At 45.7% G+C, this 121,896-nt stretch overlaps 2 protein-coding genes and 2 pseudogenes across 6 annotated transcripts; 2 read left to right on the forward strand and 2 right to left on the reverse strand.

Moving 5' to 3' along the window:
• The first annotated feature begins 3,516 nt into the window (after positions 1-3,516).
• On the forward strand, positions 3,517-24,941 carry KLHL36 (kelch like family member 36). Of its 3 annotated transcripts, none has more exons than XM_077891043.1 (5): positions 3,517-3,721; positions 14,381-14,459; positions 19,316-20,389; positions 21,870-22,027; positions 24,167-24,941. In XM_077891043.1, the coding sequence occupies exons 2-5, from the start codon at positions 14,397-14,399 to the stop codon at positions 24,720-24,722; spliced, it is 1,851 nt and encodes a 616-aa protein (XP_077747169.1). In that variant the 5' UTR covers positions 3,517-3,721; positions 14,381-14,396; the 3' UTR covers positions 24,723-24,941. The 3 variants fall into 3 exon arrangements, with proteins under 3 accessions (XP_077747169.1, XP_077747170.1, XP_077747168.1); XM_077891044.1 differs by lacking the exon at positions 3,517-3,721 and adding an exon at positions 11,770-11,846; XM_077891042.1 differs by lacking the exon at positions 3,517-3,721 and adding an exon at positions 11,961-12,040.
• Positions 24,942-48,916: 23,975 nt separating this feature from the next.
• On the forward strand, positions 48,917-121,575 carry USP10 (ubiquitin specific peptidase 10). Of its 3 annotated transcripts, XM_077891046.1 has the most exons (14): positions 48,917-49,076; positions 83,042-83,110; positions 90,425-90,485; positions 94,840-95,880; positions 105,711-105,802; positions 106,312-106,421; positions 106,814-106,869; positions 107,090-107,193; positions 109,647-109,746; positions 110,513-110,690; positions 113,333-113,498; positions 116,514-116,658; positions 118,392-118,457; positions 120,548-121,575. In XM_077891046.1, exons 1-14 carry the CDS (start codon positions 49,056-49,058, stop codon positions 120,733-120,735), a joined length of 2,397 nt encoding a protein of 798 aa, XP_077747172.1. In that variant the 5' UTR covers positions 48,917-49,055; the 3' UTR covers positions 120,736-121,575. The 3 variants fall into 3 exon arrangements, with proteins under 3 accessions (XP_077747172.1, XP_077747173.1, XP_077747171.1); XM_077891047.1 differs by lacking the exon at positions 83,042-83,110; XM_077891045.1 differs by lacking the exons at positions 48,917-49,076; positions 83,042-83,110 and adding an exon at positions 88,869-89,055.
• LOC144310268 (actin, cytoplasmic 2 pseudogene) lies at positions 60,802-61,974 on the reverse strand (annotated as a pseudogene).
• LOC144311647 (U4 spliceosomal RNA) lies at positions 68,785-68,903 on the reverse strand (annotated as a pseudogene).
• Positions 121,576-121,896: the final 321 nt, after the last annotated feature.

The raw sequence follows: 121,896 nt of genomic DNA on the forward strand, positions 1-121,896 counted from the left end.
ATGAATGCAAGAGGAAGTGGCAAGGGTAGGAGGAGGACATAGCAGCCAGGGCAGTATTGGTGCCAGCCCACCAAGGGTGTCAGAGGAAGTGGGCAGGGGACAGGGAATCGACACACAGACCAGGCCCACCAAATCTCGTGATGCCCAGGAGGTGAGCAGAAGGGCTTTGCATGAGATCGAAGGTCAACAAGGCAGCTGAGAGGTGTGGCAAACAGACATGACTCTACTGCTCTCATTCCCTCATTCAAGAAAATCCCAGCAAGGGTCAACTCTGGCCCTCAATGTACTAGATGAGAAAAGGTCACTTGGGGAGGTACGCACCCTTCACATCCTCTCTCCCTACCTTTTTTTTTTTTTTCTTTTTTTTTTTTTCTCCCTACCTTTTATCATGTCACTGGCAGTTCTGCACAGGCCGTGGCTGCTTGCACGGCAAGCAAGTCAGCCCCCAGACTTCTCAGACACCATGGCGTACAATATTGCAGAGCCCTTGGGGAACTCACACATGCACCACCCAGAAGTTGGCAATGGGGTTAACCCCCCTGGGCCACCCTTGACCAGTGGGGTGCAGGAACCCATGCACAAATGTGTCCCCCTTTTGTCTCCTGGGTGAATAGTTCTGAGATGCATTACATGGGCTCCCCAGAGGTCCCACAGGATCAACCACGCAGTCACCCCAGCGTTGGACAACATGAGGGTATTATCCCTCTGATTCCCTGTTCCACACCCCATCCTGCATTCTTGCTTCCTGGAATCACATGTATTATGTAACTTGGAAGAGAAAAACACCAAGCTTTCCAGTTGAGCTCAGCCTTCCGGGAACCAACCACATGGGAATGGCGTGGCCTTGAGTGCACAGACTTCATAATCCAAGATTCTCCATCAACAAATATGTCTTTATTGATGCTGTTCTTGAGTCTGAGGGATTAAAATCAGGATAGACTCCATATTAGTTAGGACTCAGTTATTGCAAGTGAGAGAAACAGAAATCACATTGACTTAAGCCAATAGTTTGGGAAGAAAAAAGATGGGGAATATACTGGCACAGTGTAACCACTTCACGCAGAGAACTTTGAGTTTACATCCTCCCTCAGCAACAAAGAGAGGACTTCTCTCTCCTCACAACTGTATAAAAATACCAGGGAACGAATCTGATTGGCCCTGCTGGGAAGACATGCCCACCCTTTCAGCCAATCACTGGAGCCAAGCCATCAGCTACATGATTGGCTAAATATGGGTTAGCTGCCTATGCAGGTGGGTGGGTTTCTCAGACTGGCAATTTCAATAGAAGCTTCTGGAAAGGACTTTGGGGAGGAATAGCTTCCTAAAGGAAGGTGCAGCCCATGCTGTTGGGGTCCCACCCATATTCCTCAGGCCTCACTTCTCCAACTGCTGGTCTCTGCAGCCTTGGGTCTGAGGGCTTTGCCTTAGATTGACAGGAGGTGTTCTGTCCACGGCTCAGCAGGCTGGAAGTGCGTGCTGATTAGCCCTGCAAGCAGCTGTCAGCCAATACACGCCAGGAATGTTGTGTAAGCACCCTGTCTGCCCCACCCCTGGGGTTGGAAAGCTCTAAAGGGTGTGTTCTCCCCTATTTCGGAGAGTTCCCTTTGTATGAAGCTCCGGCCACCCTGGGAAGCGGCTGGCTTCATTTGTGCCATCAGGACCCCTTCCCTGTGCTGCCTTGCTTCCTCCGCCCAATCATTATTTCTGCTCTTTCCAAATTACTGATTTGAACTTGAATCCTAGCCTCAAGGTCTGCATCTGAGGAAACCCAGACTGAGGGGGAAAAGATTGGTAGGGGCAGGTCTGTCACTCTCCAAGAAGGACAAAACAACAGTTGTCACCTACAGCCCCACTCCCTCATTCACTTGTGCATCTGGTCAGGCATCTAACAAGCAGATCTTGAGATCTGGATTCTCTGTAGTGGTGTATGAAGGGAGAGCTCCCAGGAGAAATCTATAGGGAACAGAGGAAGTAAGACAGGGCAGAAGAAAGCTCAGCAAAGGGTGATCTCGGCTCAATCCCAGAAAGAGCTCTGGAGCTTGAATAGAACCACAAACTTGTCCCCTCCACCTGGAAGCAAAAGGGCCACACCTCTGTACACTGATACCAGTCAGCCAGGGGCTGCAGGCTGCCCTCAAGGAGAGAAGTGAAAGGCTCCAGGCATTCCAGGGTGGGAGCCCTCAGATACTCACAACGGGCAGGATGGGGAAGCATCTTCTTGTTTTTGTTTTTTTGAAAGATTTTATTTATTTATTCATGAGAGACAGAGAGAGAGGCAGAGACACAGGCAGAGAGAGAAGCAGGCTCCATGCAGGGAGCCTGACGTGGGACTCGATCCCGAGTCTCCAGGATCATACCCTGGGCCAAAGGCAACACCAAACCGCTGAGCCACCCGGGCTGCCCTGGGGGAAGCATCTTCTATTGTGGATCTCGGCTAAAAGGAAAAGGAGCCTCAAAATTGCTAAAACTTGACACAGACAACAAATATATACTGAGTGTGACAAAAAAATAGGATACATGAGTTTTGCCTTCTCAAAGTTTATGGTGCAGTGTAGAATTTAAAATAAAGCTGCCTCAGTCACCTGGTGCCAGACACTCAGCTCAATGCTCACGGGTTTCTGTGTTCTCCATTAGAAGCCCATTGTTCAAACCAGGTTGTGTTCTTCCTGTACTCACCCGCTGCCTCCTCACCCCCAGCCTTTGTACCAGCTGTTTCCCCTGCCTGGGGTCCCCTCTCCTCCATCACCTGCCTACTGAGCCCCCACTTATCCTTGCAAATACCTCAGTTTGCTATGTGTCAATCCTCAATTGCTATGCGTCCTGAGCAGGCAAGCTTTATCTCAGGGGGGCCAGAAAAGTTTTTGTATTTGTACTTAGTATTTGAAAAAACAATTTTTTTAGTTCCTGAAATTTACCATGCCAACAGAGTGAAAAAAAAAAAAATCTCCGGGGATCCTGAGATGATGTACGTGTGAGTGACAGTATCTGTGAACCAGTGTCTCACACTTACTACAGCACCCCAGGCACCATGCTCAGCCCTCCGCATGCAATAACCCACTAAACCCTAGGCTCTGTTGTCAACCCCATTTCACAGAGGAGAAAAGCAAGGCACAGAGAGTCTTGGTAATTTGCCCAAGGTCACACAGCTGGCAAATGGTAGACACAAGAGTTGAACTCCAAGGCTTATGCCAGGTATCATTACTACATGCTATGCTGAACAAATGATTGAATGGATCAACAAAACCAAAACGGCATAAGATCCAGAGAGAGAACAGCCCTGCTGATGCAGGCAGGACCATCCAGGTCAGTATATGCAGGGGAGGACGGAGGGACAAGGACAGGCTGTTCAGAGGGTCTGGCTGGAGGCTGCAGTCCAGGATGTGCATCCCTGCCATGAAGGAACCCAGCATTCCTTCCTCCCCTGGGTCCCACAGCACAGGGCCACCTCCACCCTCCCCTTATCTTATCCACATTGCAGTTGCTTGCTCACATGTCTGTCTCTCCCACTTCAGATGCAGACTGGGTTTCACTCAGACCTTTTTTGGCCAGGACTTATTTGCCTTGCCTAGAAACAATCCACTTTTCTTGAACAATAAAGAAGAACAGGATTCGAGACCCCAGGAGCCCTGTGAGAACAAGGCCAGACCCCATTCGGGGAGGCAGTGAAGCAAGAGGCCCATTACTGGCAGGAGGTCAGAGGACCAGCTGCTCAGCTGACAAGGTAACAACCAGGCACCTGCTCTTTCTCCTAAGTAGGGGCAGGCCTGGGCCTGGAGTCTGAGCTTCAACAGGACATAAGGGGTCCCAGGATTGTGGGAGGCCAAAAGGCTTGTAGAAAAATGCAGAGACGATTTTTGAACAGGGTGATGTGAGTTCAGAGAGAATGTGTCTGAGAGTACTCCCTGATGCACTATTCCTAGGAATCCCATAGGAAAGTCTGGGCTCAGTGGAAAGTGTGCTGTGATCGATTAGCAATGTCTGCCATGGGTATAGGATAGGAGGTGGAGGTCTGACTGCTATGTATTTACCATCCCGGTTAGCAGGGCTGTGGGAGAAGGGAGCTGAGAAGATTACTAGTAATAAGAGCAACTTCCATCTATTAAGTGCTTAGAATGTGTCAGGAACCAGATAAAGTGTTTTTCCTGCTGTATTTCATTTGACTCTCAAACCAACTCCAGGAGGTAAGTGTTGTTTTGCCCCTCCTTTAGACGGTCAGTTGCAAGGGGCGCCTGGGAGCCTCAGTTGGTTGGGCCTCTGACTCTTGGTTTCTGCTCAGGTCATGATCTTGGGGTCATGGGATTGAGTGCCACATCTGCATCAGGTTTTGCTGCTGGGCATGGAGCTTGCTTGAGTCTCTCTCCCTCTGCCCCTCCCCCACTCTCTTCCTCTTTCTCTCTCTCAAAAAAAAAAAAAAAAGTTCCATGAGGGCCATGATTTTATTTATCTGTGTTGTTTAGTGCTGTATCCCCAGGCTCTGGAAGAGTACCAGGCAGGCACTCAATTAAGCATTTGCTGTTAAGTGGATTAACACTCTTTGCAGATGAGAAGACTGAGGCCAGAGTGGTAAGTAACTTGCTCAAAGTCACGCAGCTAGTAAGTGTAACCTAGTAAGTCATGTGGCGAGGACAGTGTGCGTCTCTTGTAGAACTTTCTGTGATGATGGAAATGTCCTATAACCTCTGCGGTCTGTAACAACAGCCACGAAGGTGTGTGGCTGCGAGGTACTTCAAATGAGGCTCAAGCAACTAAGAAACGAAATTTTTAATTTTATGTAATCATAGCTAATTGAAATCGAAATGGCCACATGTGGCTGTCGGTGACCATTTTTGCACAACATTGCTCTAGAGCTTGAGGGCTTGCTCGACTGCCCTGGAATGATACCAGATGCCATATTCAGAACACGGTCCAGGTTCTCCACAGATGCGCAGAAATACACTGGGACAGTTTCAGCTATAATTCCATCAGGGAGGGCAGGAGTGTAACCAATGAGTGGATCTCCAAGCAGCTACATTTGTGCTCTTCCAGCAACAACAATTCCGGGAAGGCTTTTTTTCCTGTGTTGTCTAGTTTTACACATGAGAAAAGTCTGAAGATTCCAGAGGAGGACACGGCACACTCAGGGTTACCTGCTGGCCTTGGACCCAAACCAGGTTCATGAACCCCAAATACCAAGCATTTTGTTTTAATGGTTGGCAGAATGAGAAGGACATGGTCAGTCTGGCGTGCCATCGAGGAGTCAGGCTGTGGGCAGTCAGCTTAGTTAGGGGCCTCAGTGGTCAACGACAAGACCCACAACAGTTGGCTCCAGGTAAAACCATGACACATGAGGAGCTTCCTGTCCATCTTATCCGTGGCAACCGCTTCCCCTGTGGCCTTGCCCTACTTCTGTCTGGGGGCTCATATCTTTCTTCACCTGTAATCACAGCATGATCTTGAGAAAGTGTCTGAAGCTGATGAACACTAAGGTGTACATGACTAATAGGAAGTGTCCACTTCCCGACAATTTCTATTTTGACAGGAAGCAGAGGCCAGCAGAGTGTCCGGCATCATCAGCAAAAGCTCTATGTATGCAGCTTTATGTGGCAGGCAGCAGAGGAAGTGGTGGTCATGTATGAAGTCATTTAACTCTGCTTCGCCACGCGAAAGGAACATGTGCCACCCCATTTGCAGATGGGGAAACCGAGGCACGCTGAAGTTAAGTAGCTGTCCAGTTCACAGCTGGCAGGTGGTGGGGAGGGCGAGGGGGAATAGCCAGGCCAGCTTCAGACCCAGGCAGAGCTGGGGAGAAAAGCATTGGGGATGAGAGGGAAGGAGGAAGCAGCAAGCACCAATTGTAGGGAGGCCTTTTTTCCTGCAATCTGAGATTAGGTTGTGACGACCCATGGGCTGGGCCCAGGCTCCTGCTGCACTCTACCCATTGGCTGGCCTGATCCTCCAGAGGCATCTGTTGCTTCTGGTCCTCTCTCTGGTCTAAATAGTTACAAACTTACAAGAGTGAGCTGGCCAAGAATTCTGCTTGAGGATGTGATCCAGGTCGGCCCCTGGGCCTGCTCTTTTATGCTGGCCTGCGATTTTTTGAGATTACTCAGCCTTTGGGATGGAAGCTGGGCCAAGGACAAACCCTTGGTGAGAAGAACAGACTGTTTAGGGAACAGGCCCACCTCCTCCGCCCTCTCTCCTCCTCCAGGAGGCCAGAAGCCTTGCAAACCCCCTGCAGGGGGCAGGCCTGGTGGCAACCAGCAGCCCCCCCCCCCCCCCAGTCTGCCACTGCCAAGTGCAGCTGTTCTTGGGGAGCCTGGCTGGCACCTCACGGACACCTTTCCCTGCCTCTCCTTCTTACTCGCTGTGACCTCCTGGGCACCAGAAGGTCAGAGCCAACTCAGCAGCTCGAAAGGAAAGCAGCTTGCAGCCCTTCCAGTGAACCTTCTAACGTGCTGGTTAACGTCAGGCACTGGCACACGGGAGGCACAGGTGCCTCGTCCTACGTCCGGCACTTACTAGTGTGAGATGAGCATGAGCTCCTTCAGAGCCTCTGCTTCCTCATCTGTAAAGTGGGCATAACACTAGCACGGACCCTGAAGGCTACCATGAGGATTACACAGGCCACTGCCAGTGTGTGGTGCAGGGCCTGTGCATCACCTGCCATTCACTTGGGCCTCACTTACCTATGCCCCTCCCCACTCACCCACCCCTACCCCATTTTTTGCCATTTTGTGTATTCAGATGACATGTTCTTTACAAGGGGCACTCTGCTGTGACGTGTTTTTGTAATGAAGCATTGAGAATAGAAATAACATGGGTCTTGCATGTCCCTCCTTGGTGACAATTCCACCTGCCCCATCTGGCAAGTGTCTCACAGAGCTCCATGCTCAGGCCTCCCACTTGGGGGTTTAATGCCCTGAGATGGTTGTCTTAAAATCCTTAATTACTATTTTTTGGATTTGGATTATGCAAGCTAGGCTGAGTGGGACAATGGAGCATGTGCTAGTGGGCTTGGTTCACAGGTTTACATCACTTTTGCTCAGTAGGGGCCTGGGCACAGGTGCAGGAAGGCTTAGAGCCAAACCTCTGGGCCCTGCCCACCAAATTACATGATCCCAGGGGCAGCGAGGCTCTGCATATGCCCCACAAGGGCTCAGGGCACACAGCACATAAAAAGCACCAGGACAGATCAAGAGAAACTGCAAAGAAAGGAAATCGTTTTTTTTTTTTTTTTTTTTTTCTTTTTGAACAGGGAGCCCCATGTTTTCATTCTGCCCTAGACCCTGCAAATGATGTAGCTGGCCAAGATTCCATCTGGTGCCCAAGTCTCAGAAGTGTCAGGGTGCCGAGCCACTGCCAGGGGGCACCCACTAGGACAGCCTTTGAGGGGTTGATTAGAGCCTAACAAATATGTACTTCTCTGGAGCAGCAACTCTGCTTTATTGTTAGAGATGTGCACAAAAGTGTGTGTGCAAGAATGTTCACCTGGCATTATTTATAACAGCAGAAACAGGCAGACGCCCAGCAGTGAAGGAGGGTCAAGCACACAATCAGGATGGAGGGATCAGATGCCACTGGAGGAGCATATCATAGAGAATTCACTGGCATGAGAACTCATGATATTTGCAAAAGAGGGAAAAAGGCAGTTAGGGAAGGGCCTGTACCATGTGACTTCATTTGCATAGAAGCGTGGGGAATATATACATGGGGAACATACTGGGCCGATTTACACTTAAGTACTGACAGCTGTTCTCCTTGGGCGGGCAATTTTTTTCCCTTTCGTGGGTGTCTGTGTCTCCAACTCATTTTTACCATTGCATAGAGGCATGAGGGTGCAGAGGATAAAGTTAGTTTAGGCCTATGGACCAGACTGCCTGGGTTCAAAACCCAGCTCTGCTCCCTACAAGCTCTGTGACCTTGGGCAAGTGATGTATCTTCCCTGGGCCTCAGCTTCCCCATCTGTAAGCAGAGAAAGTAATACTGCCTTCCTCAAAGAGACAAGGAGGGGAGATGAATTAGTGCAGAGAGCTCAGCAATGCCTAGCACACAGGGAGCTGTATGTGATGTTAGCATTGTAAACAAATTAAATGAGAAAAATCTGGAGACACAACAATATTAACAGTGATTATTGTGGGATGATGTTGAAGTGAGTGGTTTGTTTTTCCTTTCAGACTTTTCTTTCCCAAGTGAAGCATGAACGTTTATGATTTGAGAGAAAATATTAGAGGGGAAAAACCTGAAAAGGTGGTATACTAAGTGTTGGGGAAAACAGGATGAAGTCGGGTGAGCCATATCTGCATACTTTTCAGGCCAAGGTCAAAGGTGGATTCCAGGGCTTGTTCTAGGCCCTTATTCCAGGCCTACCATCAGGTTGTGTACCTTCTCATTCATAAAGGATCCAACACCTGATGGACAGATGTCAATGCCAAAGTGTAGGCTCTCACAATGAAATAGCTATGGCTAAATCTCTCAGAAATATATCCATATACACATAGAGATACGTACGATGTTGCTCACTATCTGTATTATATCTGTCCATCCATCTACTATATTTATGTGTATATATAGAGAAGGAATCTTTACAGCTATAAAAAAAAGAGTAGTTCCCACTCACAGTCCCCAAATATAAGCCTAACACAAGACTGGCCATGATATGGTAATTACTCATTTACTTATTTGCCTCCCTCCCTGAAACTCCTGAAAATGTCTTCTTTCTCTCCATAGCACATACCATGGTGTCTGGCACGTAGTAGAAGTCCCTAAAAGTCTGTTGAATGAATGAGTTCAAGTAATAACAGAGATTCACAAGTCAAGATACAGACATAGAATGAGATTTGGGATTAGCTTTTTGGGGGGTGGAGACGGGTCAAGGGAGGATCAAAAATGAGCAAGGAAGGCTCTAGAGTAAAGATGATGCCTGAATAAAGTATTGAAAGGTGACCGGGTGCTTGTCCCCACAGAAGAGGGGAGAGAGGTGAAGAGACAGTGAGCATAGCACTCAAAGGATCCTCCAGGTGGTTCCAGGGTTAGTTTTACCCTCATTCTCTTTAAATTAAAAAAGAACTTTCTGTACTTTTGTTTCTTAACAAACTAGTGACATTTAACACAAATCCCAATTACCAAAAGTAATTTTTAAAAAGATTGTATTTATTTCTTTGATTGAGACAGAGACAGCGACATAGATAGAGCAGGAATGGGAGAGGAGAGGGAGAAGCAGGCTCCCCACTGAGCAGGGAGCCCAATGCAGGACTAGGGACTCATCCCAGGACCCGTAGGAGATTATGACCTGAGTAGAAGTCAGATGCTCAACCAACTGAGCCACCCAGGAGCCTCCAAAAGCAATTTTTTTATAAGTCCCATAAATGTAATGCTTTTCAGAAAGAAGCAGGGTGTGAATGTGCAGTGGGCTGAACCAGGGAGGGAAGGGCAGGCTGGCTCTGCTCTCACTTGACCCCATTCACAGGTGAGGAAACAGACTCAGGATGTGACAGGCACTCAGGAGAAAGTGAGTTTACCCAGTCCATTCTGCCCCTCCTGTAGGCATGATTCCTGCAGTGCTCCTATCACTGCTGCACCCTTACTTTGCACCAGAGGTGAGTGAGGGCCACACACACCCCCACCCCAAGGGCAGGTAGCCTCTGGGGAAAGGTGCATGATGAGGGTGGGACAGCACCCTGGCCCAGGCTGCTCAGGGGCCACAGGATACCTTGCTGGGAATTATCTGATGGAAGGGGCCTCAGTCATTGTCACGTCTAACACAAAAAGAACAAAGACAAGCCTTGAGTATTTGCCTGGTCACACTCCCCATCCCTATTTTTCTTTTCTTTCCTGGCCCACCTTCAGTGGCTGTATGTACCCATGCTTTATGCAGCCCCAAAAGATGCTCTGAATCCTTTCCAGAGAAGGCAAGGAATAGAAAAACAAGGACAGGGTTTTTTCCCCCCTTCTTTGTTTGGTTTTGTTTTTTGTAACAGTTTTATTGAGATATAATTCACATACCATAAATTTGCCCTATTAAATTATAAAATCCAATGGTTTTTGGTATACTGAGTTGTGCAACCAGCAATATCATCTAATTTCAGACCATTTTTATCACCCAAGAAGAAAACCCTTATACTTTAAGTTACCCTGTATCCCCCCAAATCCCCAGACCTAGGCAACCACCAGTCTACTTTGTCTCCGTGGACCTGCCCGTTTTGGACACTTTGTATACCTAAAGTCATACAATATGTGTCCTTTTTGTGTCTATTTTCACTTAGCCTAATGCTTTCCAGGTCCATCCATGCTGTAGCATGAGATAAATCTGACAATTCACAGATTGCCAGGGGATTAAATTCATTTGTTCCACAAATACTCAATACTGAGCACCTACTATGTGCCAGTCCGGGGCCCAGCCTGGAATTAAACCGACTGTAAACTCTGTCCTGGAGGGTTTCTAGCGGGGGAGAGAGACAATAAGCCAAATGAATAAGAAAGTGGTTTGTAATATTCGAGGGTGCTAAGAGTAAGAGGTACAGAAGCGCAAAGCTGGAGGTGGGCAGAACGGGAGGGGGGTGGCGTGACCCTACCTGGAAGGGCCGGCAGACGCCTCACCTGAGCGTGAGCGCAGCCTACGGCTGGGCTAAGACTGGGAGCGGGAGGGAGCCGGGAGGCCGCCGCGCTACCCCTCTCAGCACTCGGGTCAGTACCAGCGGGCGTTTCCAGGTGCAAGCCTGGGGGGCCCCGCGTGCCGGGGAGCCAGCTGGGTGACAGAAGGAGGCTGCGGCCCAGGGTGGGAGTCCTGCCGACCCCGCGCACGGCCCCCTCCCGCGCTGCCTCTCCCCCCGGCGCGCCGCCCCCCAGCTTCGGCCCGGCTCGCCGCTCCCCGCTCCCGGCCGCGCGCGCCGCCCCCTCCCACCGCGCACTCCCCTCCCTCCCTCCCTCCCCACGCACCGCTCCGGGCCCCCTCCCACCGCGCACTCCCCTCCCTCCCTCCCCACGCACCGCTCCCGGCCCCCTCCCACCACGCACTCCCCTCCCCACGCATCGCTCCGGGCCCCCTCCCACCGCGCACTCCCCTCCCTCCCTCCCCACGCACCGCTCCCGGCCCCCTCCCACCACGCACTCCCCTCCCCACGCATCGCTCCGGGCCCCCTCCCACCGCGCACTCCCCTCCCTCCCCACGCACCGCTCCGGGCCCCCACCCCCCGCGCACTCCCCTCCCTCCCTCCCCACGCACAGCTCCCGGCCCCCTCCCACCGCGCACTGCCCTCCCCACTCACGGCTCCCCGGCCCCCTCCCACCGCGCACTCCTCTCCCTCCCTCCCCACGCACCGCTCCGGGCCCCCACCCCCGCGCACTCCCCTCCCTCCCTCCCCACGCACAGCTCCCGGCCCCCTCCCACCGCGCACTGCCCTCCCCACTCACGGCTCCCCGGCCCCCTCCCACCGCGCACTCCTCTCCCTCCCTCCCCACGCACCGCTCCGGGCCCCCACCCCCCGCGCCCTCCCCTCCCCTCCCCGCCCTCCCGACGCACCGCCCCCGGCCCCCTCCCCCCGCTCCCCGGCCCCCTCCCCCGGCGCACTCCCGCCGCCCCCGCCCCTCCCCCCGCGCCGGCTCCCGGCGGGCTCCCCGCCGCCTCCCCCTGCGCGGCCCCCACCTCCGGAGCGCAGGCCCCGCCTCGGCGCCGCCTTGAGCCCACCTCCTCGCGGCAGCCGCCATTGGCCGCGCGCGCCGCCTCCGCCCTCGGCCTCGCACTTCCTGGCGAAGCCATGGCTGCGCAGCCGGCCGGTCCCGGGGCTCCGGCGACCCGGCCCCGCCGCCGCGCCCGCCCGGTGCCGCCGCCGCCGGGGCTCCCCGCGCCGCTCCCGTAGCGCGCCCTGCAGGTGGGGGCCTCCGCGCGCCGTCGGGTCGGGGCCGGGGGCTGGGCGGGCGCCTGGAGGGCCCCAACCCCGCGAGCGGCGACCCCGGCCGCGCCACCCGTACCCCCTCCGCGCCCCTGGGTGCGGGGGGCGCGCGGCGGGAGGGGGACCGCAGGTGAGCCAGGTGCGGCCTGCGCGGCCCGGCCCGCGCGGCCCAGGTGAGTGTCCCCGCGTCCCGCCGCGGACGCCGGCCCGGCCCGGCCCGGCCGCGACCCGCCTCCGCCTCCGCCTCCCTCCGCCTCCCTCCGCCTCCTCGCTGCCGGCTCGAGCCTGCCCGGCGGCCGTTGTGCGGGCGGTTCGGCCCGGGGTGCGGGCGCGGGCGGGCGCGGCGGCCGCGAGACCCGCGGCTGGTGAGTGGCGGCGGGCGTCCGAGTCCCTTTCCCGGTCGCTGAGGTCCGCTGGGCTCAGGGTAGAAATCGGGAAGCAGCTCCGGGATCAGGCTCCCTGGGGACCCTCCGTCCGAACGTCTCCCCTGTTCCCCTGTTTACTAAAAGACCCTTTAACGCAGGGCTGGGGATCGCCCCTGCCCGTGCAGAGATGGCCCTGACCCCTGCGTCCGCCCCCAGGAAGCACCGGAGGCGGCTGACACCCAGCGCTCCTGTGCACCTTGGCCACAGACCACTTGCCCTGAGACAAAAGGGAGCTTCCACCAGGGGGAAACTCTCTCAAGAAATCTTGGCCTAGAAAAGAAAGCTTTTCAGCGCTGAGAGCAGACCTGAGCCCTGACTGGCTGCAGGGGTGGTGGAGAGAGGGGGACATGCTGCTTTCCGGAGTGTGACCTTGGGCAGGCCTGTCTACCACCTGAGCCTAGGCATCAGGGAGGATGGTGGCACCTGTCTCAGGCACTGCATGAATATGGGTCTCCTGCCCTTCCCTCCTGAACCCCCTAGCAGCCCCCAGGACAGTCAGAAGGAACAGGGGTAGCTCCAGCTGGTCTTTGTCACAAAGTTGCTAGTTTGTCAGAAATCTCGGTGATGTTCTTTCCTTTCCCCCAGGAGCTGGGCAGGATGGGTTGTGCCCAGAGTACTCCCGTGGGAACACTGGAGGCACCCCCCACCCCCGTGTGACACCCCGTATCATTGACACAGTGCTTATTTCTTGTGATACTGCTCTTTATTAGCCTGGGCTGTTTGTTCAGTAGGTAACAAATTGACTCTTCTCAACTCAACAGGGGAGGAAAGTTCCTCCTGAAACCCAGTATGTGACTGGTGCCCCCATAGCTAGCTAGTGTGGTCCTTCTTGGGTGCTCCCATCCTCCCAGGTTCCCTAAAGCCTGGCTCTGTGCTATTATTAGTGAGTTAGTTGGCATTTCAAAGCTGGAAGAAACTTTAACATTGCCTGATACACCAGCCCATTCCATAGATGTGATTACAAGGTCTAGGGAGGTGAACATAAGCATTCGTTTTTTTGTTTGTTTGTTTGTTTTTTAAGATTTTATTTATTCATGAGAGACACAGAGAAAGAGGCAGACACATAGGCAGAGAATAAGCAGGCTCCCTGAGAGCAGGGAGCCTGATGCGGGACTCGATACCAGGACCCCGGGATCACAACCTGAGCCAAAGGCAGAGGCTCAACCACTGAGCCACCCAGACATCTCTATTATTATTATTTTTTTTTAATGACCAGGCATGGTAGCTTAGGGGTTGAAAGCAAGGAAGCCTTCCTGGATTACAGTCCTAACTCTGCTGCTCCTTCCTGATTGTGTGACGCTGGGCAAGTGACCACATCTGTATCTGCTTCCTCCTCTGTAAACTGAGCAGAAAGACAATGCTGGCCTCCTGGGGGTTTTGTGGAGACTAAATCAGTGAAGACATAGGAACGCACTTAAAGGAAAGCCGTGTCTAGAATGGTACTGTATTTTATACGTGGCAGTTGATCCCTGCATCACTTCCTTGCCTTCATCATGATATTTTAAAAGTAAGAAACCTTTACATACTGAGCTACATTCAGCAGAGCTTCCTGGTAAAGGGCCAGCATCTGCCTCTTTGAAGATGGATGGGCTCAGGTTTGATTCCCGGCCATTAACTAGCTCTGTGACCTGGATCCCAGCATCCTCATCTGTACAGTGGGATGTGACCTTAGCCTGGCTGTGCAGTTGCGGGGCTGAGATGAGATCGCATATGTGAATCCCTCAGCCAGGCTCCTGGGTCATAGTCTGGGCTTGGAAATAACTGTTGTAATTTTGATCTAGCCAAAGGCTTCGAAGAAGAAGACTTCCTTGGGATCAAACATCAAAAGGCAGATATTTATAGGAGGTGGACTGAAAGACATGATGTCAGGTTTTAGTTCACAAATGAACAGCGTTAGGTGTTCTGATTCTAAGCTGGTTTTTAAAATCCACATACGAGAGTTCTTGACAGTATACAGTCTTTTCTCCCTCTTTCCTTCACGTGACTGTTTGCATGCTGGTTGTCATTGATGTCTGCCAGCAGAGCTGTGATTCATGAATGGTCTAGGGTTTATTATTCACACACTCAGAGATCCTGTTCTTGTCTTAGGGCTGCGGTCTCTCTTATGATGGAGGGAAGCCGACAGACGCGAGTGTCACGGCCGTACAAGATCAGCGAATCATCCAAGGTCAGTGAGTGGTCGGTCACTCGCCACCTGTGTAGGTTGCCTGGGAGTGTGCTGTTTTTCTGATGAGTTGTTTTCCTAACGTACAGACTGCTTTTCTGTTCTTGGCGGTAGTGTTAACCTCCTTGATGAACGGAGAGGTAACACGGGCATGGAATGGAAGACATCCTCAACTCAGAGGGAGGGGCGACACCTTGGCTCATTTGTTCTCTGCCCTCAACTTGAGGAGGTGGATAGGAGGGAAGAAAAGCCACGGGATTTCTGTCCCCACTTGGGGACACGTCCGTTGACAAGCCAGTGGCTGACCTCATGATGGGAGCAACGTGTTGCATACCTGGTTGTTTAAGGACCCAGAGTCATCCCCTAGTCGTGACTTTCTGGGACCGTAGGAGCAAGTGAGGGTGGGTTCCCCAGGGCTAGGCTGCCAAACTGTGCCTCACTGGTCACATCGGGATCACCCCAGGGGGGGGGGGTTCATAATTAGAAATGCATATGCTCCGCCCAGCCCCAGACCTGCTAAATTAAAATCTGAGAGCAGGACCTGGGAATCTATACCTTCAGCAGACTCTTCAGAGGACTCAGAGCAGCCTGTCGCCCAAGCTACTGGAAATAAGGACCGGGAAACCAATTTGCAGGACAGGCCCTGTTTACACCTGTCCATCTATAAATGTAAATAAATACTAATAACAGCCTGTTTTCCTTAAAAGTGGCCCTTTTGGAGATGAAATTTTATGGTTATCTTAGATCATGCATTTTCAATGGAGCCAGTATTGCCCCCTTGGGGCCAATACTGGTCTTGAGGGTACAGAAAGCCCTTTTTTGTGATGAGAGCATGGCTATACCTACAGTTCATGCACAGATATATGGAATATATGTGGTGTTAAAATTTCATGGGAACTCTTAGGAAAAAATATTTTAAGAGAAGATTGAAAAAAAAAAAAAAAGATTAAGGAATACCACTGTAGATAAGGGGAGTTGTGAGCAGCCTGTAGATTTGAGGGGAGAGGAGGGACAGAGGTTCTAGAGATGTGCATAAAGGAAACTGGGGTATAGTTTGCAAGAGAGGTTGGTTCTCCAGAGAAACGGGCTCCTGTTTCCATCTGAGTTACAGAGAAGGCGCTTGCCAAGCCCAGCTTTATCTGCTGTGAAAACCCAGAGAGGTCTAGCGGCTGTCTCAAAGAGGCTTTGTTTCGGACCCTGGCTGCAGAGACAGTGTAGCTTTCTCAGTGTGATAGCGCTAGAAATCTTTGTCCCTTACAGCAGCCGCACTCTGAGTTTGTTTCTGTCTGAACCTAGCCCTTGGTTAGATTGTATTTATGTTTCCACTTTTTTACCTTTTAAAAGCCCAAATGGTAAGCGTATCCTCGATTTCCTAGCTGTTAAATACATCCATATAGCCAGTACCAAGATTACAAAAGAATATTACCAGAACCCTGGCCCCAGGCTCCAGCTTCAGGACTGGAGTTTTGCCTGCCCTTGAACTTAATGTAAATGGGACCAGAAGTGGATACACCCATGTGCCTGGCTCCTCTCACCAATTAGTATGGTTGGTGTTCACTCCTGTTGGTGTGTGTAGTGGGAAGTAGTTCCTTCTCAGTGCACTAGAGTCTTCTATCGTGTAATGGCCACTCTTTGTTTATCTGCTCTGAAATGTCTTCATCCATTTTGATGGTGAATTTTTTTTTTTTTTAATGAAATACGCCATAACTGCTGTATTCTGACTAAGGTTAGCTGCTGAGCGCCTGTGTTCCTTCACCCACCTTGCTTCGCCTCTGATGAAGGCACTAAAGTAGGAAATAAATGAATGAATAGGTTTAATACCATCAAAGAACGTTGGGGTTGGGGCTTCTAAATTATAGGAAATGCTGTGAGACTGTTAACTAATGTCCCTTTGAGAAATCACATTTGTCTAAGTTTTCACCTTTGCAGCTACACTGAAATAACCAGAAAAGGGTTATAATTAGAGCCCCAGGTGAAGACTGAAGCATGCGTACTTAGCATGGAGACCCAGTTTTAGAAAGAGTGGCTGCCCTTCTCCCTGCCCTGGCTCGCTGGAGCAGATGGTCCCCTCTGCAGCTGTCATCTGGGGCTGTCCCCACCCCTCACCGCCCCCCCCAGGGTCTGTTTCTCTTTTTACACTGCAGATGAGGGTCCTGTGTACACCCATTTAAGTGGTGGTTCCACATTCTCCCCAGCTTAGAGCCAGCCAGGGGCCTAGGATTGGCAGATCACACACTAGGTGCCCCTCACTTCTCAGGACTTTGAACCTTTGCTATCGTAAGGTAGCCTGCTGCCGTACTGCTCTTATATCCCCTCCCTTCAGTCCACATGCCAGAGTGAGGGGCCCCAAGCCAGAGTGTGCTGGAGCCCAGACCATTTCTGCTTAATTAGAAGCCCAAACCAGGCCAGCCTGGCTCTCGCTGCCAGTAACCAGAATAGATGGAGAGATCCGTGTCAGGGACCTCTGAGAAACCATCCTGTAACATAAGAGCTGAAGAGCCTGGCTCTCAGCACTTGGAAGGGAAGGAAGCTTTGGGCACTATCTGTCTGGTGTCCTCATCAGAGTGTGAGAACGTTGCCTGCACTTGTGATCTAGATGAGGTGATTGGTGTTGGAAGTGGCCAGACCAGGGGGGACCAGAGGGAAATAAATACCACAATCACAAATGTGTTGGAGGCAGAAAGCAAAGAAGGTGATGTAACCCATGCAATAGGGCACAGGTGGAGAAGTGACCTGCAGGAACCCGGGGACCTACTGGGCTCTCAGCCCATCTCCCCGCACCTGCACCACTTCTCCTTGCGGGCTTAGAGCCCAGCCAGCCCTTTCTTCAGACTTCTTCAAGTAGGCCAACAACCTCGTGGATGTGTTTGGACAGTCTCTGTCTCCCTGTGCTGAATTTCGTGGTGTTTCCAAGGCAGATAAATCAAGCAGCGTGCAGATCCTCAACGCCCAGAGCCTAATCTGTCTTCCAAGGATGAAGGAGCTGGTGTCTTGGTCTGGCAGGTCTTTGCATTCTCCAAAACACATGGCAGGTGTACAGCCCTCAATAAATGTCTCACCAAGCCTGAATTGCTTGAGTTGATCCTTTTAATTTTTCATATTAATTGATTTGTTAATTCCAGTGCTGTATGGCGATTAAAAGTTTCAGTTCTGGAATCAGACCTAGCTTTAAATTCCAGGCCTAGGGATCCCTGGGTGGCTCAGTGGTTTAGTGCCTGTCTTCGGCCCAGGGAGTGATCCTGGAGGCCTGGGATCGAGTCCCACATCGGGCTCCCTGCATGGAGCCTGCTTCTCCCTCTGCCTGTGTCTCTGCCTTTCTCTCTCTCTCTCTCTCTCTCTCTGTGCCTCTCATGAATAAATAAGTAAAATCTTTTTAAAAATATATAAGCATTACATTTAAAAAAATAAAAAATAAACTCCAGGCCTGCCACTTAGTCACTGTGGGACTTTGGGCAAGTTTCCTAGTCTCCAAACCTCAGTATTTGTCATCTGGGAAATGGGCATGGTAACAAACCTTCCCTTGAAGAGTCATTGTAACCCTTGAATGAGAGTACATATCCAGTGCACAGTGCAGGATGCATGTAAGCCCTGCCCTGGGAAAAAGATCACGTTCCTGCGCATTTCGTGATTTCTTTCTTTTAATCTCAGCAATGACTAGGGAGGCCCTTTTTCTGAAAGTAGGAGCCCCAGAGCACCTTTGTCTAGATGAGTGCAGAGTGTCTGGGACCTGCCACATCCCTGGACCCATTGGTAGAAATGGGATCCTCTGTGGCATGGCTGGGGGCTGAGCACTTTCTGAGACCCAGAGAGAGCAGTGTGAGGCCTTGGAACTCCAGCTCTCCTGGGGCCAGCTCTGTGCCACATTCTGTCTCCTTAACCCCCTTCCTCAGTGGTAAATGCCCACATCCTCATTCATGAGGCCAGAGAAAGGGGGTTGAAAGGCTTCTTGTGGCTTTCCCAAGGTCACACAGCTAGTGAGTAGCAGCGCTGGGATTCAAACCAGATCCTGTGAGTGTAGAGGCTGCACCTGAGCAACTTCACCGTCCTGAAAGGATGGCAGTTTTTATTTTTATTTTTTATTTTTTTTATTTTATTTACTTATGATAGTCATACAGAGAGAGAGAAAGAGAGGCAGAGACACAGGCAGAGGGAGAAGCAGGCTCCATGCACCAGGAGCCCGATGTGGGATTTGATCCCGGGTCTCGAGGATCGCACCCTGGGCCAAAGGCAGGCGCCAAACCGCTGCGCCACCCAGGGATCCCGGATGGCAGTTTTTAAACCTATTTGCTCAGGACCCACAGTAAGAAAGAAAGGGAGCAGGGAGAGGAGAAAGAAAACTTTGAGCAATTCTATTCTAGAAAGAAGAGAGGAAGGAAGGATGAGAGGAAGAGAAAGTAAAAGTCTTTAGGAATTGTACTTATAAGGAAGGAAAGTAGGGGTAGGTAGGAAGGGAGATGGTAAGTTAGATTTTCTTTTTAAAGGCTTTTTTTTTTTTTTTAAGCTCTACACCTACCTTGGGGCTCGAACCCACAACCCTGAGATCAAGAGTCTCAGGCTCCTCCATCTGAGCCAGCCAGGCGCTGCTTTAGGATTTGCATGTGAAAAGAAAGAAGGAAGCCTACAATACACACAGGAACACCCTTATTTCCTGCACTGCCATCTGACCCACTATCCCCTGCTATCCTCTGTTCTCTTTCAGTTGTATTGTATTTATGTGCTGGTGCTGGGGCAGGAGATTGACCCCAGGACCCTGCTGTGGGGCACAGGGCTGGGTGGGGGAGGGGGTTGGCATGCTTCAGCAGCCCTTCCCCCCCCCAGCCCTCTGTGAGCCAACCCCTGAGTCGTGCTCTCTGCCACAGGTGTACCGCTGGGCCGACCACTCGACCACGGTGCTGCAGCGGCTGAATGAGCAGCGCCTCCGTGGGCTTTTCTGTGACATTGTCCTGGTGGCAGACGAGCAGCGCGTGCCAGCCCACCGCAACCTACTGGCCGTGTGCAGCGACTACTTCAACTCCATGTTCACCATTGGCATGCGTGAGGCCTTCCAGAAGGAGGTGGAGCTGATTGGCGCCTCTTACATCGGGCTCAAGGCCGTGGTGGACTTCCTGTATGGCGGGGAGCTGGCGTTGGACGGCGGCAACATCGACTACATCCTGGAGACGGCCCACCTGCTGCAGATCTGGACGGCGGTGGACTTCTGCTGTGAGTACCTGGAGCAGGAGGTGAGCGAGGACAACTACCTGTACCTGCAGGAGCTGGCCTCCATCTATAGCCTCAAGCGGCTCGACGCCTTCATCGATGGTTTCATCCTGAGCCGCTTTGGCACGCTGTCCTTCACGCCCGACTTCCTGCAGAACATCTCCATGCAGAAGCTCTGCGTCTACCTGAGCAGCAGTGAGGTGCAGCGGGAATGCGAGCATGACCTTCTGCAGGCGGCTCTGCAGTGGCTGACGCAGCAGCCCGAGCGCGAGGCCCATGCCTACCAGGTGCTGGAGAACATCCACTTCCCGCTCATCCCCAAGAACGACCTGCTGCACCGCGTCAAGCCGGCCGTGTGCTCACTGCTGCCGCGGGAGGCCAACTGCGAGGGCTTCATCGAGGAGGCCGTGCGCTACCACAACAGCCTGGCAGCCCAGCCAGTCATGCAGACCAAGCGCACGGCGCTGCGCACCAACGAGGAGCGCCTGCTGTTCGTGGGTGGCGAGGTCTCCGAGCGGTGTCTGGAGCTTAGCGATGACACCTGCTACCTGGACGCCAAGAGCGAGCAGTGGGTCAAGGAGACGCCCCTGCCAGCCCGGCGGAGCCACCACTGTGTCGCTGTGCTGGGGGGCTTCATCTTCATCGCTGGTGGCAGCTTCTCACGGGACAATGGAGGGGATGCAGCGTCCAATCTTCTTTATAGGTATGACCCCCGCTGTAAACAGTGGATCAAGGTGAGATTAAAGCCAGATTATTTCTTTATTCTTGAGGACTTTTGGTCTCTTAGCCTAGCCCCAACTGCCCCCCTTCTCTCAGGCCTCGGCCGCTATCTTGCTTCTGCACAAGGTGTGACGATAAAGTTATGAGCCACGTGGTTCATGCCTGCACCCTGACCGGAGTGAGTGCAATAGAACTTTCCACGGCAGTAGAAATGTTGTACACCTGTGCTGTCTGCCATCCTAGCCTCCAGCCACGTGTGGTGATCAAGCACTTGAAATGTGGCCAGTGGCACTGAAATACTGAGTTCTCGATATTATTTCATCTTTACTAATTTATGTCCGAGTGTAAATGGCCACACGAGCTAATGGCTGCTGCTGGGTGGTGCCGGCCTAGAGATTTGACCCACGGTTCAAACGCTGTTCCCCTGTCTCAGAGTCTCCCTGGAGCTCTCTTTTTTGGAAGGGTTTGGAGCTCGTTTACGGAGGTCACAAAGGCTCACACCTGGTGGTAGCTGTGGCCCTTTGGCAGGTGTGGCAAATTCTGGGAAGCGTGAGTCTTGGCGCCAGACCCGAGTCCACACCCAAGCTTGGCTACGTTGGAGCTGGGGATTTCAGGCTGCTTCCTCACTCTCCAAGTTTTGGCTCCCGCCTCTAGAAATGGGGTGGGGAGGGTATTGACATTCTGAAGTGAGGGGCTGTAGCTCATGGTGGTTGGCCGACACCTGGCATAGACAAGGTGGCTCTTTTCCTCACAAAAGCCTCCCCAGGCCACCACCCTAAAAAACCGGTCTGTCTTTATACTCACACCTCAGTGTTTTTACTTAACTTGATCAGGCTTTATTTTTTTGAGCACAAAACTCAGAATGGACTCCGATGACCTTTCTGTTTTATTCTCAAAAACTAAAAAGCGCCCTCTAAAGTGTAAGTCCCACCACTAGAAAGAGGCTCCCAGCTTTGGAGCTTTGTGGCTGTGGCAGCTAAAGGTATGGTCTCCTCCAGGACTGTGTTCATTTCTGTGTTCTGCCTGAATTATTTTTTAAAAACTGGGGGGTGGGGGGGGTCTTCTGGTTTTTAGTTTCTCATTGATTGCTGTCCACACGATAGTGTTAATAGGGTCTGATGTGGGGAGGAGCGAAAGGAAGATGGATTTTTATTCTGGGAAACCACTAAACTGGCAATTCTGAACTGTACTGTGGAACTCGAGTCCACGAGGTCAGCCACATGGCCAGCCATGTGGCCAAACAAGTTAGGGGAACTATGTTCTCGATCCCCTTCTTGGGGACTTGCAACACCTCAAGGGTCTTGCAAGCTCTGAGAAGTCTCATCTCAAGAGCCCCTCTTTCTCTGAGTTTGACTTCCTTCTCCCAAACACACTTGGCCACTGCTTGACCTTCCTGGGCTGTGTGTTCCAGAGGATGCATTTGGGAACTCAGTGCTAGATGTTGATGTTGTCTGAGTATTGAGAAGGGAAGGTACAGGTGTCCCGCCTCCACAGGTGGCCTCCATGAACCAGCGCCGTGTGGATTTCTACCTGGCCTCCATTGAAGACATGCTGGTGGCCGTTGGTGGCCGGAATGAGAATGGAGCTCTTTCTTCGGTGGAGACTTACAGCCCCAAGACCGACTCCTGGTCCTATGTGGCCGGCTTGCCAAGGTGATTGGGGGTGGTTTGTCATGGACTCCTCAAATGTGATGACTTTGTTCACCTCATTTGCTAGATATTTTGGTCTCCAATTCCAGGGGGAAGAAAATCTCCTGGCTTGTAAATAACCATGGGTAGACCATGGGGGCAGAGGGCATGGTGATGACGAGTCAGGGCTCTGGTTTTAGACCATCCAGGCACAAGAGTCAGCTCTGCTGCTAAGGCAAATGTCCCCCAGTTTCTGAGCCTGTTTACTTCCAGAGTTTCAGGGAGAGAGTATTCAGCAGATAGTAAGGCTTTCCCTAGAAATGTCTCTGAGTGTGGGCCTGGGTTCAAGAGATGATGGATCTGTGAGCCGAGCCAGCATTTTCACTCTGCTCTCTTACTTCATCTGTATAGCAGACATGGTAACACTTGCCCCATAGGGCTGTCAGTGTGATATGTTCCTTAGGAGCACCCTCCCACCCACAGCACCCAACACCTGGGGAGTGCCCTGGTGCTCGGAGCTCCTCAGTCTCCCTGCATTGATGTATGCACTTGGGACCACTGCTCATCATCCTGGATCTAGCAGAAGGTGCTTGCTGTTTATTTTGCTAGTCCCTCGATAGTTGAACCTGCAAGCACGCTTCGTGAACCAGTCTTATGGTGGAATGCAGGCAGCTGTCTTGCATGTGTCCCCAGGAGCTAGAAGGGCATGTGATGTAAGCATTAGATTGTGAATTCTGGTCCTGTTGCTACCCTCTTCGAGTAGAGGTTCCAGGAAGTGGATGGAGTAACATCTCTGACAATAGGCATAGTGGTTCCAAATGGCACGCACCATCCCTGGGCCAGGAGTGACGAGTCCCTTGAGGCTCACAGTGACCTGGTGGGGTGGAGGTAGGCTCCCATATAATTTGTCTCCCAAACCCGGATGGCAGTGAACAGGGAAGGTTGACAGTGTAAATACTGACCGTGTCATAGGCAGACCAAGACCTTTGATCTCCCTGGATTTAGTAGTGTTTTTTATCCTCCCATTTCGCAGATGGAGAAGGGAGCCTTAACGGTAGTGGTAAGAGTATCTGCTGCTCTTTCTCTGGGCCAGCTGGTGGGACTTCCATCCCTAAATACTCCTAACAACCCTGGTTTTATCTTTCTCAACGAGCCTGAGGTGTACAAGGTTGGAGTAAACATAGCCCGAAATGCTGTGATCACCAGTGGGTGCATGAACCTGCAGCCTGACCTGAGAGCGGAGGCGCTACGCGGTGCCTCCTGGCTCCCTGGGGCTGCCCTCCCAGACATTCCCCACCTGCAGCCACTGCCCACCTCCCCTGTGACCCGCTCTGCACTTAGGTTTTGTAATTTTCTTTTTTGTATTTATACAAACTGCACTTTTCAGAGAAAATTGAAAATCGAGCAGAAAGTATAAATTGTTCCTGTAGACCTTCTCAGAGCGTATTTCCCCCCATTGTTAACATCTCGAAGTAGCCACGCTATGTTTGTTACAACTGATGCACGCAAGTGGCCACGTTGCCCTAACGGAGGCCCAGGCTGAGGGCTCGCTGTCCGTGCTGTATGTTCTGTGGTTCGGGACAGATATGTGGGGACGCTCATCCACCCTTCCTTACAGTGTCAGAGTAGTTCCACGGCCCTAAGAATCCCTTGTACTCCTCCTGTTCATCCCATCCTCACCACAGGCTCCGCCCACCCTGCACCCTTGAACATTTCACCATCCCTATAGTCTTTTCCAGAATGTGCACGGAGTTGGAATTGTACTTTGTTTCCTTCCCTTTGCTTTATAATTGGATCAGGTGCCTGTGTGTGCCTCAATCCCACAGTGTCCTTGTTTTCAGCTCTTATAGGAAGGATCAGCCCCACAGTCACTGCCACTCCCGAACTGGGGGAGAGTGGAGGTGGGGCTGGGCCCAGGCGGTGTGACTGCTGAGCTGCATACACGTTTACCGCACCCCCCACCCCAACCCCGACTCTGCCATTCTTACCAGCGACAGCTGCTGACCAGTGTGCATGTGGTCTCATCAGATCCCCCACAGCCCACAGCCTCCAAGATTGCAGGTTGTCTCCCTTTCACAGGGGAGAAGCACAAAGCCTCGGCGCCAGCCTGGCACAGCCTTGAGCTCCCTGTCTGTCTCTGTCTGTCCCGCCGTCTCCCCTCAGGTTCACCTACGGCCATGCAGGCACCATTTACAAAGACTTCGTGTACATCTCGGGAGGCCACGACTACCAGATTGGCCCCTACCGCAAGAACCTGCTATGCTACGACCACCGAACAGACGTGTGGGAGGAGCGGCGGCCCATGACCACGGCACGCGGCTGGCACAGCATGTGCAGCCTGGAAGACAGCATCTACTCCATTGGCGGCAGCGACGACAGCATCGAGTCCATGGAGCGCTTCGACGTGCTGGGTGTCGAGGCCTACAGCCCGCAGTGCAACCAGTGGACCCGCGTGGCACCGCTGCTGCATGCCAACAGCGAGTCAGGGGTGGCCGTGTGGGAGGGCCGCATCTACATCCTGGGCGGCTACAGCTGGGAGAACACAGCCTTCTCCAAGACGGTGCAGGTGTACGACCGTGAGAAAGACAAGTGGAGCAAGGGCGTCGACCTGCCCAAGGCCATTGCTGGTGTGTCTGCCTGCGTGTGTGCCCTGAGGCCACGGCTGGAGGACAAGAAGAAGAAGGGCAAGGGCAAGAGGCACCAGGACCGGGGCCAGTGACCGCCCTTCTCCCCCGCTTCCCCACAACCCCGTCCCGCCTGCACCTGCGCCTGGCTGGGCTCCGCTCCCTGCGCCCACCCACCGGAGCGTCTCCACCAGCCACGACTTCGCAGCATCCTGGAACCATGATGGACTTCTTAGCAGCTTTTTTTTTACTTTTATGATTCTTGGTCTTTCTATGATATCACAGTAACTGATTAAATATTCTATATAATTTTACATATCATCTTGCTTGAATAATTAAACCCGGGCCCAGGCAGGAAATATCCCCTTGTATCTGTGTGAGGCTTCCTCCCTCATTATGAGTCCCTGAGGGTGCCCCCGCAGCCGTCCTCCTGAGAGTCTCCAAGGGCAGAGGATATACAGAAAGTTTTGTAAGTAAAATGAGGGGGCTTGGTGGGACAGTTCCCATCCCCAGTCCCCGCCTCCCTCAACTTGGCTGATCTTTTAAACATACAGATTCCTGGGCCCCACCTCAGAATTATCCGTCCTAAAACTACCAGGAGCAGGGGCGGAGGGGGCGGTGCCTGGAAACTATAACCAGTTCCCAGGATGACAGCATGAGCCACCTTTGGCAATCCTGGGCAACGTCATGTGCTTTTGTGTTTATGTTTGGGGACACGGAGACCCCGGCAGGGTGAGTGGGTTGCCCACTCCCTGGACAGTCAGGCAAGACCTGAAACTTCTCACCAGAAGATGTTCCCACCAGGATTTCCTGAAACAGTGACTGTTGTTTCTGAGTAGTCCCATTTTCCTGATTGGTTATCTTCCTGAGTTCTGAAAGGGTCTAGGTAATCAAGGAACTTAAAAAAAAAGGGGGGGGGGACATGAAGCTCTTACATTTTTCTGTTATTTGTGCTCTTTTGTTGTTTTTTTTTTTTTCCCCGAACTTACTTCCTTATGCTACCGACATACTGAGCCCCCAAAAATCTATGTTTGTTTCTCAGGAAAGAAAAAGTGGGCATCCTAGAATTTGCCATTGTTTTCTTTGGCTTGGCTCCACAAAGCCCTCAAGAGCACCTCCATGAGCAAGCCGAGCACAATGTGCTCCTGAAGGAGGATGTCAGGTACCCCTGCCCCCCCGCCCAACTCAGCCGTCTGCTGCTAAGTCGTTTTGTCGTCTGCTGAGCAAATTCTTCACCAAGTCCTAGCTGTTCCTCACTCATTGAGCAGTTGGTCAAAGCCACTGCCTCCCAGGGCTCAGCGAGCTAATTCAGTACATATAAGCTATTAATGTGTGTTTGGCACCTCCTTTTGCCATGTGTGAGCGCCATGCGCTGATCTCTGTAGGAACCCCTAGTAGCATGTGCCCTCAGAGGCCAGCTGGGGACTCCTGCCCCAGCTGCTGTGGACACAGGGACGGGGGAGGTGTTCGTGATCTCCATTTCGACAAAGATCACATAGCAGAGAACGCTTCAAGATCTCTTGTTAACCTTGATGTTAGACTATGAATCCCAGTTAACTTATTTACTTTTTTTTTAAACTATCTCTTTACTTCTTTTTCTTTCCTTTAAGGGATTACTGTGATTTTGAGTGGAGGGGGCGTTGAAAGCTTCAGTACCTAAATCCTTGCCCTCTGTTGTCAGCGGAGCAAGGGTTCTGCTGACTGAGCTAGCTTGTGCACATGGAAGTCCCTAGAGGTTCTGCAAGGCATGCCAACAATCAAACCAAAAATACTCTTGGAGCTCTACAATACTTGAGTGTATTAAAGGCTCTGAGAAGTCCTGCGGTAACTTAACAGTTAACCTTCTATCAATCCAGCATTTCCAAACTTCACTGAGCCTGAAACTTTTTTTTTTTTTTGGTCTCATACCTTGTCCAGCCCTCCACAAACCATGTTTTGCAGAACTTCTGCCAACTTTGGTATAGCTTACCCTCTTCCTATTCCAGGAAAGATTTTATTATTAGAGGACCCTTTAGAAGGCATGGTACCTGTGATCTGTTCTAAGTCACAAAGAGGTGGTTGTTGAATCAGAGTCTGGGGGCAGGTGGGGAAAAGCACACAGATTCCATGTGTGCTTTGGGGAGCAGGATGGCTTTGACCTCGGGAAGAGGAGAGCCTTCAGTTTTTAGCCGAAGCCAGCCATTGTATTTTTGACTACCGTGACCTATCCCCAGATACAGGTGCAGTGCTGGTCGCTATTCAAATTTTCTTGTGCCTTGTGAATTCCATACCATGTCCTGCACCTCATACTTTGTGGTGTCACTCCTGCCACTGTGAAGGCAGTTTGTCATTTATGTGGCTTGGAATCTAATATCGTTAGGGTTCTTTTAAAGGTAAGGTTGATGAGTTTCTTCTCATGGATGAGCCTCACGTAATTGGAGGTGGTTTCCCCATGCTAAGAAAGGTTTTTGAGCTTATCTGTGTTGATGGAAAGGAACATTGTGACTGGTGAGCCGCATTTGCACTGTGATGGGACCCATGATGGGTATCTGCTGCCCATGTTGTTAAGATGGCAATCACTCTGCTGTGCTGTCCAACTGAGGATGGAAGGAAATGCTTCTTAACCCAGATGGGCAGAACTTGGGGCTGTACTCTTGGAGGTGGCCATTTGAACTGAAGAATCCTGGTAGTGGTTTCCAAGCCCAGTGACAAAGATTGGGTTCTTACGGGCCATCATCTTGAGACGCAACAGCACCATTTTGCTGCCTTTGAGAACTTTGAGAACACCCAAATCGTTTCTTTTGATCTTTCAGAATAAGCAGAGTGGGCTTTCATTCAGGATTTATTTTTCTCTCACTTTTAAAGAACTAGAGTTGTAGCTTCGCATCCATTGTATGCTTGGAGTTTGATCGTCACCCAAGTTGGAACCCTGTTTGCTTAAGACATAAATGTAATACCAGAAGGGAGGAGACTAGAAAGCTGGGGAGTCCTTGTTACTTAGAGTGGTCTTCCTGCTAAATATACAGAGGTTGTCTTAGCAACTTGTGCGTATGGCTCAATCGGCATTTTTAACATCTTAGATGTCGAGTGTTAACATTTTAGCATTTTAGACTGCCAGGTAGGACTTTCAGATCTTGATCTGAGCAGAAAGGCTTGTGTGTGTAATTATGTTCTAAATGCCCCTTCACCTTGCTCTTTAACGATAAGGTGACTTCACGGTGACTTAGTAGAAACTCCAGAAGCTAACCCTAAGGGGTTTTCAGTTTTGGGTGGAAGCCCAAATGCCAAAGGGAATGGGGTCCCAGTCCCTGCTCTGAGGTCCAAGGTCCCAGGTCCCACGCTGTGAGCTCAGGTGTATTAACCTGCAGTTCACAATACCTGGCCCCAAAGCCAGGGTGACCTTTCAATGGTTTGCAGCAACGCAGGAAGTGAAAGACCTCCACCCCCACCCCCTTGTAGAGTTATCAGCCTTTATCTTTTCTGGTTCTCCATGGCATGTGGCTTAGCCAGCACCTGCCTAAGGAGTACCTCACGGGCTTTCTGTGTCTCAAAGCTTTTGGCTGGAATCTCAGACCACCACCCCCACCTCTGGAGGGCCAGCTCCATCCTTGGCATCTCCATGGATTCCAAGTATCTTCAGTGGAGTGGGGAGCAGAGGGGGCCGTGTTCTGGCCTCCAGAATAAACCTCTGGAGTGCAGGGCAACTCCCTGGGCACTTGGAGATCCCTCCCTATACGTCTGCCGAGCCTGGCAGTTTTTAAAGTTTTTTGAAATGTTTTGATACTTTTTGATACCATTTGCTAATAACAGTTTTGTAGGTTGCTGCCAGGGTTTTCCACTTCACCCCCCTGTCCCCCACTCCACCCCCTTGAACTTGCACTAGACAGCAGGTGCCCTGTGGGTCTCGCCCGCCTCCAGTGGCTTTGTCTTGGATCTCACTCCCTTCTGTGGCTGTGTTCTGATACAACTCTTAAATTTTGTAAGGTCATGCGTGGCCCCGCGTGGCCTGTGACTCTGACCGCCTTAGGCCCCCAACTGAGCAAGAGGCCACTGATTTGCCAAGATGACGTTCTCATTCCCTTAAGATACTTTGCTTTTCTCCCGAAGCTCCTACCTCAGCGGTGTGTATAGAGGTGAAACCATCCCTGAGGACTGACCTGTGTGTCACCTTTCTCATACAGGTCACTGCTCAACCCAGGGCTTGCCGGGGTCTTCATCCACTGCCATCCACCCCCTTTAGAGACATTTCAACACACACTCTGTAACAGTGAACCATCCCACACTTTACAGAATTCCTGCCCTCAGCTTGGAAGTTAATTCCTCTCTTTTTTAACAGGAATGGAATTTATGGCTTCTGAGGGTGTGTTGGGGTCTCAAGAAATTGTCTTTTGGTTGCCTTAGTTAAAAGAGGTAAACGAATGTGCAGATGTGGTGGTGGGGCAGGGCTGAGGGAATCAACCTTCCGGGTCAGTTTTCTTTGAGCAAAGGAACACTTTGCAAAGTGACTCGATGCCACCTTTACAGGTTTGCTAGCAGCGGAAGGAAGACTCAGATCCTTTGGGGTCAACTGAAGTTAATCATCACCACCAGCCCCCCACCCCCCTTTCAAAATCAGTAAGATATTTGACGAGTATGCAATTCACTGAGTATGTTCTGGCTACTAATGTTACCAAAACCTGTAATTGTGTGTGTGTATGTGTTTTAATTTGTTGCTTTTGTATTTGTAATTTTATGACACTCGAAGGTTTTCTGTGTCTTACCTCTTTTCAATTAATTTTCTGCACGTTGATTTTTTTTCTTTGTTTTTAATTCCATACAGAATATTCAATCCTCAAAACACATTAAAATGATTTGCCTGCTAGGGTATGGTTTATTTTATAATTACATTCCTAGTCTTGTGTGGTTATTGTAATGATCTTCAGGCCTGTTTTCTCTGCCCGAATGAAAAAGAACCCTTTGCATGTTGAGCCCAAATATAATTTGGAAATTAACCAGACTGCCTCTTAGTGCTGTGGGAGGCTGGGACATTTCGAGGCTGCTTTCATTGTGCTTCTAATTACTATATTTTGCCAGGAATTTCATTCAAATCCTTGATTGCAGCACAAAGTCCTGTGACCTGAAATGAAGCTATTTGCTTAAATTTGTGTCAGTTGGGGTAATTTGATTAGAGAAGAGACACAGAAACCAGGGGAAACTTAGCTTATGACAAGCAGTTTATGATCTTTATCAGAAAAACAGCATAACATTTCTATAAGAACAAAGTTGGCTCCATGTCCCATGGGGGCAAAGAAGTACATATGGCCCCACTGTGCCCTGCAGGGGTTTCACAGCGACCCCAGCAGACAAGCCCAGTCACAGTTGGGACACCTTTTCCCTATACCTTTAGCAGATCAGCATCGGGAGGACGATGGGCAGTTCCTGGCATGCCTATTGTGTGTGGAACCTGGACCAGAATTTGCCTCTGAGCCAATAGCTACCCCAAACAGGACCCTGGCTACCAGATGCTGAATTCAACAGGATTCTTTCAACTCTAGAAGCATCTTGGGTTAGAATTGGCAGTCTTCCCATTTTCTGAGTGAGGCATCCAAGGCTTGGGTTACATTATCTTCCCTAAGTTGAATTACCCTACCTACACAGCTGGTCAGTGCTTGTCTTGCCTTGGGTTCTCTCAAACCCAGGGCTTTAGACAAGGCAGGTGATTTATATGGGGAGGTGGTCCCCAGGAAGCTGGAGTGAGACAGGAAGGAGGAAAGGCTGATGAGAAGCTTTATCTACAGCTGAGTAAGAAACCACTCCCAAGCAGTGGCTGTAAACGATAATAAGCAAGTTCGTGTTGATGAAGGTGACACATATTCACGAGGCTTCTGCCCTGAGCCCGCCAGGCACCACTGCAGGGGCCGGGAACACGGCGGTGCTCAAACCCCAAGGGCTTACATCCTAGTGGGGAAACAAGGACCAACAAACACGGGTCAGGTAGGGACACACAATCCGAATGTACTAATCGAACTCTACTCTTTAAAGGGGTCACTTTTAGGAGAGACGAATTCTATGTCAACAGAGCTCTGCATGTTTCGAGCTCTGCATAGGGAGTGTGCATGGCAGGCGATGGGAACCAAGGCCCTGAGCAAGGTAGGAGGTGGTGAGGTTTGGGAGCTGGGGCCTGCCCAGAGGGCTTGAACAGAGGAGGGAAGTGACCTGACCCCTCTGTTTTCCAAGCAAAGCCTGGATGTGGTGGACAGCAGGGCCACAGGGGGAAGGGGAGGAGGAGGAGCCAGCTGTCTGCCTGTGTGTGGACAGTGCTGGCTGGGGAGACTTCCTTGACAGACCTGCCCCCCTCACCTCCGTCTCAGTCCGCCCTAGGGAAGCACTGCGGCTGCCCTGTCATCTCACACCCTGAAACAAACGGCATGTAGACGTGGTGGCTCATGAGGACAAGTTAGTTGTGCCCTACAGCCCTGTGGGGCAGGAGGGTGGCCAAGGCCCACCGAGGATGTTCTACTGCTCCCCGCAGCGGCGTGGCCTTGGCCGGGGACTCTTGGGGACATGGCCTCACTCCACACCTGCTCTGGATGGGAGGCTGGCCTCTGCGGGGCCTGCCTACCACACCCCTGCCCTTTCCCACTCAGAGGTTTCACCTGGGGGCTCAGGCCAACCGTGTTCCGAGACGGGGAGTGGAAGGTGCCTCTGTTTTCTAAAAACTAACATACAGTAAGATGTACTCTGTGTATACAGTTCCACGAGTCTTAAAACCAATCAATTATTTCCTGCAGCAACGAAAGCCCAGCCTTGGATGCAGCGATAAACAAAATGGGCTCTAACCATGCAATGAAATGTTACTCGGCTGTACGCAGGAATGAAGCTCTGATCCAGCCACAACACAGATGAACCTGGCCACCACCCGCTGAGTCACAGAAGGCAGACACAAGGGACCCCATCCTGTAGGGTCCCATTTACACACAAGGGCCAGAATAGGCAAATTTAGAGAGCCAGGAGGTAGATTTAAGGTTGCTTAGGGCTGGGGTGGGGATGACAGGGATAGGGAGCTGTAGCTAACAGGTACTGGCTTCCTCTTTGCATGATGAAAATGTCCTAAAATCGATTGTGATCATGGCTGTGCATACCTATGACCCTGAAAAATCGTTGAATTGTACACTTTAATGGGGCAAATTGTATGGAATGTGAATTATATCTTGATAGAGCTGGTTAAAATGTTAAAGCAATAATTCAGCCCATTTTCTGAGATCTGAGTTTTATCTCCAAGATAGCTACAGGCTGAGAGCTTTTCCCTCCTTGGGTTCTAAAATAGGGGACGAAATGATGAGAATAGAGGCAGCATTCATTCTAGGCCTGTGGTACAGCCACTCTGCATGGGAGGGGGGCCTCAGGGCAGCCTCCAAAAGTACCCTAGAGCATAGTCCTCAGACTGTGATCCCCATCACTATCCCAGGACACTTGCTCAGCATTCAGATTCTCAGGCCGCACCCCAGATCTGCTGAATCAGCTACTTCGGGCGTGGGGCCTGGCGATACATGTTCTTGCAAGCCCTCCTGGTGAGTGTAATGCGTGCTACTTTGAGGATCACTGCTCTCTAGAGGTGCCTGTCTTCGGTCTCCTGTCTCCTGTCTCCTGCCCCAGGCCTTCCTGGGCTGTGACGTCTTGCCAAATCAGTGACAGTTGTGCCCGGTTGGCTCTGGCCAAAACCCGAACCATGGGGCTTCTCTCTGGTTAAGCACAACCCTGTCTAGGGGTAGCTGAGCTTCCAGCTTCAAAGCCTGGGAAAGATCTTAGAGCAAACTTTCTGCAGGGTCCCACACCTGCTGTATCCCAGAGAAGGGGACCTCCTCTTTGGGCTTCCTGCTGACGTGGGCAGGAAGCTCTGCTGTGGCCCAACCCTTTGAATGATCTCCAGCCTCTTCTGGCTCAACGGAATCATTTGACCAGGCACGCCACAGGAGTGACTCATCCTCCCCGGGGGCCACGGTCTCACTCCTGCAGCCATCTAAAGGCGCTAAAAATACAGAACTCGCATACGCAGCTCCAAACTTCTAAGCTCTAGGCCTTTTTTGTCTCAGGCCGAGGTTCAAGAGGTCTGGATTCTACTCCAGTGTCCATAACAAACGCACCTCAACCAAGGCTCTGCTCAGAATCTCCTGTTTGTAAAATGGGGACTAGATCACATCTCCATGATGTCCACAGAGCATGGGCTATGAGTCAGGAACAAGGATTTGAGCCTTAGGTTTGTCACATAGCCGCCGGACAAGGCACCTCATCTTAAATCTTCTTGGGCCATGAGAGGAGATGGTTGGAGGCAATTTGTGTCTCTCTGGTGTGACCTGCAACTCCCTAAAGGAGCTCTGTTTGCACAATTTTGAATTTTGCTAATGCTCCATGAAAAGGTCAGATCTATGAAGGTGACTAAAGTTACTCATGGGTTTTTTAAATGAATGAATGAATGAATGAATGAATGAATGAGTTCTGGAAAGGAAAAGTTTGGGAAATCCTGGAGATGATATCCACCTCTTGGAGATTCACACCAGGGTCTTCATTTGTATATCACAGCCTCTGAAAGTCCCATCAGATGCCCATCTAACTTTGCTCAAACCAGTATTTTCCAAGCTTGGTTGCCCCTGGCCCCCTCTACTAATAACGGCAGGGACTGTGTGTCAGCACGTCACCGTTTGGGAAATGGGAAACTGAAAGATTTCTGTGTCCCATTAACTCTGACAGTCAAAGATCAAGTGATTGTTTCATCACCCACGTTGGAAAGATGCCACGAAGATATCAAAGAGATGGTCAGCTGACTTTGTAAGACATATTCCTCCACGGGGGACAGGGGTTTGGTGTGGTTACTATGTTTTAAGGTCTGGCTTTCAATTTTGCAGGTCTAGAATCTTGATTTAGTTAACACATCTGTGCCAGTTAATTTTTATATGTAAACTCGGCTGAGCCACGGTGTCCACGTATTTGGTCAAATGCTACTGAGAGTTTCCACAGGTGTGTTTTTGGATGAGATTAACACTTAAATTGGTGAGCAGTAAGTAAAGCAGATTGTCCATTGTGTGCATGGTCTTTGTCCAATCAAGTGAATGCCTTAATAGAACAAAGACTGAACTTCCTAGAGCAAGAAGGAATTCTCCAGTGGATTGTCTTCAGGCTTGAATTGTGTGACACCAGCCCATCCCCAGGGGTCCCAGCCTGCCAGCCATCCTGCGGATTTGGGACTTGCCAGCCTCCATAATCATGTGAACCCATTCCTTCAAATAAATGTCTGTCTCGGGGCATGGAAAGAAAAAAAAAATTCTATCTCAGTATATACACACCCTATTGTCTCCTTTTCTCTGGAAAACCCTAATATAATGTGATAACTTGAAACATAGAGACGAACTTAAGTGTGAAGACATTCACTAATATTCATAAGCATGAACGATTAAAGCAATACATATACAGGAAATGAGCATAGGACATAATACTGTACAATCACTTAAAATAATGTTTATGGTTTTTCTTTTACTTTTTAATAAAATGGGGAAAGAGTTGCATGGGAACAGCCAGGATAAAAAATCAGATATCCAATAATAATAATGTTAACATTTATTTCCTGAACAGTCCTAAGTGTCAGGCACTATCTTGGATGTTTTCTATACACCTTTGAACTCAATGAAATTCTCACTATTATGTTAAAAAATATAAATATTTTTTAAGAGGTTTGGAGATTATACACCAAAAAGCCAATAGCGTTTGTTTTTCTACTTAGCTTTACCCTGCTTATCACATCGAGCTTGAATTGCCTTTATGATTGGAAAGAAGTAGAACACACTGGATTTTTATTTTTATTTTATTTTTATTTTTTCACACTGGATTTTTAAAGGTAGGATGGAGTCTCAATCTCTTGGCTCTGGTTCTTCTTCCTGTTAATTTGAGGTCACGGCACAGCAACGGCAAGTCGCAGGGACCCTTCTCCCTCTTCTGGGAGGCTACCATCCCCAGAATCTACCTATGAAGTTAAATCAAAATTATTGTATAACTAATGTACCAGTGCTAACAGGAGCAAAATTATCTTATATGCAAATCACTTTTATTTAATCCTATTAGCAAGCACAGCATAGTAATTACCCATTAAATGGTAATTATGCTTTTATTATTTTTTAAACTTCCATTTAAAAAAAAAAAAAGCATCTTAAATTGGAGAGGAACAATCCATGTCAGAAGCCGGTTAGTCAAAAAATGTTTGTCTGGAGCGCCTGGGTGGCTCAGTCGGCTAAGTGTCTGCCTTTGGCTCAGGTCACAATCCTGGGTCCTGGGATCGAGTCCCTCACCAGGCTCCCTGCTCAGTGGTGAGTCTGCTTCTCCCTCTGCCCCTTACCTCGCTCATGCTTGCTCTCTCTCTCAAATAAATAAATAAAATATTTTTAAAAAATGTCTATCTGCAATTCCTGGAATGATCATCATAACACCCAGCCTCTGAGGGGACACTTACCACATACCAGGCACCCGTGCAAAGCTGTTTGCATTCAATGCCTCAATATGTGTTCCTCACTGCTGGAGATTGATCTTGTTACCTCAAGATTATAGATGAAGAAGCAGGGCCTGAGTAAGTCAAATTGCTTGTTGTGGGGGCAGAGCTAGAATTTAAGCCCAGGAGCATTTAACTCAGAAGCGAGGCACTCTCAGCCACCATGCTGTTGCCAGTAGCGGTGTATTCTTAACTTCTGCTGCAATGTTCACAAAGCTTGTTGATGGAGATGAAGAGTAAGACAAGACGTGTATACAGTGACTTTGAGAGGAACACTGTCATTCCCCTGGCTTATGTTTCTCTCTCTTATCATTTTGAAAGCAACTAGAGAGGTTCTATATGCAGTTAAACACCTCTTCCTGGACTGCCCCATATACCCACTCCAACAAATCAAAAATATGGCATTTGGATACCAGTGCCTAACTCTCACCTTGCACACCAGTCCTTGGACACCATTACCTCAGTATCTTCCAATTCTGTCCCCTATTCCCCAGCTTCTCCCCAGCATCCTATTCAAGATGGTTTAATTGGGAAGTCTATGAATTTTCCCTAGCTTCAGGTATGGCTGTACCCAGGAGTTCACAAAGTGACTCCAGCCTGGAATTTAGTTACAGGCTCTTAACTAGCTACAAGTCCTCTCACCTTTTTGTGTTCCTCTATTCTCACCCCCTTCCCACCCCTACCCCCACTGATTTTTTTTTTAATTTTATTTATTTATGATAGTCACACAGAGAGAGAGAGAGAGAGAGGCAGAGACATAGGCAGAGGGAGAAGCAGGCTCCATGCACCGGGAGCCCGACGTGGGATTCGATCCCGGGTCTCCAGGATCGCGCCCTGGGCCAAAGGCAGGCGCCAAACCGCTGCGCCACCCAGGGATCCCCTACCCCCACTGATTTATATGATAATGCCTGAGTTATCTTTCTAAAATGAAAATTTAGTCACTATTCCTGTGTCAAAAGCCTTCAATGCAGGGTAATAGCTTAACTTCCTACCTTGGCACAATCTGCCATCTGCCTAGCTCCCCAGTCTTACCTCCCACCATTTTCCCCCATATGCTATTTAAAGAAAAATTATTCCTGGGGCACTTGGGTGGCACAGTCAGTTAAATGTCTGACTCTTGGCATCAGCTCAGGTCATGATCTCAGGGTCCTGGGATTGAGCCCTGCCTTAGGCTCTGGGCTCAGCAGAGTCTGCTTGAGATTCTCTCTCCCTCTCCTTCTGATCCTCCCACTTTGTGTTATTGTTCTTTCTCTCTTAAATACATAAATAAGCCTAAATCTTAAAAAATATTATTCTAAACTTGGAACACTGAATGCCCTTTAGATGTCATGTCAGACCACTAAAGCAACATCCTTAGTTCTACCCAAAGGTCACCTGATTCTCAAAGGTATTAGAATCTGGAGAGTCGGGGATCCCTGGGTGGCTCAGCGGTTTGGCGCCTTCGGCCCAGGGCGTGATCCTGGAGTCCCGGGATCGAGTCCCATGTCGGGCTCCCTGCTGGGAGCCTGCTTCTCCCTCTGCCTGTGTCTCTGCCCCTCTATCTCTCTGTGTCTCTCATGAATAAATAAATAAAATCTTAAAAAAAAAATCTGGAGTGTCTGCTTCTAGAGTTTTTGACTCAGTGGGTCTGTATCTGAATGAAGCTTGAGTATTTACATTTCTAATAGTACCCCACTATTGTTGCTAGTAGTTCAGGGACCACACTTTGACAACCGTAGTTCTAGGCCAAGGGCCAGGAAACTTTCCTGGAAAAGATCAGATAGTAATGACTTTAGACTTGGGGTGCCTGGGTGGCTCAGTCAGTTAAGTGCCTTCGGCTCAGGCCATGATCTCAGGATTCTGGGATGGAGCCCCGCATTGGGCTCACTGCTTAGGGGGAAGAGTCTGTTTTTCCCTCTGTCCCCGCTCCCACTCCTGGCTCCTGCTCTTGCTCTTGCACAGGCATGCATGCTCGCTCATTCTCTCTCAAATAAGTAAAATCTTAAAAAAAAAAAAAAAAAAAAAAAAAAGATAGTGATTTTATGATTTTAGACTTTGTGGGTCAGAGTCTCTGTTGCAACTACTCAATTCTGCTGTTCCAATGGGAAAGCAGCCACATATAATATGTAAATGTGTGGGCATGACTGTGTTCTAATAAAAGTTTATTTATAAAAACAAGCAGGGACCTATTCGGTCCATATAAGCCATGGCAGTTTATTGCTCTAGGGAAATACACTAGACTCTGTTTGACTTACTGTTTACTCTTAGGGCCTCGACTCTTCGGGTGAGATGTTAACTTGTAGAGCATTAGTAGGTTACCAATGACTTTTGTCCCATAGAGATGAGAATGATTTACATCTGGAAGAATATGTAGCCCCACCTGTTTGCATCTTACTGTCTCATGGGGCGCTGACCATTTTGCACTGGCCGTTACCATTTTCCTTCCTTTCATAAACTTTATCTACTACACTTTCTTGTGTCCTCCCCTGAACCCACTTCCCATTCTACTGCTTCCCTCACTCACAGGCTAAATGAACCTCTGACCCTGCTCACCATGTATTTTTGCATGAGGTCACAGCTTTAACTTTCCAGAAATGATACTTGCACAATAGTAACAGCATATTTAGGGCATTCGCTTAGTGGCAAGTGACAAGATCCTGATCCAAAGTAGCAAAAGTTTAAAGATATGGGGTGGGAGGGTCTCAGTTGATATGGGAATCTGAGTTGTCTCCAGTTTCAGGTGGGGGTACGCGGGGGCTCTGGTAACATCATCAGGCCTGTCTTTGCCTCAGCCTCTTCCCTCCCTCCCCTCCTTCTCTTTCCCTCCCTCCCTTCCGTCTATCTCTCTGCCTCTCCCCATCTTTTGCCTCTGCTGACACCTGCTTGGCTTCTTCTAAAGCAGGTACCTAACACGACCACACTAGAAGCCTTGGCATTGAGCATGTGACCCAATTAGAGTGCTCACCTCTCTCAATGGCTCTGGTACATCCTGGGAGGAGTTTGACTGACCAGTTTGGACCAGGGGCCTCCATGCACTGAGCATGGAGCCCAGCTGATGAGAATCATCCTCTGATGAGCGGGGGCCCATGCCAGTGGAAGCCACCCACTGGAAGGAGCAAGATTATTCTGGAAAGGGGATGGGGTGCAGGGCAGACCAGCATCTTCCTTCTGCTGTGACAGACTATTACTCATGTTTACTACTATGCCCACCACAGCGACAAGTACTCCTCCCTGGCACTATTTCTCTCTTGTGTTGATTGAGCTTATGCTAAGGACCCAGCACTGTGCCAGATGCTCGACACAAACAGCTCCACATAATACCCCCTGGCATTAGCTCCATTTCGTGGATGGAGACACTGAGGTTTGGAAAAGTGAAAAAATTACCCAAGTTCACGCAGTGAATAAGTGGCAGGGCTGTGACTCTCATCTACCTGAATCCAGAGCTTGTGTGGCTTCCAGCAATGCGGATGTTAGGATGCATGTGGTGAGTCAGTAGGAGTTTGCTAGCCTGGAGGGATTAGGGAAGGGTGTTTTAGACAGAGAGAAGGGCACTGCTAAGCTATAGAGCCGTGAGAGATCATGTTGCATCTAGGGCCCAGCCACCCGGTGAGGCAGCGTGGCAAGGCCAGAGGGCCCAGGCAGTGGTTCTCCATTCAGGCTGCCTGTTAGCACAGTGTGGGGTAGGATGAAGTTCATAAAACACCTCTGCCCAGGCCCACACCTGGGGACTTCGATCCATCTAGGATTGAGTCTGGCGTCAGCGTTTTAGAAATAAAGTAAAAACAAAAGGCAAAACTCTTTATGATGTTATTTATTTATTTATTTATTTTCTCAGAAGTTTTTTTTTTTTTAAGATTTTATTTATTTGTTTTATTTAGAGAGAGAGAGAGAGAGAGTGTGAGTGGGAAGGGTGGAAGGAGAGGGAGAAAAGCAGATTGATTGCCCGCTGAGTGCAAAGCCTGACATGGGGCTCGATCCCATGACCCTGAGATCATGACCTGAGCCGAAATCAAGATCATGACCTGAGCCGAAATCAAGATCATGACCTGAGCCAGTTGGACGTTTAACCTACCTGAACCACCCAGGCACCTGTTTTTGTTTTTAAGATTCTATTTATGTATGTATGTATGTATGTATGTATTTATTTATTTGAGAGAGAGTGCAAGCATGAGTGGGGGAGGGAATCTCAAGCAGATTGTGAGCTGGGTGTGGAGCACAACTTGGGGCTCTGTCTCAGGACCCTGAGATCCTGACCCTAACTAAGATCATGACCCCAGCAGAAACCAAAAGTCAGACACTCAACTGACTGAGCCACCCCAACACCCCAGGAATATGTTTTTATATGCATTTTAAAGATTATTTGATGCTATGGACTGAATGTGTCCCACTCCCTACCCCAAACCTCTATGTTGAAATCCTAACCCCCAACAAGGTGGTGCTAGGAGTTGGGCCCTTCAGCAGGTGATTACATCATGAGGGTGGAGCCTGATGAGTGGCAGCAGTGCCCTTATCAGAGAGACCTCCCCCCACAAGAGAGATCCCTTCCCCTCCATCTGTGAAGACCCAGAGTAAAGATGCCATCTATGAGCTGGGAAGCAGATCCTCCTGGGACACTGAATCTGTCAGTGTTTTAATATTGGACTTCTCAGACTCCAGCACTGTAAGAAATGCATTTCCATTTTTTTTATAAGCCATCCAGATTATGGTATTCTGGTATAGCAGCCCCAACAAAGCAGAGCATTTTATTATTTATGACTGTGTAACAGATCACCTGAAATACAGTGGCTTAAAACAACCACCACGAATTATCTCTCACAATGTTGTGGGCTCAGCTGGGCCATTCTTTTCTATGTGTGGCAACAGCTGGGATTGCAGGCATCTGGGGTCTCAACCAGGTTGGGGGACATCCCAGGTGGCTCACACACGTGGCTGCCAGTAGATGTGGCTGTCGGCTGGAAGCCCAGCTCAGGGTGGGGGCAGGAACATCTCATCGTCCCCCACATGGCCTCTCCATGTCACTTGGGCTTTCTACACCACCGGAGGTAACACTCCAAGTACTGGAGAGAAAGGCTCAGCCTTAGAACTAAGACAGTGTCACTTCCACTATATTCTGTTGGTCAAATCAAGTCACATGGTCAAAAATTCAAGGGGAGGGAAGCAGGCTCCATCTCTCAATGCAGAGTGTCAAAGAATTGGCAGGCGTCTGTAATCTTCCACACAGATGGCTCTGGGGGTGTTAGCTCAGGAAGAAATCCCCAGGGTGACTTTGAGTGTGGTGGCACCAAAGGCCAGCATGCTTTGGAGCACATTTCAAATGAAAAAAAAAAAAATGTCTTGGAACCAACAGATGAGTAGTCAAAATCTTAGAGCTTCGGGGACATCTTCCATATGTCCCTGGAGAAGACCCCAGATGAAGAAAGTGACTTGTTGCAGCTCTCAGGAGACCCCATTTGGGTTCATTATCAAGCACTTAATTAAATCAGCACATATTTATGGAACGCTTACATGACAGGTGCTTGTCCTAGGCTCTAAAGATATTGGAATGAACAAAATATAAGTATCTCTGCATTCATGGAGCTTCCAGTTTAGGGGTCAAGACATACATTAAAGAAAACTTATTAAATATAGCCATGTGAGTGATATGACCTAAAGAGAAAAAAGAAACAAAAAAGAAGATAAGCAGGTTTTTTTTTGGGGGGGGGTTCCACTTTATTGAGGGCAGCCAGAGAAGTCCTTGTGAGAGAGTGAGGGAGTAGCCATGGGCATGTGGGGAGGATATTCCAGGCAGATGGCTGAGCAAGTGCTAATGTCCTGGGGCAGGAGGAACAGAAGGGAGGCCAGTGTGTTGGAGCAGAGAGGTTTTCAGGGAAAGGAGGAGAAGATGGGGGAAGGCAGGACCAGATTGTAGAGGGCCTTGTAGGTCACTGTATGGACTTGTACTCAGAGTGATGGGGGCCAGTGGAGGGACAGGATTAAGTGTGAGTTTTAACAGGCTCTATGGCTGCTGTGTGGACAGTGGACTGAGGTGGCAGGATGGAGCGGGAGGATGTTGCATTAGTCGGGCATTGCTATCATCCAGGCAAGGTGTGAGGCGTTAATTTTTCTGTTTCTAACTAGCTGGGTCACCTTGTTATGTTTAGAAGACCTAGTTGATCATGAATCAGAAGAAAGAGAATCTCTACTCTGGAGAAAACGTGAGGGTGGGTTGAAAGTTCGAAGCTGTTGCCTCCCTATCCGGAGACTCTAGCTATGTATGGTTCGAATATTCTTAGGGCTCCATTTGTTCATTAATTCACTAAATATTAGTGGAACACTCACCACGTGTCAGGGATTATGCCTAGTGTTGAGGTTCTAATGGGAAGCAAGGTGTGTGTGGATCTCACTTCCCCAGAGCAGACTCATAATCATTGGGGCAGAACGGGGAAACCTTGTGGCTTTGGCTGATCAGCGTGCAATAGGGCAAAAACAATCCAGCTCCTGCTCAGTGTCATCAGCTCAGTGACAGGATTCAGCTCTGGATTCAGCTCAGTGTCAGGAAGTGGCCTCCTTTATGGGGTGTCACACCTGCCAGGAAACCCTGGGTGATCCCCAGCTGGAATATATTCACCAGCCACCAAGTGATTGCTTATTCAATTAATAATCAAAAATAAAATCAGAAGGAAATGTAAGAAACCCACATTTCATGGCAGGGTTCTCAATGACAGTGAAATGCTGGGAACAGCCTACAGGGACCATATGAGATGAGAACATGGGTGTATTGGGACATCTGGGCAGCTCAGCGGTTGAGTGTCCGCCTTCGACTCGGGGTGTGATCCCAGGGTCCTGGGATCGAGTCCCACATCAGTCTCCCTGCAGGGAGCCTGCTTCTCCCTCTGCCTATGTCTCTGCCTCTCTGTGTGTCTTTAATGAATAAATAAAGTCTTAAAAAAAAAAGAACTTGCATGTATCTGTATATAGAGTTGGTAAATGGATACATTGTTGTCACTCTCCCTCCATCTCTAGCATCTAAATTAATACTTGCAAATGGTAGCCGCTCAATGCACTCTTGCCAATGCATAAATACATGAATAAATGATGAGCTAATGCATATAAAAAATTTAATCCGAGTGCCTAGCACACAGCCCTCAGCACATGGTAGATGTCATCATATGGCATTATATACCACCCCCTTCCTGTTTTTCTCTGACATTCCCTCTGCCAAGACTCTCTGACAGTCCAGCTCCGTTTTCCAGGTACTGTGTAGACTCCTTTAATTTTTCCTGGCCCGAACTCCTCCGCACCTGCTTATGCCCTAGCACAACCCTTACAGGGTCAGTTGGTATCGGCTGCTTGGGTGCTCCTCTCTCGGATCCTCAGTTTACCCCACTATAGCCAATTTATATGATTTCATTTAATCCCACTGACCATGCGAGAAAGGAAATAGAGGCTTCCAGCAGCCGGCTGGCTGAGCAGATAGCTGGGAGCTGAGCTTAGACCCTGGGGACTCCAAATCCACTCTGGAGAATCCCGCTCCACACATGTTAACCACAGATTTAGGAAGAAAAGAGAAAAAATATCTTTGTGTCATAGTGCTGGGGTCATGGATTATTCCCCCCTGCCCCAAATCTCTCGATTTTGCTGTAATAATTAACCTCGCCTTTAGAGTAGAAAAGATACTTATTTTTATAGGCTACGGGAGATTGGAAGAATGTAGTTTTTTCTCTCCGAGCTGTCTGTCTGGCAGATAAGAAAAACCTAAGTTAGCTGAAAGTCCATGAAAAATAAGCAATTCTTGGCTGAGTGGGAAAAGGAAGGGAAAGCTTGTAAGGGGGACTGGACCGAGACAAATGAAAGGCATCAAATTGCAAAGTCTCCACTTCAACTTATTACTGATGCGAGTGCACTGCAGTTAATGACTCATTTTACGAGCTGGAGTCGTGTTCGTGTCTCGGCTGGTCGTGGGATCCATCCTCTGAGGCTGCTGGACACGCGGCCTTCCCTCCTTACCCAGGACCCGAGCTAGAGAAAGTCAGCGGTTCCGCCGCGGTCTCAGGGTGGCTTGTGCTCAGCCCAGAAGATGCAGTCGAGACTAGCGGTGCTTCTCAGCCCGTCTTCACTGTCACTCCCCTGGCTGTGGGGGCGTCCTTGTCTGGAGCTGTGTCAGGCCCCGGCCTGGAGGTCAGGGATGAGGACATACGGACAAGGTGTGAGCGAGGAGCTGCGTTGGATGGGTACCTAAGACACTTCAACTCTAGGAGTCCCGCCACCAAACACAAGAGGGAGAGCAAGAGAATGAGGAGCAATAAAAAGGTGAGTGGGCTCGATCAGGATGTCACCGTCAGTGCACGGGGTGGGAGGTGGCAGTCTGGGTCCCCGTGTGCTCCCAGGGCCTGTGGCCGAGTGTGGCCTGTTTAGCACCAAGCAGGTTTCACATAATGTGTCTTGCTGAGTAAGCTGCAATCGGGCTCAAGTGCACACTCTGAGGTTTCATGGGGCTCGGGATGAAAAGTCCTTGTTGTTGTTGTTTAGATTTTTTTTTTTAGATTCTTTTTTTTTTTTTTTTTTAAGTTCATGAGAGACACACAGAGAGAGGCAGAGACACAGGCAGAGGGAGAAGCAGGCTCCATGCAGGGAGCCCGATGTGGGACTCGATCCTGGGTCTCCAGGATCAGGCCCAGAGCTGAAGGTGGCGCTAAACTGCTGAGCCACCAGGGCTGCCCCTCCTTGTTGGTTTTATTAAGGGACTCAGAGAGAGTCCCAGAGCAGGAACCACGTGACATCAGAGGCAGAGATGGGAGCCATGCAGCCCCAATCCGAGGCGTGTCAACAACAGAGGCCGGAGAGATGCCTGGGGCAGATTCTCCCCAGAGTTTCCAGAAGCAGCCTCCACCTGCTGCTCACACCTTGATTCCAGACTCTGGCCTCCAGAGTTGTGAGAGGACAAATCCATGCCTTAAGCCCCTGGTCTGTGATACTTTGTTACAGCAGCCCTAGGATGCTCCTACTAGGCAGGTTCTTTCCTGAGAGACAGGGGACCCCTCTGATGGGAAATGTGGCTTAGGGGCTCCTGGATTGCCCCACAGAAACTTTCAAAGATGGTGAGGTAGTCAAAGACTACTCCTACCCAGTCCTGGTTGGTCCCCCTCTGCTCCCAGGGAACAGCCCCACAGCCCAGTCTGATGGCTCTCCCGCCTAGGCCAGCTCCCTCCCATTCCCTGGGCAGGAGGTTCCCTCCAGCACATCTTCATTCTAGCTTCTCAGAGGACCTGAACGGACACATCCACATCTCACAATCAACAGCTGCCAAAAGTTTGGCATGTTTGCCTCATCCTTCCCTTTCTTCTTTCTGTGTTTTCCTCAAATATTTTAAAGCATCATACATTGCATATTGCACCTCTACATACTTGAGCATACATCCCTTGAAACCAGAAGGGGTATTTCCCTTCCTTTCTTCCTTCCTTCCTTCCTTCCTTCCTTCCTTTCTTTCTTTCTTTCTTTCTTTCTTTCTTTCTTTCTTTCTTCTTTCTTTCTTTCAGATTTTATTTATTTATTCATGAGAGACACAGAGAGAGAGGCAGAGACATAGGCAGAGGGAGAAGCAGGCTCCATGTAGGGAGCCTGATGTGGGACTCGATCCCAGGATGTGGGGATCACACTCTGAGCCGAAGGGAGACGTTCAACTACCGAGCCACCCAGGTGTCCCAGAAGGGGTATTTTCGAACATAACCGTGATGTCGCTATCACACCTAACACATTTATCAATAAGTAATTCCGTGGTATCCTCCAGGCCTTCCTTATATTCTCACATTGCCCCCAAAATGTCTCTTTATGGTACTTGGCTTGACTCAATTTCCAAATAACATCCCAATTCTGCATTTGACACACCCATGTTTTTCATCTCATTCTGCCCCACTTCTTAGAGGTGCAAGTTTAGGCAGGTCACTTCTTTTCGGTTTCCCCAGCCCTAACACGGGGAAGCCAATAGCATCCACCTCACTGGGGCTTGTGAGAATTAAATGAGACCATTTATTCATTCGTTCAACAAATATTTATTGAGAGGATGGAAAATGTCTGGAACTGTTATAGATGCTGGGAAAATATCAGGGAATGGGACCAAGCACTGGGCTTCTTGGAGCTTAGGCCCCTAGGGGAAGAAACAGATGATCACACATAAAGTAAAGATCCCACAGACTGGCAGCTAGTGGTAAGTGCTTTGGAGAAAAATAAAGCAGGATAACAGGTGGGAAGGTGGAGAGGGGGCTATTAGGGCCAGAGTGGCCAGAGACCTCCTTTCAGAAATGGTGGCCTTCAGAGACCTGAGTGAGCAAGGGGAAAGAAACTTCCAGCTAGATGAGCAAAGCAAAGAGGCAGCCTGCCTAGTGTTTGGGAGCTGTCACTCTCACACTTCCTTGCATTCTTCAGAATTATTGCTGACCTCAGAAAAAAGCCTTTGTTTTGTATGTTATGTCTTATTTACCACTTAGGAATAAACCCTGAGACATTTAAAAATAAGTGTAGTAATGTATTAATCACAAACACATTGTATGTCAACATAAAAATAACATTTTTAAGAGGTTTTGAGACATTGCACATCAACATAACATTAAAAAAAGATTTTTATTTATTTGAGAAAGAGAGAGAGCAGAAATAGGAGAAGCAGAGAGACAAGCAGACCCTCCACTGTGCAGGGAACCTGACTTGGGTTCAATCCCAGGACCTCGAGATCATGACCTAAGCCGAAGTCAGATGCTTAACTGACTGAGCTACCCAGGTGACCCATAACATTGTTTTTTTAATGAAAAATAACTATTTTCCAAAGCAAGTAATTTTGGTGAGAAGAGTGGCATTATGGTAGATTTTTTTTTTCTTAAGTAGATTCCACACTCAACATGGAGCCCAATGATAGAGCCCAATGCAGGGCTTGAACGTGTGACCCTGAGATCAAGACCAGGGCTGAGATTAAAAGTTGGATGCTTAATAGACTGAATCACCCAGACACCCCATATGGTGGATTTTTATAAAGCTCTCTAATGTCTGGCTTAAAGGAAAACAGCCGGGTTCTCACATCTCACATCTGTCACTAAATTCAATCTGTAGCGATACGTGGCTTTGATTGAGGTATATGAAGAAAATCCAGCTTTGTGGTTAGGAAAGGCAGTTAAAGTTTGCCAGGCACCATATTCCATGTCCTGAAGCATTACTTTATTTCTTCCTGACAGCATGCTTGCAAAATAGGGGATATTATGTCCTGTGTTAATTTCCTATTATTGCTGTAACAAATGACCTCAAATTTACTGATTTGCAAATGATAATTTTACAACTTTGCATGTCAGAAGTTTTACTAAAGTCAAAGTGTGGGCAAGGCATGTTCCTTCTGGAAGAAGTAGGAGGAAATCTGTTTCCTTGTGTTTTCGAGCTTCTAGAGACTGCCTGCATTCCTTGGCTCCTGGCCCCATCCACTCTCCACTTTCGAAGTCAGCAGCACAGCATCTTCAGGGCAATCTCTCTGCCCCCCCACTCTGCTTCTGTTGCCACTTGTCCTTGTCTGATTGTTTGCCTCTCTGACCTCCTACCTCTCTCCCTTATAAGGATCCTTGTGTTTACATGGGCCCACCCAGGTAATCTAGAATGGTCTCTTCATCTTGAGTTCTTTAATGTAATCCCCTCTGCAAAGTCCTGTCATATGAGGTCAGGTATTCATAGATTCCAGGCATTAGGACATGGATATTTTTGGGATGGGAGGAGGGCTGGTATTACTCTGCCTGCCATGCCTCTTTTTTACAAAAGATTCACCGAAAGGTTAAGTAACCTGCCGACATTATATAACCAATGTGTGAAGGAGTCAAGATTTTAATTCAGGCCCATGTTGACTCTGGGTTCTTCAAATGCCCCTAAATATAGCAGGGCCTGCTCAGCACTGTGGGGCCTGTAGTACTTACTGATCTTTTCCCTTTACCATCTATCTCCTTGTATTGAAATCATGTATAAATATCTCTGTGATTGAAAATTTGAAAAACTAGGTCCTATTTAATTTTAATGTTTTGTTCAAGCACCATTATGATAAAAATTAGACATCAACCACCATAAGACACCAGTGGGTTTTCTTTTCTTTTATTTTTTTTAAAGATTTTATTTATTCATGAGAAACACAGAGAGGGGCAGAGACACAGGCAGAGAGAGAAGCAGGCTCCATGTAGGGAGCCTGATGTGAGACTCGATCCCAGGTCTCCAGGGTCACTCCCTGGGCCAAAGGCAGGTGCTCAACCACTGAGCCACCCAGGCGTCCCCAACACCAGTGGGTTTTCATATGCCTTTGTCTTCATCCACATGCAGATACAATTTTTCTGTTGTTGTAACCATAGCATGGATACAATATTATACTGTTTCCCCAGCTTTTTGTTATATAGTTTTTAAACATACAGAAAAGTTGAGAGTATCACTTTGATTCAATTGTTAACATTTGCCTCATTTACTTTCTATGTAGAGTTGCCTGTCTTTATACACTTTTTTGTTGAACCATTAAAAAAAAGTTTCACAGGCATTATGACATTCATTCCTAAATTCTTCAGACATTCTAACAATAAGAACATTCTCTCACATGTGCACACTATCATTACAATGACCATTGTGTACCATTACAATGACCAATAACTCACTGAACTCACCTATGGCTTGGAGATTTCTCTGATTGTCAAAAACACACCCATCAAGATCCCATCAAGATTCACCATTATATTTGGTTACATTTTTAGCTCTTTTATTTTAGAGCAATTTCCTCCCTCCCCTTGATATTTTTTCATGGTGTCCTATTTTTGAAAAGACCAGGCCCCTTGTCTTACAGAATGTAGCAATGGATCTTACTGTTGACCTTTGCTGCTTAGCACAGGGTCTGGCAATAGTAGGCTCTCTGTGTAGGTTTTTTGAACAAGTGAAACCAACGATAAGGGGTGTGACTAATAATCACAGTAGCTACATTTTTTCTTTCTTTCTTTCTTTCTTTCTTTCTTTCTTTCTTTCTTTCTTTTCTTTCTTTCTTTCTTTCTTGGCTGGCTCTTTTGGCCAATTTGTTCACACTCATCTAACATCCCCACAGCAATCCTTTGAGCTGATACATTGCATTAGTCTCATTCGCAGGTGAGGAAAAGAAAGCTGAAGAAAGAGAAGTAACATGTCTGAAGTCACTCACCAGGAAAGGGGACCCAATCAGAAGGCAAACTGCGTGGTCAAGGAGGGAGCTCCGTGTTTCTGGGGTCAGTGACCGCAAAGTTGACCTGCCTGCATATGCGCAGGTAGGTGTGCAATAGGTGGCCCTTCCTGAGTGCTTGCTATTTGCCAGGCCCCTCACGCCGAGCTCTCGACGCGTGTTTTATTGGAATTTTCTGCACCGCCTGGCGATAGGCGTGGCGCAGAGTGGGCGCGCAAGGTTTGTGGAATGAGGAGTGACTAAAGGAATGAATGGACCGAAGGGTGTTCGGCACCCACAGGGGAGGGCGCCCGGTGGCCTTCGGCGCTCCCCTGGGAGACCCGGGTGCAGAGAGACCCTGCGGCTCCCGCCCCGGGCGAGCTCAGGTGGCGCCTCCAGGCTCCGGACGGTCCCGCGTCTCGCCCAGCACCCGGGTGGCCTCCCGGCAGGTGAGAACCCCGGGCCGGCCGGGCGCTGCGCGGTTATCAGCGCCGTCCCAGCCCCTCCGCCGCCCGGGGCCCCGGGCCCGAGGCCCCCAGCGCCCCGCCCGCCCGCTCCGCCGCGGGGCGCGGACTCGGTCCTCCAGGCCGGCTCCCGCCGCGCACGCCCACCTGTCGGCCGCGCATGCGCAGCACGCGCCCGGCGCGCCCGGCCTCCCCGCGCCCCGCGGCGCGCGGCCAGTGCGCAGGCGCGGCGGCCGATGCGAGTGTGTATGTGCGGGCGAGAAGATGGCGGCGGCGGGGGAAGCAGCGTGAGGAGTCGGACGAGCGCCGAGGCTCATTGAAACGGGCCGCCATGGCCCTCCGCAACCCGCAGGTAGCCGGCGGCCCGCGGCCCGGGCGGGAGCAGCCCCGGGCGTCGGCGGGCGGCGCGGGGGCGGGCGGGCGCGCCCTGCCCGGAGCGAGCGTGTGGGAGTGGGGGAGGGCGCCGGGACACGCTGCCCCGGACTAGGCCCCGGCCGCCCGCCGCCGCCCCGCCGCCCGCCGCCGCCCCGCCGCCCGCCGCCCCGCCGCCCCGCCGCCCCGCCGCCCCGCCGCCCCGCGCGGAGCCCCGGGCGCCCGGGCCGGGGGGAGCGGCGGGGGCGGGCGCCGGGCCGCCCGCGGGGGGCGCCAAGGGGTTAACCCCGGGGGACCGCGCGGGAGCCGGGGGCGCGGAGGGGTCCCCGGGCGCCCCCAGGGAGGCGGCGGCGGCGGCGGGGGGGGGGCGGCGGGGGGGGCGGGGGGCAGGGCCGTGCGGGCGCGCGGCGGGACCCCGAGGCGTGGGCTGCCCCGGCCCCGGCCCCGGCCCCCGCCCCCGGCCCCCGCCCCGGCCGCGGGGGGCTGCCTGGCGGCCCTGGCGTGTGCGCCCCACTCGCCGAACAGCAGCCTTAGGTCACTGTTGCAGAGAGACCTGGAAATCGAGTCCCCGGGACCGTACTTTGACTCGCATCGGAGTGACATCTTTTGCACGAATCCATTTCAGCCCGGCTGACACCGAGGCGCCGAGTCACAGCCGCAGCTAAAGTTTAGGGGCCGATTCTAATAACGCCGTGGGGGGGAGCGCTGTCGGTGCGGACCTGAGCCCCCACCCCACCCCCCACCCCCCACCCCCCACCCCCGGTACAATTACTCAGGCGGTTATTATCTTTCTAGTTTGCACTACACCCCTGTTTTTTTTGTTTTTTGTTTTTTTGTTTTTTTTTTTTTGACCGCTAATCCCTGGAAATGACTGCACTTCTTGCCCTCCTGGAGTGCTTTCGTGTTAAACATGGCAAAGTGAAACAAAGTAGCTCCTGGGAAACCTGGTGGCGGATACACACTAACCCTCCGTAAGCTGTTGGTTTTCCTCGCTCTTTTGGAAACGAAGTCGCTTTTAATAGCTGTTGTATGTAATTCATGTGTCGGGAAATGGTAAAACGCGAAAACCGTTTTTTTTTTTTTTTTCTCTTTTCTTTTCTTTAAATGAGATCCTACAGGAGGCTGGAATTTTGTGAGATATTGATACTGCATTCCGCAGTAGAAGTTTCCCCCTTTAACTTTCTGTTCGCTCTCGTGCATCTACTTTTGTGAGTGTTTAGTATGGTTCTTTGCACACGCAGAAAGGGGCTTCGTGTTTGAATGATCTCTACACATGTATAATCGAGTTTCTCTTCTTAAGAGACTTAGTATTTGCCGTTGAAGTATTAACGTGAATAGTTTGTTAAAATTAGTGAGAACGGCTACAAGATTCATTGTGGACTAACGTGTAATATATTCATAGTGATTTTGGGAAACGAAGAAAGCATGTTTAGGGATAACTCATTCAGTCCATTGTTTCTTTTTTCTTTTTTTCCCCAAGATTTTATTTTTGTAAGTAGCGTCTGCACCCACCGTGGGGCTCGAACTCACAACCCTGGGGTCAAGAGTTGCAGGCTCCACTGCCTGAGCCCGCCGGGCGCCCCCAATTCAGCGCTTTGTTATAAGCACCCGTAACAATGCCAATTGATTGAAATGATAATTAGCACCGATAATACGTAAATTTATTTGTGATTTCGTTTTTGTTCATTGTCCTGGTACTTAACGTTTTATACTACGATATTGCCTACACAAGTCTTTAGAAGTTCAGTGGCAGAAGTCAGCCAAACATAAATGTTAGCAACTCTTTGAGTTTATTCTTTTGTTGGGTTTGTTTTTTAAGAATGATTTAACTGCTTTTAAGTTTTAGCATGGAGAACGTGGCAGAGGATTAGTTTGATTTCTCATAAGTTTGTTTTTAAAAGAATAGTAATGAAAACAAGTAATGACATCATGTGACAGGCTTTCATGATTGTGTCCTCCTTGAGTCAGGCTGAGCATTTTAAGAAATTTGCATCATTCAGTTACCTTCTGTCCTAAGGGTCCTGCAGCATAAGTAGTCATTCATTCATTAATTCAACAAATAGTGATCACTTACCACCTGCTAAAGCACAGTGTTACAGGTATACTTGTTTACAATTGGGAGTAACAACCACAAATTAACAGTAAGGATTTTATATTAAAATTGATTTGTTACGGTTATAATTTTGAGAATTTATATAGAGTATATTCAGTTTCCATATTATTGATTGAACTCTGTTCCCTGGATTGAAGTGAACCAGTTCAGAACTTGGAAACATTTCTAATGCTGATAGCTTTCAACATTTTAACAGAGGATGAACTTTGACAATTGAAGTAAGTACATCTCTCATTTATGAATATATGTTGTCTGATGAAATGACTTGGGGTAATTAGTTTGAACTGAACGGTTCTTCCTTAAACCAGAAGAGATTTTTGTGGTCATTGAAGTTGTTTGTATAGTGAAATTTCCTCAACAGCGCCTCCTACCCGTCATTTGGCTCTCAGGTGGCTGCTCCTGTCCTGGTCCTCTGAAGCCAGCTCACTTCAGTCTTCATTACCTCACAGTAGTGGAGCTCCTACATTTTATACTATGGAATTTCTTGGATCCAATTTACAGCATATGGCAAAGTGTTACTGTGTCGTTGAATATCTGTTTATAACTGACAGCTATATTAGTAATTCTCAAAAGATACATTTTTATCGGAGTCTCACATACTAAGCAGCTGAAGTAAATAAGATTATTTGAAATGCAGGATATTTGGAGATCTTGATTTTCCTTTGCATAGTAACAGCAAAATTCGAAACATGTCCTAAGACTAGATATGCCATTTAAAGTTTTGAGTTGATGGTCACCACAGTGTTTATAGAGGGTAGTGCAGATGAGGGGTATCTAGGGCCCTGCTCATGCTCTTGATCCCATCTTGTTGGGACCACTGTTTACTGAAATGACAGTGAATGCTGAGCGGACCTGCCTCACTCCAAATTCATCTCCAGAGCAAAAGTTAGGACATCCATTCCAGTGCACTTTTATTTGGAACCTGTGTGATTTCAATAGTGTTCATGTACGAAAACTGAAAGGAGGAAAGGATGACAAGGTTTAGTTATTATTTAAGGACAAACCTAGTGGCATTTACTTTGTGCCATGTTCACAGTGTAATATTCAGGTAAATGCGAAAGATGGTATCATCTCTACTTGAATTATTAATTACATCAAAGATCATTTTTGTGTTTTTACTGATTTCAAACGTGTGAGTATTTGCTCTTAGTGGATCTGGTTTTTCAAGTGGATTATTAAAGGTGGTAGCTGAGGACACTTCTTACTGATAATATACTACAGTATGAGAAATTGTAGGAAGAGCTTGCTTTTGGATTTGTAATTAGACTGTTATATTTCTATTTACTGCCTCCCATGCAAGAATCACAGTGGCACAAAACAGATAAATCTGTTTGCAATGGAATTTATTGGCCTTGGGCCATTGGATTACTGTCATTTGTCACTTTCATGCTACTTCAGCAGTGTAGATGTTCATTTCCAAAGACTTACATGTGCTTGGATTGCAGTTTGCCTGTTTATTGAAGTGATCTCCCCCAGAGGTCTTTATGTGACCATTTCTGTCACTACAGGCTGGATTAAGAACTAGTGTAGGCAACATAAAGGTAGCCCGTGGGGTATGTTCATAATATTTGTTTCCAGGATCAGACATTGTAGAGCCCATCGTAAACCTGAATGTGTATCTTCAAAATGTAGACTTTTCATGAGCTGGTGATTTTTCTATTTGGAAGCTCCTCGGTCGTGACCCCATTCCAGCAGAAGACCTTAGAAATCAGAAGCTGTTGGCCAGTAACTCCATTCTGCCCTCTGTCTTGACATACAGTTCTCCTGTTGTCCTCTCCTGGGAATAGAGTAGGTGAGGTGCAGAGAAGATAGAGGTATGGGTTAAGGCTGGGGGAGAGTAATGTAGTGCAGAGAGGATTAGAGCATATTTTCCCAGAGTTTCCTTTTCTGTCTTACTGGAAAATTGTTAGATGGTAGTGTGCATATAGTGTTAACCCAGTGCCTGCCACCAAGTGTCCACCCTCATGCTGACTACTCTTGTGATCCATTGGCCCCTCACTTTTGGTTGTCTGCAGTTTTATTGGTTGTCATTCTTCAGATTCTTAATTTATGTTTTTTTGGATCGGCCTGAGGGACATTACCTAAACCTACCCTGTCTGATTCAAGAGTCTCTTAACTGGTGTGCTACAGGTAAAAGTATGTCCTAGTAGAAAGGCCGGGTAACCCCCACTCTTGTACATTTGGTACTTGATTTTTACATCTTTTTCCCCCTCCCTCCATCTTTTTTTTCCTTTCTTTCTTTCTTTCTTTCTTTCTTTCTTTCTTTCTTTATTTATTTATTTATTTATTTATTTATTTATTTTTACATTTGTTTTATTTAAGTTTGATTTGCCAACATATAGTATAACATCAAGTGCCCTCCTCAGTGCCCGTCACGCAGTTTCCTCCCTCTTTCTTTCTCCCTTTCTTTCTTATCATCTATGATGGTAGCAGATTTTGTTTCCGCATTTGTCCCTGTTTTTTGAGAAAAAGTTTTTTGGGGTGCTTGGTGCAGTTGGTTAGACGTCTGACTTGAATTCAGCTCAGGTCATGATCTCAGGGTCATGAGAGCGTGTCCTGCATTTCCTCTTTCCGCATGGAGTCTGCTGGAAATTCTCTCTCTCCCTCTCCCACTCATGCTGTGTCTCTGTCTGTCTTTCAGAATCTTTGAAAAAGAAAAATTTTTCGTCTCTCTGTACTGTGTGCAGACAAATTGCTGATTGGGGTGGGAAGGGTGAAATGCCTTGAATGGTGCACCTCCTGGAGCTGTCCTTTCGAGATGAAACCTGCTGGTTGTGCTAGAATTGGTAGTGACAGCTTTCCAGACCATTTTCTCTATTTCGTTCTCCTCACTATCCACAAAAACAGTTTTGCACTAATCTGAGTACATGTCAAAAATACTGGTTTGTAAAATGTATCAAATAAAGCTAGATATCTTTATAAGTTACATTTGCAAGACATAGACCTTGTGAAATGAAACTGCTCAAGAGCATTTAAGATAACTCTGTGTAGAAAATTTTGATTTACCTTTTGGTCTGATGGGTTACAGTCTACATTGTTTACTTGTTCTCACATAAATATGACGTCTTTTGCCCTGGATATAATGAGTGCATTTTAAGTTTTATTATATTCATTTAAATTTAGTTAGGACCATATAACTTGTGAATTTATTTGGTATTCTAATAACTGTTAGGATTTCGAGTGTTTTTTTTTTTTTTGAGTTTTCTTATTTGAGACATTTTATAACTGGAGGAGTGAAGCAGTGCTTCTCGAGAGACTTTTATGTCATTAAAGTACTCTCCTTGTTCTTTCTGAAAGTCTTATTTTTTTTTTCCTTTTGATAGGACATGTTGAAGCTTTAAAGGAAATAGAAGAGTATTTGACAGTAAAAATTAAAAATTAATTCTAGAGGTTTTTTTTTTTTTTTTTTTTTTTCTTTTTAAGATTTTATTTATTTCAGGGCAGTCCCGGTGGCTTAGCGGTTTAGCGCCGCCTTCAGCCCGAGGTGGATCCTGGAGACCCGGGATCGAGTCCCACGTCGGGCTCCCTGCATGGAGCCTGCTTCTCCCTCTGCCTGTGTCTCTGCCTCTCTCTCTGTCTCCACGTCTCTCATGAATAAATAAATAAAATCTTTTTTTAATTTTTATTTTTTAATTTATTTCAGAGGGAGAGAGCCAGAGTGAGTGTGTGTGGGAGAGCACAAGAGCAGGGGCAGGGAGAAGCAAACTCCCTGCTGAGCAGGGAGCTACACGGGGTTTGATCCCAGGACGGTTCATGACCTGAGCCAAAGGCAGTTGCTTAACTGACTGAGCCACCCGGGCATCCCTATTCTGGAGTTTTTTGAGAATCTTGCCCAGTGTTGTAAAGTATGTCTCTCGATAGTTTAAGTAGTAATTCCACTTTAGATGGCTGCCAAGATGGGTATACTTATTTGAGACCTGAAATTAGGCTAAGTAGATCCCATAGTTGGACAAGGAAGAACATAATAATAAAACATTAAATATTGCAATATTTAAGCATTTGAGAAATGTTGTGCAGTGCATAAGCTTCATGGTTTATAAAGTGCCGTAGCTTGTTTGATCCTTATGGCTACTATGCAGTATGTTATTGTCATCACCATTTTACGAATGAGTGAAGTGAGACCCTGGCAGCTTGTGACTTGAAGTCCCATGGCTGTTAAGTGCGTGATCAGGGGCTTGCAGGCAGGATGCTTTGTTTTTTTCTGCTTTGCCAAACTGCTTTTCTACAAGAGACTGGTAAAGGCATAGTGCTTCACATGGTGACTTTGCCGTAACACTTCCTCAATGAAGGTTTACGGAATGAGTGAATGCATGAAATAAAAATTGAACTGTTTGAAGATGTTCTTTATTTATTTTGAGAGAAAGAGAGAGGATGTATGCACACGAGTAGGGCGAGTGGTAGTGGAAGAAACAGACTTCATGCTTAGCATGGAGCCCAATGCCAGGTTTGATCCCAGGACCCTGAAATCATGACCTGAGTTGAAATCAAGAGCTGATGTTCAAAAGACTGAGCCACCCAGATGCGTGCCCCCCCACCCCCCATTGAAACATTTAAAGATTGCAATCTTACTAAGAGTTAAAAATATGTTACTCATTACTAAATTGTGTGTGTGGCGTGTCCTTGTTGATTTTTTTTTTTAAACACAAACTACAGGGGTGTTTGGATGGTGAAGTCAGGTAAGCATCTGATGGCTTGATTTTTGGCTCAGGTCATGATCCCTGGGTCCTGGGTTTGAGCTGCTTGTTGGTCTCTGCACTCAGTATGGAGTCTGCCTCTCCCTGTCACTCTGCCTTAATCTTCATTCATGCACTCTTCCTCTATCTCTCAAATAAAGAAATAAAAATAAGCACAAACTATAGGGGGCATCTGGGTGGCTCAGTGGTTGAGCATCTGCCTTTGGCTCCGGTTGAGTCCTGCATCGGGCTCTCTGCAGGGAGCCTGCTTCTCTCTCTGCCTCTATTTCTCTCATGAATAAATAATCTTTTTTTTTTTTTAGGATTTTATTTATTTATTTATTTATGAGAGACACACAGAGAGAGGCACAGACCTAGGCAGAGGGAGACTCAGGCTTCAAGCAGGAAGCCCGATGTCGGACTCAGTCCTGGGACTCTGGGATCGTGCCCTGAGCTGAAGACAGACGCTCAATCAGTTGAGCCACCCAGGTGTCCCAAATAAAATCTTTTTTTTTTTTTCCAAATAAAATCTTAAAAAAAAAAAAAAATAGACACAAACTACAGATGTGCTCTTTCTAAAACATATGAACAACCCAGAAGTATTGAAAGTAAAAAGTAGAAGTCATATTCTTTCTGGCCCTTAATGCTCAGTTTGATACATGTCTTTCATGCTTTTTTCTGCTGTGTGTTTTTGTTGTTATTCCATTGTATGATCTGTTTAATCAGCTCACTCAGGTCACTGAGCTGAACCTTTGGAGCAAATCTTGTTTTAAAATTATTGAAGGCATCTCTTCAAGCATACTGAGATTAATGAAACATATTTTGGAGGTTAAAATATACTGAGAACTGTGGAAGTGCCCTAGAAATTTCTGAGTAATAAAATGCCCACTTAAAAAAAAAAGATTATTTATTTGTTTGTTTGGAAGAGAGCACAAACAGGGGGAACAACAGAGGGAGAGGGAGAAGCAGGCTCCCTGCTGCATAGGGAGTCTGATGTGGGCAGGACTCTGGGATCATGACCTGAGCCAAAGGCAGATGCTTAACCCACTCAGCCACCCAGATGCCCCAAACACTTTAAAAAAAAAAAAGTTATTTTGAAGAATTCAAACCCTCAGTTACAGCAGCCATGCCATCTAGTTTTTATATAGTAAATTGAGAGGATGAGTGAATAGTGGGGGAATTGGTGGTTAACTTGGGTTTTCCCCTATCTTCTACTAAAATCAGGTTTTCTTCTCTTTCCCTTTGTTTTAATCAAAGCACTACAATGGCAGAAAGTAAAACACTCCCATTGCCCACCTCAGGTCCCTCTCCCCAGAGACAACCACATTCAACCACTTCTGACTCTAATAAAATGCAGAATCAGGTCTTCCAAGGGTAGCACTCTGTATCATTTGGAATTAATTTGTAGGCTATCAGACACTTTTATTCAGAACCACATATAAAGGTCTTTGTATCTTTTGTGATTGTTCAAACAAAAATTTTTGGTGCCTGGGCATTAGGAATATGGAGCTGAAGGGAGTTGCTGTGCTTTAGAAAAAGTTCACAGAGTAGTAGAGGGGAGAGAGACAGGCTAATTGGTGAATCCTGATTTAGGGGGGTAGTTCCTGTAACAAGTGTGAAGAACATTGTCAAAACTTTCATTCATTCAGCAAATAGTTATTGAGTGGCTTCTGTGTACCAGGCACAGAGGACGGGGTGACAAGCAAAAACAGGCATTGTCCCTCCTACCAGGGAGCTTACTGTCTGGTGAGGGAGAGTTGCTGAACAGATAATCACAGTAATGCATGTGTCATTCCAAGCTGAGAAGCACGTCCCAAAGGAAGGGGACACGGTGTGTTGGCATGGCCTGGGGAAGTCAAGAAAGTATTTCCCTGGAAGTGGTGCCTTAGCAGAGATGGACAGTGTGAGACAGTGCAGACGGCCTGTGCACTGGCCCTGTGGCTACAGGGAGTTCAGAGCACTTAAGAGAACTCCAAGAAAGCCTATATATGCAGAGCTTAGTGCTGGAGAGGAGAGGCACACCTGGGTCTGTCTAGCCTGGTAGGCTTTCTTAGGTGATAATGTCTTTATCTTGAGAAAAACATGGAAGGAGGGAATCATGCAGTATGTAGGCATGGACCATATAATCACGTTGCAGTGTGTGCTCACTCTTTGACCGCCCTGTGCAGAATAGATTTGTTATAATGGGGTCACAGTGGCCATTGGAAGATCACATAGGAGGATTTCTGGATTTTGGTTTAGGGGAGAGTGCAGTGGAGAGAGTGCATGATTCAAGAGATGTTTAGATGTAAGATGGATTGAACAGGAGAATGTAACTGAGTGTCAGGGGAAGCTGGGAAGATATCTCTTCTTAAAGGGTGACATTTGGGCAGAGAAGCATGAGGACAAAGGCCTATGGGAGAGTGAGCGTGCAGAGGAAGAAGTCTCAAAATCTGAGGCACATTTGGGGACCCAGGAGAGGTTTGTGGCTGGAGTGATGTGTAGGGTGAAGTGGTGGGGCAGGAGTCAGGAGAGGTGAAGGGCCCTGAGAGAGTCCAAGGTGAAGACTGCCTTTAATCTTGTAAGCAGCTGGAGGTCTTTGGGAGCCCACAGTTTTTTTGTAATAAAACCACAGGTTTTAAAAAGTGGTAGTACCAGGTTGTGTTAGCATTGCTTGGTGGAGCTGGTTTCCAGGGGGCTAGTTGAGATACTTCATGGGCTGTCAAAGGACTATATAACTCACTCTTTTGGCTGTCCTCCAGATCTGGGAATGTATTCTCTGTTCACTTCAGCACCCCAGGCATCTTAAACCCCAAAACTTTGAGGGAAAAAAGTAGGGGATTCTTTTGGGGACATCTGAGGTGGATTAATGCAAGGCAAGTAGCTCTTGACTGTCCTTAGTGATAATTGGATAGATTTGTTAGAAAAGGCCATTTGGGGCCACTAGTCCCTTTATTTTTTTGGGGGGGCGGGGGAGCAGGCACCTATAAGAACAAGTATTTGTTCCTTTGTTAAATCCTAGGAAATAAAATAGAAGAAAGACATGTCACCCATGGTGTCCCACAACCCCGAGGTGACTTCTGAGGTTAATAATTTGAAAAGCTTCCCTTTGGTCCTTTTTATCACAGATATTAGAAATTTGGAATAATTTTATTTTACAGTATTTTCTTAGGTTGTGACCCTTCATCATAGTTTTGTCGTGTGGGAATCATCTTGCACCTTGATGGCCATCAAGACCTCCTGGGTATAGGGCTTCTTGTGGGTAGGCCCCCAGATCTGGGTTTTAGGCAGTTCTCTCTGGATACTGCAGCTACCCTCAGGTTTCAGAGCCACCACATGGCTTTATTTCCAGCTTGTTTCACTTAACCTGTTGAGCACTTTAACCATGATGAGGATTAACTAAATCATATTTTGGATACAAATTTTTAACTTGTCTAGGTTAGATGTGAACAATAACAAAGATACATGTATGTACCCTGCTGTGAGAGGCGCTATTACTTAATTTTAGCACTGAGTGGAATGAGTTGTGGGAAAAGAACCAGCATGAGCAGCCTGAAAATTTTACCCTTTAGAAGGTCTGTCACATTGGGTTTTCAGACTGAGATTTCTGATTAATTCCATTTCAGCAGCATTTGTCCAGCTCTTGCTGTATGCCGGTGCCTGTATTGGGGTTTGTACATTATAAAACACAATTACAAAAAATATCTAAGTACAGATACATTCCCCAGAGCCATAGAGATGCCCTGTGTGTGGCCACTCTACTCTTGTGTTGCAGGTAGGACCTAGTGGTGGACAGTGTGGGAGCGGCCCAGACTTCAGCATGGCTCATTCGAATGTGACATGACCATTGATGTCCTAGAGAGCTGGGATGAAACTTTTTTTTTCTTTTTTTAAAAACAGATTTTATTTATTTATGTATATAGAGAGTGTGCACAAAAGTGGGTGGAGGGGCAGAGAGAGAGGGAGAAACAGACTCCCCGTTGAACAGGGAGCCTGACTGGGAGCTTGATGCCAGAACTGTGGGATCATGACCTCAGCTGGAGGCAGACGCTTAACTCACTGAGCCACCCAGGCGCCCCTGGGATGAACTTTCTAATTCATCCTGAAGCCTGACTGTAGTCAGAGAAATGAGGTACAGTATTAAATCAATTTGTTTTTTAAAATTCTTGCCCTTAAAATAAATAAATAAATAAATAAATAAATAAATAAATAAATAAATAAATAAATAAATAAATAAATAAAATTCTTGCCCTTTTTTGTTGCTGGTCATAGGTTTCTCAGTTTAGGAAATCCTTGCCCCCAGTTTTCACAAACATGTTCAAAAAATTATTTATTTATTTATTTATTTATTTATTTGTTTATTTAATTTATTTTTTAAAAAGATTTTGTTTATTCATGAGAGACCCGGAGAGAGAGGCAGAGACATAGGCAGAAGGAGAAGCAGGCTCTTTTTTTCCCTCCCTTTAAGGTGTGCACTTTATTGAACTGGCCTCAAGTCAGTGTACTGGTAAGCCCTGGATGCCTCCATGCCTCAGCCCCACTCCCAGGGAGACCAAAAGCCTTCATAAATTGGGGGGACAAAAAACGGGGGCCGTGATGGCAGACCATTCAAAATAAAAAAGAACAACTATTAAGGCGAAGATTAAAAAAAATTGGACTACATAATTTACACAAAAGGAATTCTATCACCCTCCCCTGTGTGGACTCGGGTGAGGACAGGCCATTCTCTGCAGGGAGAAATGGGGTGGCTTTTGGGAAGGCAAAGGACTTCCTGTAACAAAACATCTCAGATATTTGGAATGACTTAAAAAAAAAAAAAAAAAGAACAATGTACAATCAATGTCCTCGCCACATTGTAGAACTTTGGGGATGCTCGCTCCAACCCACTGCTGTCACCTTCACCATTCCAGTTTTGAAATCCTGAGTCAAGTGCCAAAACAAAACAAAACAAATAAAAATAAAAAATCCAAAAACAAAAATTAAAAAAAAAAAAAAAGCCATGCCAATCTCATCTTGGTTTCTGCGCAAGTTAGGTTTTGTCAAGAAAGGGTGTAACACAACTAAAGTAACAGTCTGCCTAGAAGCATTTGTGGTGAACGATGGAGGGGCTGGACTCGTCGTATTCCTGCTTGCTGATCCACATCTGCTGGAAGGTGGACAGTGAGGCCAGGATGGAGCCCCCAATCCACACAGAGTACTTGTGCTCAGGGGGTGCGATGATCTTGATCTTCATTGTGCTGGGTGCCAGGGCAGTGATCTGCACCCTGTCAGCGATGCCGGGGTACATGGTGGTCCCACCAGACAGCACTGTGTTGGCATAGAGGTCCTTGCGGATGTCGATGTCACACTTCATGATGGAGTTGAAGGTAGTTTCATGGATGCCACAGGATTCCATGCCCAGGAAGGAAGGCTGGAAGAGAGCCTCTGGGCAGCGGAACCGCTTGTTGCCAATAGTGATGACCTGCCTGTCGGGCAGCTCATAGCTCTTCTCCAGGGAGGAGCTGGAGGCTGCGGTGGCCATCTCCTGCTCGAAGTCCAGGGCCACATAACACAGCTTCTCCTTGATGTCACGCATGATTTCCACTCGGCAGTGGTGGTGAAGCTGTAGCCACACTCCATGAGGATCTTCATGAGGTCAGGTCCCAGCCAGCCAGGTCCAGATGCAAGATGGCATGGGGGAGGGGGCATACCCCTCATAGATGAGCACTGTGTGGGTGACCCCATCACTGGAGTCCATCACGATGCCAGTGGTGTGGCCAGAGGCATACAGGGACAGCACAGCCTGGATGGCCATGTACATGGCTGGGGTGTTGAAAGTCTTGAACGTGATCTGGGTCATCTTCTCACAGTTGCTCTGGGGGTTCAGGGGGGCCTAGGTCAGCAGCACCGGATGCTCCTCGGGGGCCATGCGCAGCTCGTTGTAGAAGGTGTGGTGCCAGATCTTCTCCATGTCGTCCCAGTTGGTGACGATGCCATGCTCGATGGGATACTCAGGGTTAGGATGCCCCTCTTGCTCTGGGCCTCATCGCCCACGTAGGAGTCCTTCTGGCCCATGCCGACCATCATGCCCTAGTGCTGGGGGCGTCCCACAATGGAGGGGAAGACGGCCTGGGTGGGGAGCTCTTTGAGGGAAGCCTGATGTGGGGCTCAGGACCATGCCCCGAGCCAGAGGCAGACGCTCGACCACTGAGCCACCCAGGTGTCCCAATAATTACTTTTTTAAAAAAAAAGATTTTATTTATTCACTTATTTTAGAGAGAGACAGACAGACTGGCTGAGGAAGGGGCAGAGAGCAAGGGAGAGAATCTCAAGCAGACTACACACAGATGTTGGAGCCCAAAGCAGGACTTGATTGCAGGACCCCAAGATCATGACCTGGGCCAAAATCAAGACAGATACTCAACCAACTAAGCCACCCAGACATCCCTGAAGTAATTACTCTTGGTTCGGCCTTCTTATTGAACACTTGGTTTTCCTGTGCAGCAACTGTACATTATGGGTTAAGTGCCACAGATTTTGAATTTTAAAATTTAACTTGACTAGTGTTCAGTGAGAAAGATAAGAGAAAGGTGTTGTTTTGTTTGGATCAAGAAGCATTCTGTATAGTTATGGCTGAAAGCTTAGCTGACTATAACTTGAACTTCATACACAATGACACTGTAGCAATATCCTAGCAGTGACTAGTCTTGGACACAGAATTACCACAGCTGAGTTTGGAAAGAGTTGGCCTCTTATCCCATAGCACATGTTGAACAAATAGGCTTTCTTTCTAAGGTAGACAGAAAGTAAAATACATTGTCATTTTATCTCTTTGATATTGATTCTTTTGGCTGCAACATAGATCTGAATTAGTTTTGTTAATTAGTCCTTCACTTTCCTATGAAAAAGGAAAGGAATGCCCTGTGTGTAATGTGCGCAGTGAGCTTTGGGGCCCCTGTGAACTTTGATTCTGTAGATGCCCTCCCTGTCTTTCCTCTGAGAGTCAGCTATTGATGGAAGGAAGCCTGTAGCATTCTGGGCCCTCCATGGGCGCTGTGCCCAGAGAGGGCCCTGCCTGGTGGAGTGAACACCACACACATGGTTGTCTAACTAGAGCCCTGGTGGGTGTTTTTGAAGTAATCATAAGGATCCTGGGGGTGATCTGGTGGCCCAGGAAGTCTTTCTTGAGGTCTGGTCTTCTCCAGCACCTCCATTGTCAGCACAGCATCTTGCTTCCACAGTGTGTGCAGTGAATAAGTTAGTTGAGGGAGGGACCTGTTGGAGGAAACAATAAAGAAAATACTTGTTGTCATTCAGTTTGTTCAGGACCCGCATATGGGTTTGTTTTGGTGTTTCTCATTCTGGAAATGAAGATTAGGATCACAGTGTGCAGAACCCTGAGGGACAGATTTCATCCTCCGTAGAAATACCTTGTAGTAATGAGATCTGAATAAGAAAGATAGGCTGCCCATGAAGTATTCAGATTGATTATAATTTCTTCATTAAGAATGAGTGGGTGAGGGGCCCCTGGGTGGCTCAGTCGGTTGAGCATCTGCCTTTGGCTCAGGTGATCCCAGGGTCCTGGGATCGAGTGCCTCTGCATTGGGCTTTTTGCTCAGCAGGGAGCCTGACTTTGCCTCTGTTGCTCCCCCTGCTTGTGTGCACACACACTCTCTCTCTCTGTCAAGTAAATAAAATCTTTAAAAAAAGAAAGAAAGAAAGAAAAGAAAGAAAGAAAAGAAAAGAAAAGAAAAGAAAAAAAAGAAAGAAAACGAAGGAGTTGGTGGAGCACCTGGCTGTCTCATTGGTGAAGCCTCTGACTCAACCTCAGGGTTGTAAGTTCAAGCCTCATATTGGGTATAGAGTTTACTTTAAAACAAAACAAAACAAAAACAAAGAATGCATGGGTGACCTCTAAGCTTCTTTTAAGGTTTTTGATGTTCTCTGTTCTCTTTATCTCTGTTGTATATAGTTTCTTAAATCCAGGTGACTGACCTGTGTATCAGATAATAAGGTTTCATTTTCTGGGTTGTTTCTCAATAAATGTAATCCTGAGATCAGAGGACAGTTATTGACTCCAATACAGTGCTTTCAGCCTTCCTCTCCCATGCCCTGTTAGTAGGCCATGGCAGCCATCACTTGTTGACCTGGTCAGAGTAAATGCCTTTAATTCCCCCAATTCTCAAGAGCTAAAGAGCTGTCAGCCTTCCCAGGTAGAGAGCCTAATTGTATGTAAGAGATGAGGATAATCACTGATACACCCCCAGGGCCTAGAGCATGATCAGTGCTCAATAAGTATGTATTGATGAAAAAATTGGTGAAAGATACAGGACAGTCCATTTATTGAGCAAGTTCACAGTTGAACATGGGAGAGACTAATCAACTGTTAAAATCCAGAGTAAATAATTATTTTTTTTTTTAATTTTTATTTATTTATGATAGTCCCACAGAGAGAGAGAGAGAGAGAGAGAGAGAGAGAGAGAGGCAGAGACATAGGCAGAGGGAGAAGCAGGCTCCATGCACTGGGAGCCCGATGTGGGATTCGATCCCGGGTCTCCAGGATCGTGCCCTGGGCCAAAGGCAGGCGCCAAACCGCTGCGCCACCCAGGGATCCCAGAGTAAATAATTCTGCAGGTTTGTTGGGAAAATGGTTGGTAAAGTGACTGAGTTCTATGGTTTGAGAAATCAGCCAGCCAGAGAGAAGGCCACTGGTGCAAGAGACCCAGTGTGCACAGCTATGCAGAAGAGCGCAGAGAGCGCTGCGGCCTGGGCTGTTGATGGGAGGTCTTGGCTGATGAGTCTGGAAAGGTAGGTAAGTGCAAAACCATGAGCTCTTATATGCTCTGCTGGAGCCTTTTCTTCTGAAGAGTTGTGGAAGGCTGTTCCTAAGGACCAAAATCACATTCCCATTTAATTTTAATTTCAATTTTTTAAAAGATTTTATTTATTCATTAGTGTGTGGGTGCACACGCCCAAGTTGGGGGTAGTGGCAGAGGAAGAGGGAGAAGCAGACTGCTCGTTGAGCAGAGAGCCCGAGGCAGGGCTCTATCCCAGGGCTCCAGGATCTTGATCTGAGGTGAAGGCAGATGCTTCACAACTTAGCCACCCAGGCACCTCTAATGTTTGGATTTTATTTTATTTATTTATTTATTTTATTTTTTATTTTTTTTAAAGATTTTATTTTTTTAATTTTTATTTATTTATAATAGTCACACAGAGAGAGAGGCAGAGACACAGGCAGAGGGAGAAGCAGGCTCCATGCACCTGGAGCCCGACGTGGGATTCGATCCTGGGTCTTCAGGATCACACCCTGGGCCAAAGGCAGGCGCCAAACCGCTGCGCCACCCAGGGATCCCTAATGTTTGGATTTTAAAACTGCATACTGATTTGATCAGGGGCAAGTGGGAGTGATCTTACTTTCTATGAATCCCCTGGTTGCAGCTACTGAACTTGGAACAAGACTTTTATCTCCTTCATTGCTCACTTCATTCGTGTCTTAGGATGCCTTTGATAACATGTAAAAGAAAGGCCAGCCCTGACTGGCTTGCACCATACACGAGAGATGAGTAGTGGCTCATGGAACTAGAAATCCCAGAAGGAGGCCAGGCTTTAGGGATGGTCTGCTGAATCAGTGTCTTTGAGGACCTGGTTTCTTCTCACTTGTGTTGTGTCAGCATTTTCCTAAGGCTGGTTCTCCTCCAAATGACACAACGGTCACAGCAGTTGCAGGCTTCACAGTAGTGTCCAGCCTGCACCATGTCAACCAGAACAAGAGAGTATGTGTATGTTCCAGAGTTTTTGTGTCTTGGGGTTGGTGCCCTTTTGATCCACCCTTGAACCAAGCACTGGGGGCAGGGGTGGGTGGCATGCCAGGTCGGGCTCCTCTTTAGAGCTGGGAGTGGGTGTGTGTCAGTTTTCTGAGCTGGGTAACCACTCACCAACAGGGGAGGAGGAAAATGAACTTTCAGAGGATGGCTGCAGAGTCCTTTACAGTCCCATCCGGGAGCATCATTCTTTCCCACTCTCCTTTTCCAGGTTTGTCAGTTCCTCCTCTTCCTGGACTTCTGTGACTTTTTTCTTGGCAAGTCATCCTGTACAGTCTAATGGCATTCTACTGTATTTCAGTCTTCCTTTAATTTTATTGTACCATAACTGTTTAGGTAAATATCAATATATATTTACCAGATTCTAAGTATTGTGCTTAAACACTTAAGTGGTTAGGATCCAGAACTTGAAAAGACACAAGGAGATCATAATTCATTTCCAGAGACATAGAGGTGAATGAGCAATTACCATGAGATGTGATGTTGCTTTGACAGAAATAAGGAGTTGGGAATACTTCCCTGAGGAGGTGTTGCCTGTGTTGACCCTTGACAGGCAAGCAGTAGTCACAGCAGTGGGGGAAGAGGAAGCTGCTTGCGTGAAGGCATCAGGCCAGGAGAATAACTGGGGTTTTAGATGCACAACAAGATGAGGCTAGATTGTTTAGGCAAGGATGGCCATTATACCAGGCTAAAGAGTTTAGATTCCATCTCTATATACTGTACAATTAGAAATTGACCATACATCCTGGTTTTAACACCTGTTGTTCCAGAATAATTAATGTGATTTTTAACAAATATTTTATTTATTTATTCACAAGAGATACACAGAGGTAGAGACATAGGCAGAGGGAGAATCAGGCTCCATCCAGGAAGCCTGATGTGGGACTCAATCCCAGTACTCTGGGATCACGTCCTGAGCCAAAGGCAGATGCTCAACCGCTGAGCCAATGCTGAGGCATCCCAATTAATGTGATTGTTTTACTTGAACTGTGCCTCCAGTTTGGATGATAAATGGTCACCTGACTTAAAGCAGTTGTTCAGAGCCATGTGATAGCAGTGTACAGGATGCAGTACTTATCTGGGATTACATGAAATATAGCATACTTCTCAAACCTAAATTACAGAAAAAATCAGCTGGGGATCTTTTTGATGGCACATTTAGCTGCAGTAGGTCTGGGGTGGGGGTTGAGAGCTGCATAAGCCCTTGAGTAGTGCCACTGTTGCTGGCCTGGGGATCACCCTTTGAGTAGGAGGGTAGTATAGGACATTAGGAGTGTCAGAGGGTCTCTGAGGTCCTTAGAATCATACGCCAAAATGTGGGTGTGTGCCTTCTTCAGGCTGTGGGCCTAATTTGCTTACATCAGATTCTCAGGGAATCTGCTACCACCCTAAAACAGTTAGAAGTCACTGCCTTTTAGAAATAATGTAATGATGAAATGACATCTATATATTAGATGTCTTTAATGAAGTGCCTACCTCGTGAGAGTAATTCAGAATGCATTCTTCCTTCCCTCCCACTTCTCCCCCGGCCAAGTTCTTTGAGGCAGGAAATGTTGCTTAAACATTTAAAACAACTTTTTAATATTTATTATACTGTTAGCGATCAAGAGACATCTATTTGGTTTGATGACGAACTCTGTTAGGACCGTTAGCCATTCTGACAGCATTTGAGGGTCCTCTTAGGTGTCAAGTATTTTATTAGGTATTTAGAGGTTGCTGTTTACTCTTGCAGATCGCCAGGCTTGGAGGGAGGGTCATCAGGGCTTAGGGTGGATAGTAAAAGAAAACGGCAGGATTGAGGGTGGCTCAGTCAGTAAAGCATCTGCCTTCAGGTCAAGTCATGGTCCTGGGGTCCTGGGATCAAGCCCTGCATTGGACTCCCTGCTCTGTGGGGAGTCTGCTTCTCCCTCTCCTTCTGCTACTCCCCCTGCTTGTACACTGTCGTGCTCTCTCTGTCAAATAAATAGATAAAATCTTAAAAAAAAAAAAGAGAGAAACAGCAGGATTGAAAAGATGAATCTATTTTTATAATAATATTATTGAGATATAATGTATGTTCAAAAAGTTCTCTTGCGTTTGATTCATTGAGATACTGTTCTCTGCGACTCAGTCGTGTGGGATATCAGTAGGCATCAATCAATTAGAATGCTTCTTTCACTTTATGTAGTTGCCATGTTTTTGCCAAATAGAGCTTTCTGAACATTTGATATTTTGTTGATGTGTCCCAGAAATTTGGGATGGAAACCGTACGTAATTTAAGATAATCTTCAAAGTTTCTCATCTAGGAGGTTGGCAGAACAATGAAGTGTGTTTTTTGGCATAAGCATAGAAGCTGGTTTTGAGAAAATAATGGACCTTTTGAGTTTAAGGTTAAACAAGAATATAAGAGTGAAAGTATTGTGGGGTTAGCAGCCTGAAAAATGGAGCTGGAATATGATTGAACAATTCACACTGAAGATGTGAATTTGGACTTCAAAACAGTTGAAGCTGAGAGAGCAGGAGAGCTTCTTGTGGGGGATATTGATGGGCCACCCCAAAGGAGAGGAGCAAGGGGTTTGAAGCAGAGTCCAGTCTTGCAGGGTGCAGGATCCACTGACAGAAAACGTGTGTGTGAGAGAGCTCTCGATTTTAACAGATTGATGGTTGATCTAGCTGGATGTATAAAAGGATGCTGGATTGGATGGGAGGTTATTTCTGAAAAAGAGTGTTGGAGGTGAGTGTTAGATTTCGGTTAGTTTAGAGCAAATGGGAAATGAGCTCAGTTATAAAGATTGTTTTTGTGGAAAAGACACGTCTAAAAAGTTGCATGGGGGGTGCTCCTGGGTGGGTCAGTTGGTTGAGCATTCATCTCTTGGTTTCAGTTCAGGTCTTGATCTCGGGTTCTTGAGATCAAGCCCCATGTAGGGCTCTGCACTTGACAAGGAGTCTGCTTGATTCCTCCTGATCATGTGTGCACTTGTGTGCGCGCATGCTCGCTCTCTCTCTCTCTCTCTTTCAGATAAATAAATAAAAATCTTTAGGAAGTTGCATGGGAGTGGAAGTTTTTTACCAAATTATTTCCAGTTGCATGATAGTTTTCTTCTGATTGACATTTAGCTTTGTTACCTTTAAGTTGTCTGTGGTTAGTAAACCTTTATAAGCACTAAAAGAGTCCCCATTTTATTATTTAATTTATTAATTAGCAATAATTGCGCCTCGGATAAACCTCATTGGCTATGATACTGCCACTGCGCAAAGCTTACTTAATTTTTAAAAATATTCGTGTGAGAGAGCATGAGCGGGGAGGTGGGCAGAGGGAGAGAGAGAAGCATACTCTCCTGAGCAGGGAGCCTGATGCAGGCCTCCATCCCAGGACCCTGGGATCATGACCTGAGCAGAAGGCAGACGCTTAACCTACTAAGCCCTTGAGGCTCCCCAAGAGTTCCCACTTTAAAAATATCTGCCCTGAATGTTGTTCATCAAGCAGTAGGTCCTTTTATAAAGTGAATAATAGTCTCAAATGGTTTCATAGTTGTTTCTGTCTGGCTTGGGAGCAGAACTGAGTATGAAGCAGTTCTGCTCACCTATCCTCCTGTTTGCTTTTCTCTCCCACCTCTTGATTGCCTATAGTGGTAGAGCTTTTTCTTAGGTCAAGGGAACACCCCTACACAGTGATTCTGAACCCTAAGTGCTCATCAGAATTACACAGGAAGCATTTAAAATGTTGCCTGAAGCCTTGGGATCCCCTTACCCCCATGAACCCTGAAAATTTTCAGGTATAGCCTGAGGATCCTCGGGTGGTTCTAGGGGTAGCAGGGGCTGAGAACCACTGCCATAGGCCATTAACCTGCCTCACTGACTCTGCTTCCCTGTTAGATGAGCCCCACCAGCGGTTGGTTTTCTGCTTCTATGGAGAACAGATTATTGTGAGCTCTTTGGGTGAAATACCTCTTTTCCAGGATACTCAAGTTTCAAGCTGCACATATTTACAACAAGGGGGACTTGCTGAAGCCTCAAGTTTAGTTTACTCTAATAAAAGATCTTTAGGGGCTGCTGGGTGGCTTGTTAAGTGTCCAGCTCTTGGTTTTGGCTCAGGTTGTGATTCCAGGGTCATAAGATCAAGCCCCACTTTGGGCACTATGCTCAGTGCAGAGTCTGCTTGCGATTTTTTTCTTCCACTCCCACTCATATGTGCTCTCTCTCTCAAATAAATAAATCTTTTAAAAATATTTTAAATCATAACATGAACTTAAATACATAATTCGGTCTGTTGTTTCGGTTGGTAAAGTAAACCATTTCTGCATAGTTGCAGTCTTGTTTTCAGCAGATTAGGTGGAAGTAAAGCCGAAAAAGCAAGCAGTGGACTCGGCTGGCCTTAGCTGACAGCACCTATTCTTGTGTTCTTGTATTTTCAGCAGATCATAATTTAGCAGCTTTTACTGCTTGGACCAACTCTTCTAAGTAACTTGGTTGTCATTAACACAACCAAAACAACTCATTAAGGGGAGCATTCTGTATTTCCTCCCTCTGGATGTATGGGATACAGGGGGATACGTTAGGCAGTCCTAGATCTTACAAAATGCTTAAGAAACCATTGGCAATGGCTAGCAAATTAGAAGAAAATCATTTATGTAGTAACACTACTTTTTCCCAAATGTGTTTAAACTTGAAGCTCTGGTTTAGTGATGTACTTTCCTTTCTGGCAGGTGGCCTTCAGTAGCCGAGCTTCTGTTGGTTTAGTTCCAGCATATTTCATTAAGTAAAAAAATCCTGTAGAACAGATGCACTTACAAGTTTCTGCCCATGTAGCACTCTGTTTAATGAAACACTCCAGGTTTGACTCAGTGTTATTGGCAGTAATTGTCTGTGTATGGTGTGGGGTTTGAGTAGGTGGCTGGGGGATCTAGGCAGTAGAACGGCCAAGCCAGACCAGAACAATCTGAGGTATAGTGATGGAGGAACTACAAGAGTGGGCAGCAAAATACAGATGGGTGATGGTATATTTTCCCAGTAAGAGTCTTTGGACCAAGGAACATGAAATCTTTAAAAAAAATCCTGATGTGTGGATGTTTACAAAAGGAGTGTTTAAGAATTCTGCTTATGTAAGTGAAAGATTAATACTGTGGTCCCTGGTCTTCAGGAGCTGCTTTTATAGTACAGCTGCCTTATCCTCCTTAGTTGTAGATGTGCGCTGATTGTGCATTGATTTTAAAAAATCATTTTGAGTTGTAGTTTAATACAATAAGTGTACTCATTTTAAGTTTTCAGTTTGAGTTTTGATAAACACCTGCCGAGGGAACTACCAGCACAAACTGTTGCCCAGAAAGCTCCCTCGTGCCCCCTGCCAGGAGTCTTCACCCTGTCTGAGGGTGAACCGAGGCATTACTGATCTGCTTCCTGTCAGTCGAGGCTATTCTCCTTTTCTAGAATTTTATTTAGGTGCAGTTCTACGGGGTGTACTCTTCTCTCTGGCTTCTCTCACTCTGCATAACATTTTGAGATTCATCCGTCCTGAAAGAATTCTCTCCCTTTTGTTACGGAGTAGTATTTCATTATATGGATGTGCCAAGTTCTCTCTTTAGCTCTTGACGAATGTTTGCTGTTTGGGTGTTTGTGAGATTGAAGCTGTGGTCTTCAGTCATATGCAAGTCTTTGATGGACATGGTTTTTCACTTCATGTGGGTTAATAACTACCTGGAAGTGGAATTGTTGGGTCATGTGGTAAGTGTGTGTTTTATTTTATAGGAAACTACCAAGTTTCTTCAAAGTGGCTATGTTGTTGACACATGCATCAGCAATCATGAGAACGCCCCTTCCTCTGTATCTTCACCAGCACTTGGTGTTTATCAGTCTTGGTAATTTTATTGTGCATCAATTTTAAAAGGGAAGAATTTTTTGTCCACATTTATGACAGAAAAGGGACACTGCAGATAGGTCATTCTTAGTGAAATACATTTTTTTTTTCTTAAAGTTTAAGCCAGAAAGAGAGAGGGACAGTAAAGACTGAGAGTCCCCTCTTCACACTGGACACAGGTGATTTATTTGGTAGGCAAGGATAGTAATACTGCCCTAATCCTTTCTGATCACGTCCATGGTGTGTTTTGGTGTGTTTTACCCTTTTTTTTTTTCTTTCTGGATTTAAAATGGGAACGTTCATTTTTCTTTAGTTGGAGAGGCCACATGATAATTGTGAATGGTTTTCCTCTAGGTTAAAATATATGCCTTTAAAAAAAAAAGATTTATTCATTTATTCATCAGAGACAGAGAGAGAGAGAGGCAGAGACAGAGACATAAGCAGAGGAGAAGCAGGGTCCCTATAGGGAGCCTGATGCGGGACTCAATCCCTGGATCACACCCTGAGCCAAAGGCAGACGCCCAACCCCTGCGCCACCCAGGGGTCCCAAAATACATGCTCTTAATAAGTTTTCTCTAAAGCTTAATTCAGATTGTTTTGGTTGTTTAAATGTGTATTTTTTTTAAATATTGTATCTTAAAATTAAAAGTTACACCTTGGTTATATTTAAAAGTGAAAATTGCACTTCTGGGTGGAGCATCTCTGATGATCTTAAAAACAGGAGAATAAAAACCAGTCAGAGCAGCCAAGGTGATTTGTCAGCACTGACATGTGGGAAGTTCCCTGATGTGGAGGATGGAGAGGCTCTCATTCTTTATCCCTAGAATTTACATTTGTGATAGGGTTTTCCCTTTATCTTCCTCTTCCTTTTGGTTCAAGAAAGCTTTTTTTGAGCACCTGCTATTATGCCAAGTACTGCATTAACTGCTGGCGATACAAAGATGAATTTAACTTGGTTTTGTTCTTTTAAAAAAGACCTTTATGGGGGCATAATATATGTGCACTGAATTTCACCCTTTTAAAGTATATATGATGAATCTTGACAAATGCACACATTTGTGTAATCACCTCCATAGGTAATGTACCTTTCAGCCCTTCCTGTGGTTCTCAGAACATCCCCATATGTCTCCTGCAGCCTGTCCTCTTATTCACCCTTGGCCCCAGCAAAAGTAGAGCTACTATTAATTTTTTGTTTATTGGAGTTCTGCGTGTTTTCCCTTATCTTTTTTTCCCCCTTTCTTCCCTCCCGCTCTCTCACCAAACCTTCCTTCCTAGATTAGCACATAGGTGATTGTAATGAATATTAAAGTAGGTGGAATCTTGAACTTCCTCTAGAGCTATCCCAGATTATATGCACTAAATTTATTCCCTAATAATTTATCATCTCTTTTCCATGTGATAAAAGTTCTAGATAGCATGTTAGTGTATAGTGAGGACTCTTTGATCTTGCTGTTTAGTATTAGTTGAGAGCAAAGCAAGTTAAAATTTAACTGCCTTTGTGGAAGTTAACTAATTCCACAATGTAGATGCAGAACTGAAAAGTTGGTAAAAAATGGATTTCTATTAGATGAATCATGTTTTCTAATTTGGAAATGCATTTGGTGGGGACAGGTTTTAGCTGAGAATCTCCATTACAGCACTTCGTATACAGCCAGTCTGTTACAGATCCTGCTTAGGAAGGTGAGAGGCAATCTTCTGATAGAACTTTAGTAGTCACATAAAATACACAAAACTAGACAGCACACCGCACTGTTCTGATGGTTGAATTGTAAGAAGAGGGTTATGCCTTTGGGAGTGGCTTTGTAACACAGTTTGTCCATTCTGTCCCCTTCTCAGGACCTCTCTGCCCCAAGAAAGTAAAACAGAGTTCTGCTCCAACCCAGTCCATTGAGGAGCAGGCCTTCCTCTGCCTCCGTCTTTGCTTTGCCCTTTGTAAAACTCACTGCAGCTTGCACTCCACTCATGCTGTGACAAAACTGTAAATGTGGTGTCCTGAACCCAGTGTCTGTTTTATTTAGTTTATTCTTATAATCTAGCACAGCTCAGTGTGGATAGTTGGTGCTCAGTACATATGGTTAAATCAATGCAGTTCCTGCTGTGCATCAACTGCCTGTACAGTGTTATCGCCACATGTCCCCAAACCACCTACAGCACTTTGTAGAGTTGAAAGTGTGCTGTGAACTTTCAGTAGATGTCACTTAGTATTCATCAAGTAGCAGGCATGATCAATAAAGTTTAGTAAAGGGGTGCCTGGGTGGCTCAGTCGGTTAAGCATCTGCCTTCAATTCAGGTCATGATCCCCACGTCCTGGGATTGAGCCTCCTGTCAGGCTCCCTGCTCAGTGGGGAGTCTTTTTGCTCTGCTCCTTGCCCCACCCATTTTTTCTCTCTCTCTCTCAAAAAATCTTAAGAAAAAAGTATAGTGAAGAAATTAGACTTCTTATGCAAGCACTTTTCTTCTTTTACTTTGTTGAGATAAAATTTACATATTTAGAATTCACCTATTTGATAAGAGTACATTTCATTGATTTTTAGTGTGGTCACAGAGTTATACAACCATCACCAAGTCAATTTTAGAACATTTCGTCACTCTAAAAAGAACCCCTAGGTCCAATAGCTGTGATTTCCCATTTCCCCTTTCCCTGAACCCCTAACAACTACAATCTACTTTACACCTCTAGAGATTTGCCTCTTCCAGATATTTCACATGAATGGATGCTACAACTTGTGGCCCTTCGTTCTTTTACTCAGCATGATGTTTTCAGGCTTCATCCATGTGTAGCATGGATTTACCTGAGGATGTTTCCAGACCCTTGTTTTTTTTGTCCTTATTAGATCCAGGATCTACTTTTGGAGCCAGGGAGAGCTCTGGGGGTTTCTAGTTCAGCACACCCTCATGTTAAAGATAAACTTAAGGCTCACTTCACCGTCGGAACAGTTTGTTAGTCTTTCCTGTTTCATCATCTCTCCCAAATTCATCTTTCTTGGGTTGGGAAATGAGGGAGGAGGAGGCTTTGCGCCTCTTAGCCTCTTGTTTGCGGTGCCTGCTTCTGTCCCTGCGAGGCTCAGCTGGTGCCTGGGCGCAGGAGATGCTTCTGGGAGCTGGGCTCCAGTTGCCAGCCTCATCGCCGGCCTCAGGAGACTGAGGGGGTCCGTGGGTGTGCAGCCACACGTTCACTGCACTGCCTTTATCTGAAATTTTTCCTCTGAGGCCGATCTCCTATTTCCATGAGTCCCTTTGAAGGCAGAGAATATGCTTCGGTGGCACCCTACATACGTCTTTGTGCTTTTAGAGATGAGGTTTTGAAAGTTGGACTGGAGGCATGACATGCTGTGTTCCCGCGCCCCCTAGTGCTGCACTGGAGTGCTGGTGCCCTGTTTCTCCTGGCTGCCGCTTCTGGAGATCTGTGCACAGCCAGCTGTAGGTGGGGCGGCGGTGGGGCCTTCCTTGCCCTGACATTGCACCTTTGCTTTTCCTGTAGCGTGAACATGGTGTTTCCAGGTTTGCCCAACCCTTTCCCCAGGGTTTACGGAGCAAGACCCTCTAAGGGCCATGGCTTTGGGTCTCCAAACGATGAGACCCAGAGTAGCCACATCCTGGTGCTGCACTTCAGTGAGGTGTCTTGTGTTCATCCTGTGTTGTGGGCTTGCCCCCTTTTCTTGCAGCACTTCTATTTTTGTCATATCGTCTCTGAAAGGATAAAAAAATAATCAGACATGTGAACACTAGGAGTTCTGAAAGCCTGAGCTGGGGTTAGTTGGAAATAAGGGGAAGTCAGCTGTGTCCCTGGTAGTGGGCAAGAGTCTCTACACCTCACAGGCTTGTCTCTGTAAGACGGGAATGGAGAGGCTAAAAGCCCTTGGGGCGTGCCCTCTGACCACATGCCTTTCCTCTGGGCATGATGGCAGCTGGGAAGGGAGCATCCCATTTTGCTTTCTTGTTCCTTATGACTCCATTATTCATCCAACTCTGGTGGGGTTTGCTTAAAACCTAGAGGGAGGGATCCCTGGGTGGCGCAGCGGTTTAGCGCCTGCCTTTGGCCCAGGGCGTGATCCTGGAGACCCGGGATCGAATCCCACATCGGGCTCCCGGTGCATGGAGCCTGCTTCTCCCTCTGCCTATGTCTCTGCCTCTCTCTCTGTGTGATTATCATAAATAAATAAAAAAGAAAAAAAAAAAGAAAAAAAAAAAACCTAGAGGGAGTTTCCAGTTTTGCCTTATAGTATTTGTGATAGCTATTAGAAGAGTGAAATTCTAAATGACAATATAAATGTTTTTGTAAAAAAAAAAAAAAAATAAAAAATAAATGTTTTTGTAATGCATTTGGGCCGAAAGAGGGCCTTCAGGCATCTTCTTATGTTTTATCCTCACCAAACCTGTGAATTGAGCATCTATGCTGGGCCCTGCACTGGGCTTTGGAAATGCAAGAAATAATGCACTTGTTCCTACTGTTTCTTCTCCCACGCAGACTCAGTTGCCCTGTTTTATCTTTTTTTTTTTTTTTGCTCTAATAGGACAAAACTAATTCATGCAGTCTGTGACATTTTCTTCCCCACTAAATTATAAATAATGTGAAATCAGGCAGAATCATTTTTATCTTTTTTAACCCAGGCTCCTATAATATTTTTTCCCTAAAAAAGACTTTACATTTTTTAAAAACAATTTATTTATTCATGAGAGACACAGAGAGACAGAGACACAGGCCGAGGGAGAAGCAGGCTCCATGCAGAGAGCCTGATGTGGGACTCGATCCTGGGATCCTGGGATCACGCCCTGAGCCGAAGGCAGATGCTCAACCAATGAGCCACCCAGGCATCCCAAGCCACTCAGGCATTCCCCTCTGGAGGATTATTAATACATGTAAAGTCTTGGGATGCCTGGGTGGCTCAGTGGTTGAGTGCCTGTCTGCCTTCGGCTCAGGTCGTGATCCTGGGATCCTAGGATCGAGTCCCGCATCAGGCTCCTCACAGGGAGCCTTGCTTCTCCCTCTGCCTGTGTCTCTCCCTCTCTCATGAATAAATAAATAAACAATTAAAAAAAAAAAAAAACCTCCAGAGGAAGGAGAATGTCTTATACTCGGAAATAGTTTCAGATTTACAGAAGTTGCAAAACTAAAAGTAGTATGAAGAACCCCCCTCATTTACTCCTTTACCCAGATTGACCAGTTAAGATTTAACGCCCTTTGCTCCATCGTTGGCATGTGCTTGAGTTCTCTCTTCACATACACACATACTCCCAAACTCATGCACACATGCAGACACACACTTTTCCCTCTACCCTCAGATTTGAGAGATTATGCACCATGATCTTTTACCCCCATATGCTTGAATGTGTTTCCTAAGAATAGGAATATTCTCTTACATAACCAGTAAGATAGTTTACTGCTTTCATAAGTCTACACTGGTGCAATACTTTTTATAACCTGTCCATATTCTAATTTTGTCAGTTGACCTAATAATCTTTATAGCATTTCCCTCCAGGATGGGATCCAGTCTGGGGTCAGGCACTGCATTTACTTGTCATGTCTCTTTAGCTTCTGTCATTCAGGACTTTTCCACAACCTTTCACAACACTGATTTTTTTTGAAGAAAACAATCCTGCCCTTCTCTGACCACATTCTTCATTTTGCCAAACACGTAGAATAATTTGTGATTGAAAATTAGGAAGGCCTTTGGAGAAGATACAGAACCTGAACACGTTAGTGGCATTTGGCCATTGTGAATTTCTGTGACAGACTCTTCAGCATCACAACGCTGTGTGGCTTCGACCTTTCGTCAAGCATATTAAGTTAAATACTTGTCAATAAAATGCAGGACAGTGTTCTCTGTCCATGCACTGGGATTGCTCTCAAATAAATATTTGACCTTTGTTTTTGTCGATTTTAACAGGACATTTAAAAATTACCTTTCTTCCTCCCAATGATTTATGTAAGGTTTTTTTTTTTTTTTTTTTTTTAAAGATTTACTTATTTATTCATGATAGAGAGAGAGGCAGAGGCACAGGCAGAGGGAGAAGCAGGCTCCATGCCAGAACCCGACGTGGGATTCGATCCCGGGACTCCAGGATCACGCCCTGGGCCAAAGGCAGGCGCCAAACCGCTGAGCCACCCAGGGATCCCCATAAGCTAACTTTTATAAGCAACTCTCCTATTTGCCTTTCTGGAACAGTGTGAATAATAAATACTTATTCTTGGTAATGGTTCTTGTGGTAAGTTTTTAATGATGCAGGTGATTTTGTTAAACTCTGAAATGATGTCATAGCCTCAGAGTTTTTATGGGATATTTTGTTATATCGTTCCAAGTGAACATTTGAATGGTTACCAAAGAGGTATTTGTTACTGTACCTAGAAAGAAAGATTTGTCCTTTTTGTTGCATGCATTGTGAAGGGTGGGAATTCTCTTTTGGGAAACTTTCCCTTGCCTGAGACCCCAGTGGCTTGAACTCTGCTGATCTGAGAATGAACTCCCTCCTCTACTGCAGTCCTTCGTTACATTTGCATTTCTGGTTAAGCATAAGCAGTATGTGTACAGGCACAGAGGAAAAAGATCTGTGTCGTTTATGTGCTGTGGGCATATGGGGAATACTCACTCTGGAGGAAACGAATCCTAACCAGACTCCTTGGGGAGGTGAGCACTGTGCACAAGCGCTGCCATTTTTGGCACCAGCTTCCTAGCAGTCCCCTCTGTCATCTCAGTCACAGAACTGAAACGACCATTCTTTATATTGTGGAGGTGTAACTGCTCACTTTCAGACTGGTGCATTTGAAGGATTGAAAATTGGTCTGATTGTGTGACAGGAGGATGTGATTCACGGGTACTTTGATGGCGTTGTTTGTTGCCGCATGTAAGCCTGCGTTCAGGAAATCACAGTGGAGTAACACAGCTCCAGCTAGCCATTTGTTGAGTGCTAAGTGATATTTTAGTGTTGCATAGTTGATAGTTAGCAGTTGCTTATGACGGCTTTTTTGGATTAAATGTTCTCATCAAGTTCTAATCTGTTGTCAGTAAAATCTTGAACACAAGCGCAAATTTAGGTGCAAACTTGTAATTTCTTTGCAAAATGAGTGTATCTTTAATTGTATGGTGATTTCTGAATTGTTCATATTGACTTTTTGCAAGTAATTTTTTGAATAAAGAATTCAGAACTAAGAATTCTGACACAAGACACATTAGGAATCTGGTGCGGCTGCACTGCTTGCACGTGGCTTTCCCTCGGCTCCAGCTTTCCTTCCCTTTTGTTCCCAGAGTGTTCTCTTCCTTTAACAGTATCTTGGAGATTTTCTCCCCACCTGTACAGCAAGCTCTTCCTCATTTCTCCCCATTTAGATTTGTGACCAGGTTGAAGGTATGATCTGGTAGAGAAATTAGTAGCATGAAGTTGTAATAAAAATGCATTTAGGGGCATCTGGGTAGCTCTTTTGGTTTTGGCTGGTAGCATCTGGCTCTTGGTTTTGGCTTAGGTCATGATCTCAGGGTCCCAGGATTGAGCCTCTCTGACAGGCTCCTCACAGTGGGGAGTCCGCTTGAGGATTCTCTCTGCCCTCCCCCTGCGCTCTTTCTAAAATAAATAAATCTTAAGAAAAAAAAGTTTAAAAATCTATAAGAAAGTTTTTCAAATAATTATTATTATTTTAAGATTTTATGTATTTACTTGAGAGAAAGAGAGAGTGTGTGGGCACGCGCAAGAGGGAGCGCAGGGGGAGAGGGAGAAGCCGAGTCCTCGCTGAGCTGGGAGCCCAAAACTGAGGCTCTGTCCTAGGACCCTTGAGATCATGACCTCAGCTGAAAGCAGATGCTTAAACATCTGAGCCACCCAGCTGCTCCTCAAATAATACTTTAAAAATAAAGAAATTAGGGGTACGTGGGTGGCTCAGTCCGTTGAGTGTCTGACTTGATTTTGGCTCAGGTCAGATCGAGCCCTGCATTAATTGGGCTTTGTGCTGGGCATGGAGCCTGCTTGGGATTCTCTCTCCCTCTTGTAAAATAAATCAGCAAAAATGGTTAAATTGAAAGAAACAGAAGAGAAACTTTTTCCTTGGAACCTTTCTAAGCACTGCCATGGCTGGCAATGAGGCTGCTCCCAGCCGCCTGACATAGGAACATGGCACTTGCTGGTCACTCCCTCTCCCTCTTTACTGACATGGCATTAATAAATTGTCCGGAATTTTAGCTCTTTTATTGCACTACCCATATCTTTTTAAGACTTTAGATTGTATGTAAACCAAAATAAAAATGCCTGCTTAGAAATGTGATTCCTGATGCAGACCAAGGAAGAAAATCTGACTCAAGAAAATAACCTAACAATCCTGTCAAGCCTTCCAGTTCTCATCTTTATATGTCCTCTCCACATTCTGAAATAAAATAGGAGTCCTTCTTTCTTTCTTGTAAGAGAAGATAGAATGGATGTTTTTGCTATTTATATTAAATTAAGCACCAGGAATACGGTTTCTGCATCAGACTTCACAGCTGCTGTATCAGCAGTTTCTTGGGTCTTGCTTCTTTGTTTACAACTCTTGTATCTCTTGAATTCATTTTTTGGAATTCTTAAACACCCCTTCCTCAACAGAGGGGTGTGTGGATGTAAGATAATTTTTTTCTTTTTTGCATTTGAGGAGTAATCTTAAAATGTAGAATAGAATTCTATGAAAACAAAATGCCTTGGAATTCTAGAGACATAATACCTTTTTCTTGGAAATTTAAAACCATTACTTCATTGCTTTATAGTCTTATTGATGATTCTGCTATTACGACCTTCTGCTGAGTTTTTAAATTTAGTAATTTAAGTTTAATAACTTTCTGATGTGCATGAACAAGACATTGTTCTCTGATGGCACACCCCTCTCCCCTTTTTAATTAAGTAGGCTCTGTGCCCAACACAGGCTCATGACCTGAACTCACAACCCTGAGGTCAAGGTAGCATGCTCTTCTGACTGAGGCAGCCAGGTGCCTCTACTTGCTCCTTTGTGATGACTATCTGGATTTCTTTCATCTGTCAGAATCTCTGTAAGGATACAGATTAGAATTTCTTTGCTTTCTCTTCATTTTTGTCCTCACATGTCCTGTGATTCTTTGTTGTCCACTTCTGTTTGGAGACTGAAATCATTAATGTTTTAGTGGATTGTGTGTTTCCTTGGCAATTAGGATGGTTACTGCTTTTCCAACAGGCTCTCCTGTGAAAATTTCCTTACCCCCAAAAGTTCCTGTGTGCCTCTTTGTAATCAGCCCTTTACAGCCACTGATCTGTTTTCTGGCCTTATAGTTTTGCCTTAGAATGTTACATAAATGTAATCATATCACATGTAGCTTTTTAAGTTGGACTTCTTTCCCTTAGCATGATGCTTTTGAGAGCTGTTGAATAGCTTTTCATTTTATAGATGTACCACGTTCACCTTTTGATGGACATTTGGTTATTTTTAGTGATGATGAATAGAGCTGCTGGAAACATCAGCATACTTTTTTATTTATTTTTTTCTTTTTTGGTGGACAGAGGTCTTCATTTCCCTGGGATAAGTGAGTAGGTGTGGGATAACTTGGTAAGAAACTTCCAAACTTTTTTCCAGAGCGGCCGTATCATTCTGAGTCTGTGTAAGCCATGTAGAAAGTTCCAGTCATTCCTTATCCTCATCAGCATTTGGTATTTTGGGGACTATCTTTTCCCAGTTTATGGCTTGCCTTTTCATTTCCTGCTGAGTAAATTTTGAGGTTTTATATCTAGACTTAAAAGATCTCTATCCGGAGTGGGCCTGTAAAGGGATGCCAGTCAGCAGTGTCATTTCTTCACCTCCACCCTTTCTGCCACTTCCTTTTCTCTTGGAAGATACCTTTCCCTTCCATTGCTTGTTTTACACCTGGCTGCAATTAATACACGCTTTTTTCCCCTGGTGTTTGAGATGATAAGGGGGTCTGAGTTCACAGTGAAAGTATTGCAGATGATGATTTCTAAATTGTTTTGGGACTCTGCTTATTTTTACCATAACTATTAATGCACAATTTTTTTGTGGATCTTTTTTGAGTATGTGTGAATATTATGTGATGATGTTCTTGTTTTTAATACGTATTTATGGTTTTGGTAGCTATTGCCAAAGAGCCCTCCAGGAGTATTCTCTCGAGAAATATCGGTACACTTGGGCGCCTGGGCAGCTGTGTCAGTTGAGGGTCTGACTCTTGGCTTTGGCTCATGACCTGAGGGTTGTGAGATAGAGCCCCAGTCAGGCTCTACGCCCATCAACTCTGCGCTCACTGGGGAGTTGGCTTGAGATTCTTTCCTTCCCCTCTCTGCTCCTCCCCCCAGCTGACACACAGTCTTTCTAAAATAAATTTTAAAAATCTTAAATATCAGAGCATTCTTTTTTTAAAAAAAATATTTATTTGAGAGAAAGAGAGCATGTGTGCATGCGTGTGCAGAGGAGCAGGAGGTGCAGAGGGAGAGGGAGAATCCCAAGCTGACTTCCCTCTGAACTTGGAGCTCTGTATGGGGCTGGATCTTAGGACCCTGAGATCATGACCTGAGCTGAAATCAGGAGCTGGCCACTTAACTGACTATACCACCCAGGTGCACCTTGGTGCAATCTTATTAACAGGCAATGAGAGTTGTCATTTACTTACATTTATGATAATAATGGGCATTATCCATTTACATAATATGTAGTTATTAGTTATTTTTGAATCACATGCTTGGAAATTTCCCTGCAGGTTACTCAGCTCCATTAGAGCAGAGGAACCACAATTCTGCTTACCATTTTATCCCCAATACTGATTATCATGCATGGCGTTAGTAGGCTCTAAATAATCATTGATTAGATGAATGATTTAGTGAGTGATTGGTTCTTTGTTGTAGAAAATCAAGTCATTCTGATTCTTGTCAGTGACTTAGTTTTAAAGCTCCAGGGAGAATATGAACTGCTAGGCACTTACCAAACTTGCTTCCATTCATTTGAACCAGTTGTTTTTCCAGAAAGTTACACTCAGAATTCTGTGAAGTGAGGGTTCACAACTAGACTTGCATCTGTTCAGTAATTTATTCATCATGTTAAAATGAAATTTCAGGATGAAGAGGTACATATATATATCTTAAAGATCATTCATCAGGATCATTACCATTTTCCTTTTTTTTTGATTTCCTTACCTTCCTCTGAGAACCAAGTTTTCTATTCTCCATTAGCTCATAGCCCAGAACACTGACGTGGAGGTAGTGAAATGAGTCAGCAGAAAGGTGAAGGGGATATACCTGGAAGTGTCTGTGAGCCAGAAAGTTCTCCTTCAGGCAGGACTCTGCTTCCACGTTTGGTGTACACAGTTGGCCTCTTTCTAAATAAGCTTTATCGATTTCAGAGTGTTCTTTGACAATTTATGGAAAAGGCTAAATATTTTCTTGTTAATTGGAAATCTCTGCTTTGCAGGCCCTTGATTTGCAGAGCTCAAGAAAGGATCTTGGGGCTCCTGGACTATGATTATACAATCTTAGATTGTATAATATGTAGCGTTTTTTCTGAAAGTGTATAAGTTGTATATTTTATGTGATCAGGGCCTGTTTTCTCTTTTCCAGTATATTTTTGGAGATTTTAGCCCTGATGAATTCAATCAGTTCTTTGTGACTCCTCGCTCTTCAGTTGAGGTAAGACCAAACATTTTCTTGACTATATATGTAAGTATAATTAATGGTTATGTTTTAGTTTTGATTTTTAAATTTATGCTCTTTTGATAAATCCAATGTACAGAAAAGGACAGAGACTAGTAGGAGAAATGCCCAAACCCACCAGCCAGATTTTACTGATATTAATAACATTTTGCTATACTTACATATAGCAAAACACAGATACAGTTGAAGCCTCCCTGTACCCCCTCCCCTCTGCCAGAAGTAACAGCTCTGCTGAATTGGTATTGTTTACTCTGATTTTCAGCTTTTACTACATACATGGGTATCAACAGATAGTAATATCTTATTGTTTTATGTGATTTAAATGGTAAGTGGTGTCATACTACAGTTGACTCTTGAACAACACAGGGGTTAGGAGCACCAGCCCTAGTTGATTTGAAAATCTGTGTATACCTTGTGATTCCCCCAAAACTTAACTACTCATAGCCTACTGATGAACAGAAACCTTCGTGCTAACATTAACAATGAACACATTTTGTGTTATAAGTATTACGTATTTATTCTTAGAATAAAATAAGCTAGAGAAAAGAAAATGTTAGGAAAATAATAAGGAAAATACATTTATAGTACTGTACGGTATTTGTAGAAAATAATCTGCCTGTAAAGTGGACCTGCACAGTTCAAACCCATGTTGTACAAGGGTCAACTGTATATTCATCATTTTGAGGTTTATTTTAGACTAACATATTCTTTATATTTATATCTGCTGATTTTTTGTTCTTTTTTTTTTTAATTTTAATTGCTCATTACCATAGATTCAACAGCTCTCACAGCTCACTAACCTTTTTCCTTTTGAGGACCATTTAGGTCTTCTGTTCTTACATTGTTACAAAAATGTTGCAGTAAACATATTTTACATGTCCCCTCATGCTTCTTGGTGGGGTTTCTCCAGGATACAGGTCCTAGGAATGGAATAGGTCAGTCTGCAATGAGTAATTGGCTGTACTTTTACTGGAGACTGCTGATCTGCTTTCGAAGTAGTTTAGCAGTCTGGATGGATCCCCATCAGCAGTGCATGAGCATTCTTACCATCTCATTTAAAGAAAAAATTCTTGCTTATTCTCAGTATAGGCATACTTAAAATTTTTGTTAATCTGATGGGTATGAATGGATTCTCATTGTTTTAATTTATAATTCCCGGATGACAGTCAAAAACTGCTGCATCATTTTCATGTGCCTATTGACAACACAGATTTCCACTTCTGTGACTTAACCCTATCTCCCTTGTCCACGTTTTTTGTTAAGTGGCTTGTATTTTTCTTATTGCTTATAGGATTAAGAATCCCTGGCTTTGCATGTTACAGGTACCTTTTCTAGCATGAGGGCTTTTAAACTTCATATATGATGCGCTTTTTTTTTGTTGTTGTTGTTATGCAAGGGAAGTAGGTTTTTAACTCCAATGTCAAATGTATTGGGTTTTTTCCTCATGGTTTGTAAGTGTCTTTAAGAAATACTTCCAGGGGCAGCCCCGGTGTCGCAGCAGTTTAGCGCCACCTGCAGCCTGGGGTGTGATCCTGGAGACCTGGGATCCAGTCCCACGTCAGGCTTCCTGTATGGAGCCTGCTTCTCCCTCTGCCTGTGTCTCTGCCTCTCTCTCTGTGTCTCTATGAATAAAATCTTTAAAAAAACAAAAAAACAAAAAATACTTCCCTTCCCTGAGGTAATAAAGATACTGGTTTTCTTCTAAAAGTTTTAAGGTTTTGTTTTCACTGTAGTGTATACTACAGTTGAAATGGACTTTGATGTGCATGTGAAGTGGGACTGTAATTCGTCTTCTCCCATGGCAGTAGTGAGTTGTCCCAATGTCATTCACTGAGCACTAGGTCATTAGTTGTAGTGCCCTTTGGCTGAGGCCCTCCTTTTATCTCTGTATTATTACCATTCGTTTTAATTGCTGCGACTGTATAATCCATATTCTGGGAGGGTACACACCCTCTTATATTTATTTAGAAGTATTTGATACTCCTTCATCCTTACTCTTCCTTAGGAATTTATGAGCAGCATGTCAAGCTCCATAAAAAAATCCTATTGAAATTTCTGTTGGAATTGTGTTAAAATTGTGGGTTAACTTATATAAGAATTAACATCTTTATGATAGTTTTCCTAAACACATTTTTGGTGTATTTCTCCATTCAGGTCGTCTTTTATGTCCATTCTTAATGTGAGTAATGGTGTCTGTTTTAGTTTAATAAAAGCTTACTGGGAACATTTGTTCATATTCATATTGTAAATATAAAAACTGTTGAAATTCCATTGAAGAGGAGAAAGGGTGGTGGGGGGGGGGTGGGGAGTAGGTAGGAGTCAAGTAGAACTACTTAACTTTAATAAGACCTAGCCAGCCACTTCGATTCCTTAATAAACATCCATGGTAGGTTTGCACACATGTGAAGTGTTTTTGCATGGAGTTCTTTTATTTGGCAAAGTGGAGCAGGGGAGGCTGACTCCTTAGAATTGGAGCCACAGGCCAGTGTTGCTTGTGGCCTTGGCTGGTCCTTCCCGCTTCTTCACCTTGGCTTCTGGAACTCTAAGCTCTTTCTGGAGCTATAGAGGAAGGATTAAATGACAGCATGTTGAAAGTGTTATTTCAGCTGCACAGATGAGAGAAAGATTTATTGGTTTATCCTCTTTCATTTTAGGAAAAGGGAAGAAATCAAAGAAGACAGCGCTTATATCAGGTTTTATTTTAGAACATGAATAAATCCAATTCCCTGCCATCTCTCTCTGCTTTGTGTTCATTGATGGTAATAGGATTTTAAGGAACATAAGGATACAATTTAGTGAAACTAAGTTGTATTTCCTAAGTCAGTAAAATGTATCTGTGCATTTTAGATTCTGTAGAATAAGACTTTAAGTTTAGTGTTTCCTGACAAAAAAGATAATAATTAGGCAAAACATAACCAGATCCCATATTTCCCAAACATTAGTATTAACTGAGGTTCTACTCTATATACTTTGTTAATGGTTTGAATTTTAAATCATTTTCTGTCTTTGAATCATGGTAAGATTTGGGGCACCTGCCAGGAATAGGACTGTCTGTGCTCTTTGCAGTTACGGTTTTAAAAAACAATAAAGCCTAACATGTGTTTTACAAAAGCTTTTCTCAAGTGTGTGCATTTATGTGGGTTTGTGAGGGCTTGTTTGCAAGTAAGGGTCAGAATAAAAACTTGGGTTTTCATGTGATGTGAAAGTGGAAACTGTACCATATTTCAGGGCTGAAGAAGCTGGGCTCCACCCTCCCTTTGCTATGTAAGCAGGCTGGCCAGTCTTGGACAGTTTCTTCCATATCATTGTGCTTTCTTAAGTGGGAAAATGGAGAATGTCTACTTACCTCATAAAAATATTGGGAAATCGTTAGTATGTGGTGAAATACCTAGTGGGTAACAAATGTTAGCAGATAAGGATGTTGGTGGTAAAATTATGTCAAACTTCTAATTGCAGAAATAATGGCTCTGTCTTATCAGAATGAATTATAACCAGAAATCTTAGTAAGTCTGGCTTATTTGGGGATCTTCTGTGTTTCTGCTTTTGAGTATGCATTAACAGATGTTGTCTGTCAAAATCACATATAGTCAATCCAGTAACCGGCAAAAGGGAAATGCAGGCTAATTAACGTGACTGGGCCAAGCTATCTTTCTCACTATTTTAATTATAATTCAGGAGTCTGGAGTATACTAATAATATAATCACGTGGGGGACAGACTGTTTCATGGGGTGATGTGTGGCTGGATTAGTGGGTGCGGGAGTGATGTTCTCTTCCTGGCACTGCGATATTGCTGGCTGGGCCTTTTATCTTGTGCTGAGAACCACTGCAGCCCCTATCAGCACTGCTCCTGCGCTGTGCCTTTGGAGGGAACTAAAACCCCGCCCTGGTTTTCATATACTTCTTTGGCTGTTAGGAACTTGATAAAACATTGCTGTCTACTTGGGGCCAAGAACCGATAAAACAAAATTTGAGAAACAGAAGGTGTTAAAATGTAAAAACATTCTACCTTTCTGCTAAAGCACTGATCCTTTCAGCTGAGTTTTGGACTCTGTTTTAGGTTGCCTGTTTGAAAGCTTGCCACTCATTGGCCAGATAGGGTGGGTATCAGCTTAATAGAATCTGAAGACACAAACAACTGACTTCTGTAATGGGATCCTAAATATTAGTATAAATTTAAAGGTAACATGTCTTTTCTAAAGCTGTGCTCTAATTTATAAGCCATCATGATTTAAAAATGAATTTCTCAGGGCGCCTGGGTGGCTCAGTCAGTTAGGTGTCTGCCTTCAGCTCGTGTCATGATCTCAGGGTCCTGGGATGGAGCCCTACATCAGGCTCCTTGCTCAGCCAGGAGCTTGCTTCTCTCTCTGCCTCTCCCCTTCCCCCTGCGCACACGCTCGTGCACGCTCTCTCTCTCTCTCTCTCTGTCAAATAAATAAAATCTTTAAAATTTTTTTTTTAAAAATGAGTTTCTCTAACTGGAAAAAATATAATTTATTGAATAAGCATGATTTGAACCCTAGTCATAATCACATCATTAGTATTCAGAAATGAACAGCATGCTCTTTGTTCTTCAGACTTCCAGCATTTCAACGTTTGAGGCAACACATACACACTTGAATGTGCTACTGAACCATGACAAGCGCAGGAGAGCATAGTTCAGCAGCAGGTGCCCATTATTCTCAGTGGTTTGATGTATCTGTGGGATTTCAGAGGAGAGATTTAAGGTTCATGAGGGTCTTTAAGACAGCAGAATAAATAGTTGGTAGTCCCAAAAAGATTTTAAAACATTTTATTTTATGAAATCTAACTGACATATTAAATTGGGCAAGTTTAAGATATAGGCCATGTTGATTTGATACATTTCTATTGCAAGCTTGCTATTGTAGCTTAGCTGTATTGTGTCACATAATTACCATTTCTTTTAGTGGTGGGAACAATTAAAATCTGGCTTCTTAAACAGGCTTAAAGTTTATAATAAGGTTTGTTGTCTGTAATCCCTGTACCATGTATTAGACTCCCAGGATGGTTTATCTCCTGGATGCAAGTGTAAGCCCTGACACAGTGGCTCTCCCATCACCTGCTTCAGCCTTTACTAGTGCCATGCGATTCTTTTGTTTTCTTGATTTGAGTTTTTGTGTTTTGTGGGGTGTTTTTTTTTAGATTCCAAAGATGAGGGAGATATCATACAGTATTTGTTTGAAACATTACCTTCCTAATCACTGCCCTAGTACTGACTTCACAAGATGATAGTGTTTTCAGACAGTTGATTTGACTTTGTATCTGATGTAAATAGATTTCAGTTTTTTTACATTGCTCACTTTGCATATATGTGTGAGATTTTATTTTTGCTTTGATTTTATACTTTTGTATAAATATATTATATAGTAGCTATATAGTTAAAGAGGGAACTTTGAGGAATTCTTAAAATTTCATTCTGTTTGGGATAAACACACATTTGCCACAGATTAGAGGGCATCTTATAAATGGTAGAGGTGTGTTGAATTAAAGGGACCATATGCCTATAGTGTAAAAAAGATACATACACACACACATACCCCTCTTCTGTGCCTGAACTCATTCCAGCACCAATTGCCACAGTTGGACTCTTACCAGCTTAGTAACTTAGAATAAGTGTTGTAAACATTAGCAAAATGTCAAGGGATGCCTGAGTGGCTCAGTCAGTGAAGCGTCTGCCTTCACCTCAGGTCATGATCCTGGGTCCTGCGATCAAGCTGCAAGTGATCCGCAAGAGACACAGGCAGAGAGAGAAGCAGGCTCCATGCAGGGAGCCCGATGCGGGATTCAGTCCTGGGACTTCAGGATCACACCCTGGGCCGAAGGCAGGAGCCACCCAGAGTTCCCCCGAATAAAGAAAATCTTAAAAAGAAAATTTCAGTATTACCCTGGAGTCTGTTTTCAGGTCTGGCATCTACCACTTAATATATTTTTGTGTGAATGTAGCATGATTAAATAAACAAGCACTTAGTCCCTCACAATTGTATATGTTTCCATCAGCAGGGGGCACCCTTGTGTCACTGTTGGAACAAGGGGAGGCATTCTGCATCTGGGAGTTTGCTAAACTTTTGTGACTGCAGGGGAACATGAACCTGCTTGCTTGTTAGATGCACCTTTCTTGCTCCGTGTATCCGTGCCAGCGGTAAATGCTGGAGCACTGCGTGCAAGTGTCTGCCCTTTGTGCTGCAGGTCCAAGGCCAAGTGTCATCCTTGGTAGTCCCCGAACTGGTTCTTCTCTTGTGTCGGCCGTTTGAACACCGGGCGCCCCCCAGTGGACTTACATGCAGCTCTCAGGCCCTGCCTGCGTTCTGTTCAATTCAGTTCCTTTGTTTCCTTAGGTTCATTCACTCCCTGGTGGAGACAGCTTGGTTACCACAATCACTGAATCCACGTGCTCAGAGTTAATTGGAGAAATCTGCTGAGGAGGACCCTTGCACAGCAGTTCTCAGGCAGGGGCAGGCAGGAGACTCTCTGGGGCCCATTCAGGAACCCTGGGCATCCCGGGGAAGGGGGGGGGGTGCACTTGGAGAGTTGTTGTGTTAGGGTGTCATTCCTTGTTCTTTTGTTCTCTAAGTACACTTACCTTAGTCCTTCCGTCCTAACTTTCTCATCCTGAATGTATCCGTTTGAAACATTTCAAATTCTTTATTATTATGGGATGGCTAAAAAGAAGAAATATTTGGAATTTTTTTACAAAGAGGTCAGATACTTGCCATTTTGCTGTCTTCCAAACAAGAAATGTGGTTTCCAGTCATTAATTGAGTTACTTAAGACACTGTGTTAAAAAGGGAGCCGTGGTTCCCAGACTTCTCTGTGGGCTCTCTGGACTCTGCCTGGGGGTCTGGGCCTGACCTGCCCTGGCTGTGTGGACATGCAGGGATGGCGAGCATGAAAGCCACATGGTCACTAGCAGTCATCTTTGCTAGTGGCCCAGGACAAGTGGCTGTGGTATCTGTGGGTAATCTCTAACATCCTATGAAATGAAGGGTTTGTCATGGCATTTTATTGTAGTCGACTTTCATGTCCATTGGAATCCATTTTTATATATTTTTTGCCTCATTTCTGGATCTTAATGACAATATTTAAGACCATTCCTACAGTATTTTTTTTTTCTTAAATGAAGGTGATTTAATTTTACTGTCTCAGTGTATGTTATTTGGTAAAGAAAAAATGTTATGAGAAGAAGTTGAATGGATAAAGAGTTTTAATGAAAAAAATATGTTGGGTTTTAACATTTCGTTGAATTAAAATTTGTTTTCTAATTCCCTTTGCAGCTTCCCCCATACAATGGAGCAGTGCTGTGTGGCACACAAGCTACAGATGAGCTACCTGATGGTACGTTGGTTCTCTCCTTTATCTCCCTGACGTGCATTCTGGCCCTCTGTGCTGGGTGGGCAGGCTATTTGGAAATCATGTTTTCCTGTAGGTTCATACTTTCAAATAAACATTCCCTTACAGCTTGATGTGTTTGTTGTAAACTATAACATATTTCATCTCTGAACCATTTTCATTAGTGAGGTAAAGTATAGTCTGTGCTTCTGAGTGGCAGTTCAAGGTTTAGGTAAGGAAATAGTTGTTTCTGTTTTTCCTTGATCATTCTCAGTGACCCACATATGTTCTTTATAGCCAGAGCTTTTTGTAAAAGTTCTTAGGTGGCCTTCCGTCTGGTTGTAGAGGCTGATGGGCCAGATCTGGTGATTATCTAAGAATGTACTCTTTGCATGGCTCACTGATGGCTCAGATCTGTTCTGTGGGTTACATTTACATCCCTGTTTGTCACTTAACGCTTTTGGGAATTCAGATGACCTTTGCACCTCCTAGTCTGTTCCTTTTTTGGTCTCTGTCACAGATACAGAGCTAATTACTGGAGACAGTTCTTCTTGAGAGGTGGTGATTCTGTGTGCTGGAGTAATAGCAGATGGTTCGGTTGCTGTGGGCTCCCAGTGTGTAGGTCCAGTCTGTGTGGACTAGTGTACCGTTTGACTCCCCGAAGGCCCTTGCTGGCCTTGGAGAAGTGAACACGGAGCCTTTGCTCTGAGAGCCAGGGGTCTAGTTCCCTGTTTCTTTAGCATGGTCAGACCTGTGAATGGGGTTTTCATTATAATTTAAATATAAACCTTGAAGAGCCTGTCTAGATTTTTTATGTACAGTAAAATCAGAGCACTAGTTTCTAACATTTTTAGCAGTTTTGTAAGAAACTGTGATCCGGGAGACTGAGGGAAAGAGCTGTTCTAGTCGCGGCTCAGGATGAGAGTGAGGTGGAGCTGGGGGGACATGCCCTGCCCAGCCTCCGGAGTGGCTGTTTGCTGAATCTGTCAGATTTCTGTCTCCACGCACTATGCACATAGTAAGTATGCTGCAGATGTCTGCTCAGTGCTTTCAAGTGTTTCGTTCTTTTCCCTTCTGTGTTACTCCTTTCCTGATCAGCACATGGCCCCCCGGGGGGCCCAGGCTGTAGACAGGAGGCTCCACCAGCTCTTCTCCCTCACACCACACCCCTGCTTCCAGGCTGTCCTCCCTGCTCAGTTCCTGCTTCTTGGCTCCTTTTCTCCATTGTCTCTTCTCTCAAGTCTATCTTTTAATTTGACAAAAACACCGCATGGGATCTTGTCACCTGCTCATGCTGTTAGTGACAGGCCAGCTTAACGGCCCCTGTTCCTCTGGGGTCTTTTCTGTTCTCTTGTGACATGAGATAGACATTATTTCTTTTATGACATTTATTTGTTTTATGATGCCTGTCCCACTGTCCAGTAATGAATCTGCCTCCTTCTTTAGACTGAGTTAGGCTGTGGGTCTCGGGGATCATAATCATCCATTTCTGTGTGCTCAGCAGCTATGCACTGTAGTATCTGGAATGGTGTAGACTTTCAGTATGTTTCTGGATGAATGATTTAGGATGATTTGTTCTACCTCCCAGCATATGCAGCTACAGCAAACTCTTTGCAGGGTCTCCTTATCACCATGTGCCTATTTATTTATTTATTTATTTATTTATTTTCTTTTTTTTTTTTTTAATTTTTATTTATTTATGATAGTCACAGAGAGAGAGAGAGAAAGGCAGAGACACAGGCAGAGGGAGAAGCAGGCTCCATGCACCGGGAGCCTGACGTGGGATTCGATCCCGGGTCTCCAGGATCGCGCCCTGGGCCAAAGGCAGGCGCTAAACCGCTGTGCCACCCAGGGATTCCCCCATGTGCCTTTTATACCTCTGCTTTTTTTTAGTCTGATCCTACAGCTGGAAATAGCCTCTACTCTTCCCACCCCTCCACCCAGCTATCCTGCCACTTCTGACTTCTCCGTAGCTTCTGATTGAGCTTGGTCATTCCTTCCTGTATCTAGAAACATTCTTTCTGTAAAGCTGTTGAGGCCTTATCTTGCCCTTCCTCTGCACTGTCAGCTTTAGTCCAAGGTGTTTTTCTACCAGCGAATGTCACTGCCTGAGGCAGGGACTTTGCCTTACTAATCTCTGTGGTAATAAGCACTTTACTATATAGCTAGGTATCTATTAATTGAAGAAATCAGCTGAGGAAGCCACTGAAGCAGCAGTTCTTAGGCAGTGGTGGGCATCACAGTCTTTGGGGGCCCCTAAGCATTGCAAACTATGGGGCCCATGCAGCACTCTGGGCACCGCAAGGAGCACACTTGGCAGAATGATGTGTAAGGATGGTGTTATTTTATTTGAGCGGGTTTTCCTTCCCCCAACCACCCACTGTCTGCGTGGCCTGAGCACGGAGTCCCCATTTACCCCGTACATCGACTGTGTTGTTTAAAGCCCAGGGTTGCAGGCTTTCACCACTCCTTCAGCCCACACAGATTGGGCTTCGTGCTGACTCCTCTGCCGTGCAGTGCAGTGCACGCGTGTGTCCATGAAACGTGTTGTGGAGAAGAACTGTTCTGGGTAGGATACTCTGCCTTTAAGTGGTACAGTCACACCCTATACAGGGTAAATATTTTGGTAATAACTGTAGCATATTGAAATGGAACCATGTCCTATCACGTTCTACAATATTCTGTGATACGATAAGATTAAGGATTGAGATGTGGAAGGCACTGTGTCTATTGAAATAATTAAAATCTTGTACAAGCTGCATGCCACAACGCATACTAATGTCTGTTTTGATTTCACAATGCACACCATAGTCTCCAGAAGGTCGCCTCCCCATGTGGAGTGTTACTCATTTCCTCAAGTACGTCCACGTAGTCCATGTAGCAGCATTGCACCCTCGAAGCATCGTGGGATAGGTGATGCCTGAAAGCACAATGGACAGTTTACTTTTAGGTATAATGATAGAGAAATTAATTTCTCTTTGGTGACTCTTTTCAAAATAAGAAGAAAAAAAAAACAGTGCTCAGAGGCCAAAGGATTCAAATAGTCATATTGGTGATTTTATATGAAAATGTGCTTTTAGATATAGCCATCATTAGTATTCCTTTTTCAGGAACTTCTTGTAGTTGGGAAGGTGTCCTATTGCACACACACACACACACACACACACACCCGCGTATGATCACAAAACAGATGAAGAATTGGGAGACTGATGGCATCCCTTCCGCAGCTACCTTGCACATAATGGTCCCCTCTAGGGGGCTGCTTTTTAAAAGACTTCCAAAGTGAAAAACACTCAGTTATTTGTAATAGAGCACAGTTCTTTTGGTAGTATGAATTTTTTTTTTCTCTTAAGTATTTGCCATTAAAAGAAGTCAGCCTCTTGTGCTAGACTCAGGGAGATCTTCAGTTATGCATTACAGATAATGAAAAGGCATGTGTCCTTTGCTTCAGAATTTTAACTGTTTCATCAGATATCAGATGACACTGATGCTTGACGTCTCTTGAAAGATGCAGCTGATTCTATAACTTAATCAAATTTTAGAAATGTGAACCAGGAAAAAAATGTACATTTTGTAACGGGTGGAATGTGTAGATTGTCTGTACTCCCAATAGCCAGTTGGCAGTAGCCAGTACCGAAGTATTCCAAAGAGAATTTTCAGAGGTTGCAGTCCTAATTGTCTTGGTATTTTTGAAAGTATTTCCACTACCCATGGAATTGACCCACTGTGAACTCATTAATGTACATTGACATGCACTTACGTCAGGCCCTCTTCAGACTTTAGGGAGGGTTGTCAGTGGAGAAGATCAGGAGATGGAGGGTTCCAGAGAGTGCCTCTGAAGAACACCTTTATAGAGAGGGGAATTCTTGGTGTAGTGCATACTTTCTGCATGACTCAATCACTAGTTAGAGAAGCCATAAATAGAGTAATAACTTTAAATGCCTAAGGTATTAGTAATGATTTTCTTTTTAAATTGTCCAAAATACATATACCCTAGTTTCAGTCAGAAAATAAGCCAATAAAATCAGATTTCATTGAGGGGTGTTTTTAGGCAGAATATGACGTGCTTTTTATTATTTCATTTACGTTTTGACCTCTTGAAAGTCTCCCTTAGCCACTCTAAGAGCGAAAAATGAATACAGTCTTCTGGTTTTCTAGCTCTAAAATTAAATATGGTTTTATAGTTACTGTTTATTTTTGGCAAATTATTTGCCACAGAAATGAACTGTCCTAGCTGTGTTAATTAGAAGACTTTAAGGATTTAGTTTCAGAAAGAAAATAATTATTGAGACTTTTATAGTTTGTGTAGCTGTGTTTGTAACTAATGGCATATTGACTGATCATTTTTTTTTCTAAACAGGACAAGAATATCAGAGAATTGAATTTGGTGTTAATGAAGTAATTGAACCCAATGACACTTTGCCGAGAACTCCCAACTACAGTATTTCAAGCACATTGAATCCTCAGGCCCCTGAATTTATTCTCAGTTGCACAACTTCCAAAAAACCCCCTGATGACCTAGATAAAGAAGCTACCTACAGCTCAGTTGACTGCCAGTACCCAGGCTCTGCCCTTGCCCTGGATGGCAGTTCTAGCGCGGAGGTTGAAGTTTTAGAAAGTGATGGTGTTTCGGGTGGTCTTGGACAAAGGGAGCGTAAAAAGAAGAAAAAACGTCCCCCAGGATATTACAGTTACTTGAAAGATGGTGGTGAGGGTAGTATTCCCACGGAAGCCCTGGTCAATGGCCACGCCAATTCGGCAGTCCCAAACATCGTAGGCTCAGAGGATGCAGAGTTAGTGGGTGAGGTGCCCCCATCGGGGACGCCCAGGACTTGTAGCAGCCCTCAGGATTCCACGGACTTCGTCAGTGACGCTGTGCCTGGTGGGCCTTTCCCTGGAGCCCTCGATGGTGATACCAGGACTGCAGGGCAGCCTGAGGGCTGCCACGGGGCTGACTTGGAACAGTCCTGCCTCTCTACGGAGGCTGGCAGGGACAGCCTGTTGAGGACAGCTGTGGCTCAGCCTTACATGGGAACTCATACTACTGAAAACCTTGGAGTTGCTAACGGACAAATACTTGAATCCTCCGGTGAGGGCTCAGCTGCCAACGGAGTCGAGTTGCACACTGTGGAGAGCACGGACTCGGACCCAGCTAAGGCCGAGAGCACTTCCCCTGCTGCCGACACCCCGGCCTCTGTGGCGGGCACTGCTCCCACCAGCCAGCCTAAGTCATGGGCCAGCCTTTTTCATGATTCTAAGCCCTCTTCCTCTTCACCTGTGGCTTCTGTGGAAACTAAGTATTCCCCTCCTGCCACATCTCCCCTGGTCTCTGAAAAGCAGATTGAAGTCAAAGAAGGGCTTGTTCCAGTTTCAGAGGATCCTGTAGCCATAAAGATTGCAGGTATAGTTCAAAAGATACAGGTCGGAAGTGAAGATGGGCGCAGATCTGAGGCTGTCTGGGCTGATAATTTGTGCTAGATTGTTACCCAAAGCAGCAGTCGGTGTGTTCATAGGAATTTCTCAAGAATGTCTGTATCTTAAATGCTATCTGTCTAGAAGGAAAAGGATGTCTAAGTATAGTGTGGGTCGGGGTGGGGTGGGGTTGGGTGCAGTTCCTACCTTTATGTTAGGTGAACAGTCCATGTCTATTACCATCAGTCCTTCTCTGTTGACAGAGTGCTTTTGATCCAGTAATTTTGCTCCAGCAGGTGACTGAATGTACTTGTCCTGTGTTAACACCTTCGTGTACATTTGCTATGTAATCCTTGATTTAGACTCCTTTTGCACTGTTTCTTTTCTGTATTTCTTAGATGTAAGAAAGCATTCGGGCTTTTTTCTTATTATTGTCTATTTTGGATTGAGTTAATGGATTTTATTACTCAGTTGTAGAACACCAAGGTCAGCCCTTGACAGGAGAAGAAAAACTGCAACAACCTGGGCCAATATTTTAACCTCAATATGAGAAATGCATTAGTGGGATGCTTTTAAAAATTTGCCTTCTAAAGTCAAAGTTATGAAGGTGTTCTACTTTTGTTCCTAAAAATTATTTCACAAAAGAAAAAAACCTCCGATTTCTGGGAAATTTTCTCAGTATTCATTTAAAATAAGAAAAAATTCATTTTAAATGTTTTGAAATATTTTTAGTCCTGTAACTTTAAATGTGGTTTGACGCCTAGTCTGCTATCTTGTATGTTTGTTAAAATCTAACCTGCTGAAATCTGTTAACGTGCAGGTAAACTGCTCTGGAGGGCTCTCAGTTAATTGTATTGGGGGAGAGCACCACCAGGCATAGTCTCAAGTATTTTTGAATTGAGATGGTGCTTCCAGCAGGTTGATTTCCTTAATCCTAGTTTGATTGGTCCAGTTAAGAAGATGTTTTAATTATCCGAGCAAAAGTGTAGTTTTTAAAAAATACTTCATTCTTTTGAGCCTTTTTATGGAACCTTAGGAATATGGAACGTAACTGCTGACAGTTTTGAGTGTTGCTTCCTGTAAAACCACGCACCAGAGGCCCTGGCTAAATGACTTTTGGGATCACACACAGCTTAGGTGAAGTAGTACTGCTTGGGATTTTTCCTCTTTGTCATATTCTCCTACATAGAGGTTTAATTTATAAAAGTGATGAATAGTATTCAGTTTGTTATAAATAAGATTCACTACAAACTTCCCTTGAATGAGCATGCTTGTAAGCATAGGCCCACTTGTTTTAAACTGCATTTAACTGTGTGAGATTCTAGTTCCATTAAAAGATCTGTTGATTGACATTTGTTATCGTAGAATTAGCCTTAGGATCTAACTGGTTCTACTAGAAGAGTAATTTTTATGTTTATTATTACATTTATTAACTTTGGGGAAAGAGGCAGAAGGGAGCAGTTTAGTCATCAAGTTTATTCTTTTTTGAATTTTTAGAATAATGTCAGTATCCACAGTTGATCCCTTTTTTTTTTTTTTTTGAAGCCCAGGTTCGTTTAATTTGGACGTCCATATTTCTGGATTCTTTGCCCTATCATTAAGTCTGTGCTTCATAAATGCCAGCTAATTTTTGTATAACCACCAGTGAAATACAAATTTGGGGGACAGACCAGCTATAAATAAAGATGAGAACACCATATAAGGCATTTTGAACAGAAATACAGCCATCTTGTGATTACTTGTAACTGTTTATCCGTTACTTTAGCAGGTTCTGCTTTCACCTTCCTGGTGTAGATTGTCAACATTTCGTTCCCTTGGCTGTTTCTTCTTAAGTGTGAACTCTGATTTAAGGGATTGGAAGGGAAGAGCACTTATCCCAACGCACTGTGTGCCTTCCACAGCCCTGCAGGAGATGGGCACCTACACAGAAGCCTACCTGGGCGTGCAGAGGGGTCTGGGTTTCAATGAGTAGTTATTGTTAGCCTGAGAGGAAGTATTTGCCACTTTGTAGTAGGAACAGCTGGACCAGGAGGTAAGAAAAAGAAATTTCAAAATCTTAGTAGCTTATGTTTGAAAGTGGTTGCAAAAGATTAGATGTGGCCACATTCAAGAGTAAGTGTGATGAACACAAATAGCCTGGGGGTCATTGGTGCCTATGCTCTTTTGGCCCATGTGATCTTCACAATACAGCGTTTGCATCCTTGTGAACGTTTAACTTTTCCTGGGTTTTTACTGAGAAACATTTGTCATATCCCAAACTTAAATTGTATCAAATGCTTTTGAATTACAAATAGAGCTGTTTTGTATTTTATGTTTTTCTTTTAATATCTTGCATCAATGTATTTTGTTTTAAAGGAATATTAATCAATGGTGGGCAAGGAGAAGGACTGAGCTAAAAGCCCAAATAAAATGAATTAAAATTCCAGTGGAAAGAGATGAAGTAAACAGGTCTTTGACAGCTCTGAGAAAATCTGAGGAAATTAAAGTACCTGCTCATACCATTTATTATGGATGGATTTTAGTCAAAACCTATTTGATATATGATTTTGCACTGTAGTTACATACCTAACATTTATTCCTGGAGAGAGCAACAAAATTATTACGAGTTGGATCTGCTCAGAAAAATGAATTCCCGTATCCATATTTATTTTAAATGTAAAGAAATATATACCTTGTGATTGATCACTTTTTGGTAGCTTATAAATCATATTTATACTTCCCTCTTTCTTGGGAGATGACTTTTTAAATCTTTTGCATTTCCTTTTCAGAATGTCCAAAGTAGCAGTGGTAGTGATAGTGTAGCATACCGTAAGCTGAAAAGACACAGCACCTGTTTGTAGGAATCCATGCCTGTGGGTGGGGAGTTCAGTCCATATCTGACTCAGTGTGTATATGTTCTTGTTAGTATTTCTAGTGTCTCTACTTCTAGAACTAATTGAGAACCCTCCACCTATAGAGCATATGTTGATCTACAGCCAGTGGACAGTGGTACATTTTGGTCACTTTGCTGTCTTCCACTTGACTAGGTAACCAAGCTAGCACGTGTTCTTTCAAAGTAATATAACAAGGAAAACAAAAACACAGGATGTTGTGGATAGTTGAGGAAGATGCTGGAAGAGCAAGTCAACAGCATCAGAATGTCAATTACACGCCAGTTCTTGGGCCTTAAGTATTAAGGAAAGTTCTGTACCTTGTATTTTCATACATTTTAAATGGTAATACAACCTCTATATCCTAATTTTAGGAAAACAAAATTTGATGCATAAAATACTCTTACCTTATATTGACTTAAAAGTTCCACTGAGTTTGTAAATCATTTCAGTGGAATGATTTGTGGCAGTATATGTTAGCAACATGAGTATGTCTTGAAATACAAGAAAGACTGTTAACCAACTCAGGTTTTTTTATACACTGGCAGATTTCATAAGAAAGTTGAATTTTAACTCAGCCACTTAATGCGTAAGCTGTTTCAAAAGTGAAGACAGCAGTATCAGTTTTGTACCTTTCATGTGATATGGAGTCATTCTGGCTTACCGTGCCTTTCCCGTTATATTGTTATGAGAAGGGTGGATTGAGGAGGCCATCCTCCTGAGGTTGCTGTCTCAGTGGGTCTGAGTGGTAAATTACACTGACAGTAATGAATTGGAAAGAAGGTCTCTGGAGGAGAAGTCTGTTGTTACAATCAGCTTCTGATTATTTGCCCTAAAAGAAGGTAAAATAGAGAACCAGCAGTGATGACTGCAGCACAGATCTGTCTTCAGACTTCAAGCTCAGGATGTACCTTGTCTTTTCTCCTTTGGCATCACCCTGCTCACTTTAAATTCTTTTGACCTCAGTAATTACAATGCTTATTGAACTTTAAGATAATACAATGGTAGATGGAACCGGAGGCAAGAGTTTACCAAAACATTAAAAGTTTTCATATTGGCTTGTCTGCAAATCCAGAATGATCCACTTGAATTATAGTAGCAGGATTCATTCATTTTATCAGGGTTCAGTAATAGTGACAAGTGATTATGGAAAAGGGTTAGGATTATCTGTGTGTGCGCGTGTTTCACTAGGTAGGAAAAGAGGAACACGCTGACAGCTTTTGTCGAGTATTGATGTCTGGCTCAGTTTATGGTTATTGAAATTCTTTAGGAGGAAAGGCCTATAATGTATACTATGTTACAAAACCAAAACTTTACATTGTTTGGATATTTGTTTCTTAAGAGAAAATCCTAGACAAGATATTTAATCTTTTTTTTTTTTTTAAGATTTTATTTATTTATTCATGAGTGAGAGAGAGGGGCAGAGACATAGGCAGAGGGAGAAGCAGGCTCCATGCAGAGAGCCTGACGTGGGACTCTATCCCGGGTCTCCAGGATCACGACCTGAGCCAAGGTAGACGCTCAACCACTGAGCCACCCAGGCGTCCCTTTCAAGCTTTTGTATCTTTTGAAATGGAACCGTATATATTCACAAAATGTTCAATACTTAATTTTAAGTAATTTAACTTCTTAGAGTACTGAAAGTTGTTGATTCACTCAAAGTTTTCCATAAATTTCCTTTTTCTTTCTCTTCCTATCTGCATCAGTTCTTTTTTAAAAATTTATTAATTGGGATGCCTGGGGTCCTGGGATGGAGTCCCACATCGGGCTTCCCGTAGGGAGCCTACTTCTCCTTCTGCCTATGTCTCTGCCTCTCTCTGTGTCTCTCATGAATAAATCTTTTTAAAAGAAAGATTTATTTAGACAGCAAGCAGTAGTGGGTGGGGGGAGTAGAGGGGGAGGGAGAGAAACCCTTAAGCAGACTCTGTGCTGATGCAGTGCCCAACGGGGGGTTTGATGTGGGGCTTCATTCTAGGACCCTGAGATTAAGACCGGAGCTGAAATCAAGAGCTGGACACTTAACTGAGCCACCAGGTGTCCCAGTTCTTCATTTTCTAATAAGGATTATCAGCACCTATAACAAGCTGGCCATCCTGTTCGGTGTTCTCTGTACACTTCTTGCATTATCTTGTGTCTTTGCTGCAGCCATGCATGGTACAGCTTGTTGGCTCTGTTACAAGGGAGGAGCCACATCTTCTGTTCCAGGTTGCAAAATGAATGAAGTGGCAGAGCCAGGCTTTGAACCCTGATTGTCTGGTTTGTCTTTCTGGGTTCCTGCCTTGAGTCTCCTTCACAGGGGCACCTGGAGGCTCTCTGAACAATGTGATAGAATGACCATCAGAGTCCACTGGGTCATTTACCATAACCAACAACTTTAGTCTCCAGATGTTTAATTCATCCCCAGTGCTCTTAATAAATTCTTTGTGTAGGCCACCCACTGTCTCAGTCAGTGAGTAATGATTGGCCTTGTTATGAGTGTTGTCTAAGGAATAAGATAGAAAAGGAACAGATGTCTACAGAAAGAGCAGTGATTTTTGCAGAGGGTGTTGTGGGCCAAGGGCCAGTAGGAGAGCCACTAGAACCAATAGGGATGGCAGGATGAAGCTGGGACAAAGAAGGCCTGAAGTTTGTTTCTTGGACAGAGAGGACTCAGCAGAGCAGTGGGCAGTGTGAGGGAGTTGTCTGGAAGGAGGAGATGCCTCTGATAGAGGGTGGAGTCCATGGTGCCTGCTGCCACAGAGAGATGCCATGTCCTTCTCTAGGTGCCTTCAGGGAAGGTTGTTCCATTCCAGCCAGTCCGTCTTAACCTTTTTTTTTTTTTTTTTTTCAGTCCGTCTTAACCTTGAGAGTAGTGTTGAGGCTCCTTTTAAGACCCTAATGACAGAGCAATAATCTATTTTATTTTATGCCAGTGTAGAGAAAGGTTTTCTAGAATAGCAGCATAATGATTAGGGAAAATTTAGATTGTTCAGTGTTTCTTCATATGTTCTGAGTCTATAAAGATACTAATCTACAAACATAAATATTGTACAAGAAACTTTTTTTTTTTTTTAAGATTTATTTATGTGAGAGAGAGAGCAGGGGAAAGAGCAGAGGGAGAGAGAGCATCTCAAGCAGACTCCTCACCGAGTGCAAAGTCAAGGGGGGCTCGATCCTGGGACCCCAAGATCATGACTTGAGCTAAAATCGAGTTGGCTGCTCAACTGACTGTGCCACCAGGCTCCCCTGTACCAGAGGCTCTTTATTTTAAAGACTTAAAGCTAGTTCAGTACATTCTCTAGTAAATGTCCCGAGTGTCCTTTTGTTCTACATTAAGTGAGTTTTGCTATGTTCATTTTGTGGATGGTTGGCTATTTGGAATGTTCTGTTACTTGTAGTTACTGAACAAACCACTGGGTGATGCTGAGAGACTTGAGTTTAAGATTGTAGAAGCTAATCTGAAATGGCTTTTTTCCTGCCTGTTCCTTAAAATAAGTGAACCGAAATCAATGGCCAGAAGCTGGCATTGCTTCAAGGGAAGGGTTGATGTAGAAACTAAAGCTTTCTGTCCAACCAATACACAGTGCTTCTCAGTTCAGCGTTGGAAAGAAGTCAGCTAATAGTCAACTTTAAATTGGGTATCTTCTCTGATTCTATAGGGCTCGAGTATCTCAGCCTGCAGGTGTGCACATTACTCTGGGCATGTAGCTCAGTACAAACCTAAGAGGACATGCGTTTTCCAGTGGAGCTTAGAGCAGTTCTGGATATTTTTGCACCTGTTTCCCTCTTGAGAGTGGAGTTGGCCTTGTCATAAGTGATTTTTAAAAAATTTAACAAGATTCAAAGTACTTTTGACTAACTATAAACATGGTTTTGAGTCTGTTGAGACAGTTAACAAGAGAGGGAAGTTTCAGATCTTTTATTTCAGTCCCTGGTCATTTTCTTTCCATTTTCCATCAGTGTCTGTACTGAACAGGGATTACTGTCACTAAGCCACCCCACATCTTTCTTTGCTCTTGCACCCACCTTAAGAGATGTTGCCTCCTTCCTTTTCATCTGAAATGGAGGTTGCTGTTTCCTGTCTTTCCCCACTATAAACTGTGGTGAGTCTGCCCTTCCCTAGCCCTCTCCCTCCCACAATCCTGTGAGCCTCTTAGTGACCCCATCCTGCCTCAGGCAGGCGCAACTTCCCTCCTTGGGGCCCGAGAACCTGCTTCTGCCTCCACTGTGAACACAAACTGCCCTGTCCTTCTAGATGATGGTTACAGCTGCTTCGTGGCTTGCCACTCAGACACGGGTAGTGCTTAGCGCTCCACTCCTGACACATCACTCCTCTTGAGGTGTATGGGTTGTCAGGATGTACACTGCCAGCCCCCAGCTATGGGACTCTGTGTGTGAGTGTGTATAATCTGGGTACCTCTTATCAGTGCCTCCCAAACTGAACTTGTGATCTCACCATTGTACAAAAACAAAAAGAAACCTACTCCACTGCGTGGAAGACACTATCACCCCAGCCAGGGATCTTATGGTATCAGCTACGGTTTGCTGTCATTGGGTCCTGGCTGCCTCAGGGTTTCTCCAGTCTGTGCATTTGGCTGAGAGCATCTCCTCCACTGATCCCCCTTCAGCTTAGCATGCACTGGGTTTCCCCTTCTTCACCCCTCTACAGGCTCTCCTGCAGCAGGGCCATCTCTTAGCCACCTCTGTGCTTCCAGGACCTGGTGCCCAGGCAGGGCTCAGCGAATGGCAGCATGTCCTTGTGGAGGGCAGTTGATTTTGAGTCTTAACAGTTATGTGAAAACTTGATATTGCTGTCTGTACCTATAAAAGTGCTATGGCGGGATCCCCGGGTGGCGCAGCAGTTTAGCGCCTGCCTTTGGCCCAGGGCGCGATCCTGGAGACCCGGGATTGAATCCCATGTCGGGCTCCCGGTGCATGGAGCCTGCTTCTCCCTCTGCCTATGTCCTCTCTCTCTCTCTCTCTCTCTCTCTGACTATCATAAATAAATAAAAATTAAAAAAATAAATAAATAAAAGTGCTATGGCAAAGATTCATGGGGTCATGCTAGAGTTTTGGGATTGGTGCTTATTTGAAAATGCACAGAATTTTTTATTCAGAATAATTGCCAATCTGTGGCACACACTGGAGAGTATGGACTGTTGTGACAACATGCCCCAAAGACAAATGTACCACTCCATTGTAAGTAGGAGGTCTCAAGTCCACGGGGCATGTTAGTACGGAAACCTTTGAGTGAAAGGGTTGTAGAGTGGAGCCTGTTAACTATTGAGAGGAAAAGCAAACCAGGTCACATGTCTGCTCAGGTGCACAACCTGTACCAGTTCCATAACTCTCTGGACCTGTGTTTTCTCACCTCTTGTAAAGTGAGGAGGGTAACAGTGTCTCCTTAACAGGGTTGTGAGGATGATTATGAACAGTGCAGATGATGCCCCCAGCACAGTGTCCACTACATACCTGGTGCTGTCTGCACTGGGGGCTCTCAAATGGAGCTTATAGTTCAGTTCTGTAAGTGACGTGGTCCTCCCTGTGGCCGACTACTGTGCCCCGTAGTAGGAGAGAGATGACAAGAGCTTTTTAAGTCCAGACTGACTGAATAGATCCCATTGGGTTTTCTTGAGCCTGTAATGCTTTACTTTTTATAAATGGGAAAATTATTTTCTGTGCTTCCTTAGAGGAAAGGGGGCATTTACTCTCAGAGGGCATTACTCTCAGGGAGTGTGTGCATGTGGATGTTAGAATTTTGCAAAGTAATTCCTTGAGTTAACGCTGAAGTCTGAGACCTGCCAGTCCAGCTGTATTTTATAAATGAAAAACTGCTTTTGTTTCAATTGTGCCTTGAATGGATACTGGCATTATATATACACTTACTTTTTCTTTTCTGGTACACAATTTAAAAGTAAAGGGAAGCAGTGTGGAATGGCCACAGATCACAGATTTCAGGTGCTGGCTGTGCTGCATATCTCCTGAGTGATCCCAGGCAAGCTAGTTAACATTTCAGAGATTCTGTTTCCTTAATGGTAGTTCTTCTGGATTAGTAGGGATTAGGTGTAGCCACATAGCAAGTATAAGTTGTAAAGCACTTGCTGAATGTGGAAGATGTTCATAAGTTGTGGCTGTCACTGGTACAAGACTCATAATGGGACACATCGAAGCTTTGCCTTGTTTTAAAGCATTTCTGAACAAAAATATTTAAAGCATCTAATTAAAGTATTAAAGCATTATATGAAGATGGCATTCACATCTGAATGCAGAGAAGACCGTAGAGAAGAGGGATGTCAGAGGATGCATCTGAGGATAAATGTATTTCTCAATGGAGTAAGGGCATTCTGGCACACAAAACATTCCACAAATTGGAATTCTAATGAAAAATACAATTTAGTTAGTATGAGACAGTTGTCCCAGAAAGGTGTATTGTCCCTCACTGCACAGAGATCACTGTGATATGTTAGGTGCCATGGTGGGTGCTGGGAGTATGCACTAGTTGAGGGCTCGGGTCCTGCCCGTGAACTCCTTCCTCCATAGCTGGTGTCTGATGACCTGCGCTGTTTGCAAGGCCTGCCTCGCCAGCAGTGTGCAGGGGGGAAGCCTGTGTCTCTCATGTCTCTGTCACCTGTGTTACCAACATATCTCAGCCTTTTCTGTTTCTTGTTAAAGTAGTTCTTGTGCTCCCCAGTTACATTCCTATGGAAAGATAAGTAAATGTTGATGTTTGGGGGGATGGTGGGGGGACAGAACATTAAAACATTTTTAATCCTTAAATATTGTACACAGTGTTGGACAGCACGCAGCTTCAATACAGTGTGCCTTTTCTTTGAATATGTGCTCTCTCAAAGGGTTTTGTGGTTTTTTTTTTTTTTTTTTTTTTTAGCACTCCCACAGAGTATAAGAGTTTACTTCCATGTTATTCACTAGATGTCATTAACTTCTTAAATATGCTTCTTCACTCTTTCAGAGTTACTGGAGAATGTAACCCTAATACATAAACCAGTGTCATTGCAACCCCGTGGGCTGATCAATAAAGGAAACTGGTGCTACATTAATGCTGTATCCTTCTCAAGTGCTGTCCCCAAGGCCGGCTGGCTGCACCTTCCCCTTTCTCCAGTGCATTTGACTTCATTCAGCTGCCCTGGAGTTTGAGTCCAAAGACTTGCTTCCTTATTTAGTCTGCCTACCTTATAAACAGAGTTATTCCTGACCCAAATAAAGATGAATTGTTGACTGGTGAGTGACAGAATCAGGTGACTTTTATTTGCATTAGAATGGCCCTGACTAGTAGGGCAGCATGTCCATTTACAGTTGGAAATACTTTAATTGATTTATCTTGGTCCAATCAAGTTTCCGTATGTAAATGCTGATTGCAGAGTAAACCCCTATGTCGAAATCACAAGACAGTTATCCTCGTGGTTGTTAGGTTTATTCCTTTCTGTGTTTACATCTGTCAGTCTTTCAGTGTCTTTGGTTTATGTAGTTTTATATGCGTTGGGTTTAATGCGTCTTTCAGAAATTTGGAGTGTGTTTCATTTCCTTTACACTTCCTTACTGCCAATACTTAGACGCTGCAGGCACTGGTTGCTTGCCCTCCGATGTATCACCTGATGAAGTTCATTCCTCTGTATTCAAAAGTGCAAAGGCCTTGTACATCGACACCCATGATAGATAGCTTGTAAGTAAGGTGCTTCCAAATGTATTAGGGGGCTGGGTTTTTTTTGCCTCTGATAATTCGAATTCAAATAGTTAAGCAAATGGGTCCTATAATTTTATTTTTTTTTAAAACTTACTGTTCATGCTTTTATTGGAGGTTAACCAGAAATGGAACTGGAGCATTGTTTATTTGTATTCTTCAAATTTAGTTACATAAATGTAGTGTTTACCAGTGTATATTACTCACAATATACCAAAACCTTATGTAGAAAAGATTTAAGAACTCATTATTATAGCATCGGTTACTTAAAATTCTCCATCTTCATACTAACAGTCTACTTAGCTATTGAGGCTCTTTAGTAAAAGATCTTTTTAAAAGAATGTACTAAACTTTTTTTCCCCCCGTATTTATAGTGTTCGGCTAATGAATGAGTTTACGAATATGCCAGTACCTCCAAAACCCAGACAAGGTGAGTGAAAATGAGGTCTTCTGATGCCCATTACATATGGACAGCAGGGGGTCAGGTGACTGAATGTCATGAATTCAGTCTTGTTGGGAAAAAAGGTTTCTAAAATGCAAGGTGCTACACTATTCTCAGATTGTGTGGGGGTGGAGGGGGAGTCCCAATCCTGCTGCTTTTCGTTTTAAGACTTCATTTTATGAAAATCTGTGTTCTGTTTCCATTGCAGCTCTTGGGGATAAAATCGTGAGAGATATCCGCCCTGGAGCTGCTTTTGAACCTACGTATATTTACAGACTTCTGACAGTTATCAAGTCGAGCCTGTCAGAAAAGGTTTGCCACTGCTCTCATGCAGCCAGTAGAAAATTCGCCTCTCGCTCCAATCTCTGCCTGCACTGTTGCATGATCAGCGCTCATCCTGCACTTTCAGGCCTGGGATTTGCTGGGTGTTCAGTAGATCTAGGCTTGTTATGGAGTCAATTGCTTGAATGAATATTAAAAATATGATAATTATCATAATCAGAGCCAGTTCATTCCTCATTTACTGTGCAGCAGCAAGTACTCTTATAAAAGTGCTTTCCATCCATTAGTTTACTTAACCCTGTGAGTAAGGTATGATTGTCTCCTTGTTACATTTAAGAAAAGTGAGATCCTTGTCCAAGGTCACACAGCTCATAAGTGCAAGGCCTGGGTCATGTCAGCGTTCAGGAAAGCTAGATTTTCATTGTACTCACATGTTTTAGCAGTACCTTGGCTTTCTTTTTAAATTTTATTTTATTTATTTATTCACGAGAGACACAGAGCACATGCGAGAGAGACAGAGACACAGGCAGAGGGAGAAGCAGGCTCTATGCAGGGATCCTGACGTGGGACTCGATCCCGAGTCTCCAGGATCACAACCTGGGCTGAAAGGTTAAACTGCTGAGCCATCCAGGCTGCCCTCCTTGGCTTTCTTCTATGCACCTTTGGTCATACATTTTGCTTCTGAAGGCATGGGACCAAGGGCTAAGGAGGGTCTTCTGCAGACTTTATGATGAGTCAGTATAAGCAATTGAATGGTGCTTAGGGAAATTACTTAGAGATGATTTGGAAATCATAAAAACAATTCCGCTGAAGCTAAATAAAGTAATATCCAAGCTCCTTGTTTTGAAGAAGGGTAAATGGCCAGGGCAGTGTAGTAAGATACCACCAGGGATGCTTTACTGGGCATGTTGTAGCTGTCAGTGCTTAGCTCAAAATTTACATTTCGCAGGTAATAAGTAATGTAGAGAATGTTAGGAATGCATTCTGCCCTCAAAAAGCTCACTTGTCCAATAGGGGAATTAGATATGTAATCTAAGAAGACAGACAGCAAGAGAAGTACTAAAATAGATGTGTACACCGATGCTTTAGAAGCTAGAGGAGGGTCACCCAGCTCAGGTGGAGGCAGGGGTGAAGGAGTGAAGGTCAGGGGCATCCTGTGGTTGAACCCCGCTGAGATCCTGCCTAGTAGTTATGTTCATGGACAGAGGTGTCTTTCAAAGTTACGTGAATATTGGCTGTGTTGGGTCCCCCACACCACCTTCAGGTTTGGTGATTCAGTGGAAGGACTCACAAGACACAGAAGCTGTTATCCTCACAGTTAGGATTTAGTACAGTGCAGGATGCGAAGCGAGGTCAGACGTCCACTGGGAACCTTGAAGCTCCTCTCCCAGGACACCACAGAGAACACATTAATTCCTCAGTATCATCAGCATGTGACAGCACATGTGAAGATGCTGTCTGCTACAGAAGCACATTGAAGACTCAGTGCCCAGGGGATTTACCAAGGGCTGGTCATACAGGCATCCTCTGCCTGGCGCAAACCAAAATTCCAGACGTGCAGAGGGAAAGCAGATGTGCACCATAAACCACACTGCATGATTTCGGCACAGTCCCTTTTCACTTCTTGGAATGGGGGGAACCCTCCCCAAAGCCAAGTTCCCAGATGCCAACCAGGGACCAGCCCAGCAAGCAGGCCTTTCCAAGAACAGTAGCACTCTTCATGCTTCTTGAGCCAGTTTCTGCTGTTTTCCACACATGCAGATCATGCTCAGCACCAAACAGCTGCTGTGTGGAGCAAACAGACATACCTGGAGACTGCAAGAAGAATTTGAAAATCCTTGGAACATAAGGTTATTCTCCAAAGAATGAAATAGGAACTAATCCCGAGATTATGAGACAAATAACTGATTATGAGACAAATAACTGATCTGTAAATGATTTTGCTAATGTGTGTGTATATCAAACTGTTAGCTAAATCTATGAATCAGTAGAGCTTTTCACTTATAATTTAGGTCCTTCCCCCTCTAATAGTTGCCCATCATCCAAAATAGGAGGCACACAGGGCTGCTGTTCACAACTCCCAGGGTGACCATTACCCCTGGGGTTGTGCGGTGAGGGCCTCAACCTTTAGTTCCTGTTCTTTTTCATGTTAACAAGAGAACAACTGTTAACTTTTTTATCATAAAAGTAATGTGTATATATATATATTGTAGAAAATCTCTAAAATCCAGAAAAAAATAAAAATTCCTACTCTACCTTCCTACATAAAGGTGTAATGGGTCCCTCCCCCATACTCCTCCCGCCTCAAGCCACCCATTTCAGTGATCAAAGGAGAGCTCATGTGATTTCCAGAAACATTTTACATTAAATCTTGTTGAAAGTTTAAGGGAGACCTAGTCTGAATATGCAGGTACAGCATTCATTCCCTGCACGCCTCGCATGGTGATCACTACAATTAACATGCTTGCGTCTGGCCTTTTCAGGGTCGACAAGAAGATGCTGAGGAGTACTTAGGCTTCATTCTAAATGGACTTCATGAGGAAATGCTCAGCCTAAAGAAGCTCCTGTCACCGAACAATGAAAGTAGGTTGTACTCTATTTGCCACACTGTGTGAGGACCTTTCCTTCGGAATTACTTTTGAACCGATGTCACCTGCTCACGTAGTATGTTGCTTTTCCCCAGGTCATTGACTCTTTGTGTCCCTTCCTCACTAGGGCGACTCTGGATATCTTTGTATTGCTTATTTTATAGACCATTGAGAATGTTCTACTTGGATAAATCAAAATATATCCAGAACCTCTGCCTTTTTTTTTTTTTTTTTTTTCCCCTTCAGCTTTTAATTAGAAAAATGATCAAACATCCTGAAAAGCTGGGAGAATAGTTTGGTGAAACCTGTATTAGTACTAGATTCTGCAGCAGCTCACTTGTTGCCATGCTGTTTCTTTCTGTTCCCACACGCAGTTTCCTGAGTGACACAAATTAAGTTGCAGATAATAGTTTAGCTCACCCCTAAATGCCAAAGCCTGCATTTCCTGAGGATGAAGATGCTGTCATGCAGGACCAGAGCCCTTTCCCGAATTAGGAAAACTGGCTGTGGTTGCACAGTACCGCCCCCTTTCCCGTCCACCTTCAGATTTCTCAGTTGCCCCAAACACACCATCTTTGGTGGTTCGCTCAAGTAGGGCTCTGGTGGACGTACAAGTTGCATTTGTTCTTAATGCAGGATGCATCCTGACTTCAGTTTTAAAAGCTGACTCTGCAGGTGGTTTATGTAGAACCTTTCTTTAAAAATTTATTTTGCTGCTGTTGTTGCCAATGGCAAGCCTAAGCAGACTGTCTCCTTTTCAGAACTCACTATTTCCAATGGACCCAAAAGTCACTCGGTGACTGAAGACGACCAGGAAGAACCAGGCGAAGGAAGTGAGGACGAATGGGAGCAAGTGGGCCCCAGAAATAAGACTTCAGTCACTCGCCAGGCGGAGTTTGTTCAGACCCCAATCACTGGCATTTTTGGTGGACACATCAGGTTTATGCTTTTCTGGAATACTTTAGTGTTTGCCTTTTTCAGGATTTTGCTGTTTTGCAGAAGGGGGAGGGTATAAGATGTGTCTGAGAAATTTCGGACCTGATGGCTAGCCTTCACGCATTTGTGCCCACTTTGTCCCTGGGCTTCCCTGTGTTGTTTCTGGCTAGTGCTTTGACTACTCCCAGCCCACCCTTCATGGCCCCTCGGCTCAGGGTGCTGCACCCCCAGGGCTGGGCGGCCACGGTGAGCCCTGCTTCCTCAGCCCATCTCACCCTCACTCCATCGGCACTACATCCCTTCAGTCAGCTTATAGCTAGGTAGGAAGAAAAGGACTCGTTAAATTAAATCCATGTTTTGTTAAGAGAAGAAAGTCTTGTGTCTGGCTAGAAAAATATTAGGGGCCAGAACCGAGTGAGCCGGAAAGGTAAGGCAGTGTGGAAGTGGATCCTTTTGAATAAAGGGGCACATGGGGCCTCCTGGAGCTCTTCTCTGCTCCCATTCCTGTCAGCCAGCTGCTCATTGCTTCTTCATGATGTCCTTCTAGAAGGATTTTATTTTATTGCATTAGCGCTATTCAGGACCACCGTGATATGGGACTCAGGAGCCCTGGGGCCGTCTCCAAGGATGTTCAGTCACCCAGAGGGCCTCATTAGAGCAGGATTTCCTCTCAGAAGGCCTTGCGTTGTATCCTACAAAGGTGGTGTTCTGGTGAGACGGCCTTTGCTTATCCCAAGTGCTGTGTGTGCAGAAGAAGTAACACCCTTTTCAAGGCATGGAAAATTCGGCCTCTCTGCTCTGATACAGCTTAGGTTGAGCCCCGTTCAGTAGGTGAATAAACCTCAGGACGTCCACTAGCTCCTCCACAAGCCATCAGCACTGCTCTGTTGGACAGGATTCAGAAGCCAGTCGTGCTACCTTGAACAAGTCATTTCTGTGCTCTTCACTGTGAGCTAGAGCCTGTGGGCCCCTTTCTATTCTGGAGTCTTTCCACACCAGCCCTGTGGTCAGGTGTGCTCTGGGGAACACCCAGCCCCAGACCGCGGCCTCTGTAACTTGTTTTTGCCAGATGCAATTCCTTGGGCTGGGCTGTTTTGGGAAGGGAAGAGGGATCTAGGTCAGGCGACAGCAGGGAGAGAAGGCTGTCTTACACCTTTAGCTCTGCATTAGACCTCTGATGTTAGCATTCTTGAGCCAACCCCTTAGGGACAGGAGAGCGGATGAAGGAATATATATATGGGTATAACAGCAGCGCCATACCTGTGCATAGGTGGAATATCAAAATTGCAAGGCCCCTGAGGCCAGCATTCCCAAAGAGTCCACACTTAGTTTGTGAATAACCAGTGGGGGAAAACCAGAATCCACTTGGGAGAAATTTCTAGCTTGGCTTGCATGGCTCTGCCAGGCCTCTAGCCTCGGTGGGCTTTTTATTTTGAAATTGATTGTTGATATTTTTGAGAAATGATAAAGCAAAGATAGGAATTATTTTTTATGATTTAGGAAACTTCTTTCCTGTATGCAGTAGCCATCATTAAGCACATACCCTTATACAGACGGCCAGAGGTTTTTCTTTTTAAAATTCACCCTTATTGCATTGGCTGGGTTTTCACTTCCCCCAGAAAAACCAGCACCTTTCTTCACCTTTCCCCTCAGGCCAGGTGAATAAAAGTCAGGCTATTGGAGCCAAGAGGACACTTCTTGATTCCATTACCAGTTTTAATCACTGCTGCTGGCACTGCTATTCTTGGAACCTGGGGAATGGCCGTTGCTCCCAAGTTTGTACACTCAAAGGAAGGGAACATGAAGATGGGTCTTTATACCACATTTTAGGAAAGCAGCATGTGGACACAAAGCCCTAGGCAGAAAGCTTTTTGCTCTTCACGGCATCTTCTCTATAAAGGCTGTGGATACCGATGCACATCCATTGATTCCACTCGTAAACTAGGTCACTCAGACTGCAGAAATGGAATTCCTTGTTGAGCTCCTGGAATGTTTCCTTGCTGGGCCTAAATGAAAGATGGGCCGAGCACACAAGTTTTACTCAGAAAAACTTAGAAAAAGAAAAATGAAATGAAAAACCAGCTAAGAAAACAAGGGTGAATTGGCATCCTTCTTGAGGGTGGTAGGTAGCCTTGTTTCCTGGAATGTTAACTTATTTTTTATTACACATCCTGCTCCTCTTCTTTTGTAAGTCATTTTTGTAGGGGGGAAAATGCCGTTAAAAATACTCTGTTTACCTTGGGGTTTCCTCTGTTTTATTAGAACAGGCTCTGATACTCTGAGAAAGTGGAGTGTCAGCATTTTGAGGCCATGGCAGGATAGATGCATTTATTAACTGGTGTGTTAAAAGTGTGGAGTGGAAGTGAAGGAATCTGGAAGATGAAGTCTGTTTTATTCTAGTGTGCTTGTGCTGGGAAAACTATCAACTGGTGGATAGTTGCTAGAAATACTTAGGAGGTGGTATTTGGCAGGATTATTTTTAAGTTCAGTATATTTTTGGCTTTTCTGTTCTCTCTGGTCTTCTGAAAATGATTCTGAGCAATCTCATTTTCAGTGTTAATGCCTCTTCTGCTGCTGGATCATCTTAAGGGAGAGTGGGAAGGAGTGGTCTCTGACGGTTGTCTGTTTTTGTCTCTGCCTCTCAGGTCTGTGGTTTACCAGCAGAGTTCAAAGGAGTCGGCCACTTTGCAGCCATTCTTCACCTTGCAGCTGGACATCCAGTCTGACAGGATCCGTACGGTCCAGGATGCATTGGAGAGCTTGGTGGCAAGAGAATCTGTCCAGGGTTATACCACGAAAACCAAACAAGAGGTACACTCATAGCTGATCGTGAGCATTTGTGCTAATGCACCACGGTCTGCCTCTTAAGCCTGTTGCCTGTTTTAGACAGAGGGTTTCCATGTTTTTAGAATGAAATGGTTGAAGCAGATGCTCCCAGCCAACCTCCTTTACCTCTAAATCATGTAACCCAAGATAACGATCGCTTGGATTATTTATCCTGAGCTGCATTTAATTTTCTGGTAGTCTAATCATGATGTGATAACATCAGTACTACCTCTGACAGAGGCCACATAGCTTCTCTTTACAGCCCTGATGTCAGAGCACAGTTTGATGAGATTAGTTGGGATAGAAAAGAGATTCCAAATGTATCTATTTTGCATTTGATTATGGGGTTTCAGGGACATCGAAAAATAGAAAGCTGTTTTCATGCCTGTTAGTCTTTAATTTGATCTGAAAAAGATAAAAGTCTTTGAGTCTTTTAGTGTTCAGGAGTGAGGGGAAGCAGATAGCTTCATGGGGTGTGCTTGTCAGCCAAGTCAGGAGAGAGGGAGAACACTCTGCTTTTGGAGAGCTTCCTGGTTCCTGGGATCCAGATGTGCCAACTGACACCCATTTTCCACTCCATGGTCGAAGGGGTCTTCTCCTTTGTCAAGACCGTGCGGGCAAATGCAGGCTAAGGTATGGGTAGCACTTGTTTGAACAGTTCTAGCATCCCTGGGGAGCCTGATGTGAATAGGCAGGGTGTGGCAGCTGAAGGGGCACGAGGAGTAGAGAGTGCCAGCACCTTACGGTGTGAGCTACCCTGGTCGGGCAGCTTGTGCCAGGAGAGCAGAGCAGAGGAGGACGTGGAGACGTTCAGTTCATCTGGGGCCTCCTGCATGGCTGATCTCCCTCTTGGGAGATCCACACATAATTACGCCCAGTCCTTCACCGTGTTTTCTGACTTGCTCCCCATGGGCAATTTTGTTTAAAACATAAAAGTGGTAGGAATGAGAGACAGATTCTTGGCACTTGGCTTAAGGGAATAAGCGCAGTCTGGTGGTGGAACTTAATGAGCGAGAAAGTGGGTATTTGTTTTCGGGGAGGTTGGTTGGTGTGGCTGAGTTGTGTACTTGGCTCATTCTGTGGCAGCAGTGGCTCTGAAGGTGGAGTCGTTGTCCTGGCCCCTGTGCCACTCTCCTTGCTCACTCTCCTGTGGCCACTCATAGGGGTTGGTAAGCATTTAACCTTGCAGGGCAGCTCTCCACCTTTCTCCAGGCTGTGAGAAAGCCAGCTCACTTGCCAGTTTTTCTTTCTTGTTCCTGCTGCAGTTAGCTGTGGACTCTGGGGAGGGCACAGATCAGATAGCTGGGGAGAGTGTGAAGATGAGGATGTGGATTAGGTGGCTCGTTTTGGATAGCAGGTGGAGGAAGGATGCAGGAGAGAAGAAGCATTTTGGTGGAGCCTTGAAGAAAATGAAACACTCCATGATGAGGGTGGTGTGTTACCAGATTAAGAGCGAAAACACTCAGAAAAGCTGATGTTTGAGAGAGGAAGATTTTGGACAGCTTGTATGGGGTGGGAATATCTGGAAAGAGCAAGTATCACGTTTTCTGGAATGTGAATTCTTTTAAATTTACTTTCTAAAATACTGAGTTTAATGTTCCTGTATTTTAAGGTCATAAGGTTTTTTTTTTCCTGTGGGAGAATGATGAAGGTGCATGGGAAAATATTATGTAAAATACTTACTGTATAGAAAAGGTCTGGTTTTCTTGGGCGAAGAAAAGTGTCTCAGTTTGTCTGGAAACCGAAAACACACAGAAGAATTTCAGATTAGCCACTTAATTAATTGCCTGAAAGCTTGAGGTCAGAATCTTGGGTTGCCAGTCCTGAGAAGCATCCTAGAGACACGTTTGTCCAACTCTCGATTCACAAATGAGGGAGCTGGAGATCACTTGTCAGAATCCCGGTTTTTAACTGTTGAGCTGTAGCCACACTTCTTCATTGTTCACATGTTCTTGTTGGCTATGGAGACCCCAGGTTGCAGACACAGGATAGGAATCTGGAGACATGTTGGGTGGTCCCACCCTTGGGATCGGAATCTGGGTAGGAAGCCAGGTGCCCATTAAGATCCCTCCATCCAGATGTGTATGTGGTCTTCTGAAAGCTTTCTTGGTTTCTTATCTCTTTTGGATTGTGACTGAAACAAATATTTCTACCAAAAGTATCCTTCATATAAATACAGGAAGCATCAAAGTGTTTATAAGTACAAGGAGCATGGGCAGCCCTGATGGCTCAGCAGTTTAGCGCCACCTTCAGCCTGGGGTGTGATCTGGAGACCCGAGATCGAGTTCCATGTCGGGCTTTCTGCATGGAGCCTGCTTCTCCCTCTGCCTGTGTCTCAGCCTCTCTGTCTGTCTGTTATGAATAAATAAATAAAATCTTAAAAAAAAATAAGTACAAGGAGCAGTAGGATAGTAAACAAGGGGAATAAGAATTGTTTGCAAGGATGTGTTTTAATGAAAAGCAGCATTCATTAGACCTGTGAAAACATGTAAGGAGCATATAAGTTGATAAAACTGAAACTTATAAAAACTAATGGCTAGAATTGATAGCTTTTTGGTTATTAAGAACACCCATTTCGAGCTCTGGCCTTAGTTTGATTAATGCTATGGGACTTACTAAAGAAAGCATGTTAATACATACATAATGCAAAATACTGCTGCTAAGTTCGTTTTTAAATTTTTGTGCCAGTTCATGAATGTCATAAAACAAAGGTTCTGAACATGGAGTTCACCCACAGGCTCAGGGATCCATGGGATCTTCTGCAATTGTGTTTATAGGGATGTATCCTTTTTTCTCAGAGGAATGTCAGTAGCTCTCAAAAGGCCCTTGAGCAGAATGTTAGATTATCAGAAGCTCCCTGAACCCAGCAAGGGTTGAGCAGTGCTGCCCTGGAACCTCAGGCCATGGGCCCTCAGAGGGGGGCCTTGTGTGACAGGTATGCATCTGCTGCATGAAGTGTAAAGTGAGGTGTGTCCTGTCCTGCTCTGCCTTGTGCCTCAGGTGGAGATAAGCCGACGAGTAACTCTGGAGAAGCTCCCTCCTGTTCTTGTGCTGCACCTGAAACGGTTTGTTTACGAGAAGACTGGTGGATGCCAGAAGCTCATAAAAAATATTGAATATCCTGTGGACTTGGAAATCAGTAAAGGTAACACACGTGGGGAGCGAAAGCATTCATGGTGACAGTTCTCCTGGGAATCAGTGAGCATGGCTCTTAGCGTTTCTCTGTAATGTCGAGAGTAAGGAAGTTCTCTGTCATGACTTGTTGGTTTTAAATTTCTCAACTTACAACAGACCTTGGTATTAAGATTGGCACCAAAGTAGCTCTTGAAAAATAAAGGCAAAAATGAATAAACCATATAATCCTACTAAGTTAGAAAAAGGAGATTTTTGTTCATCAAAGTGAGCACCATTTTCCTAGAAATGTTTTATGGGTTAGTGGTACAAAACAATTTTCTTTTTACTAAGTGTTAACTGCCTAGAACAGCCTGGTGAAATGAACTTTTTCAGTGAAGTGAGAGAATGTTGCCCATAGGCCACTGGGGGTCCCTCCAACCTCACATTGCAGTGACACTGGGTCAGATCAGTGGCATTCTCTCTGCCACAAGCATCTGTCAGGTACTCAGAGCTCAGCAGCATCAATGATTTTCACCAAAGCCTCAAGTTCAGGTTGTCTTGGTGAAAGCACAGCTTAAAGAGGAAAACTTTCCTTGAAAGCTTCAGGATTCGTGAAAAAGATGCTGTGTGGTTCTGGGCTTGATTGGGAACAAACTAGAGGCTTGTTCTAGTCAACTGGGAAACAGGAAAGAGATTGTGGGAATGTCATCTCTGGGTTTTGCAGAGGAACAAAGCTGTTGCCTTCCCCTCGTCTTCCATCCCTGCCACACAGTATTGCCACATTCCACTCCTTCCCAAGCCTGCTGACCAGAATCCCAGACAGAGGAGCTGCATTTCCATAGCCAGTCTTCAGCTGCTAGCTCTGACTCCTGTCCCAGGGTATTGTCCCATCCACCTTCACACTTTGAACTGCTTCATTCAAAGGCAGCACATTTTCCTGATCCCATTTGAGAACCAAAGGAGAAGGAATGCCAGCTGAGAATCATATACTGGGTCGTCCATGCTGTTGTGCCTTGGCTGTCAGGGAATGAGGAGCACAGGCTGAGCCCAACAGGGCAGCCTGTGCCCTGTACTCCTGCAGCTTCCCTCACGCCCAGATTACCTGTCTGGACTGACTAGACGGATTTTATGTTTATATCTTTTCTTGTTAGATGTATTTTTAGATCACCTGCTACCTTAAATGCTTTCTAGAAAGAGAAATGAGTTAAGGGAGGACCAGAGACCCTACCCTGGTGTGGGTTGTGGGTGGGGGATGGGAGGGACCAGCCACTCATGGCTGTGACAAGGGTCCATCTGCAGAGGGACCGGGGGCCCCCGAGGACAGGGCTGCCCACCTGCCCAGCTGATGGGCCATTGCCTCTCTGGTGAGATCGTCGGACTGTCACACAGTGCAAGTTTTGTGGTCTTATGTGTAAAACATTTCGTTCTTAGGTTTCCTGGGGCTGTTTTATTTCTAAGCGGGCAGCTTTCTTCTTTTCCAAATATCTGCTTTTAAGGGGTTTCTAGCATGAGCTCCTTGGGACCGGTATATTCTTTCTGAACGGACTGGTTGCTGGTTATGTGCATTGCTGTACCATGAGGCTGGTCCCCCACCCCCCACCACAGGCAGGGCTTGTGCACGTGAGGGGATACAGTGGGGTTGGTTTTCCTGGTCTGCCAGGTGGCGGATGTGAATGGGGACCATTGTCATCTCTTTGCTCTGTCATTCTGAGACTTTCTTTAAGTGCTTTTATAGATTGCAGCTGTTGGTATTTTGTTTTTCAGAACTGCTTTCTCCAGGGGTTAAAAATAAGAATTTTAAATGCCACAGAACCTATAGGCTATTTGCAGGTAAGTAAATTTGTATATTATTTCCTTATTAAAGTAGTGATAAAATGCCACCTAACAGAGAGAATAGACTCCTCTACTGGTGTCCCCATGGACTTGATAATTCAGTAAATCTTTGGAAAATATGTTTGTCTTGACATTCGATGTTTGGAATAGGACAGAATTTTTGGCTCTAAGCAGGATCCAGTCCTCATTCGGCATCATTACTGTCTTTGAGTTAGACGTGTGAATGTGAGGCCACTGTGCTGGGTGGTTGGAGGTGTGACCCTTCCTGCCTCAGTCATTCTCCCTGTGGGGGATGGTGAGCGAGTCTGTGCTGTTGCTCCGCCACATGGCTTTCCACACTGCGCTGGCTCGCCCCCGGCTCCTGGGCTGCTGCACACTGGCTTGGAGCTCTCTGAGGGGGGACGATGGCACCCCCAGCCCCAGGACAGGGACCCTGACACCCCTTATCTCTTGGCCCAGCACTTCCCCTGGCACCTTCTGTCCTTCCCTCCATCCTCCTTCCTTTTTTATAGCCTGAGTCTTCTGGGCCTTTGAGGTTTTGTATCTCTTGGTAGTCATTGCTTGTAACAATCACATGTGCTTTCTATTCTTTTAGAATTTTCTAGCTTCTTTTGTGTTGGCTTTGGTGAGCCTATTTGTAATTTAAAATAACATTACCGTTTATTGACCCTCACACATTTATTGAAACTTTCTACTAGCTGTGGCCACAGGCCTGGAGCGGGCTGGCCCCTACCTAGGGGGGACCCCAGGCACCAGAGCCCAGTGACATTCCCACCAGCCAAGTATTGTGGCTCTCCAGTCAACTGTCTTTTTTGCCTGTGGTGGTGGCCCATAGTTTGCCTGGCCACATTGCCGGCCCCCGGATGTTTCCCTCACCCAGGCTCCTGTTTGCTGCCTGCGTCTCTCAGCCCTCCTCCTCACAGAGGGGAAGACACAGCCTTTGGTGTCTTTAGATGACTTCACTGGATTTTCCAATGATTGTTTTAGGCCTTTGCCTAAGGCTTCTTGATTGAATTACAGAATTTTTTAAATTTTTATTTATTTGTTTCTTAAAGATTTTATTTATTCATGAGAGACACAGAGAGGGAGAGAGGCAGAGACACAGGCAGAGGGAGAAGCAGGCTCCATGCAGAGAGCCCAGCATGGGACTCGATCCTGGGTTTCCAGGATCAGGCCCTGGGCTGAAGGCAGCGCTAAACTGCTGAGCCACCTGGGCTGCCCCAGAATTTTTTTTAAGTAAATAACAGGTGATATTTTTTATTATTATTCTGGCATTATTTGTTAATAACAAACATAGAAAATTAGCACTTTTTTCAAATGGAAAAGGGGTGATGACTAGGGCCTTGTCAGTGGGACTGCTGCACACACTGCCCACATCACAGCCCTGCTATTTATCCCTCCTGTGGCCAGTGCGGTCACTCATTGTGATGAGAGTCACAGAAAACCTAGAGTTCTTGTGTTTTCATGTTTTTTTCACAAGCCTATTCCCACATCCCCTACTCTTTTTGCTCTGCCCATCTTATTGTGATATGACCCACTAATTATTCCTTCTAGTGCGAGTGTTTAGGTTTTTCTGTTTTTTCACCAGTATGACATCTTTGAGATTTACATGATCTTTTAAGAGCAGTATAGAAGTGGGATTGGCTAGATCAAAGGCATGAGCCTTTTAGGTCTCTGGGTGACATTTCTGGAGGTTAGTCAGTGTGCGTTGCTGGCAGCTCTGTGGGTCTTTTGTACTACGTCCCCATGTACTCTCTTCAGCGATGGATATGAAATGGTGGGCAGCCCCTCACCTGAGAGGCTGGCATGTAGGACAGCCCCACTGAACTGGCATCTCTTTTGTTTGTGAGGCATTAAACATTTTAAACATGTCATTAATACACACATGTGACTTTTTCTTGTAAATTGTGCAGGATTTTTGATTATATGACATTCCCTTGTGTAGTGACATCTCTGTCCCACCTGCCTCAATAAAGTGTGTCACATACAATGGCTTTGGCGGGGTGGAGGGGAGGTTGTCAGGTGGGTGCTCCCAGCTGCTGGTGTGCAGTTCTCTCACCAGGGCGCCTGTGGGCCCTCTCTCGCAGTGGTCTACCACCATGGCAGCAGTGCGACGGGTGGCCACTACACCACAGACGTCTTCCAGATTGGCCTCAACGGCTGGCTGCGCATCGATGACCAGGCGGTCAAGGTGATCAACCAGTACCAAGTGGTGAAGCCCACTGCGGAGCGCACAGCCTACCTCCTGTATTACCGCCGTGTGGACCTGCTGTAGCCGCCTGTACGCTGTGTGCCCAATGCCCGCTTGCAGACACTGATTCCCTCTGACTTCCTCCCTCTCTTTAGCGGCTCTCTAGAGAGAAACTCTTTCTCCTTTGCAGAAATGGGCTAGAATGGAAAGCAGACGCCTCGAGGTTTGTGCGCAACAGTTCACATTGACGTCTACCTTCCAAATCAAAATCATTCGGTTCAAACAGACTGTCGCTTGATTTAAGAAAATACACAAAACCCATGTTTCTGAAATAATGCTGATTCCTGAGTAAGAAGGGGGACTTGCATTTGATTCCCAGTCTAATTGCTTAGTAGAATAAATCCTGCACCAGCAACACTTGTAAATTTGTGAAAATGAATTTTATCTTTCCTTAAAAAATAAATTTTTTAATCCATCACACTTTCCTTCCCACCCTTTAGTTTTTGATAATGATAAAAATGAGCCAGTTATCAAAGAAGAAATAGTTCTTACTTCAAAAGAAACATAAATACAAAAAATAAGTTGCTGGTTCCTAACAGGAAAAATACATTTTAATAATTGTGCGATGAGAAGCTGCTTACGTACACATTGCAGATCAGATATTTGGAGTTAAGATGTTAGTCCACATAGATGGGTGATTGTAAACTTTATTGCCATTAAAAGATTTCAAATTGCATTCATGCTTCTGTGTACACGTAATGAAAAATGGGCAAAATAATGAAGATTGATATTTCCCTAAGTCGCTCTGTTTAATTCTGCTGTCTACTCTTCTATAATGCTGCGTCTCTAATTGTACACAGTTTAGTGATCTCTAGGAGTACAGAAGTTGTCGCCCATCAATAAAAATCACAAAGTTGGTTTAAAGCTGTACGTGGTGTTTCTTTGACTGTAGATGCCTCTTCCAGTCGCTGGAGTTTCGGTGAGCACCAGGACACCTCCAGAATTACAGCAAGCCCTCCAACCACATGAACCAAGACTTGGGTTGTGTGCTTGTTTAGTATCTCTAACATTAATTACTAGTTATTTGGGGAAATGGGGTTTTTTAATCTTCTAGTAGCAGAACGGGAGGTAAAGTGTCCCTGTGCTGTTCTGTCCCCAGTGTGGTCAGCATCACCAGAGTAGTGGCTTTCGATTGTGGCTGAACATTGTGCTGCTGGGGCACCTTAGCAGCGACTCGGATGCCAC

Source organism: Canis aureus, chromosome 3, assembly GCF_053574225.1.
Source record: "Canis aureus isolate CA01 chromosome 3, VMU_Caureus_v.1.0, whole genome shotgun sequence".
Taxonomy (NCBI): domain Eukaryota; kingdom Metazoa; phylum Chordata; class Mammalia; order Carnivora; family Canidae; genus Canis; species Canis aureus.

What these genes read in the sequence shown, in the direction of transcription:
- KLHL36 (XM_077891043.1), top strand. Translation starts at nt 14,397, where the DNA reads ATGATGGAGGGAAGCCGACAGACGCGAGTGTCACGGCCGTACAAGATC. An exon ending in GCTGTAAACAGTGGATCAAG is followed by an intron (nt 20,390 to 21,869) that starts GTGAGATTAAAG and finishes CCGCCTCCACAG; the next exon opens with GTGGCCTCCATGAACCAGCG. An exon ending in TATGTGGCCGGCTTGCCAAG is followed by an intron (nt 22,028 to 24,166) that starts GTGATTGGGGGT and finishes GTCTCCCCTCAG; the next exon opens with GTTCACCTACGGCCATGCAG.
- USP10 (XM_077891045.1), top strand. Translation starts at nt 88,915, where the DNA reads ATGCAGGGAGCCCGATGCGGGATTCAGTCCTGGGACTTCAGGATCACA. An exon ending in ACCTCCAAAACCCAGACAAG is followed by an intron (nt 106,870 to 107,089) that starts GTGAGTGAAAAT and finishes TTTCCATTGCAG; the next exon opens with CTCTTGGGGATAAAATCGTG. An exon ending in CCACGAAAACCAAACAAGAG is followed by an intron (nt 113,499 to 116,513) that starts GTACACTCATAG and finishes CTTGTGCCTCAG; the next exon opens with GTGGAGATAAGCCGACGAGT.